The sequence below is a fragment of the Pseudophryne corroboree genome, chromosome 8 (genome assembly GCF_028390025.1).
Source record: "Pseudophryne corroboree isolate aPseCor3 chromosome 8, aPseCor3.hap2, whole genome shotgun sequence".
Classification (NCBI taxonomy): Eukaryota; Metazoa; Chordata; class Amphibia; order Anura; family Myobatrachidae; genus Pseudophryne; species Pseudophryne corroboree.
The window spans coordinates 57806878-57926284 of record NC_086451.1 but is presented as its reverse complement, the minus strand read 5'-3'; the positions used below and the strand labels follow the sequence as shown (position 1 = coordinate 57926284).

Below are 119407 nucleotides of genomic sequence, written 5' to 3'. Positions count from 1 at the left end.
GGGGGGCGCCGCCCAGCCGTGACACCCGCGGCCATGGGGTAGTGAACCCGCTGATGTCCCGTGCAGTGAGGAAAGCGGTGTTAACAAGCTGCAGTGAGACCGGTGCCGAGAGTGACATGTGGTGTGATGGGATGATCCATCCCTGCACCACTCTGTAATGTTACTGAAACAGAGGCTGTCACTGCTCTGCGAACAGGATTATTAGTCCCGGCAGTCAGCACCTGTCATAAAGATCCAGTAGTGGGTCCACTCAGGCCTGTGCACACCCTTTCTCCCTGTCGTTTTGGGTGGGGGTGTTTCAATAGAGAGCAGCAGCAGCAACTTTGATGCTGTGTCCGGTGTTAGATTTGTTAGCTCTGACAGTGTACTGTGCTCAGGCGCACGTTCGCATCTGCCCAAGGCGTGTGAACTGGCATCTCCCGACTAGCGATGTGTGCAATTGAATAACTCCGGGACCTCCTACCTGGCGCTATTCACATTGCTTTGAAGCCCAAGGCCAGAAGCCGCCACTGCGTATTACACAATTTTAAAGTCACCTGGAAGTGGAGGTTTCCCACAGAATGATGGAAAATTACACGTATTGAATATTGATCAAGAGTACATGATATGGGGGTCATTCCGAGTTGTTCGCTCGCAAGCTGCTTTTAGCAGCATTGCACACGCTAAGCCGCCGCCTACTAGGAGTGAATCTTAGCATAGTAGATTTGCGAACGAAAGATTAGCAGATTTGCGAATAGACACTTCTTAGCAGTTTCTGAGTAGCTCGAGACTTACTCCTACACTGCGATCAGTTCAGTCAGTTTCGTTCCTGGTTTGACGTCACAAACACACCCAGCGTTCGCCCAGACACTCCCCCGTTTCTCCAGCCACTCCCGCGTTTTTCCCAGAAACTGTAGCGTTTTTTCACACACTCCCATAAAACGGCCAGTTTCCGCCCAGAAACACCCACTTCCTGTCAATCACACTACGATCACCAGAACGAAGAAAAAACCTCGTAATGCTGTGAGTAAAATACCAAACTTCTTAGCAAATTTACTTGGCGCAGTCGCAGTGCGAACATTGCGCATGCGCAATTAGCGGAAAATCGCTGCGATGCGAAGAAAATTACCGAGCGAACAACTGGGAATGAGGGCCATTGTTAGAAATATCCCAATAAATATTTTATACTTTGAGTATATGTTTTTCCAAAGGAGCAAAAAATGTCACCTCAAGAGCAATCTACTAAAGAACCATTTTGTTCAGAACGCAAAATTGCCCAACAATACTATAAATAATATCTAGATAACAATGGCATAAATAATACCATAAATAGCCTTACCCCATCAGTTATTTGCCTTGGGGTCTGAGATACTGTACATTGGGGGTCATTCCGAGTTGATCGCTCGCTGCTGTATTTAGCAGAATTGCGATCAGGCTAAAAACCAGCAGTTCTGCGCATGCGTATGGGCCGCAGGGCGCACGCGCTAAGTATTTTCACACAAAACTATGCAATTTTACACATGGCCGAGCGACGCTTTTCAGTCGCTCTGCTGATCGGTGAGTGATTGACAGGAAGTGGGTGTTTCTGGGTGGTAACTGAGCGTTTTCTGGGAGTGTGCTAAAAAACGCAGGCGTGCCAGGTGAAAACGCAGGAGTGGCTGGGGAAACGGAGGAGTGGCTGGCCGAACGCAGGGCGTGTTTGTGACGTCAAACCAGGAACCAAACAGTCTGCAGTGATCCCAATCTAGGAGTAGGTCTGGAGCTACTCAGAAACTGCAAGGAAATACTTAATAGCAGAACTGCTAACCTTTCGTTAGCAATTCTGCTAAGCTAAGATACACTCCCAGAGGGCGGCGGCCTAGCGTGTGCAATGCTGCTGAAAGCAGCAAGCGAGCGATCAACTTGGAATGAGGGCCCTTGTTTATCTGTTAATGTGTGTGGTCGGGTGTAGTATGGTATGCCGGCGGCTGGGATCCCGACCGCCAGCATACCGACAGCTGGGTGAGTGCAAATGAGCCCCTTGCGGGCACGGTGGCGCGCTTATTATTCTCCCTCCAGGGGGGTCATGGGCCCCCAAGAGGTAGAATAGTTGTCGGTAAGCCGGGTGTCGGGATTTCAGCGCTGGTATACTGAGCGCCGGGATACCAACAGCCAGCGTGCTGAATACCACCCGTGTGGTCATGTCATGTCATTATATTGTATGGGGAAGGGAGGTTGTTATTGAGGAGAGGGTCACTCTAGCTGCTTAACTCATTATTCAGGTGTTAATCTCAAATCAAAAGGAGATTCGGCCTCAAAATGTGTGGACCATGTGTAACACCCCGGGGTTGGCGGGTACGTCTAAGTGGTTGAGAGAGGTATTACAGGTGTTTGGTGGCTATGTGGTGGACCTTTCCCCTGAAACGTTTCTCCCTGTACCTTGTTCTGTAGTACCGTGTTCAGAGAGGTAGGATAGATTGATACAAAACAGGAGTGAGTCAGCAATTCCAACAGGATGTCTTTTTATTGAGCCTCAAAGAACTCTGGATTGAAGATGATGACTGGTTAATTGGCATTAAATTTAGATAATCACGAGAAGAATTGGGCATCAAAGAAGAATAAGGAGAAGACAATTCACATCACAATCAAAAATGCAAAAGACAATCAATTGAACCAACGATATTGACAAATTAGAATCACACAATCACAATCTATAATGTGGTCATGAGAAGAGTGATGAAAAACACATTTAACAATAGCAATTAATGGGGGTAACTCAGACCTGATCATAGCAGCAAATTTGTTAGCAGTTTGGCAAGACCATGGGGGTGATTCAGATCTGATCCTGATCGTAGCAGCAAATATGTTAGCAGTTGGGCAAAACCATGTGCACTGTGTGTGTGTGTGTGTGGGGGGGGGGGGGGGGGGGGGGGGCAGATATAACATGTGCAGAGAGAGTTAGATTTGGGTGGGGTGTGTTCAAACTGAAATCTAAATTGCAGTGTTAAAATAAAGCAGCCAGTATTTACCCTGCACAGAAACAAGATAATCCAACCAAATCTAACTCTCTCTGCAAATGTTATATCTGCCACCCCTGCAGTGCATAGTTTTGCCAAACTGCTAGCAAATTTGCTGCTGCGATCAGGTCTGAATTACCCCACATGTGCACTGCAGGGGTGGGGGGGGGGGGGGGGGGGGGGGGGGGCAGATATAACATGTGCAGAGAGAGAGTAGATTTGGGTGGTGTGTTCAAACTGAAATCTAAATTGCAGTGTAAAAATAAGGCAGCCAGTATTTACCCTGCACAGAAACAAAATAACCAAACCAAATGTAACTCTCTCTGCACATGTTATATCTGCCCCACCTGCAGTACACATGGTTTACCCAGCTGCTAACAAATTTGCTGCTACGATCAGGTCTGAATTACCCCCAATATTCTTAGCTTTCCCTAGCAAAGGTGTAATGATCTTCACCGGTAAATAACGTTGGAGCCCTTGTAAAAAGTCTGTGGTGCCACAGCATTGCAATGGGGGAACTGGTACACAAATATATAAAGAATCCTGGGCTGTAATAACGTCAATGTATCTCAGTTCTAGTCACAAGAGGATGTAGCTAGCGAAGGGATTGTAGTGTCTCCTGACAACTATAACTCAGTTAGCAATGAGGGTCTCTTGGTTAATAAACTCTGTCTCTTTCAGTTAAAGGATCTTACTCTCACTTGCACAAAGGTTTCAGTCTTTCCAGAGTAAATATCTCACTTGCGCCAATAATTTTGTGTCCCAACAGTGCTAAAGCAGGGGGGTGGTTGCCTTTACTGCCCCCTAAACAGGGATTAACTTGTGGATATGGTGCTATGCTATCCGCGCCCTTTACACTGCACAGCATGTGACAACTTGAATACTTAGGCTGGGTGTCTGGCCTGCCCGTGGCTTGGGTCACAATCAGTCTCAATGTACTCACTCAGAACTTCAGGACTTGCTGGACCAGTTTCAATGGCTCCTCTCTGTTACAAGATGGCCACGGTGTCCTCACCTTTCACTAGGCCTAGCGGTGTCTGGTATCCAGCTGTGAAGTCTCACGCCCCCTCATCCGGCTCTCTGCAGCAATGGTCTCACCGACCAGCGTGACCCTGCGGCTGGCATCTGTTCTCAGCTCCTGCTCTGCTCCTCGTTCAGCATGCGTCCAGCACCTCCAGTAAACTTTAAAGGCTCTCTGCAGTGCTTGTCTCACCGCCCAGCATGACCCTGCGGCTGGCATCCATTCTCAGCTCCCGCTCTGCCCCTCGCTCATCATGCGTCCAGCACCTCCAGTAAGCTTTAAAGGGGCGCACACACCATTTTCCGGGGTGCCACACATGGACTAAGTGTTTAAGAAACTGTCAGAGGTGTCAGGTAAGTTACTGATCATATGGTCCGTGTAATAGGTGTAATATACAACTGATCTTGAAGGTCAACGTTGTCTTTTCTGTACTTTCCTAATTGCTGGTAATTTGCCATTTTATCCAAATTACCAGATTTTGTAGCTAGGTTTTGGAATGCGTGGAATGATCATAGGTAGGAGATAGTATAATAGGGATTTCGGTAGTTGGATATTAGTTTGATGAACTTCTGCCCAGTAAGAGGCTAATTTAGGACAGCTCTAACATCTATGAGACACAGGTGCCTCTGAAGTTACAAGATCTCATTATTATTATTATTATCCATTATTTATATGGTGCCACAAGGGATCCGCAGCGCCCGCTACACAGTACATATTCAAATGAGCAAACAAGAAAAAAGCACTTAAAGTTCAAGACAATATAGGACAGGTATAGAAAATCCGGGGCTAGGTGCAATCAAAGGGAGTATGGAGTAAAAGATAGTTTAAGTAAGAAAAGGAAAGGCACATGAGGAAAGAAGTTCCTGCTCTTGCGAGCTTACAATCTAAAAGGTGAAGGGCTGACAGACCGGGGTGAGACAGACGGGGTGGACAGTGAGCATAGACAAGAGGGTTAGGAGGAGAGTTGGCTGGGTTTGGTGAAGAAGTGGGTGTTGAGAGCCCGTTTGAAGTTTTGTAGAGAGGTGTAGAGTCGGATGGGGAGAGGTATGCATCAGTGGGAGGAATCTGGACAGATGGGAGCACAGATGAGTAGGAACACAGTGCCACCTATGAAAGATCTTTTGAGTTCTCTAACTTGTGTACTTATTGAGCAATGTATGATATACCAGCGGTCAGAATACCGTTCACGGCATCCCGATGTTGAAAATTCCGCCAGGGGGAAGGTACTTTCCCCCAATGGCCCCCTAACCCTAATCCTCCCTTCCAGCAGCCTAAACCTACCCCCCTTCCCCCCTCAGCCTAACCCTCCACGATGGTGTTTTAACCTAAACCCCCATCCCCGCAGCTCCCCACCTCCCCCTTTTCTCCTGTGCCTTACCTCTCACACAGTCTGGCACATGCTGCCGGGAGCCCAATGAGTATTTAGGCATATTAGTCTTAATCTGTATCCAGTCTTCTGGGTCTAGTGGGGGTAATTCAGAGTTGATCGCAGCAGCAAATTTGTTAGCAGTTGGGCAAAACCATGTGCACTGCAGGTGGGGCAGATAAACGTGCAGAGAGTTAGATTTGGATGGGTTATATTGTTTCTGTGCAGGGTAAATACTGGCTGCTTTATTTTTACACTGCAAATTTAGATTTCAGTTTGAACACACCCCACCCAAATCTAACTCTCTCTGCACATGTTATATCTGCCCCCCCCCCCCCTGCAGTGCACATGGGCCTTCATTCCGAGTTGATCGCTCGCTAGTTACTTTTTGCAGCCATGCAAACGTATAGTCGCCGCCCACGAGGGAGTGTATGTTCACTTTGCAAGTGTGTGATCGCATGTGCAGCCGAGCGGGACGAAAAAGGTTTTTGCAGTTTCTGAGTAGGTCTGAACTTACTCAGCCGCTGCGATCACTTCAGCCTGTCCGGTCCCGGAATTGATGTCGGACACCCGCCCTGCAAACGCCTGGACACGCCTGCGTTTTTCCAACCACTCCCAGAAAACGGTCAGTTGACACCCATAAACGCCCTCTTTCTGTCAATCTCCTTGCGAACGGCTGTGCGAATGGAATCGTCGCTAGAAGCATTGCACAGCAACAATGCTGTTTGTACCCGTACGACGCACGTGCGCATTGCAGTCCATACGCATGCACAGTAGTAACCTGGTCGCTGCACTGCGAAAATTGGCAGCGTGCAATCAACTCGGAATGAGGGCCACAGTTTTGCCCAACTGCTAACAAATTTGCTGCTGTGATCAACTCTGAATTAGGTCCAGTGTCTCTGTTGCTTTCCACAGTCCTGTTGGTCTTTAATGCTCTGCTACATTAAAGTAGAAGTGGGTACAGTGTGGCATTCGTACCCTTAGATGGTGTATGGCAATGTAGTGTTTCTAGTTGGTAGTATTGCATAATAGGGCCTGGTAGGTGTAGTGATTGGTGTAGATACTGTACTTTATTCGTAGGTATAGAAATTAGCTGTTACTGGGTAAGGAAAATCAAGAATGAAGAAGTCAGTAAAATATCATAAAGGGGTAATATCTGAGAGGAATGTATGTAATGTCAGGGTTGTTCCATAGTGGGGACATTAGCGGGTGACTGGTCTGTAGGTGATGAGTTCCCATATTGTCAATGAGAATGCTCCGGTATCTTGAGGCTTGATCCCCAGCTAGAAGTGAGGCAGCAGCTAAAGATGGATGAGGAGTTTAGCCGGTATAGTTTTACAGCCTCTGTCAGAGAATAGTTTTCTGTCTTTTGGGAAATAAACCATCTCGTTAGCCACCCGTGATGCCAGCTCTTCATCCTCTCTAAGCCCGCTCTGTCTCAGTTCCGCCATGATGCATCTCTTCACGTGGCCGAGCTCCAGCGGCAGGAAGGGGATAGAAAAGTCAATAAGGCTGTTTCCAATGAGGCTTCTGTGCCAAAGTATTCCTGTAGATGATGAAGAAAAAAACTCAATTACAATAAACTTGTTTGTACCTTGTCAACTAGACATTTACAGTATCATTACAACACACCAAAGAGCGACAAGAATGAGATTGTGTAGCGTTGTTATTGTTAGAATCCCTGAGCTCCATTTTGTTGCAGATGCTGATTCTACTTTCATACCAGGACATATATTGAAACTATATAATAATGTGTCATATATATTATTATCATTATTTTTATTATTATTATTATTATTATTATTATTACTACTACTACTACTACTACTACTACAATAATAATAATAATAATAATAATAATAAAATCAACGTAAAATTGGCAATACATCTGTGTTTAATAAGTTTTTGATCATTGTGGTTAGCTAAACCGTTGTGCGGAAATTGATTAGAAGAGAGCTGCAATCACTACAATTGCATAGAGATATTTACCTTATAATTGATTTCTTGGACTCTGCTACTGTTTGCTCTTTGTAGGGTTTCTGGTAGAAACAGTATATGAGGGGGATGGGGTGGGCGTCAAAAACAAAATATAAACAATACTTGCCTCTCAGCAAAAATATTGTCATAAGTTTTCAGAAGGGTCTGCAATGAAGTGAGGAGGAGCAAAGGCTTAAATGAGCACCATCACTGAGGCGTGGCTATATTATACTGATAGTGTGATGGGGGGGCGTGACTGCTTTATATGTATAACGCAAACAAAGCAATGTTGTATAATAACTGAGATATACAATCAATAAAAAACGTAAAAAGTGTATTACCATAAAATATAAGCAATAAGAAGCCGAATTGGATCTGAATTAGACTTGATGATAATAAATGTTATAGAAACAAAATATACAAATAATCTGGAATCTAATACTTCAAATAACAGAGCTATAACATAAACACAAGTAAATGACAGCACATAACTGCATCCAAATACATCAATCAGAATAACATCTGCACATTAGTGGGGAAATGATAACTGCAATGGAGCAAAAACTTCAGAAGCAGCGATATGCACAATCTGTAATTTGCCTGTTAGTTCATTTAGTCTAGACAATTCAAAAGTTAAATGACATTCAAAATATTGCTTAAACCTAAAATTAGGAACCCTTCAATCCCATTTTCTGATACGAGACAGATTTTAACTACTTCAAAAGTATATCTAAAAACTGTGTGTGCGCAGTCTCCAACAAAATGGCTCCTCAAGCAATGCTTCAGTCCCTGCATGTGTGGAGCCATCTTGCCACTGTGTATGAGTGACATGGTGGAGGACGGACGTCATTCTCTTAGCTCCTGAGATCTGTGACGCTACCCTGCTTTATCCACTGTTCCAGATTCCTGCACTTTTTGACCTGTTATACTAAATCAACAATCAGGGCCGTAACTGTAACTTGGGCTGTGTGAGCGGTGTCGCTACTTAAAGCGCAGGGCTCTGTGGGTGGAGGCATCACTGCCTCACAAACCCTTCATTTGGCTAGCAGCCAGAATCACTGCTGTAACACCAGCCAGAGCATCTTAAAGTATTTTAATAGTATTTTAATTGCTATTATTTGTTTATTTGTGTTCTTTGTTGCTTTTTGTGAGGAATAGGATATTGATAACAACTATTTTATTTGAAGAGAAGTTGTAGGCTGGATTTCAAAATCACAAGATAAACTAACAATCCTATTGGTTTGAGACGCACCTCTCTACGTCTGCACTTGGGGCCTGATTCAGCTGTGGTTGGAGTTGCTATCAAGCTGTCAGGTTCCGGAGCCTTACCTCCGGCGGGTGCTCCCGCGGGTTACCGTCCCGCTGGTTGGCGTGGCTGCAGCGGCAGGGAGCTGTTGGCGGCGGGTCCTCCTGGACAGATATGCGGCTGCCAAGGGCCGGGGACCGAGGGTCTGGAGAGCCGGGCGCTGCGGCGGGGATCGCTGCGGTAAGGTCCTCTGGTGGTGACACAGTATAGTGTGTCAGGGACAAAAGCTGGCTAAAGCTGTGTGCTAATAGCTAAGTATGTCTCCTGTGCTGGGGCAGCCATGTTGGAGACCACAGTATTACCAATGAAGTTACCAATCTGTGTCCAGCCAATCCTGCGTGTTCTCCCCTTACAAAATGGGGCTGGCTCAGAGAGAGAATGCCAGTGCTTCAAGTTAACTCCTTGTGAAAGGTTCTCCAGCTCTGGGCTCCCAGGTTACTTCTGGTTCCCTGGTCCTGGTTGCTCTCATCCATCGGTTACCTAAACTCTGCTGCAGTCCTGCTGTCTAAGTCCGCTGCCGCTCGTGGAAGCGCTCACGGGGTCCCAGGTCGTAGCAGAGCTCCAGGTGCTAACGGCGGTTCCCGCAGATGTCTTAATTTCTTCAAAGTCCAAGTTCTTCAGCCTCGTCTTTCAATCACAAACCACAGTTTTCATTTCTTCAAAGTCCAAGTTCTTCAGCCTCGTCTTTCAATCACAAACCACGTCTTAATTTCTTCAAAATCCAAGTACTTCAGCCTTGTCTTTTAATCATGAAACACAGTCTTCAGTTCTTCTTTACCGGAGTTCTTCAGCTTCACTCTTCAAGTCATTTAACCATAGATGCTAATTCTTCGAGTTTCTTCAATTTCTCCAATTTTCGTGTACAGCCTAATTATTCATTAAAATAAGAATTTACTCACCGGTAATTCTATTTCTCGTAGTCCGTAGTGGATGCTGGGGACTCCGTAAGGACCATGGGGAATAGACAGCTCCGCAGGAGACTGGGCACATCTAAAGAAAGATTTAGGACTATCTGGTGTGCACTGGCTCCTCCCCCTATGACCCTCCTCCAAGCCACAGTTAGGACACTGTGCCCGGAAGAGCTGACACAATAAGGAAGGATTTTGAATCCCGGGTAAGACTCATACCAGCCACACCAATCACACCGTATAACTCGTGATAGGAACCCGGTTAACAGTATGATAACAACGGAGCCTCTGAACAGATGGCTCGCAATAACAACCCGATTTGTGTAACAATAACTATTTACAAGTATTGCAGACAATCCGCACTTGGGATGGGCGCCCAGCATCCACTACGGACTACGAGAAATAGAATTACCGGTGAGTAAATTCTTATTTTCTCTGACGTCCTAGTGGATGCTGGGGACTCCGTAAGGACCATGGGGATTATACCAAAGCTCCCAAACGGGCGGGAGAGTGCGGATGACTCTGCAACACCGAATGAGAGAACTCCAAGTCCTCCACAGCCAGGGTATCAAATTTGTAGAATTTTGCAAACGTGTTTGCCCCTGACCAAGTAGCAGCTCGGCAAAGTTGTAAAGCCGAGACCCCTCGGGCAGCCGCCCAAGATGAGCCCACCTTCCTTGTGGAATGGGCTTTTACAGATTTTGGCTGCGGTAGTCCTACCGCAGAATACGCCAGCTGAATAGTGCTACAAATCCAGCGCGCGATAGTCTGCTTAGAAGCCGGAGCACCCAGTTTGTTGGGTGCATACAGGATAAACAGCGAGTCAGTTTTCCTGACTCCAGCCGTCCTGGAATCATAAATTTTCAGGGCCCTGACTACGTCCAGTAACTTGGAATCCTCCAAGTTCCTAGTAGCCGCAGGCACCACAATAGGTTGGTTCAAGTGAAACGCTGATACCACCTTCGGGAGAAACTGAGGACGAGTCCTCAACTCTGCCCTATCCATATGGAAAATCAGATAAGGGCTTTTATAGGACAAAGCCGCCAATTCTGACACACGCCTGGCCGAAGCCAGGGCCTACAGCATGACCACTTTCCACGTGAGATATTTCAAATCCACAGTCTTAAGTGGTTCAAACCAATGTGATTTCAGGAACTCCAAAACCACATTGAGATCCCAAGGTGCCACTGGGGGCACAAAAGGAGGCTGAATATGCAGAACTCCTTTGACAAAAGTCTGAACTTCAGGCAGCGAAGCCAGTTCTTTCTGGAAGAAAATCGACAGGGCCGAAATCTGGACCTTAATGGACCCCAATTTGAGGCCCAACGTCACCCCTGCTTGCAGGAAATGCAGGAATCGACCCAGTTGAAATTCCTCCGTTGGGGCCTTCCTGGCCTCACACCAAGCAACATATTTTCGCCAAATGCGGTGATAATGTTTTGCGGTGACATCCTTCCTGGCTTTGATCAGGGTAGGGATGACTTCCTCCGCAATGCCCTTTTCCTTCAGGATCCGGTGTTCAACCGCCATGCCGTCAAACGTAGCCGCGGTAAGTCTTGGAACAGACAGGGCCCCTGCTGCAGCAGGTCTTGTCTGAGCGGCAGAGGCCAAGGGTCCTCTGAAAGCATCTCTTGAAGTTCCGGGTACCAAGCTCTTCTTGGCCAGTCCGGAACCACGAGTATAGTTTTCACTCCTCGCCTTCGTATTATTCTCAGTACCTTGGGAATGAGAGGCAGAGGAGGAAACACATAAACCGACTGGTACACCCACGGTGTTACTAGAGCGTCCACAGCGATCGCCTGAGGGTCCCTTGACCTGGCGCAATATCTTTTTAGCTTTTTGTTGAGGCGGGACGCCATTATGTCCACCTGTGGTCTTTCCCAACGGTTTACCAGCATTTGGAAGACTTCTGGATGAAGTCCCCATTCTCCCGGGTGGAGGTCGTGCCTGCTGAGGAAGTCTGCTTCCCAGTTGTCCACTCCCGGAATGAACACTGCTGTCAGTGTTAACACATGATTTTCCGCCCATCGGAGAATCCTTGTGGCTTCTGCCATTGCCCTCCTGCTTCTTGTGCCGCCCTGTCTGTTTACATGGGCGACCGCCGTGATGTTGTCTGATTGGATCAGTACCGGTTGGTTCTGAAGCAGGGGCCTTGCATGGCTTAGGGCATTGTAAATGGCCCTTAGCTCCAGAATATTTATGTGAAGCGAAATCTCCTGATTTGACCATAGTCCTTGGAAATTTCTTCCCTGTGTGACTGCACCCCAGCCCCGAAGGCTGGCATCCGTGGTCACCAGGACCCAGTCCTGTATTCCGAATCTGCGGCCCTCTAGTAGATGAGCCCTCTGCAGCCACCACAGCAGCGACACCCTGGTCCTTGCCGACAGGGTTATCCGCTGTTGCATCTGGAGATGGGACCCGGACCATTTGTCCAACAGGTCCCACTGGAAAGTCCTTGCGTGGAACCTTCCGAATGGAATTGCTTCGTACGAAGCTACCATTTTTCCCAGGACTCGTGTGCATTGATGTACCGACACCTGTCCCGGTTTTAGGAGGTCTCTGACTAGAGATGACAGCTCCTCAGCTTTTTCCACTGAAAGAAACACTTTTTTCTGGTCTGTGTCCAGAATCATTCCCAGGAACAGAAGACGTGTCGTCGGGACCAGCTGTGACTTTGGAATATTGAGAATCCAGCCGTGCTGTTGTAGCACTTCCCGAGAAAGTGCTACCCCCACTACCAACTGTTCCTTGGACCTCGCCTTTATCAGGAGATCGTCCAAGTACGGGATAATTAAAACTCCCTTCTTGCGAAGGAGTATCATCATTTCGGCCATTACCTTGGTAAAGACCCTCTGTGCCGTGGATAACCCAAACGGCAGCGTCTGGAACTGATAGTGACAGTCCTGTACCACAAATCTGAGGTACTCCTGGTGAGGAGGGTAAATGGGGACATGCAGGTAGGCATCCTTTATGTCCAGAGAGACCATGTAATCCCCCTCGTCCAGGCTCGCAATAAGCCTGAGCGATTCCATCTTGAACTTGAACTTTCTGATATACGTGTTCAAGGATTTTAAATTTAAGATGGGTCTCACCAAACCGTCCGGTTTCGGTACCACAAACATTGTGGAATAGTAACCCTTTCCTTGCTGAAGGAGGGGTACCTTGACAATCACTTGCTGTGAATACAGTTTTTGGATAGCCACCAACACTGCCTCCCTGGCAGAGGAAGTTGCTGGTAAGGCAGATTTTAGAAAACGGCGGGGGGGGGGGGACGTCTCGAATTCCAGCCTGTACCCCTGAGATACTACTTGAAGGATCCAGGGATCCACCTGTGAGAGAGCCCACTGTGTGCTGAAATTTCTGAGACGGGCCCCCACCGTACCCGGGTCCGCCTGTGAAGCCCCAGCGTCATGCTGTGGACTTACCGGACGCGGGGGAGGACTTTTGCTCTTGGGAACTGGCTGTATGATGCAGCTTTTTCCCTCTACCTTTGCCTCTCGGCAGAAAGGATGCGCCTCGAGCCCTCTTGTGTTTATGGGGCCGAAAGGACTGTACTTGATAATACGGTGCTTTCTTTTGCTGTGGGGTAGCCTGTGGCAAAAATGTCGATTTCCCAGCCATAGCTGTGGAAACGAGGTCTGAAAGACCATCCCCAAACAGTTCCACCCCCCTATAAGGCAAAACTTCCATGTGCCTTTTTGAATCGGCATCACCTGACCACTGCCGAGTTCATAACCCCCTTCTGGCGGCAATGGACATTGCGCTTATTTTTTATGCCAGCCGGCAAATATCCCTCTGTGCATCACGCATGTATAAGACAGCGTCTTTTATATGCTCTACTGTCAGCAAAATATTGTCCCTATCCAGGGTATCAATATTATCCGACAGGGAATCTGACCACGCAGCAGCAGCACTGCACATCCATGCTGATGCAATCGCTGGTCGCAATATAATGCCCGTGTGTGTATATATAGCTTTTAGGGTAGCCTCCTGCTTTCTATCAGCAGGATCCTTTAGGGCGGCCGTATCCTGAGACGGTAGTGCCACCTGTTTTGATAAACGTGTAAGCGCTTTATCTACCCTAGGGGATGTTTCCCAACGTGACCTATCCTCTGGCGGGAAAGGGTACGCTGCCAATAACCGTTTAGAAATTATCAATTTCTTATCGGGGGAAGTCCAGGCTTCCTCACACACCTCATTTAATTCCTCAGATGCAGGAAAAACTACTGGTAGTTTTTTCTCACCGAACATAATACCCTTTTTTTTTGTGGTACCTGGGGTACTATCAGAAATGTGTAATACATTTTTCATTGCCTCAATCATGTAACGGGTGGACCTATTGGAGGGTACACTAGTCTCATCGTCGCCGACACTGGAGTCGGTATCCGTGTCGACATCTGTGTCTGCCATCTGAGGTAGCGGGCGTTTTAAAGCCCCTGATGACATTTGAGACGCTGGAACAGTCACAAGCTGAGTAGCCGGCTGTCCTATGTCGTCAAACCTTTTATGGTTGAAGCTGACACTGTCACGTAATTCCTTCCATAAGTCCATCCACACAGGTGTCGACCCCTCAGGGGGTGACAACACATTTACAGGCATTTGCTCTGCCTCCACATCATTTTCCTCATCATACATGGCGACACAGCGGTACCGACACACAGCACACACACACAGGGAATGCTCTGACAGAGGACAGGACCCCACAAAGCCCTTTGGGGAGACAGAGGGAGAGTATGCCAGCACACACCAGAGCGCTATATAACAGAGGGATATCACTATACAGAGTGTTTTCCCCTATAGCTGCTTGTATTATATATATACTGCGCCTAAATTTAGGGCCCCTCTCTCTTTTTTACCCTTTCTGTAGTGCAGGACTGCAGGGGAGAGCCAGGGAGCGATCCTTCCAGCGGAGCTGTGAGGGAAAATGGCGCCAGTGTGCTGAGGGAGATGGCTCCGTCCCTTTTTCGGCGGGCTTTCTCCCGCTTTTTGTGTTATTCTGGCAGGGGTAATTTTCACCTATATAGCCTCTGGGGCTATATATGGTGTCAGTTTTGCCAGCCAAGGTGTTAATATTGCTGCTCAGGGCGCCCCCCCCCCCAGCGCCCTGCACCCATCAGTGACCGAAGTGTGTGGTGTGCATGAGGAGCAATGGCGCACAGCTGCAGTGCTGTGCGCTACCTTGGAGAAGACAGAAGTCTTCAGCCGCCGATTTTCCGGACCTTCTTGCTTCTGGCTCTGTAAGGGGGGCGGCGGCGCGGCTCCGGGAACGGACGACGAGGTCGGGTCCTGTGTGCGATCCCTCTGGAGCTAATGGTGTCCAGTAGCCTAAGAAGCCCAAGCTACCACCACTTAGGTAGGTTCGCTTCTTCTCCCCTTAGTCCCTCGCTGCAGTGAGCCTGTTGCCAGCAGGTCTCACTGTAAAATAAAAAACCTAAACTATACTTTCTTTCTAGGAGCTCAGGAGAGCCCCTAGTGTGCATCCAGCTCGGCCAGGCACAGAAATCTAACTGGGAGGAGGGTCATAGGGGGAGGAGCCAGTGCACACCAGATAGTCCTAAATCTTTCTTAAGATGTGCTCAGTCTCCTGCGGAGCCGTCTATTCCCCATGGTCCTTACGGAGTCCCCAGCATCCACTAGGACGTCAGAGAAAACTACAGTTATCTTCCTACGAAGTCCTCCTTTTCTGTACGCCCTCCGGCCAACGTTAATACTTAGTTTGGCTTCCACCCCATGGGGAGGAATTACATTCAGTCACCTCGTTTACTCTCCTCACAGGTAGCTGTCCCTTCAGCCAAAACTCGGTTGTCGGAACCCCAACTTACGCCGAGCGTGACAGTAAGCACTGGCCCAATGTATCCGGCAAGTGAGCAGGCGATGCCTCTGTGGATATTCTGTCTCGTCTAAATAAACAGGAGGCCATGCAGGCACAGATTGTACAGTTCATGCAGAATATGTCCACTCGTTTGGATTCTCTTCACACAGCCATTTCCACATCTCGGACTCCAGTTCCAGCTTCCAATCTGCCAGCATCTAATCCTCTAGTGTCGATTCCAGTTCCTCGTTTACAACTACCGCCACCCAGTAAATTTGACGGTAGTCCAAAGCAATGCCGTTGGTTCCTCAATCAATGCGAGATCCAGTTTGAGCTTCAGTCAGCTGACTTTCCGTCTGATCGGACCAAAATCGCATACATCATTTCACTTCTGACTGGACCAGCTCTGGATTGGGCTTCACCCTTATGGGAGAAAACTGATCCCATACTCTCGAATTACCTGGAATTCGTGGCAATTTTTCGTAAAATCTTTGACGAGCCAGGCCGGACCACCTCTGCCTCTTTGGAGATTCTGCGTCTGCGTCAGGGAACCCGTTCCGTTGCCCAGTACGTGACCCAATTCCGTACTCTGTCTTCCGAAGTGGGCTGGAATGAACAGGCTGTCATTGCCGCCTTTTGGAACGGTCTCTCCGACAAAATTAAAGATGACCTGGTCACTCAGGATGTGCCAGTTAAACTCGATCAGCTTATTTCTTTATGTAACAAGATTGATCTAAGATACAAGGAGCGCTGTCTTGAGAGAACAAGGTTCGAGAGACCCAAACCTCGGGCCTGTCCCACTCCTAGACCATCCTCACCATCTACTGAAGAACCCATGCAGGTGAACCGCTCTCGTCTCACCAATGAGGAACGTCAAAGATACAGACAGGGCAACCTCTGCATGTATTGTGGGGCGGCCGACTACTTTGTTAAGTCTTGTACTAAACGACCGGGAAACTCCTGCTCCTAGCTTACGCAGGAGAGGTTAAGCTAGGAGCATTCTTCAACCAATTTACCAGGAAGGAATCACTGTTGGCTGTATGTATGGAACTTCCCTCTACCTCCCTTCATGTTACAGAACTTTTGGATTCTGGAGCTGCAGAAAGTTTCATTACTTCCGCCTTAGTCCGACAATTTGAAATACCAACCACTCGTTTGGAGCGAGCTATCTCTATCACCGCAGTTGACGGACGTTATATCCCTGAAGGGATCATCACCCACCGTACAGTTCCTCTGAAGATGAAAGTTGGTATTCTCCATTCTGAAGTTATCGCTTTCCTGGTAATTCCCAAAGCCTCTCAAAAAATAATCCTAGGATTCCCGTGGTTGCAGGAGCACAACCCCTGCTTGGATTGGCAAACTATGGATGTACTCGCCTGGGGGGAGTCGTGTTCTCAAAGCTAGCTGTTTATCCACCGTCACGCCACTCTTTACCCTACACTCCACTGATCTCCCAGATGCCTATCAGCCCTTTCTAGACGTGTTCAGTAAGCAAGGGGCGGATTCCGTGCCTCCCCACCGAAGTTGGGACTGCCCTATCGATTTACTGCCTGGTAAAACACCTCCCAGAGGCCGAACGTACCCTTTATCTCTCCCGGAAACCCAAGTGATGTCTGAGTATATACAGGAGAATTTAGCCAAAGGGTTCCTTCGCCCCTCCTCTTCTCCAGCCGGGGTAGGGTTTGTTTTTTTGTTAAGAAGAAGGACGGGGGCCTACGGCCTTGCATCGACTGCCGGGGCCTCAACGAAGTTACAGTTAAGAACAGATACCCCTTGCCCTTGATTCCCGAAGTATTTGACCGAGTAAAGGGGGCTACCATTTTCACCAAATTGGACCTGCGGGGAGCTTATAACCTTATACGCATTCGCACAGGAGACGAGTGGAAGACTGCGTTCAATACTCGCGACGGGCTTATGCAATGCTCCAGCAGTCTTCCAGAATTATGTCAATGAATTATTCCGAGATCTCCTCTGTAAGTGCCTGGTTGTGTATCTGGACGATATTCTAATATTTTTCAAAGATCTAAAAGTCCATCGGGAACAAGTCAGAGAAGTCTTGAGATGTCTAAGGGAAAATCGACTCTTTTGTAAACTGGAAAAGTGCACGTTTGAGGTTCCCTCCATCCCTTTTTTAAGTTACATCATTTCCGGGAGGGAATTATAGATGGATCCTGCCAAAGTCCAAGCAGAGATTGGACCCTTCCTACCACTCTGAAGGGAATCCAGTGTTTTTTAGGCTTCGCCAATTTCTATAGGAAGTTTATTAAAGATTATTCCTCCATCATTGCCCCGATTACAGCACTAACAAGAAAAGGGTCTAATTCTGCAGCTTGGCCACCTGAGGCACTAAAAGCCTTTTCGTTTCTAAAAGAGGCCTTCATGTCTGCTCCTATCCTTCGGCAACCTGATCTCAGTCGTCCTTTTCAGGTGGAGGTGCATGCTTCTTCAGTAGGAGTGGGGGCCGTCTTATCCCAGTACTTCGAGGATCAGAAAGCTCATCCTTGTGCTTATTTTTCCTGAAGATTCTCTCCGGCAGAACAAAACTACGCCATTGGAGAACAAGAATTACTTGCCATAAAACTTGCTTTTGAAGAGTGGAGGTACTTGCTGGAAAGAGCTCAGCACCCAATCTCAGTAACCACAGATCACAAAAATCTTTTATATCTTCAGACCGCCCGATGTTTAAACCCAAGGCAAACCAGGTGGGCACTGTTCTCATGTTTTTCTTTCAAGCTCAGTTATCGTCCAGGGTCTCTTAATCGGAAAGCAGATGTGCTCTCTCGTTCATTGAATTCAGATGAGTCCACAGATCTTCCGGACAGACAATTCATCCTAGATCCTGCCTCCTTTGCTGCAACTCGTACTACTCCGCTTCCTCCACCGGGAAAAACCTTAGATGCACCAGAACTCCGAAAAAGACTGCTCACGTGGGCTCATATCTCAATGTGTATGGGACAAGCAGGTAGCCTCAAAACTCTTAAGTTCATCCAACGCTCCTATTGGTGGCCTCATCTGAAGACGGATATTTTGGAATTCATAGCTGCCTGCCCAAAGTGCGCCCAACATAAAAGTCCAAGAGGATCACCATCGGGTCTTCTTCATCCGCTATAGCTTCCACAAAAACCCTGGACACACATCTCCATGGATTTTATAACTGACCTACTTGTCTCCAGAGGACGAAACACTATTTGGGTCATTGTGGACCGATTTTCCAAAATGGCGCACTTTGTCCCACTCACAAGTCTTCCAACCGCTCCACAACTATCAAAAATGTTCATAGCAGACATCTTCCTGTTACATGGACTTCCACAATAGATAGTTTCCGATCGAGGGCCTCAGTTTGTGGCTAAATTCTGGAGAGCACTGAGTTCGGCTCTTGGAATGGAATTAAGTTTCTCCTCTGCATACCATCCCCAAACGGATGGCCAGACTGAAAGAGTGAACCAAGACTTAGAGACTTTCCTACGACTCTTCATGTCTTCTTCTCAGGACGATTGGCGGGACTATCTTCCATTTGCTGAATTTGCTCACAATAATCTCTACCATTCCACTACCCATTAAACACCCTTTTATGTGAATTATGGACTTCATCCACATGTTCCTGCATTCCAATCTCTTCCAGCTCTCGAAATACCTGCCGCAGAATTAGCCCTTCAGCAATTCACTAAGATGTGGAAACAAGTTCATGAGGCTCTGCTTAAAACATCCAATAAATACAATTTTTTTGCAGATCGGAAACAGAAGGCTGTCCCTAGTCTCAAAGTGGGTGATCAAGTCTGGATTTCTATTCGAAACTTAAGACTCAAGGGCCAGTATTTACAAAAAATCCGAGTTTGACCGATTTGTGTTTTTTTTTTTCTAAGTCCCAATCCGGGAATTCACTAAGCACCAATCTCGGCAGTGTTTGGACTATTCGTAATGGTTTGAATGACAACGTTCAGAAATACGAATGAATAGACCATCGGTCAAACGCGGCTGTTATTTTATAGAATACGGGCATTCACTATTCATTCGCATTTGGGTGTTAGTTTCTGAGTGCTCAAGTGCGGGTCTGTTTTTTTTCCGATTCGTTAAAAAAAGCAGCAATAAAATAGACCTGCTTTTTCCAGTCGAGTTTGGATAACCATGCACGGATCAGTGAGATCTGTGCATGGTTATCTATGGGAAAGGGTCTGTTTAGTGTAAAATCAGAAAAAAAAATTGCGTGGGGTCCCCCCTCCTAAGCATAACCAGCCTCGGGCTCTTTGAGCCGGTCCTGGTTGAAAAAATATGGGGGGAAAAATGACAGGGGTTCCCCTATATTTAATCAACCAGCACCGGGCTCTGCGCCTGGTCCTGGTTCCAAAAATACGGGGGACAAAAAGCGTAGGGGTCCCCCGTATTTTTGAAACCAGCACCGGGCTCCACTAGCTGGGGAGATAATGCCACAGCCGGGGGGACACTTTGATATCGGTCCCTGCGGCCGTGCCATTAAAACCCCAACTAGTCACCCCTGGCCGGGGTACCCTGGAGGAGTGGGGACCCCTTTAATCAAGGGGTCCCCCCCTCCAGCCACCCAAGGGCCAGGGGTGAAGCCAGAGGCTGTCCCCCCCATCCAAGGGCGGCGGATGGGGGGCTGATAGCCTTGTTTACAAAATGTGAATATTGTTTTTAGTAGCAGTACTACAAGTCCCAGCAAGCCTCCCCCGCAAGCTGGTACTTGGAGAACCACAAGTACCAGCATGCGGTGGAAAACCGGGCCCGCTGGTACCTGTAGTACTACTACTAAAAAAATACCCCCCAAAAAACAGGACACACACACCGTGACAGTACAACTTTATTACATACATGCACACCAACATACACACATACTTACCTATGTTCCCACGAGGCTCGGTCTTCTTCTCCATGTAGAATCCTAGGGGTACCTGTGAAAAAAATTATACTCACATAATCCAGTGTACCTTCTGTTCTTTGTATAATCCACGTACTTGGCAAAATAATAAAACGGAAACCCGACCACGCACTGAAAGGGGCCCCATGTTTACACATGGGACCCCTTTCCCCGACTGCCAGGACCCCCCCTGACTCGTGTCAAAGAGGGTCCCTTCAGCCAATCAGGGTGCACCACGTCGTGGCACTCTCCTGATTGGCTGTGTGCTCCTGTAGTGTCTGTCAGGCAGCACATGGCACAGATACAATGTAGCGCCTATGCGCTCCATTGTATCCAATGGTGGGAACTTTGCGGTCAGCGGTTGACCGAAAGTAACCTCACCGCTGACCGCAAAGTTCCCACCATTGGCTACAATGGAGCGCATAGGCGCTACATTGTATCTGTGCCGTGTGCTGCCTGACAGACACTACAGGAGCACACAGCCAATCAGGAGAGTGCCACGACGTGGCGCACCCTGATTGGCTGAAGGGACCCTATTTTTTTTAAATAGAGTAATTTTTTTATTCAACAGCATATTAAAGATACAGACATTTCAGTGTACACTGGGAAGCACAATTAGAATTACACGATATTCAGAGTCATACGTTTTTCCAAGGGTATACATATACGAATGACATTCCCCGTATTGCTATTCCCGTGCAGTCTTCCCACAATATGCATATTTTCTGAAGTCTGTAAACAGGTCATGATTCACATACTTATCATTTTAGATATTTTCTCCCCAAACCTTTATTGTAATTACCCCGTCTAGTAGGCCTTATATAGCCCACAACCCCACTACCCCCGAACAGAACCCTCTGAAACAAACTCAAGCCTAGTCAAGCCAAGGTGTGTATGGTGCGGTGTGGCAGCTAGATAGTTAAACAACTACGTTAAAGGGGAGGTAAAGGCTCGGCCCAGCGCCCCGGGGCCCAATTAACGCTCCGCAGCGGAAGCCGGTGCCCTCTAAATCTGAAGGGCAAGGGAGGAGTATGTGGAATTGATCCAGGGAGACCATATCTTCTCGTATTTGGTAAGGGCATTATATTTCATATATACATAACGTTCTTTTAATAGAGTATCGTTTACCAATTTTTTGAAAGCAGGTATCGTGGGAGGACGCGGGGCCATCCATGTCCGTGCAATACACACCTTTGCAAGAGCGCACACACTGCGGGCATACATGCTTTCCCATCGGGACCCCGAGTCAGAATCGCCCACCCCCAAAATACAAAATCTCGGGGTCAGCAAACCTCTCGGTATCCCCGTATGTTCCAGAATCGACCCGACCCCAGCCCAGAACACCTGCAGCAACGGGCATTCCCAGACGAGGTGCCAGAATGTGCCTCCGGCAGCCCCGCACTTGGGGCAAACATCAGCACTATCAGACCTAAATCTGGCCAGCCTGCTCGGCGTCATGTATGATCTATGCAGGATGAAAAGCTGTATCTGCTGAAACCGCAGCGATTTGGTAACCTGGCTCGGATTGCCCAGAGCGCCCTCCCAGTCTTCCCCGTCTATGGGACCCAAGTCGCACTCCCAGTTCTCCCGAAGATTTGAGAGCGGGTCTGCATGTATTGTTTGAAGAAGGTATGAGTAGGTGAAGGAAATCACCTTGACTCGACCCAGTGAATGTAGAAATGTTTTTATGGGGAAGGGGAGGAGCGCCGGGGGAGAATCTCCGAACTGCGCCTGCAAGGCGTGCCTGAGCTGTAAAAATCTGTAAAAGTGAGAGTTCGGGAGTCCAAACTCCTCCTTTAATTGCTGAAACGATTTCAATGAACCATCACTATATAACTGGGACAGTGAGACTATCGAATATGGAGCCCACACCTCCCCGCCCTCTAGAGACCCCAGTTCGCTAAGCAATGTGGAGTGCCATAGGGGAGTGTCCGGGTCCATACCCTCGTACCCAAGCAGGCCCTTCAATGCTAGCCATATCTTCATAGCCTGAAAGACAATAGGAGGTGAGAATCTAGAAGGGTTTCCCCCCACCAGGACCTGTGTCGGGGAAAGATCCGGGTAATAGCACCGAAGGAATGCCCAACCCAGTCCAGTCCCCTCCCCTCCTCGAAGCCACATACCGATATGTGATAGCTGAGCAGCATAGTAATACAGTTGGAAGTGGGGCAAGGCCAAGCCGCCGTCCCTTTTTTGTCTGGTAAGGGTGGTTCATTTTATTCTAGATCTTTTATTGGCCCATATCAAGGACGTCAGGACACTATTTAATTTCCTGAAGAAGGCTGGAAAGATGTATACAGAGGACTGCAAGAGAACATACAATAGTTTAGGCAAAACTACCATTTTAATGAGGCCGACCCTACCCGTCATTGTCAGTGGAAGCTTACACCAAGCTCTCGATTTGCGCACTACTGTCTGTACAAGAGGGTCAAGGTTTAAGGGCACAAAGTCTGATGGGTCGTTGGTAATTAGGATCCCGAGGTACTTAAACTGGACTGTCCAACACAGCGGTAGGGATATTTTCGGAACCTGGGGGAGGGAGCCTATAATGGGCATAATAAACGATTTGGACCAGTTTATGCGGAGACCCGAATACCCACCAAAGGTCTCAATGACCCGCAACACAGTGGGCATCTCCACCGCGTAGTCTCGAAGGAATAACAGCAAGTCATCCGCATAAAGGGCTATTTTATCAGTGCAGGAACCCGTATTTATTCCCCCAATGTCCGGGTGCGACCTGATCAAGCAAGCCAGGGGCTCTATGGCTATGGCAAACAGGGCAGGAGAGAGGGGGCATCCCTGTCTGGTGCCCCGTGTCAAAGGGAAGGAGGAGGAAATGTAGCCGTTCACCAGGACCCTGGCGCGTGGATTCTGGTATAGCAATTTGATCCATTGTATAAAGTTTGGGCCAAAGCCCATGTTCCCCATGACTCCCCACAGGTAAGGCCACTCAACGCTGTCAAATGCCTTGGCTGCATCCAGTGAGACCACAGCCGCGTCCGAGGGGAAGTCATGAGGAGCCTGCAACATAGTGTACAGCCTGCGCAGATTAATGGATGTGGATTTCCCAGGCATGAAGCCGGTTTGATCCGGATGAATTATAGATTCAATTACTAGGTTGAGCCGGACCGCAAGAATTTTCGCCAGGATCTTGGCATCGGTGGGGATAAGGGAGATCGGCCTGTAGGACTCCAACAGCTTGGGGTCCTTACCAGGTTTTAGAAGCATTATGAGAATCGCCTCGGACATTGAGGGAGGAAGGCTGTTAGCGGCAAACATATCAACATACGTGTCAAGCAGCTGAGGACCAAAGAACTCAATGTATTGTTTATACAGTTCCGTGGGAATACCGTCACTACCCGGGGATTTACCACTAGGAGACACCTCCACCGCCGACGTCACCTCCTCCAGGGTCAGAGGCGCGTCCAAGGCGTCCCTAGCCTCAGGGGAGAGTTTAGAAAGGGGAATATTTGTCAGGTATAGGTCTAAGTCCTCCGTGGAACATGTCAGTCAACTATCATATACCTCCCTAAAGTAGCTGAGGAACATCTGTGCGATGTCAGGGGTGTTATCTACCGTGGAGCCGTCGGAGTCAAGCAGCTGCGCTATCGTGGTCCCAGGTCGGTCATAATGCACTAAGTGGGCCATCAAACTACCTGGTCTGTCCGCCTGCATATAGATGTTAGTGGCCCTAAACAAGAGGGAACGTGCATTTTTGTCTGAAAGGTGAGCCAGCCAGGCCTCCTGAGCCACCAGCCAGTGGGTTTTCAGCGCAGGGGTACCCTCAGTCAGGTATCGCGTCTCCAGATCCCTACACTCAGTCTCAAGCTGTCTTTCCGTCGCCCTGCGAGCCACCTTGCAGGCAGCAATTTTGCCAATCAATGTACCTCGCAAATACGCTTTGAACGCATCCCAAACAACCGGGGCCGGGGCCGTTCCCGCATTATCCACAAAAAATCCCTCCCATGTGGGCGCTAAATCCGGGCAATCGCCCAGCTGGGCCAGCCAAGATGGATGCAGCCGCCAATATGACTGTCCCCTCTGACATTCCCCATCTATTGACAGCACCAGGGGTGAATGATCGGACACCCCCCGTGCTTCGTAACGGACATCCGTCACGCCAGGCAGAAGCCCAGGCGAGACCAGGGCCAGGTCGATTCTGGAAAAAGAGCCATGTGTACCCGAATAACAGGAGTATTGCCGAAGATTAGGATTCCGAATCCTCCAGGCGTCTACCCACTGCATACTATCTAGAAAGTCTGCGAATTTAGATCTAGATGAAATTAAGCCGCCCCCCGCCCCTTGATCTCGAGGAGCCCTCCATCTATCCAAAGAGGCATCCAACACAGTGTTGAAGTCCCCCAGGCAGATGACAGGGGTGTGGGGGGAGGAGGCAACAAATGAGGCGGCCTTTTGCAGGACATCATATGAAAACGGGGGGGGGAACATACACAGACAATAGGAAAAAATTACGTGAAAACAGTTTACATTCTATGAACACATATCTACCGTGTGGATCTGTATTTACCCTGATCATCTCAAACTGAACAGTCCTCTTTATCATTACCGACACCCCTCGGGAATAAGAGGAGTGCGAGGAATGATACGCCCACCCCACCCAAGGCCTACGGAGCGACAACAGCCTATTTCCCTCCAAGTGGGTTTTGCTTAAACAAATGATATCCGGGCCATATTTCTTGATCATTTTAAATACTAAGGATCGCTTAACTTTGTTGTTGATGCCCCGGACATTCCACGCCAACATTTTTAAGGGAGGCATGTCGGCCAAGTTATCAACAGGGGCACAGCACTCCTAGCAACCACCCGTCCACCCGGCGCTCCGCTCACGTAATCATGTCGTCCGCAGGCCCCGGACCCCGAGCCGAACCCCAGAAAACAGTGCAACCCCACCACACCCTCTGAATAACAAATATATAGGCTTCGTAAATTCAAAACATATAACAGAAAAACTGCTGAGAGGCCAACAGCGGCCCCCAAACATCCCCCCACCCCGTATACCTCCCCGAACTGTGGCATACCCATATCCCTAACCAAACTTTAGCCCTGGAGATCCCAAAGCCTACGGCAACACTGTACCAGGCGTACAGATCAAAACAACCCCAATACCAAAACCTTTATGCGTTTATACGTTTATAACACTTCTCAGCAAAGTCCAGAACCACTAAACGAGAGGAAGCTCCCTGGACTTATACTTGCGGAATGTGGGCCCATAGAGGAGGGCGACCCGATGTCAGTCTGGAGCCAGCTGGCGGACCCCCGGAGCATATCTGTCCAACCAGGAAGCCGCCTCCCTGGGCGAGCTGAAGAATTTGGTCTCCCCGTCCGCCACCACACGCAACCTGGAGGGAAACAGCATCGGGTAGGACAGATTCAGGTCACGAAGGCGTCGCTTAATGGGAAGAAACTGGGCCCGGTCTTTTTGAACGTCCGCTGCAAAGTCCGGAAATGCCGACACCCGGATTCCATTCCGGATCAGGGGGCCCTTCACGCGTCCCAGGCGCAGGACAGAGTCCCGGTCCTTGTAGTGCAGGAATTTTGCTATAAAAGTTCGTGGTGGGGCGCCTGGGGGTAAAGGCCGGAAGGGCACGTGGTGAGCCCGCTCCACTGCAAACTGAGAGGTAAAGGATTCAGCACCGTATACCTCTTTTAGCCAGGACTCCAAGAAATCTTCGGGGTGTGCCCCCTCTTCCTTTTCGGGGAGGCCTACGAACCTCACGTTATTTCTGCGGAGTCTGCCCTCCATGTCCAGGAGTTTGGTTTGCATCGTTGTGACTTGTTGTGTAACTGTAGACACCGATCGTTGTAAAGGGCCGCTGAGGTCTTCCAAGTTGGAGACCCTTGTCTCAGTTTCGCCCACCCTCTCCCGCACTCGCTGGACGTCCTGTCGCAGCAGTGATAAATCACACTGCACCTTCTCCATCTTGTCTGACAGATGCTGTTCACTGGCCGCTATGGCCTCCAGGACCTGCTGGATGGAAGGAGCAGATGGCTGTGTATTCGCCCCTGAGTCGGCCCCGGCCGAGGGATCCATTCTGGCAGGGGGGGGGAGAGCTTAGGAGATGACTGCGTCGACTGGGTTGCAGGCTGTCGAGCAAACTTCTCCAGTTTAGCCGCGGCCGCACTCTGGCCGCCCCTCACCATCGTATCAAGGCCTAGCAATACTCAGAGTCCCGATATTCAGTGTCAAGAAGTATAGCAGTGGGTGGTAAATGCAGTATCAGCAGCACGCCAGGCACTGGGATAGCCAGCTGTTATATTGAAGGGAGAAGGGGTACCAGGGGAGTCCAGTGGTATAAATAAATATGTCCAGTGTATGGTATTCCAACAGCATAAGCAATAGGCAGGGCAGCTGGGACCAGTATTAATCCTCCAGCCCAGTACAATCTTAACCCAAACTGCACTCTGCTGTGAGGAGAGACACAGGGAGCTGTAAGTAAAATGGCCGCCCAGCACACAGACTTCCCCTTCTTCCCTCCCTGCACCAGCCTTCAGGGGAGCAGGATCATTTATGTGTGGAGCCCTGGGGGTGCAGGAGTGGGGTGCCGCTGGCCGCTGCGGCCGCCTCGGGTGCGCGATCGTGAGCGCACGCGCCCGGCGGAGCTCCAAAATCGAGGCCGGGGACTGAATTGCGGCCTAGGCCCGGAGTCCGGGCGGCCGCTGGTGCGAGCCGGGGACACTCACACGGGTCCACAATGGTGCCTGCCGCCTCCCCAGTGCCGCCAGAGAGGAGAGGAGTCCAGAGAAGACCACAAAAGGAGCCCCAGGATCGATACAGGATTAATATCCAGGGAGCTCCTCGATCCTGCTGCCTAGTCCCTTGCCGCCGTGGCCACGCCCCCCGAAGGGACCCTCTTTGACACGAGTCAGGGGGTGTCCTGGCAGTCGGGGAAAGGGGTCCCATGTGTAAACATGGGGCCCCTTTCAGTGCGTGATCGGGTTTCCGTTTTATTATTTTGCCAAGTACGTGGATTATACAAAGAACAGAAGGTACACTGGATTATGTGAGTATAATTTTTTTCACAGGTACCCCTAGGATTCTACATGGAGAAGAGGACCGAGCCTCGTGGGAACATAGGTAAGTATGTGTGTATGTTGGTGTGCATGTATGTAATAAAGTTGTACTGTCACGGTGTGTGTATCCTGTTTTTTTGGGGGTATTTTTTTAGTAGTAATACTACAGGTACCAGTGGGCCCGGTTTTCCACCGCATGCTGGTACTTGTGGTTCTCCAAGTACCAGCTTGCTGGGGAGGCTTGCTGGGACTTGTAGTACTGCTACTAAAAACAATATTCACATTTTGTAAACAAGGCTATCAGCCCCCCATCCGCCGCCCTTGGATGCGGGGGACAGCCTCGGGCTTCACCCCTGGCCCTTGGGTGGCTGGAGGGCGGGGACCCCTTGATTGAAGGGGTCCCCACTCCTCCAGGGTACCCTGGCCAGGGGTGACTAGTTGGGGTTTTAATGGCACGGCCGCAGGGACCGATATCAAAGTGTCCCCCGGCTGTGGCATTATCTCCCCAGCTAGTGGAGCCCGGTGCTGGTTTCAAAAATACGGGGGACCTCTACGCTTTTTGTCCCCCGTATTTTTGGAACCAGGACCAGGCGCAGAGCCCGGTGCTGGTTGATTAAATATGGGGGAACCCCTGTCATTTTCCCCCCCATATTTTTTCAACCAGGACCGGCTCAAAGAGCCCGAGGCCGGTTATGCTTAAGGAGGGGGGACCCCACGCAATTTTTTCTAACTTTTTTAAGACTTTAATGAACTTTTTAAGGTACACAATGAAGCCCTGCACGGATCTCACAGATCCGGACGGGATTCCTTGTGTTTTGTCAGGCAGTGTTTTACTCATCACTCCCGTAAAACACTGCCTGATATTACGAATCACATCGACATCGGAAAATACGAATGTGCAAAACTCGGCAGCTTAGTGAATGACCGTATCAGGATTCAAAAAGTTGCAGTAAAATGCGCCCGATACCATTCGAGATCAAACACCCTTCAAAACGGCAAAAACACGAATATTAGTAAATAAACCCCAAGGTCCCTTCCAAGAAATTTGCCCCCAGATTCATTGGACCATATCCTGTTGAAAATAGGATTTTAATACCTACCGGTAAATCCTTTTCTCTTCGTCTGTAGAGGATGCTGGGGATGCTTCAAGAACCATGGGGTATAGACGGGATCCGCAGGAGACATGGGCACACTATAAGACTTTGAATGGGTGTGAACTGGCTCCTCCCTCTATGCCCCTCCTCCAGACTCCAGTTATAGAAACTGTGCCCAGGGAGACGGACATTTTGAGGAAAAGGATTTATTTAATTATTTTAAACTAAGGTGAGAAACATATCAGCTCACACCACCAACACGCCGTACAACATGGCATTCAACAACAAAGCATGCAACGGCATAACCAACAGCAGTCACAGATTTGACTGAACTCAACGCAACATGAGCGTAACTATAACCAAACTGCAGATGCAGCCCGCACAGGGACGGGCGCCCAGCATCCTCTACGGACTAAGAGAAAAGGATTTACCGGTAGGTATTAAAATCCTATTTTCTCATACGTCCTAGAGGATGCTGGGGATGCTTCAAGAACCATGGGGTTTATACCAAAGCTCTAGAACGGGCGGGAGAGTGCGGATGACTCTGCAGCACCGATTGACCAAACAAGAGGTCCTCCTCAGCCAGGGTATCAAACTTGTAAAACTTCGCAAAGGTGTTTGATCCCGACCAAGTAGCAGCTCAGCAAAGCTGTAATGCCGAGACCCCTCGGGCAGCCGCCCAGGATGAGCCCACCTTTCTGGTAGAATGGGCTTACAGCGATTTCGGCAATGGCAATCCTGCCGTAGAATGAGCCTGCTGAATCGTATTACAGATCCAGCGTGCAATAGTCTGCTTGGAAGCAGGAGCCCCAATCTTGTTGGGAGCCCACAGGACAAACAGAGCCTCAGTTTTCCTAATCTGAGCTGTTCTGGCGACATAGATTTTCAAAGCTCTGACCACATCGAGAGACTTTGACTCCGCTAAGGCCTCAGTAGCCACTGGCACCACAATAGGCTGGTTTACGTGAAAAGAGGAAACCACTTTTGGCAGAAATTGTTGACGAGTTCTCAACTTTGCCCTATCCGCATTGAAAATCAAATAGGGGCTTTTGTGAAACAAAGCCACCAATTCAGACACTCGCCTTGTCGACGCCAAGGCCAACAACATGACCACTTTCCAAGTAAGGAATTTTAACACAACCTTTCGCAAAGGTTCAGACCAATGTGATTGCAAAAATTGCAGCACCACATTAAGATCCCACGGTGCCACAGGAGGCACAAATGGAGGTTGGATGTGCAGCACGCCTTTTACGAAGGTCTGAACTTCTGGAAGAGAAGCCAATTCTTTCTGAAAAAAGATCGACAAGGCCGAAATCTGTACTTTAATAGAGCCTAAATTTAGGCCCGCATCCACACCTGCTTGTAGGAAATGGAGCAAACGCCCCAGGTGAAATTCTTCCATAGGAGCCTTCTTGGATTCACACCAAGACACATATTTTCTCCAAATACAGTGGTAATGCTTTGCCGTTACTTCTTTTCTAGCCTGAAGAAGTGTGGGAATGACTTCACTGGGAATACCCTTTCGGGCTAGGATTTGGCGTTCAACCGCCACGCCGTCAAACGCAGCCGCGGTAAGTCCTGATACACGCACGGCCCCTGTTGTAACAGGTCCTCCCGAAGAGGAAGAGGCCAGGGATCTTCTATGAGCAACTCCTGAAGATCTGGATACCAAGCCCTTTTTGGCCAATCCGGAACAATGAGGATCGCCTGAACCCTTGTTCTTCTTATAATTTTTATCACCTTTGGAATGAGTGGAAGTGGAGGGAACACATATACCGATGGAAACACCCACGGTGTCACTAGGGCGTCCACCGCTATCGATTGAGGTCCCTTGACCTGGAACAATATAGCTGAAGTTTCTTTTTGAGGCGGGACGCCATCATATTTACTTGAGGAACTCCCCAACGACTTGTCACTGCTGCAAAGACTTCTTGGTGAAGACCCCACTCTCCTGGATGGAGATCGTGTCTGCTGAGGAAGGCTGCTTCCCAGCTGTCCACTCCTGGAATGAAGACTGTTGACAGAGCGCTGGCATGTCTTTCCGCCCAGCGAAGAATCTTTGTGGCCTTGGCCATCGCCGCTCTGCTCCTTGTTCCTCCTTGGCGGTTTATGTACGCCACTGCTGTCACGTTGTCTGACTGAATCAAGACAGGCAGACCTCGAAGAAGATGTTCTGCTTGCAGTATGTCGTTGTAAATGGCTCTCAATTCCAGAATGTTTATGTGTAGACAAGCTTCCTGGCTCGACCACTTTCCCTGAAAGTTTCTTCTCTGTGTGACTGCTCCCCAGCCTCGAAGTCTTGGATCTGTGGTCACCAGGATCCAATCCTGAATCCCGAACCTGCATCCTTCCAGAAGGTGAGAACTGTGCAGCCACGACAGAAGGGTGATTCTGGTCCTGGGAATTAGAATTATTTTCCGGTGCATGAACAGGTGAGACCCGGACCACTGGTCCAACAGGTTCCACTGAAACACCCTGGCATGGAACCTACCATACGGAATGGCCTCGTAGGCCGCCACCATCTTCCCCAGCAACCGAGTGCATTGAAGAACTGACACCTTTGCCGGTTTCAGAATCTGTTTTACCATGTTCTGTATTTCCAGAGCTTTTTCCACTGGAAGAAAAACTCTCTGTAATTCTGTATCCAGAATCATACCCAGGAACAACAGCCGTGTCATCGGATCCAACTGTGATTTTGGCAAATTTAGGAGTTAACCGTGTTGTTGTAGAATCTTCAGTGAAAGGGCAACATTCTTCAACAATTGGTCCTTGGACCTCGCCTTTATGAGGAGATCGTCCAAGTACGGGATAATTGTGATTCCCTGCTTGCGCAGGAGAACCATAATTTCCGCCATTACTTTGGTGAAAATCCTCGGAGCCGTGGACAGACCAAAATGCAACATCTGAAATTGGTAATGACAATCCTGAACAGCAAATCTCAGGTAAGCCTGATGTGGAAGATATATGGGGAATGTAAGTAGGCATCTTTTATGTCGACCGACACCATAAAATCCCCCTCTTCCAGACTGGAGATCACTGCTCGGAGAGATTCCATCTTGAATTTGAATTTTTTCAGAAAGAAATTGAGGGATTTTAGGTTCAGAATCGGTCTGACTGAGCCATCCGGCTTCGGGACCACGAACAGGCTCGAATAAAAGCCTTCCCCCTGTTGTGACGGGGGCACAGTGACAATTACTTGATTTTGACACAACTTTAGTATCGCAGCGCTTACTATCTCCCTTTCTAGAAGAGGAGCTGGCAAGGCCGATTTGAAAAATCGGTGAGGGGGCACGTCTTGAAACTCTAACTTGTACCCTTGGGTTACTATGTCTACTATCCAAGGCTCCAGGTCCGAGTGCACCCAGATCTGACTGAAGGGTTGGAGACGTGCCCCCACCGGTGCGGACCGCTGCAGAGGAGCCCCAGCATCATGCGGTGGATTTGGTAGAATCCGGAGAGGACTTCTGCTCTTGGGAACTTGCCACAGCCTGTGACCTTTTTCCCCGTCCTCTCCCCCTCGCAGCAAGGAAGGAGGACCCACGTTCTTTTTTGAATTTATTGGGCCAAAAGTTCTGCATCTGATAGTGAGGCGATTTCTTCTGCTGTGTAGGAACATAAGGTAAAAATTAAGACTTACCCACGGTAGCCGTAGACACCAGGTCAGTGAGGCCGTCACCAAACAAGACCCTACCGTTAAACGGTAGAGACTCCATCGCCTTCTTAGAGTCAGCGTCAGCATTCCATTGATGAATCCACAATGCTCTCCTTGCTGAGACTGCAATGGCATTGGCCCTTGATCCCAAAAGGCCAATATCCCTCACAGCTTCTTTTAGCTATATGCTGCAGCGTCCCTGATATGACCGAGAGTCAAAAGCACACCCTGTCTAGGGTATCTACCTCAGATGACAAGTTATCTGCCCACTTTTCAATAGCGCTACTCACCCATGCCGAAGCAACGGCAGGCCTGAGTAGCGACCCTGTAGTGACATAAATGGATTTTTGTGTATTTTCCTGCTTACGATCCGCAGGATCCTTTAGGGCTGCCGTGTCAAAGGACGGAAGCGCCACCTTTTTGGATAGACGCGATAAAGCTTTGTCTACCGTGGGGATTGACTCCCACCAGAGGGGAACGGATATGCCACTGGAATTCTTTTGGGAACATGTACCTTTTTGTCAGGATTTTCCCAAGACTTTTCAAAAAGTGCGTTCAGTTCATGAGAGGGAGGAAACATTACCTCAGGTTTCTTTCCTTTAAACATACAGACCCTTGTATCCGGAACAGCAGGGTCCTCTGTGATATGCAATACTTCTTTTATCGCCACAATCATGTACTGAATACTCTTAGCCAGTTTTGGATGTAATCTGGCATCACTATAGTCGACACTGGAATCAGAGTCTGTGTCGGTATCTGTATCTGCTATCTGGGTAAATGCACGTTTCTGTGACTCTGAAGGGGTCTGGGCCTGTGACAAAGCATCTTCCATGGATTTCCTCCACGCTTGGTTCTTAGACTCAGATTTATCAAATCTCTTATACCCCTTTTCCACTAGCTGTTTTTACCCGTGTTTTTGCACGGGGGCGCGCATCAACACGGATTTTTAGTAGGTGGAAACGGGTCAACACGGGTTGAGTGACCCGGGAATCCAACCCGGCTATTTACCTGGGTAGAACACGGTAATGACACGGATAGCGGTGCAGTGGAAACGGTCATTACACGTGTTTTCAGACCCGAGTAACGCTCTGAGACGCTGATTGGTGCTTCTGGGGCACTGGAAGATGATGTCATCCCTGGGAGACACGCTGGGCACATGCAGGCATTGAGGCAGCAAACAAAACACTCTGAAGTCGCGCTGGGTACATACAGATCTTTTTATTGCAGCAGCTTCCAGACAATATACAGCAGCAGAAGCTCCAGCACAGCAACATGGCTAGCCATATCTGGTCAGACACAGAGATCAAGGAGCTGCTTAATATTCGGGGAGAGGAAGAAATAAGAAGGCAGGTGACTGGAACAGTTAAGGATGCTATCGTCTACAAGAACATATCCCTTATGCTGGCAGAAAGGGGCATCCAAAAAACCCAGCAACAAGTCGTTAACAAATTGAAGGCACTACGCAGACAATTCACCAAAGTACACGACCATAACCGCAAGAAAAGTGGTGCTGGGCGTATGGAATGGCCATATTATGACCTATGCTATAGTGTCTTCGGCAAAACTGCGATAACAAATCCCATAGCACTATCGTCATCCAGCTCTGCCAGTCGCCAGATGTCAGTCGACGAGGACTGTGACGAAACACAGCACAGCCTTCCCAGCTCACAATGCAGCCCATCATCCCCGCTGCTTATATCGGACAGCAGTTTTGAAGACTCGACCATCAATGATGATTCCATCAGTGCCACTATTGAGGACGTACCACAGTCTCAGGCGGAGACGTCGCAACCCCCCAAGACCACGACTTTGCGCTCAAATAGTAAGTATTACCATTACAAATACAGTTGCAGCAGTCCCTATATGTAAAGGCATGGTAATGTTGCAGAGTATAGCTAGTGTGCAGGTGGGAGAAGGCCACAGACACGTATATGATACCACTGCTATTTTTTAATAGAATCATGGTAATGTTGCAGAGTATAGCTAGTGTGCAGGTGGGAGAAGGCCACAAACACGTATATGCTACCACTGCTATTTTTTAATAGAATCATGGTAATGTTGCAGAGTATAGCTAGTGTGCAGGTGGGAGAAGGCCACAAACACGTATATGCTACCACTGCTATTTTTAAATTGTTGCTTACATTCTGTTTCATCTCCTTCACAGTCTACAACGTTCCACAGCGGAAAAAGAAACTGAACAAAACAGAACAAACGGTCAAAGCAATGAAGTCCATTATCTTGGATCACCTGCGTGAGGCAGATAGTGAGCTCAATGCCCAGGAAGATGCACGGCTTGAGAGATTCCTTGCGTCAGAAAAAGAAATGCATCAAACTTTTATGAGTCAGTTAATGACCATGCATGATAGGCAGATGACATTTTTTGAACGCACGTTTGCACGTACCATAGGGAATACCACACAAACACAACAGCAAGACACAGCCTACCCACAGCACCCATATGGTCCATACAACTATGAGCCTCCCTCAAATCCCCCAACACAAATCCCGCAGTCCTCAGAATTTCGGGTATATAGACAACTGCCCTAGAGCAGCGGGTTATAAAACAATGTTTGTGTTTTAAGGTTATGTTTGCACTGTATCCTCAACCCTGATACCTACAAATGCAAACATTATTTTGATTTTACAGAGTGCCCTGTTGGCACTTTAAAGTTTTATAGTGTTACCTCAGAAAATGGGCAGTGGGATCCAGATATTTGGGCTACCTTTTTATATTGTTACCTCAGAAAATGTGCGGCAGTGCGATCCAAATATTGGGGGTGACCCGATATCTGCCAAACCAAACATTAGGTTTTTTTTTATACAGAGTGCCCTGTTTGCACTTTACTCTTTTACCTCAGGGCAGGTGTCTTCACCATGTGGCCCTCTAGCTGTTGTGGAAACACATAGCAACACATGCTGGTACATGTTGTTCCACAACAGCTGGAGGGACACATGTTGAAGACCCCTTGCGTTATGTGGAATTTTACATGTTTGCACTTAAATATTTTATAATGTTACCTCAGAAAATGTGCGGCAGTGCGATCCAAATATTGGGGGTGACCCGATATCTGCCAAACCAAACATTAGGTTTTTTTTTATACAGAGTGCCCTGTTTGCACTTTACTCTTTTACCTCAGGGCAGGTGTCTTCACCATGTGGCCCTCTAGCTGTTGTGGAAACACATAGCAACACATGCTGGTACATGTTGTTCCACAACAGCTGGAGGGACACATGTTGAAGACCCCTTGCGTTATGTGGAATTTTACAGTGACATGTTTGCACTTAAATATTTTATATTGTTACCTCAGAAAATGTGTGCCAACTGTTTAAAAGGAAAAATATAATAACAACTTTTGAACCAAATTTTTATAACTGAAAAAACGAAATAAACAAAAATTGTTTGCACACAAAAACTTGTCTGTTTTCTCTACTGCAACATTGTTTGAAGATTAGCTGCAATGGTGGCCCTTATGCACTCGCTGGCAGCGTCATGCCCCCCCACCAAGCCTGGTGCATCATGTACAGTGACCCCCGCCCCATGATCATGTACATTCCACTCGGGGAGAAAGTTTTCCTTTTGTATCTCACATATGTTATGGAGAATGCAGCAGGCCGCTACTATATCTGGCATTATTTTCAAGTCCACATCATTCCTCTTCATGAGGCAGCGCCAGCGTCCTTTTAAACGCCCAAACGCATTCTCCACTGCCATACGGGCCGAACTTAGGGCATGGGTATATGATGTCTGTTCGGGGGATAAGTGAACATGCTGGGTGTAGCCCTTCATTAGCCAGCGCTGTAATGGGTATGCTGCATCACCAATGAGATGGACCGGGATGTCCACACCATGTACGATCACCGATTTCTGTTAATAAAACATTAATATTATTACAGGGGTAAAACTTGACTATTGGTTTATGGGCGAACATTAGTTTAAGTAGTAAATAATCTTACCTCTCGAGGGAAAAGCCATCCACCAAGCTTGTCCTCAGCAATACTGTAAAGATCGGAGTTGGCGAGAACCCTTGCATCATGTGACCGTCCGGGCCACCCTATGAAGACATCTGTGAAACTAAAAATAAAGGTTTATGCATTATCATAAAACAGGCCAAGCCTATTTCAAACACATTAGTGAAACAGTGCTTACCAGTATTTGTGGTCCACTACAGCTTGCAGAACAATGGAATGCCAACCCTTACGATTGTAATAGTCTGCTGGGTTGTCATGGGGGGCGATGATGGGGATGTGGGTCCCATCTATGGCACCAGCACACTGTGGGTAGCCACGCTTCTTAAACCCTTTTATAGTCTCATCTAGCCGCTGTCCTTGTGGCAAGGAAATAAAGCGATGGTACATGGTATCCAGCAATGCCCGCGTGACCTGGTAGACAATCTTGCAGACCGTGCCAATCCCTACTCCAAATAAACTGGAAACTGTGCGATACTCTCCAGGGGTAGCATACCACCAGAGAGCAATCGCTAACCTCCTGGCTGGCTCAATGGGCTTACGGAACCTGGTGGTCTGCATGGTTATTGCGGGGGACAGTAGTTCCAAAACATACTCGAATGTAGCGCGAGACATCCTGAAGTTTGACATCCACTGCTCCTCCTGATATGCTAGAATAGTCTGCATGAATGCTTCCCCATGTCTGCGATCTCTCATCCACATTCTTCGGCTTGGTGTACAGTTCATTGTTATTAAAGAAATAACAACAGTGGATGATATACGCGCTCTCCTCCTTTTCAAATATTTGCGTCGATAGGTAGCCCTCTCTGCAAAGAATTGAGCTCTCCTTCTCCAGCTCTGCAGTAGGTAGCACAAGGTGAAAAGCTGCATCAAGCTGTCTGTAGCAGAAAGCAGCAGTAAACTGCAAACAGTCTGCGACTCCATGCTAGACACAGCTACTGCACCGGCGTCCATTGCTGCAATGCTGTGAGCAGGCCCCACCCCTCCCTTTTGGTCCTTTTGATGACATCATCTTGATGAGACAGTAAAAAGTCCATTTGTAATGACAGCAATAGGCTTTTACAGAGCTTACCCGGGTTAAGTGGAAACAGATCAGACACGGGAATAACCCGTGTCGAAGTGTAGTGGAAACGGGGGAGCCGACACGGGTTGTAGCCGTGTTAAACATCCCGGATCGGACACGGTACGTAGGTGGAAAAGGGGTATTAGTCAACCTAGTCACATTTGCGTTTAAAACACTCAACATATTCACCCAATCATCCGTCGGTGGTGCCGACAAGGCCACTCTTACAGTATTTTCTGTCCCCACTCCAGCCTCCTTCTGGGAAGAGCATTCAGCCTCAGACATGTCGACACACACGTACCGACACCCACAACCACACTGGGGCTATAGGAGACAGACCCACAGTAAAGCCTGCAAGAGAGACACAGAGAGAGTTCTGCCAGCTCACACCCAGCGCCTATCCCGGTACTGAAGCAAGTAACAAGACTGCCCAGACCTGTTAGCGCTTTCTATATATATATATATTTCTCTGACGTCCTAGTGGATGCTGGGAACTCCGTAAGGACCATGGGGAATAGCGGGCTCTGCAGGAGACTGGGCACTCTAAAAGAAAGATTAGGTACTATCTGGTGTGCACTGGCTCTTCCCTCTATGCCCCTCCTCCAGACCTCAGTTAGAATCTGTGCCCGGCCCGAGCTGGTTGCACACTAGGGGCTCTCCTGAGCTCCTAGAAAAGAAAGTATTTGTTAGGTTTTTTATTTTCAGTGAGATCTGCTGGCAACAGACTCACTGCTACGAGGGACTAAGGGGAGAAGAAGCGAACCTACCTGCTTGCAGCTAGCTTGGGCTTCTTAGGCTACTGGACACCATTAGCTCCAGAGGGATCGAACACAGGCCCAGCCTCGGTCGTCTGGTCCCGGAGCCGCGCCGCCGTCCCCCTTACAGAGCCAGAAGCAAGAAGAACGTCCTGGAAATCGGCGGCTGAAGACTTCGGTCTTCATTAAGGTAGCGCACAGCACTGCAGCTGTGCGCCATTGCTCCCTATGCACACCACATACTCCGGTCACTGATGGGTGCAGGGCTCTGGGGGGGGGGCGCCCTGGGCTGCAATTAGAGTACCTTAACTTTGGCAAACAACACATAATATAGCCAAATAAGCTATATATGTGTAAAAATCCGCTGCCATAATACAATTATAAGAGCGGGAGAAGTCTGCCGAAAAAGGGGCGGGGCTATCTCCCTCAGCACACTGGCGCCATTTTCTCTTCACAGTGCAGCTGGAAGACAGCTCCCCAGGCTCTCCCCTGCAGTTTCCAGGCTCAAATGGTTAAAAAGAGAGGGGGGGCACTAAATTTAGGCGAAAACTGTATATAAAACGCAGCTATAGGGATAAATCACTTTCTATTAGTGTAAATCCCTGATTAAATAGCGCTGTGGTGTGTGCTGGCATACTCTCTCTCTGTCTCCCCAAAGGACTTTGTGGGGTCCTGTCCTCAGTCAGAGCATTCCCTGTGTGTGTGCGGTGTGTCGGTACGGCTGTGTCGACTTGTTTGATGAGGAGGCTTATGTGGAGGCGGAGCAGGTGCCGATAAATGTGATGTCACCCCCTGCGGGGCCGACACCAGAGTGGGTGGATATGTGGAAGGTATTAACCGACAGTGTCAACTCCTTACATAAAAGGCTGGATGACGTAACAGCCATGGGACAGCTGGCTTCTCAGCCCGCGCCTGCCCAGGCGTCTCAAAGGCCATCAAGGGCTCAAAAACGCCCGCTACCTCAGATGGCAGACACAGATGTCGACACGGAGTCTGACTCCAGTGTCGATGAGGTTGAGACATATACACAATCCACTAGGGGCATCCGTTGCATGATTTCGGCAATTAAAAAATGTGTTACACATTTCTGACATTAACCCAAGTACCACTAAAAAGGGGTTTTATGTTTGGGGAGAAAAAGCAGCCAGTGTTTTATTCCCCCATCAGATTAATTGAATGAAGTGTTTGAAGAAGCGTGGGTTTCCCCCGATAAGAAACTGGTAATTTCTAAAAAGTTACTGATGGCGTGCCCTTTCCCGCCAGAGGATAGGTCACGTTGGGAGATATCCCCTAGGGTGGATAAGGCGCTCACACGTTTGCAAAAAAAGGTGGCACTGCCGTCTCAGGATACGGCCACCTTGAAGGAGCCTGCTGATAGAAAGCAGGAGGAAATCCTGAAGTCTGTATATACACACTCAGGTACTATACTGAGACCTGCAATTGCCTCAGCATGGAGGTGTAGTGCTGCTGCAGCGTGGTCTGATACCCTGTCAGATAATATTGTTACCCTCGACAGGGATACTATTTTGCTAACCATAGAGCATATTAAATACGTCGTCTTATATATGAGGGATGCACAGAGGGATATTTGCCGGCTGGCATCCAGAATTAATGCAATGTCCATTTCTGCCAGGAGGGTATTATGGACCCGGCAGTGGACAGGTGATGCTGATTCTAAAAGGCACATGGAGATTCTGCCTTATAAGGGTGAGGAATTGTTTGGGGATGGTCTCTCGGACCTCGTATCCACAGCAACAGCTGGGAAGTCAAAATTTTTACCTCAGGTTCCCTCACAGCCCAAGAAAGCACCGTATTATCAGGTACAGTCCTTTCGGCCTCAGAAAAGCAAGCGGGTCCAAGGCGCTTCCTTTCTGCCAGAGGCAAGGGAAGAAGGAAAAAGGCTGCACCAGTCAGCCAGTTCCCAGGATCAAAAATCTTCCCCCGCTTCCTCTAAGTCCACCGCATGACGCTGGGCTCCACAGGCTGAGCCAGGTGCAGTGGGGGCGCGTCTCCGGAACTTCAGCGACCAGTGGGCTCGCTCACAGGTAAATCCCTGGGTTCTGCAAGTAGTATCACGGGGATACAAGCTGGAGTTCGAGGCGACTCCCCCTCGCCGTTACCTCAAATCAGCCTTGCCTGCTGCCCTCAGAGAAAGGGAGGTAGTACTGGCGGCAATTCACAAGCTGTATCTTCAGCAGGTGATAATCAAGGTACCCCTCCTTCAACAGGGACGGGGTTACTATTCCACAATGTTGTGGTACCGAAACCAGACGGTTCGGTGAGACCCATTCTAAATTTAAAATCCTTGAACATTTATATAAAAAAGTTCAAGTTCAAAGTACCTCAAGGTTGTGGTACAGGACTGTCATTACCAATTCCAGACGTTGCCGTCTGGTCTGTCCACGGCACCGTGGGTATTTACCAAGGTAATGGCCGAAATGATGATGCTCCTCCGAAAGAAGGGAGTCATGATTATTCCGTACTTGGACGATCTCCTTATAAAGGCGAGGTCCAAAGAGCAGTTGCTAGTCGGCGTGGCACTATCTCAGGAAGTCCTGCATCAGCACGGCTGGATTCTGAATATCCCAAAGTCGAAGCTGATTCCTGCGACGCGTCTGCTGTTCTTGGGCATGATTCTGGACACAGAACAGAAGAAGATATTTCTCCCGGAGGAGAAGGCCCAGGAATTATCATCTCTGGTCAGGGACCTCCTGAAACCAAAGCAGGTGTTGGTGCATCACTGCACGCGAGTCCTGGGAAAGATGGTAGCTTCTTACGAAGCAAGTCCCTTCGGCAGATTCCATGCAAGGATCTTCCAGTGGGATCTGTTGGACAAGTGGTCCGGATCGCATCTCCAGATGCATCGGTTAATCACCCTGTCCCCGAGGGCCAGGGTGTCTCTGCTGTGGTGGCTGCAGAGTGCTCATCTGCTCGAAGGCCGCAGATTCGGCATACAGGACTGGGTCCTGGTGACCACGGATGCAAGCCTCCGAGGTTGGGGGGCAGTCACCCAGGGAAGAAACTTCCAAGGACAATGGTCAAGTCAGGAAACTTCCCTACACATAAATATTCTGGAACTAAGGGACATTTACAATGCCCTGAGTCAAGCAGAACCCTGCTTCAAAACCAACCGGTTCTGATTCAGTCAGACAACATCACTGCGGTCGCCCATGTACACCGCCAGGGCGGCACAAGAAGCAGGGTGGCAATGGCAGAAGCCACAAGGATTCTTTGATGGCGGAGAATCACGTGATAGCACTGTCAGCAGTGTTCATTCCGGGAGTGGACAACTGGGAAGCAGACTTCCTCAGCAGGCACGACCTCCACCCGGGAGAGTGGGGACTTCATCCAGAAGTCTTCCAGCTGATTGTGAAACGTTGGGAACGGCCACAGGTGGACATGATGGCGTCCCGCCTCAACAAAAAGCTACAAAGATATTGCGCCAGGTCAAGGGACCCTCAGGCGATAGCTGTGGACGCTCTAGTGACACCGTGTGTACCAGTCGGTTTATGTGTTCCCTCCTCTTCCTCTCATACCCAAGGTACTGAGAATAATAAGAAGGAAAGGAGTAAGAACTATACTCATTGTTCCGGAGTGGCCAAGAAGAGCTTGGTACCCAGAACTTCAAGAAATGATCTCAGAGGACCCTTGGCCTCTGCTGCTCAGACAGGACCTGCTACTGCAGGGGCCCTGTCTGTTCCAAGACTTACCGCGGCTGCGTTTGACGGCATGGTGGTTGAACACCGGATCCTAAAGGAAAAGGGCTTTCCGGAGGAAGTCAGTCCTACGCTGATTAAAGCTAGGAAGGATGTGACCGCAAAACATTATCACCGCATATGGCGGAAATATGTTGCTTGGTGTGAGGCCTGGAAGGCCCCAACGGAGGAATTTCAGCTGGGTCGATTTCTGCACTTCCTACAGTCAGGGGTGACTATGGGCCTCAAATTGGGTTCCATTAAGGTCCAGATTTTGGCTCTGTCGATTTTCTTCCAAAAAGAACTGGCTTCACTGCCTGAAGTTCAGACTTTTGTTAAAGGAGTGCTGCATATTTAGCCCCCTTTTGTGCCTCCAGTGGCACCTTGGGATCTCAACGTGGTGTTGGATTTCCTAAAGTCGCATTGGTTGAGCCACTTAAAACCGTGGAGCAAAAATATCTCACGCGGAAAGTGGTCATGCTGTTGGCCTTGGCTTCGGCCAGGCGTGTATCAGAATTGGCGGTTTTGTCATGTAAAAGCCCTTTTCTGATTTTTCATATGGATAGGGCGGAATTGAGGACTCGTTCCCAATTTCTTCCTAAGGTGGTATCAGCGTTTCATTTGAACTAACCTATTGTGGTGCCTGCGGCTACTCGGGACTTGGAGGATTCCAAGTTGCTGGACGTAGTCAGGGCCCTGAAAATCTATGTTTCCAGGATGGCTAGAGTCAAGAAAACTGACTCGCTATTTATCCTGTATGCACCCAACAAGCTGGGTGCTCCTGCTTCAAAGCAGACTATTGCTCGCTGGATCTATAGCACGATTCAACTTGCACATTCTGCGGCTGGACTGCCGCATCCTATATCAGTAAAAGCCCATTCCACGAGGAAGGTGGGCTCTTCTTGGGCAGCTGCCCGAGGGGTCTCGGCTTTACAGCTTTGCCGAGCTGCTACTTGGTCGGGTTCAAACACATTTGCAAAATTCTACAAGTTTGATACCCTGGCTGAGGAGGACCTTGAGTTTGCTCATTCGGTGCTGCAGAGTCATCCGCACTCTCCCGCCCGTTTGGGAGCTTTGGTATAATCCCCATGGTCCTTACGGAGTTCCCAGCATCCACTAGGACGTCAGAGAAAATAAGAATTTACTCACCGGTAATTCTATTTCTCGTAGTCCGTAGTGGATGCTGGGCGCCCATCCCAAGTGCGGATTGTCTGCAATACTTGTATATAGTTATTGCCTAACTAAAGGGTTATTGTTATGAGCCATCTTTTCGAGAGGCTCAGTTGTTATTCATACTGTTAACTGGGTATAGTATCACGTGTTGTACGGTGTGATTGGTGTGGCTGGTATGAGTCTTACCCGGGATTCCAAATCCTTTCCTTATTGTGTCAGCTCTTCCGGGCACAGTTTCCCTAACTGAGGTCTGGAGGAGGGGCATAGAGGGAGGAGCCAGTGCACACCAGATAGTACCTAATCTTTCTTTTAGAGTGCCCAGTCTCCTGCGGAGCCCGCTATTCCCCATGGTCCTTACGGAGTTCCCAGCATCCACTACGGACTACGAGAAATAGAATTACCGGTGAGTAAATTCTTATTTTTAGCACCAAATCACTTGTGCCCCCCCCGTTTTGCACCCTGTTACTTGTACAGCAGTGTGGAGGTCAGGGCCAGCGTCTCTGCAGCTTCTGTGAAGAGAAAATGGCACTGGTCAGAGCTGTGTGGGCTAGGCCCCGCCCACTATATGGCGCGCTTCAGTCCTGCTTAAAATTATCTTTATACTGGCGGGGGTCCCTTAACTATTGCCTGGGCACTGTTATAACTTATGCCAGTGGCGTTTGTGGTTTTCATGCTGCCCAGGGTGCCCCCCCTGCGCCCTGCACCCTGCAGTGCCGAGTCATGTGTGGGAGCATGGCGCGCAGCGCGGCCGCTGCGCGGTACCTCAAACGCCGTCTTCTGCCGTCACTGAAGTCTTCTGATCTTCTCATACTCACCCGGCTTCTGTCTTCTGGCTCTGTGAGGGGGGTGACGGCGCAGCTGCGGGAACAAGCAGCTAGGCGTACCAAGTGATCGAACCCTCTGGAGCTAATGGTGTCCAGTAGCCTAAGAAGCAGAGCCCTTGAACTCAGAAGAAGTAGGACTGCTTCTCTCCCCTCAGTCCCACGATGTAGGGAGCCTGTTGCCAGCAGGTCTCCCTGAAAATAAAAAACCTAATAAAAGTATTTTTCTGAGAAACTCTGGAGAGCTCCTCAGTGTGCATCCAGTCTCACTGGGCACAGAATCTAACTGGAGTCTGGAGGAGTGGCATAGAGGGAGGACCCAGTTCACACCCATTCAAAGTCTTATAGTGTGCTCATGTCTCCTGCGGATCCCGTCTATACCCCATGGTTCTTGAAGCATCCCCAGCATCCTCTAGGATGTATGAGAAAAAGTATTGAATCCAGTAGCATACAAAGTGACGTTGCCTCCGTACTTGAAGATCCCAAATGCATTTCACATCTCCTTACTGAAGCCTCTCATACTAAACCGTTTTCGGGCTGCGCTCTCTAGACCTCCCAAGGTGCAAGCTGCTCAGGGAGAAGAATTTGAAGTCCATAGGATACTTGACTGTCGTAAAAGATATGGTCATCTCCAATATCTTATTGATTGGAAGGGATATGGACCAGAGGAAAGGTCCTGGGTTTCTGAAGAGGACGTCCACGCTCCAAGATTAGTCCGGGCCTTTCATACCAAGAATCCGATGAAAGCACAAGGGTGTTCAGAGCCCACCCTAAAAAGGGGGGGGGGGGGGTACTGTCAGGCTCCAGCGGGTGTACCCGCGGGTTACCGTCCCGCTGGTTGGCGCGGCTGCGGCGGCAGGGAGCTGTTGTCGGCGGGTCCTCCTGGACGGATGTGCGGTTGCCAGGGGCCGAGGGTCTGGAGAGCCAGGTGCTGCGATGGGGATCGCTACAGTAAGGTCCTCTAGTGGTGACACAGTATAGTGTGTCAGAGAGAGAAGCTGGCTAAAGCTGTGTGCTAACAGCTAAGTATGTCTCCTGTGCTGGGGGCAGCCATGTTGGAGACCACAGTATTACCAATGAAGTTCCCAATCTGTGTCCAGCCAATCCTGCGTGTTCTCCCCTTACAAAAGGGGGCCGTCTCAGAGGGAGAGTGCTAGTGCTTCATGTTACCTCCTTGTGAAAGGTTCTCCAGCTCTGTGCTCCCAGGTTACTTCTGGTTCCCTGGTCCTGGTTGCTCTCATCCAACGGTTACCTAAACTCTGCTGCAGTCATGCTGTCTAAGTCCACTGCCACTCGCGGAAGCGCTCACGGGGTCCCAGGTCGTAGAGGAGCTCCAGGTGCTAACGGCGGTTCCCGCAGACGTCTTCATTTCTTCAAAGTCCAAGTTCTTCAGCCTCGTCTTTCAATCACAAACCACAGTCTTCATTTCTTCAAAGTACAAGTATTTCAGCCTCGTCTTTTAATCATAAAACACAGTCTTCAGTTCTTCTTTACCGGAGTTCTCCAGCTTCTCTCTTCAAGTCATTTAACCATAGACTCTAATTCTTCGAGTTTCTTCAATTTCTCCAATTTTCGTGTACAGCCTGATTATTCATTAAAACTACAGTTATCTTCCTACGGAGTCCTCCTTTTCTTTACGCCCTCCGGCCAACGTTAACACTTAGTTTGGCTTCCACCCCATGAGGAGGAATTACATTCAGCCACCTCGTTTACTCTCCTCACAGGTAGCTGTCCCTTCAGCCAAAACTCGGTTGTCGGAACCCCAACTTACGCAGAGCGTGACGCAAGCAGCAGCAATAGCTCTGTATGGTAATGCAGCAGGAGGCATCTATTGCAAGCAGACGCCTCCTGCTGCAGTAAGGTGATCCGACCTGTGTCCTAGGACTCATCATTGCACCTCTCACTCACCATCAGGCGGCTACTGGCACACATGGTGCTGCACAAGCCATGTGTCACAGAGGCCAGGAAATCTCCATCCTATGACAGAGATCCCTGGCCTCTTCCCTCCCCTAAACAGCAGCTGCACGCCTCCGTTTTCCCGAATGGAGGCTGTCGCCACCCACTCCCCACCCCCCAGACGGCGGCAGACTGGCAGTGGCACTCATTTAGGTGCGGTCGCTCGGGCAGCTCATGCCACATCAGACTGTCGGTGCCATTTCAGGGGCGGGGAGGGGGCGGCGACAGTCTTAGTTTCTAAAAACGGAGGTGTATTGCCACTGTTTAGGTGGAGGGAAGAGGTCATGGGTGCCGTAAGCCACCCAATGATGGGTGCCTGATCCGATACTGCATCCTTGGATGCAGGCCGGATCACTCCTGTACCAGGAGGCGTCTGCTTGTAATAGGCGCCTCCTGCTACAACACCATACAGCGCTATCACTGCTGCTTCAAAGGAAGCAGCAGGGATAGCACATCCAGATGAACTTGAATGACCATCAGTTTGCTGCCGTCCTGCTAGCTTCATCACAGGACCCATTTGTGCACACGCAGAATGGATTCTGCGCATGCGCAAACAGCCGTTATTCAGTACTTTGTGCTTTCCGTAGCAGTTGCTACGGGATCTGAATAACCCCCATTGTACACTTTCAGGGGTCTATTCATGAAGCAGTGAAAAGTGTGGAGAAGTGAGCTAGTGGAGAAGTTGGCCATGGCAACCAATCAGCCTTGAAGTAAAATTTATAATTTGCGTACTATACCATTGTACGGAGCAGCTAATTGGTTGCCATGGGCAACTTCTCCACAGGCTCACTTCACCACTGTTTTAGCGGCTTCATAAATAAACCCCTAAGCTTGTTAGCCATGATGTAAACAATGAAGATTGATAGACAAGAAAAAATCAATAACAGTAGTGATAATATACTGTATTACTCTAAACGAATGTTGAATTGAAAATTCACCAGATTCCCTAGGACCTGCCAGCTACTTCTGAGGCGCCATGTGGAAAGATCACATGTTGTTTGTAGTCTTCACTCTAGGATTTTTTTAGGGCAGGGTGCTGAACACGGGGAGGGCACATTTTTCATTCGGGAGGGCACATTTTTAAGTTAGAAGGGCAAAATTATGTACATACTGTAATGCTTGGTGCTCCCCTGTCTACATACTAAAGCATGGACAGTGCGCGCCGAAGGGGCGTTGCTTCATGGGGAAGGGGTGTGGCCACATAATAGTGGCAGTTCACATTACACCACACAGTAGTGCCGCTTATACACATTGCACCAGGTAGAACCTCCTATACACACTGCGACAGGTAAAGCACATTATACACATTGCGCCAGATAGAACACGTTCTACACTTTGCGCCAGGCAGAGCACGTTATACACTTTGCGCTATGCAGAGCATGTTATACACTTTGCGCCAGGTAGAGCACGTTATACACTTTGCGCCAAGCAGAGCCTGTTATACACTTTGCACCAGGCAGAGCACGTTATACACTTTGCGCCACGTAGAGTACTGAGACACATTGCGCCAGGTAGAGCACTTAAACACATTGCACCAGGTAGAGCACTGAAACACATTGCGCCAGGTAGAGCACTGAGACACATTGCGCCAGGTAGAGCACTGAGACATATTGCGCCAGGTAGAGCACTGAGACACATTGCGCCAGGTAGAGCACTGAGACACATTGCGCCAAGTAGAGCACTTAGACACATTGCACCAGGTAGCGCACTGAGACACATTGCGCCAGGTAGAGCACTGAGACACATTACGCCAGGTAGAGCACTGAGACACATTGCGCCAGGTAGAGCACTGAGACACATTACGCCAGGTAGAGCACTGAGACACATTGCACCAAGTAGAGCACTGAGACACATTGCGCCAGGTATTGCACTGAGACACATTGCGCCAGGTATTGCACTGAGACACATTGCGCCAGGTATTGCACTGAGACACATTGCGCCAGGTATTGCACTGAGACACATTACGCCAGGTATTGCACTGAGAAACATTGCGCCAGGTATTGCACTGAGATACACTGTACCAGGTAGAGCACTGAGACACATTGCGCCAGGTATTGCACTAAGACACATTGCGCCAGGTATTGCACTGAGACACATTGCACCAGGTATTGCACTGAGACACATTGCGCAAGGTATTGCACTGAGACACATTGCGCCAGGTATTGCACTGAGACACATTGCGCCAGGTATTGCACTGAAACACATTGCACCAGGTATTGCACTGAGACACATTGCGCCAGGTATTGCACTGAAACACATTGCACCAGGTATTGCACTGAGACACATTGCGCCAGGTATTGCACTGATAGAGTCAGTTTTCTACCTTTTAACACAAGCTATTTACTAATACCTTCAAGCCGTAATGGCCGCTAAACCACGTGCACGTGCTACGCACTCCGTACGCTATTTGCGTACAAAGACCTCGCACGTGGCACGCAAGTTACGTACAAACGCTGCGCTGAGTGTACGGAATACACACAGCGAGCGTACACACAGATAATAACCTTTTAAACCTTAAACACAGAGTATGATTATACTGTAAGTCTTAGTATTGAGATACTGTAATGATATACCACTGGTTAACCTGGATATTTAAGCAAGCTGTTTGAGTGATTGAGATACTCAGAAACCCTTTGTACTAGCTAGAGAAACACAGACACCTTGCTGAGGTTCCAACACCTTTACTAACGAGATTTAGCTATGTAAAAAGGGAAAAATACAGTTAACAGCTTATACACTACAGCACTAACATGAAACACCTAAACAGGATAACTGGACATAAATATACAATAGCGTCTTAATCCTAAACAATAACAGAGAGAGAGAGAGTATGGCAAATACAGACAGAGATTAAGTTGGTCACAGAGAAAAACTTACACACTGGGGAATGATCGCTGCGCAGTCCTGGAACCAGCTCTCTAGTTAGTCAATGATGAAAACCTTTTGTGGAGAGTAGACTGAGCTGGCCCAGGCTGGCTTTTTCTTATATACACAACATACAGTACACTACAAAGGGCCCTACAATCTCATTGTTCATTGGACACAGGAATCTGTCTTCGCATTATAACCAAAGGTCATAGGTTTGTTTGAACAGGTGGGCTGTGACTATTTCAAACTGCTCAGGTGGGAGGTATCCTCTGGATTCCCCCTGCATGTGTAATAAACAGCAAATACTTTTAAAGTCCATAAACTTCTTTTAAACATAACTATACGCTGGAGCGACCGATCTCTTCCTAACCAACACCGGAATGTTTCTAATAAAATACTCTTCAGTTAGGTACTAAACACCACTGTTCAGACCCTGTCTGACCCTTCGTATCATGCAAAGAGGAATTCCGTTGTTCATGAACCAGTTACACTAAACATACTTACAGATATTATTAAAGGGACCATAACCTATAAAATATACTATTTGGATTAACTATGTAACGATCGAGTCGCCCGCCAGACGCACACAAACTCTACCATAAATGCACATACCACGCGCCTGAGCGCACGACCGTGGAGGCGCCGTCACGCAACTGCGAATATGCGCACGCACGGGAGAGAATGTGCACGTGCAGCGGGCAAGCGCATGGGGTTAATACTGTTATGCACACCAGTGCCAGCAGGAATGTACTGGTGTCTGAACGGAGAGGGATGCAAAACAAATGAACTCACAGACAGACTGGGGAATATGACATTACATACACAGAAGGTGATAGGGTAACAAAATAAACACAAAGTGAACAGAGAAGCCCAAAGGCTAAGAAACTGGGTGTCTCCCTAGTATTAGGAATGCTCAGATGGAAAGAAGCGAGATGTTGTGATTTAATACGTAGAGAACCCGAAATGCTGTTGCTAAGGGCAACAGCAAAACCCTAAAGGGTTACCAACGGGTGTGGCAGTAAACTCCTTGGTCAGAGATGGAATAATAGACACAAGGAGAGTCTCCACAATCCTAATCCTCACTTGCAGTGCACTGGTTCAGCTTACTGCCACTAAACTGACACCTGAACACCTTGCACAGTGAGAAAGGATTTTGGCAGGCAAGTCTGAGAATACAGCCGCAAACTTGCTAGGTTCACAGAGTAGCAAAAGAACCCCAGCAGGTTAAACGACTGACTCCAGTCTTACTGCTAGGTCTGGATTGGCAGAGTGTAATACCAAATCCCAAGGCCTATTTGCAGTAAGCAACAAACAAATACAAAGTTTACACAGTACTAGCTAGCTTTCAGGAACTGACTAACCAACAAAGATTCAGCAGCATCTGCCTAACCTGAGAAGAGGGTTTATATAGCAGGTGCTGTCCACGCCCCACTCAGACCTCACACCCTGTGAGCACAAAAACCAGCACCGGATCCCCTGCCGTGCACAGAACCTGTAACCACTACACAGTAAAAACCCGGACCGGAGTATCAGCTGCGCTCAGGTTACTTCGCTAACACTTGCCTCCCGGTTGCCATGGCGACATGGCAGCACAGAGCAGGAGATCCTAACAGTACCCCCCCTCTGACGAGGGGTCAAAGAACCCCTACCACCGGGTTTATCGGGGAACTGCGAGAAGAAAGAGCGTATCAGTCTGGGGGCATGAAGATCACAACTGCGCACCCACGACCGCTCCTCCGGGCCATACCCCTTCCAGTGCACCAAAAATGACAGCCGACCCCGAACCATCTTGGAGTCAAGAACCCTTTCAACCACAAACTCCCTCTGACCCCGTATCAGAAGAGGAGAAGGTCTTCCACTGGAAGAAGGATTACTAACCGCCAGTTTTAAAAGGGAACAATGAAATGTTTTATTGATACCCAATGAACGGGGCAGATCTAACTGAAATGCCACCGGATTGATAACCCTGGTGATCTTATAAGGGCCGATGAACCGGGGGCCTAACTTATGAGATGGCTGTCTCAACTTCAAATTCTTGGTGGACAACCAGACGAAGTCTTCTAATTTGAAGCTGCAGGGTCTTCTCCGCTTATCAAAAACCCTTTTGGTCACTAATGACACAGACACAAGGGCTTTCTTCACTTTCCTCCAAATACCTCTAAGGACCGAAACCACAGAGGAACCACCAGGCGTGGAGTCCGGGGGGTCAAAAGAATTGGCCTTAGGATGATGCCCATACACACAAAGGAAGGGAGAGATCCCTGTAGCAGAGTGAGCCGCGTTGTTATAGGCAAACTCCGCCATGGACAGATGAGCAACCCAGTCAGTCTGACACTTGGAGACATAACACCTGAGGAACTGCTCCAAGGACTGGTTCACCCTTTCAGTCTGCCCATTAGACTGCGGATGGTAGCCTGACGACAAGCTGACAGAAATCTGGAGATCGGAACAAAATGCCCTCCAGAATTTGGCCACAAACTGGGGTCCGCGGTCAGAGACCACATCAAGTGGCAACCCGTGGAGGCGCACAACATGCAGCATAAATAATTCAGACAGGCGTCTGGCCGATGGCAGCCCAACCAATGGAACGAAGTGCGCCATCTTCGAAAACCTGTCAACGACAACCCAGATGGCTGTCATCCCCGAGGATTTGGGCAAGTCCACCACAAAATCCATTGAAATGTGCGTCCATGGCTTAGATGGAATAGAGAGTGGATGTAATGGGCCAACAGGAACCCCTCTAGGAGTCTTATTTCGGGCACAGATGTCACATGCCCGAACCCACTAATCCACATCCCTAGCCACCGAGGGCCACCACACCGCCCTAGATAGCAACTCCCGAGTTCTGGCAATACCCGGGTGACCTGCCGACTTCTTGGCATGGAATTCCAGGAACACTCGCTGTCTTAACCTAGGAGGCACAAACAACAGACCTACCGGAAGGTCTGGAGGAGCCTGCTCCTGTGCTCTAAGGACTAATGACAAGAGGTCCTGGGTAATGCCCACTTTAATACATGATGGGGACACAATGGGCAATGGCTCCTCGGTGGTCTCCTGGATTGGAGCAAAACTCAGCGAGAGCGCATCAGCCTTGATGTTTTTTGACCCAGGGCGATATGTTATCAAAAAATTAAAGCGAGCAAAAAACAAAGCCCATCGTGCCTGCCTGGCATTGAGGCGCTTCGCTGACTCTAAATATGCCAAATTCTTATGGTCGGTGAGAATTGAGACCACAAACTTAGCCTCCTCAAGCCAGTGTCTCCACTCCTCGAGTGCATCCTTAATAGCCAACAATTCCCGGTTACCCACGTCATAATTCATCTCGGCAGGCGAAAATTTACGGGAAAAGTAAGCACAGGGATGAAGGCGATTATCAGACACCCCCATCTGAGAGAGCACTGCCCCAATACCCATCTCAGAGGCATCCACCTCCACCACAAAAGGACGCTCTGGATCTGGGTGTCGCAGCACCTTGGCCGAGACAAATGCCCTTTTGAGACGGGCAAAAGCCGCTTTGGCCTCACAAGACCAGTGAGCAACATCCGCCCCTTTCTTAGTGAGTGCCACCAAGGGCGCCACTATAGACGAAAAATCCAGCGATAAATCGTCTATAAAAATTCGCAAAGCCCTGAAAACGCTGAAGCGCCTTCAAACTAGTGGGCTGCACCCAATCCAGGACTGCCTGTACCTTGGAACCCTCCATTTGGAAACCTTCTGGGGAGATAATATATCCTAGAAATGCGATTTGCTGAACTTCAAATTTGCACTTCTCCAGCTTCGCCCCAAGCCGGTGGTCTCTGAGTTTCTGGAGGACTAAGCGTACATGCTTCCGATGTTCCTCCAGGGAATGGGAGAAGATTAGGATGTCATCTAAGTATACAACTAAGAATCTATCCAAATATTCCCTGAGCACATCGTTCATGAAGTCCTGGAAGACTGCCGGGGCATTACAGAGCCCAAAAGGCATCACCAAATATTCATAATGCCCTGAGTGGGTATTAAAGGCAGTCTTCCATTCATCCCCCTCTCTTATTCGGATTAGATTGTACGCACCGCGTAGGTCAATCTTAGAAAAAATGGTGGCAGTACGCAGCTGGTCAAACAAGACCGAAATGAGAGGCAGTGGGTATGAGTTTTTAATCGTGATATGGTTCAATTCCCTGAAGTCGATGCAGGGTCGCAACGAACCGTCCTTTTTACCCACGAAGAAGAACCCCGACCCAACTGGAGACTGTGAAGGTCTGATAAATCCCTTAGCCAAGTTCTCCTGAATGTAATCTGCCATAGCCTGAGTCTCAGGATGTGACAGGGAGTACAACCTGCTCTTGGGAAGCTTAGCATTCGGCAACAAATTAATAGCACAGTCATAGGGGCGATGGGGAGGTAGTACCTCTGCAACTCTTTTGGAGAACACGTCCGCAAAATCTGCATAACATCCTGGCAATCCTGGCAAATTTAGCTGCGAAAGCCTGACTGGAAGGCTCAAGCAACTCCTGAAACAATCAGTACCCCAACTAAGAATCTCCCCAGAGACCCAGTCAAATTGAGGATTGTGGGCCCTTAACCAGGGTAACCCCAACACCAATGGGGCAAAAGTACAGACAGTCACATAAAAGGACAATTTTTCAGAGTGTGTGGCTCCAATAAACAAAGAAATCTGGCTAGTGCAAGAGGTAATTTTACCCTGGGATAATGGTTCCCCGTTTAACCCACAAATCTCAATTTCCGATGCCAAGGGTACTAAGGGAACAGAGTGTTTCAGGGCGAATTGGCGGTCCATAAAAACCCCGTCGGCCCCACTGTCCACAAAGGCCTCAGTCTTGACAGTTTGACCGAGGATCTTCAAGGTCACCGGAATGATAAAAGTCTTCTTGGGAAATTCTGACTTCTGGCCTGACAGGATATTTCCCATCACCCTCAGGCCCTGAAGTTTTCCGGCTTTTCTGGGCATGATACTACCACATGACCTTTATTCCCACAGTACAAACATAACCCCTGCTGTCTCCTCCGCGTCTTCTCACGCGAGGAGAGGCGGGTAGCCCCAATCTGCATAGGCTCCTCGGAAAATTCCTCAGAGTCTGAGGTTCCCTTGGGAAAGAAGGAAACCTCGGTCTCCCTTTCAAGCCTGCGCTCTCTCAGCCGTCTATCCACCCGAATGGATAACTGCATGAGCTGATCCAAGCTATCAGGCAAGGGATATTGTACCAGTTGGTCTTTTAACTGGTTAGAAAGACCTCTTCGATACTGGTGTCTCAGGGCTGGGTCATTCCACTGGGTATCATGGGCCAACCTCCGAAACTCCGTACAATAAACCTCAACTGGCCTTCGCCCTTGCTTAAGGATCGAAATCTGAGCCTCGGCTGAGGCCGTCTTGTCAGGGTCATCATACAACATGCCCAGTGCCGTAAAAAAAGCATCAACACTTTTAAGCGACGGACAGTCAGGCTGCAACCCATATGCCCAGACCTGTGGGTCTCCTTGTAGCAAGGAAATCACTATGCCCACCCGCTGAATCTCCGACCCAGAAGACTGAGGCCTAAGCTGGAAATATAGCTTGCAGCTCTCCTTGAAACAAAAGAACTGCGAGCGATCTCCAGAAAAACGATCCGGGAGATTTACTTTCGGCTCCTTAACCCCTGAAGGTACTGCTGCTGCGGGAGCTCCGCCAGCGGCCTGCGAGGTGTGCATTTTAATGGACAAATCATTAAATTGTCGAGTCAGGACCTGCACCTGATCGACCACCTGTTGCAAAGTATTTTGAGGGGTATGCTCCATATTCCCACAAAATTTCAACAGGAGTATTAGGCTGCTGAATATGTTATGCACACCAGTGCCAGCAGGAATGTACTGGTGTCTGAACGGAGAGGGATGCAAAACAAATGAACTCACAGACAGACTGGGGAATATGACATTACATACACAGAAGGTGATAGGGTAACAAAATAAACACAAAGTGAACAGAGAAGCCCAAAGGCTAAGAAACTGGGTGTCTCCCTAGTATTAGGAATGCTCAGATGGAAAGAAGCGAGATGTTGTGATTTAATACGTAGAGAACCCGAAATGCTGTTGCTAAGGGCAACAGCAAAACCCTAAAGGGTTACCAACGGGTGTGGCAGTAAACTCCTTGGTCAGAGATGGAATAATAGACACAAGGAGAGTCTCCACAATCCTAGTCCTCACTTGCAGTGCACTGGTTCAGCTTACTGCCACTAAACTGACACCTGAACACCTTGCACAGTGAGAAAGGATTTTGGCAGGCAAGTCTGAGAATACAGCCGCAAACTTGCTAGGTTCACAGAGTAGCAAAAGAACCCCAGCAGGTTAAACGACTGACTCCAGTCTTACTGCTAGGTCTGGATTGGCAGAGTGTAATACCAAATCCCAAGGCCCATTTGCAGTAAGCAACAAACAAATACAAAGTTTACACAGTACTAGCTAGCTTTCAGGAACTGACTAACCAACAAAGATTCAGCAGCATCTGCCTAACCTGAGAAGAGGGTTTATATAGCAGGTGCTGTCCACGCCCCACTCAGACCTCACAGACTGGGGTATATTTACTAAGGTCCCGATTTTGACCGAGATGCCGTTTTTTCATCAAAGTGTCATCTCGGTAATTTACTAAGCAATAATCACGGCAGTGATGAGGGCATTCGTAATTTTTTGGAAGTCCAACAAAAAAAATACAAATGAATACACCATCGGTCAAAACGCGGCTGTTTAAGTATGAATCTCGGTAATTTACTAAGAAGTGCAAAGCAAAAAACAAACAAACACTGCCGTGAAAAATTACAACTCGTAAAAAAGTGCTAAAAAAAAACAGACCTGCTTTTTTAATCCGTGATTGTATAGGCATGCAGGGATCCATGAGATCCGTGCATGTATATCAGTGGGAAGGGGTGGGAAAGTGGTTATTTTCTTTAAAAAAACTGCGTGGGGTCCCCCCTCCTAAGCATAACCAGCCTCGGGCTCTTTGAGCCGATCCTGGTTGCAGAAATATGGGGAAAAAATTGACAGGGGTTCCCCCATATTTAAGCAACCAGCATCGGGCTCTGCGCCTGGTCCTGGTTCCAAAAATACGGAGGACAAAAAGAGTAGGGGTCCCCCGTATTTCTAAAACCAGCACCGGGCTCCACTAGCTGGACAGATAATGCCACAGCCAGGGGTCACGTTTATATAGTGCCCTGCGGCCGTGGCATCAAAAATCCAACTAGTCACCCCTGGCCGGGGTACCCTGGGGGAGTGGGGACCCCTTCAATCAAGGGGTCCCCCCCAGCCACCCAAGGGCCAGGGGTGAAGCCCGAGGCTGTCCCCCCCCATCCAATGGGCTGCGGATGGGGGGGCTGATAGCCTTTTGTGATAATGAAAAGATATTGTTTTTAGTAGCAGTACTACAAGGCCCAGCAAGCCTCCCCCGCATGCTGGTACTTGGAGAACCACAAGTACCAGCATGCGGCGGAAAAACGGGCCCGCTGGTACCTGTAGTACTACTACTAAAAAAATACCCCAAAAAAGACAAGACACACACACCGTGAAAGTAAAGATTTATTACATACATGCACACAAACATACATACATACTTACCTTATGTTCACACGCAGGTCGGTCCTCTTCTCCAGTAGAATCCAAGGGGTATCTGTTGAATAAATTCTGCTCACCAGATCCAGGGTCCCAGGGTCCTCGGGGCAACCATTTGTAATCCAGGTACTTGAATAAAATAACAAAACGGATACCCGAGCCACGAACTGAAAGGGGCCCCATGTTTTCACATGGGACTCCTTTCCCCGAATGCCAGAAACCCACTCTGACTTCTGTCTAAGTGGGTTTCTTCAGCCAATCAGGGAGCGCCACGTTGTAGCACTCTCCTGATCGGCTGTGTGCTCCTGTACTGAGTGACAGGCGGCACACGGCAGTGTTACAATGTAGCGCCTATGCGCTCCATTGTAACCAATGGTGGGAACTTTCTGCTCAGCGGTGACGTCACTTTAGGTCAACCGCAGGGCAGAAAGTTCCCACCATTGGTTACAATGGAGCGCATAGGCGCTACATTGTAACACTGCCGTGTGCCGCCTGTCACTCAGTACAGGAGCACACAGCCGATCAGGAGAGTGCTACAACGTGGCGCTCCCTGATTGGCTGAAGAAACCCACTTAGACAGAAGTCAGAGTGGGTTTCTGGCATTCGGGGAAAGGAGTCCCATGTGAAAACATGGGGCCCCTTTCAGTTCGTGGCTCGGGTATCCGTTTTGTTATTTTAATCAAGTACCTGGATTACAAATGGTTGCCCCGAGGACCCTGGGACCCTGGATCTGGTGAGTAGAATTTATTCAACAGGTACCCCTTGGATTCTACTGGAGAAGAGGACCGACCTGCGTGTGAACATAAGGTAAGTATGTATGTATGTTTGTGTGCATGTATGTAATAAATCTTTACTTTCACGGTGTGTGTGTCTTGTCTTTTTTTGGTTATTTTTTTAGTAATAGTACTACAGGTACCAGCGGGCCCGTTTTTCCGCCGCATGCTGGTACTTGTGGTTCTCCAAGTACCAGCATGCGGGGGAGGCTTGCTGGGCCTTGTAGTACTGCTACTAAAAACAATATCTTTTCATTATCACAAAAGGCTATCAGCCCCCCCATCCGCAGCCCATTGGATGGGGGGTACAGCCTCGGGCTTCACCCCTGGCCCTTGGGTGGCTGGGGGGGGGGACCCCTTGATTGAAGGGGTCCCCACTCCCCCAGGGTACCCCGGCCAGGGGTGACTAGTTGGATTTTTGATGCCACGGCCGCAGGGCACTATATAAAAGTGACCCCCGGCTGTGGCATTATCTGTCCAGCTAGTGGAGCCCGGTGCTGGTTTTAAAAATACGGGGGACCCCTACTCTTTTTGTCCCCCGTATTTTTGGAACCAGGACCAGGCGCAGAGCCCGATGCTGGTTGCTTAAATATGGGGGAACCCCTGTCATTTTTCCCCCCATATTTCTGCAACCAGGATCGGCTCAAAGAGCCCGAGGCTGGTTATGCTTAGGAGGGGGGACCCCACGCAATTTTTTTTGTGATTTTACACTGTTTAATTTAAAAAAATATGAACCCCAGCACGGATCACACAGATCCGGCCGAGATTCATTTTTAAAAAGTCGGCAGTGTTTTGCTAATCACTGCCGTTAAAAAAAAAAAAAAAACACGAATGACATCGACATCGGAACAAAAGAAAAACCCGAATACGACAGCTTAGTAAATTAGTCGTAATAAATTCAAAAAGTTGCAGTTTTACACTTTCGATGTCATTCGTGATTGAACTTTGACCTGAAACGGGAAAATACGAATGTTAGTAAATTTACCCCCCTGTGAGCACAAAAACCAGCACCGGATCCCCTGCTGTGCACAGAGCCTGTAACCACTGCACAGCAAAAAACCCGAACCGGAGTATCAGCTACGCTCAGGTTACTCCGCTAGCACTTGTCTCCCGGTTGCCATGACGACGTGGCAGCACAGAGCAGGAGACCCTAACAAATACAAGGCGATGAGAATAACGATATTTTTCGACTTTGACAGTCCACCCTTTGGCAGTCACCAATAACTGCCACTTCCTAAACAAAACAGAAAAATATATGACATCATGTAAACACCTTTTTATGATTGGGTAAGGGAGGAGAGGAGAAGGTTAGAAAGATATGACCTAGTGAGACAGTAAAAGCATGTGTGTATGAAATCCATGTTTGAGGGGTCATGTATCATTGTGCCGTACGTGTTCTAAATCAAGCTTCGAGGTATTGCGAAGTATACATTTGAATCCTTCTTATCCCGTATTAAGGGTCTGTGGATGGGCTGTCAAACTCTACCGAGCTCTTTTCGGCTTTTGGTTGCAACAAATGGGGGAGCACATTTAGTTGAAGATACATGAAGGGGGGAACATGTGAATGCTGATATATGTGTCTATATTCCCTGTCGACTATGTGTGTCATTACCTGAAGGTTGTAGAAATGAGGATAAGAAACAATTGTTATAAATGCAGTCGTAAACTATGTGAGTTTAAATAAACAGTCGCTGATTGAGGTCTTGTCTGATGTCTTGTCTGATGTACATGTTGTCTGATGTCTCTCGGTGCTTTTGTTGTAAATGGCGAACAAAAGCTGTTCCCGTGTCCATAAAATTATAGTCTCTAAAGTATTGGGCTTTCGTAGAAAGTTAAAGTCACTAGGGATATTGGGGGTCTGTGACATAGTTCATCAATAGTCTGTATAAAAGAGGTTGTCAAATTCTTCTTCCAAGCGGATGTCTTTGTACCTTGGAGGAAAACAAAGGAGAAACGGGTGAAACAAACGGACCGTGGAATCACATTTTCATCACAACATTGTCTCTATCGTTGGGTCATAAATCAAATTAGTTGTTGTTATTACAGTGTCCTCGCTCCTCAGACTCATCACTCTGGTATTACCTTTACACTTCGTTAAAGTCTGAACGCATCTAAATACCAGACCAACCAATATGACGACTCCCAGAATACACAAGAGAAATTTCCCTACATCCATTATAATGCCTTGGGCCCATTCTCCTAGACCAGAGAACCAATTTCGTGGGTTCAACCATGACACCCAACTGGTCAGCTCATTACCCACAGCAGCAAGTGTGAGATTGTGTTTCCTTCGAAACTCCCACTTCAATTGCAAAATGTCATCCATCTTTTGGTCTATGACCTCGGCCGGGTCCTCAGTACTGTTTGTAATATACGTGCAGCACTTTACTCCATATTGAGTTGCTAGGGTAACACAATACCCGCCTGTCACTGCTGTGAGGTAATTGAGAATCATCCTATGCTGAGCCAGCTCTGTTTTGTAGGCTTGTAACTCTCTCCCAGTAGACCTGAACGTGTCGTCATACATTTCGGTGATATTGTCTAATAAGTTTGCTAGCGCAGGTATATATCTATAATTTATCACTCCTCTGGCGGTACGAGTGATATCTAACGCGAGTAGGAATTGACCCCCGGTGGATTCATGGATCAAATCAGAGGCTGGATGCTCTGTCCTCTCTATCAGGTGCCTTTTAACAACGTGCTCATAATGAGTGTGAGTATAAGGAGCTTGGGCACCGCGGTGAATGTCTTTCATTTTGTTATGGGATACAGTCATTACTTCAGGCAGTACTTTTCCAATGCAACACAATCCCTCTGAGTTTGGGGCAAGCCACTTATACGCCTTCCTCCCGCATATGAAATATGCATCATCGGGGAGAACATATGGGACTGAGTATGACATAACCATGTTACAAACTTTCCATGTGAAATCTCCTAACCCTAATTCTCCCCTCTGTCTAGTACACGTATCTGGTTGTACGATATGCGCACAGTATCCTGGTGATACTTCTCCAACTCGCATGGTCCTACTTCCTAGAGTGTACCTATACCGGAAGAATCTTCCACTGTCGGCTATCTGGCGTATAAGCTCTGTGTCTATGGGCATTCTGTCGGCTCTGTGTGAAAAGGTCATGGTTTGATTACTCCATGACTCTTCCCAATTTCCCGGCTTTCGGGGATTGGAAATGTTAAAGCATACTAAGGACCTATCCACATGATATTGGTGGAGCTTCAAACTAGGAGGACTAGAGATATTAAATCTCTTGTCCACCGGCCTCCCACCACTTAACTCAAGTACCTCTCCTACAGTTAAAGGGAATGGTACTAGTCCTGATTTGCTATGACCTTGAGGTATTTGAGAGCATACCCAACAGTCTGTCTGGTTTAACACTTTACCCACTAATGAGTGATAGTCACCAAATGGATGCCGGTCCATGTTGATATTAAAACTGGACTGACATTTCTTGATGCACCCATCCTCAACTATATTGTCACAATGCCTACAGATGCAGTTCTCTTCAGCTAACAATCCTTCACAATTCCTTCTATTGTCAATGCTACCAGATCGTTTTCTGATTCTCGCCTTTACTCGCTGATTATGTTGCTCTTGGAAATTTACGCCTCCATCCTGGTCATCAGATTCCATTCCAGATCCTTTCTCGACCTCCATGGTACTCTCACCGAAACAGACTGCTCTGGTCAACAATAGGGTCAACAGGAAAATCCGGATCACAGTCTCTTGGGGCAAGTCCATCTTACAGGAGGAGAAAGAGAAATTTGTAATGGGGGTACAAAAAATAATTTGAGGGGAAAGAAAAATGTTACGATGCTTTTGTCCTCTAGTCTTGTTGTTCTTCTTGCTCTGTTGTCATCTTAAAGGTGCTGTCTCTCAATCTTCCAAACGAACATTCCGGTGATACAATATTCCTTCCAAATCTGCGATCTTTCTGTAAGGAGCAAAAATCTTGCATTACCATTTGTCTAACTGATGTGTGACATACCATCGGTAAAGCATGAGAACATGAGAGAGAAGAGAAAAAAAAAAAAAAAAACGAGAGAGAGAACAATTCATATATATGTTACATAAAACAACAAACAAAAAAAAACATTGTCAGATCTTCCGTTCACCATCAGGCTGTCACACCATCACATCCATTGGTATCTTTGCGCAGTCTCCCCTCACCAGTATTTCCACACCACCCTTTTGTGCCTGGCCAGGACACACCGATGTCGGTAGGTCACACTGGGGTTAGGCAGACTTCTGCAAAGACCAAGTAGCTATGTGATGTTTGAGTTCTGCCGATGAACGTCAGAGATGGGGAAAAAGAAACATTTACAGATAAATTACAAAGTTTACCCGGCCGTTCCTGTGTCTACAAGGAACTGACCTCCCAATATCATTAGCTGTAACCTCAGGCTTACTATCAAGGCTACTGATTTACTGGCTGCAAATTACAGGTGCGGCCCAAAATTCTTCTTATATGATCCCTGATTACAATTTCGTGTATCATGACTTTGCTCATGTTTTTTTTTTTCTAGGGGGTTGATATACCTTTTGTGGATCTTTAAACCTACAACTTCGTGCAAAATGACCTTTCTTCTGGCACTTATAACATCTTATCACCTTTGACTTACCCACAGGGATCTGAGGCTTCTTACCTCCCTGTGCTTCCCTGTGCTTGCTGATGTTTTGCTCATGCCCAACAGCGGACTTTCTTAATGCAGCCACCGAGATATTTCTCCAGTTTGGGTTGGTGGTCTGTACCCTTGTTCTCAACACTTCCTTTAAACCATCCATTAATACCTTAACCGCTATATCTCTATGTTGTGCATTTCTCTCAATGTCCGTGTTCCAAGTATCTATAGCCATTACTTGCAGTGCTTGATTGAAATAATTAGAAGTACTTTCTCCTCCTCTTTGTCTTATGGAGAAGATTTTGTTCCACTTGACAACGGCTGGGAAATATACTCCTAACTGTCGGTTGATCTGCTTAATACATTCCCGATTGTGTTCCTCCGTACGAGGTACTTCTGTGTCTAATTTACAATCAGTAATAAATTTCGCAGGGTCAACACTGGAGGGCAAACATGCCCTCAGCACTGTCCGTCAACCTTTGTTGGTGGGTTCTGTGGAGTTTCCTAGTTCTTTAATAAACCTCTGACATGCAACTAGATCTTTCCTAGGATCAGGGAATTCAGACATAATTGCTCTTAATTCTGTCCGGGACCAGGGACGGCGCATTGCACTGTCCCTGGCGGGAATGATTCCCAGAGCGTCATTCTTCCCATTGGGGACTGTGATCACCCTGACAGGATTAAATTCAACCACATCATCTTGTGTTGGTTCTACAATATGGGGTACATTTGTTTGTGCGTGATATATAACACCGTACGTACCTGTGGACACGACCTCACCTGACCCTCCGTTAGGGGGTTTGACTACTACCTTTACCGATTGGGTCGCGTCCACCTGGATGTCTTGTATGATGGCTGCTGGAAAAGGTGCCGACATCGTGCTGGGCTCACTTTCTTGCTTGTAATCCTGAGGGAAGTTTAACATGGGGCGCAACTTGCACGGGTTAACAGTTGTACATTTAACAGTTTTACTTTTATCATTATTACATTTGTTACAATTATTCTTATCATCAATATTACAGTTACTAAGTGCATGTTTATCACACACCAGTGTGCCATTCTCTGTAACCACTTTCTCTCTTGTTGCCATATTTTTCTTACCAAAGCGAGAGTCAGCTGTGTAAGCTAATCCTCCTTGTATTTCACTTTCCCGTTGCCATAACTGTAAACAATCATAATATTTGATCCGTCTCTTTGCAGATTTAATGAGACATATCCTTCTCCTTAGATTTTGTAACACCTCGGGGCTAAAACTGCCTACCCGTCATGCACAGTCATTCTTTCCCATTCATCGCACAAAACCTCTGTGTGTGAACCGAATTTCTCACACATGATATACCTTGCTGACCCTATTGGCCGGCTTACTAAATCAACCTGAACCAAGGTTGATCGCCCCCTACCTGAACAACTGGCCCCCATCTTTGCAGGTGTTGCTTTCACTACCTCTGACCTTCAAATCAGGGTCTTCAGCGAACCCTTACAAAAACCAAGATGTCCGGGGTAGGCCGACGGTGAAAGTTTACCGAGTACCTTCACACACTCTTCGCCCACGTTGGCCAGTACTTCAATCGCTGACTCAGAGCTGCTGTACCGAACCTAGGGCCCCTATAAACCTTTATTTACTGGGGCGTGTGGGAGTAGGTTACCCGTCCCCAGCAAGTATCGGTTGTTAGAAAATTCCTGAGTGACCAGCAAACCTCCCTTAAAATAAAAAATGACACAAATCACGTTAGAATGCACAAATAGCGTTTATGACCCCTCTAGCGTACGCAAATGGTACTGGGTCAAGTTACAAACTAATGCACACAATTACATGCAGTACAATCGTACTGCACATAAGCAACTAATCTTATGTGCGGAACGACCAACGGAATCGAAAATTACGGCTGCGAATTCCTTCAGCCAGAGCTTAATGGCCTATATGGGTATTGCACCAACCCTCCTGTGGTTGTGCTTCTTGACTCTATCTATAGCGGACTTCCTAGTCTGCTGTACCTAGACCTCCTGGTCTGTCTCTCTGGACCTCCTGGTCCGTGACCTCCTGGTCTGCTATACTCTAATGCTCTTATTTCAATATTTAACAAGGGATGCCTCCCAAGCCACCACGCGCCGTCCCTTTCACGGATGTACCTCTACGAGAACTCGATTTCTAGGTTCCAACCAAAATGAGAAACTTATATATGTATACACACACTCTTTCCACCTCATATACTCTTTACTTTCGTTTCTGTACAGAAATCCCTCTCATTCAGTATCGCAGTCTAGTCCCAGAGGAGTTGCAACTAGAGAAGGATTTATTACGCTAAAATTTAGGACACTGAGATTGACTTGCGCTATTATCGCGTTGCCTCCGTATCGCCTACTAAAATAATACTATCGTGTGATTTGTATTATGGGGCGTACCCATACGCTCCGTTGCGTAATATACGCTACGTGTGTAAGCCCTTGCGCCGCGTACGCTTGTCCCGCCCCTTGTTAGGGACACGTGTACACAGGCCAGACACGTCCACAGTAACACAAGTAACACGTTTCTATCAATGCAAATGATATTTAACTGTAATCATTTACCGAGCACCACACAGAACCTCCTTGTATCTTAGGCAAAGCCGTGTGCGTGTTTTACAAATTACTTCCTTACGTATTAATTTTACTTTTAACTACCAATAGCAACAAATCTTTCTCAGCACGTTATCAATGATAAAATGGCAACCAGGAGAGTGAGATGTGAAAATACACAGATGAAAATGCAATTCTAAATTAATCTAATGACATACATTAATGTAAACACACACATATAATATTACATATATGTACTAATCACTATTACATCTATGAGACCTTATTCAGTGCTTCTAATTTGCATATGAATGTGCTTTTAACTATCTGTGAAGGCGATTTCTTTCACTGCTGGGAGAGAAAAAAAACAAAACCCAGTTACACAGGTTCATTTGCATTTCAATGGCCCATCTCACAAGTAGCAGAGTTAAACAGGCTCTTGAAGGGAGAAAGAGGAAAAAAAAAAAAACCAACAACTTTGTTTTATTTGTGTATTTCCTAAATCAAATATTCATTTTACTATTAACTTATATTAAACTCTATCTGAACCACTTATGATTGACTATGATATGGATTAAATAAATGCATTAAAACTCATTAAATGGTGATTTCTTTTTGACAATGGATGGCTGATTTTTTCCCGAGTCAACTGAAAATCAGCCATTCAGATTTTTTTTTTTGACCTTCCCAAAATGGCCGCTGCTCCTCCCCCTTCCACATCAATGAGGGTTACACAAAATGGAGGACAGACCATGCGGCTTCTTTTGTCACAACGAAAATCACCATGCCAGCCCCTAAAGTTATTTTAGGCCTGAGTTAAAAATAAAACTATCAAGCTATGCAGAGCGATTAAAAATACTTTTAAACCTATTTAAACAGACAAGCAAACCAATCTGCGTGTGCAGTTGGCACCAAATAGAAATTAAAACCAGATTTAAAAAGACAATAGCTTAATGTTCTTACCTTCTTCGGTTCCGGATTCCACCAGCACTCCTACAACGTAGCAATGCAGACGCTTATCTAGTCAGCACTACCGTATCCCCAACCACCAACACGGATACCAAGGGATACTACCTTCCCCCTTTGCTGACAGATAAAGTCTGCTTGTGTTCGCTAGTGCGGATATGTGGAGGAAGGACGAGGCCCCAATTGATAGAGTCAGTTTTCTACCTTTTAACACAAGCTATTTACTAATACCTTCAAGCCGTAATGGCCGCTAAACCACGTGCACGTGCTACGCACTCCGTACGCTATTTGCGTACAAAGACCTCGCACGTGGCACGCAAGTTACGTACAAATGCTGCGCTGAGTGTACGGAATACACACAGCGAGCGTACACACAGATAATAACCTTTTAAACCTTAAACACAGAGTATGATTATACTGTAAGTCTTAGTATTGAGATACTATAATGATATACCACTGGTTAACCTGGATATTTAAGCAAGCTGTTTGAGTGATTGAGATACTCAGAAACCCTTTGTACTAGCTAGAGAAACACAGACACCTTGCTGAGGTTCCAACACCTTTACTAACGAGATTTAGCTATGTAAAAAGGAAAAAATACAGTTAACAGCTTATACACTACAGCACTAACATGAAACACCTAAACAGGATAACTGGACATAAATATATAATAGCGTCTTAATCCTAAACAATTACAGAGAGAGAGAGAGAGAGAGAGAGAGAGAGAGTATGGCAAATACAGACAGAGATTAAGTTGGTCACAGAGAAAAACTTACACACTGGGGAATGATCACTGCGCAGTCCTGGAACCAGCTCTCTAGTTAGTCAATGATGAAAACCTTTTGTGGAGAGTAGACTGAGCTGGCCCAGGCTGGCTTTTTCTTATATACACAACATACAGTACACTACAAAGGGCCCTACAATCTCATTGTTCATTGGACACAGGAATCTGTCTTCGCATTATAACCAAAGGTCATAGGTTTGTTTGAACAGGTGGGCTGTGACTATTTCAAACTGCTCAGGTGGGAGGTATCCTCTGGATTCCCCCTGCATGTGTAATAAACAGCAAATACTTTTAAAGTCCATAAACTTCTTTTAAACATAACTATACGCTGGAGCGACCGATCTCTTCCTAACCAACACCGGAATGTTTCTAATAAAATACTCTTCAGTTAGGTACTAAACACCACTGTTCAGACCCTGTCTGACCCTTTGTATCATGCAAAGAGGAATTCTTTTGTTCATGAACCAGTTACACTAAACATACTTACAGATATTATTAAAGGGACCATAACCTATAAAATATACTATTTGGATTAACTATGTAACGATCGAGTCGCCCGCCAGACGCACACAAACTGTACCGTAAATGCACATACCACGCGCCTGAGCGCACGACCGTGGAGGTGCCGTCACGCAACTGCGAATATGCGCACGCACGGGAGAGAATGTGCACGTGCAGCGGGCAAGCGCATGGGGTCAATACAAGGCGATGAGAATAACGATATTTTTCGACTTTGACAGCACTGAGACACATTGCGCCAGGTATTGCACTGAGACACATTGCGCCAGGTATTGCACTGAGACACATTACACCAGGTATTGCACTGAGAAACATTGCGCCAGGTATTGCACTGAGATACATTGCACCAGGTAGCGCACTGAGACACATTGCGCCAGGTATTGCACTGAGACACATTGCGCCAGGTATTGCACTGAGACACATTGCACCAGGTATTGCACTGAGACACATTGCACCAGGTATTGCACTGAAACACATTGCACCAGGTATTGCACTGAGACACATTGCACCAGGTATTGAACTGAGACACATTGCACCAGGTATTGCACTGAGACACATTGCACCAGGTAGAGCACTGAGACACATTGCACCAGGTAGAGCACTGAGACACATTGCACCAGGTAGAGCACTGAGACACATTGCACCAGGCAGAGAACTGAGACACATTTCGCCAGGTAGAGCACTGAGACACATTGCACCAGGTAGAGCACTGAGACACATTACACCAGGCAGAGAACTGAGACACATTGCACCAGGTAGAGCACTGAGACACATTGCACCAGGTAGAGAACTGAGACACATTGCACCAGGTAGAGAACTGAGACACATTGCACCAGGTTGAGCACTGAGACACATTGCACCAGGTAGAGAGCACTGAGACACATTGCACCAGGTAGAGCACTGAGACACATTGCACCAGGTAGAGCACTGAGACACATTGCACCAGGTAGAGAGCACTGAGAAACATTGCACCAGGTAGAGAGCACTGAGAAACATTGCACCAGGTAGAGAGCACTGAGACACATTGCACCAGGTAGAGAGCACTGAGACACATTGCACCAGGTAGAGCACTGAGACACATTGCACCAGGTAGAGCACTGAGACACATTGCACCAGGTTGAGCACTGAGACACATTGCACCAGGTAGAGAACTGAGACACATTGCACCAGGTTGAGCACTGAGACACATTGCGCCAGGTATTGCACTGAGACCAGCTGCGCAAGTAGAAATATTTTCTTAGTGGTACTGAGTGCCGAAAAATGGGTGTGGTCACGTGTTGTGAGGGGTGTGGCCACTTGCTGCTAGTGGGAGTGGCTACATGACACTAGCAGCGTGGCCACACAACAGACCATTTTTTTTTGGGAATCTGGAGGCAAGGCTAAAAATATATAGTAATGCCTCCAGCATAATAGAAAGATATATAGATACCTCCAGTATTATAGAAATATATAGTAATGCCCCCAATTTAATAACAATATATAGTAATGCCTCCATTATATTTATAACAGGAAAATACAGCCACTGTCGCACTCCCAGTAGCCCTGACAAAGTGGGAGGAGCCGTCATGCTGCCAAGCACCCTGGTCTTGTTGCTTTGTGGCACATTATAATTGTGGTAATGGCAAAGTGTGTGGTAGTGGGTACTGCGTACCCGCTTCCAAATTCTTAAGGGTACTCAGTCCGTACCCGAGCGTACCCACATACTTGCACCGCTGACTGAGACACATTGCACCAGGCGTAATATATAACTATAGCAGCTCTAAACTAAACTGCTAGCAGCTGACTCTGCAAAGTTTACAGCTGCAGTACTTTCAAGGTAAATTCCTTTAGCCCAGGACACAGAGGGGGTGATGCACTTTAAATATGGGGAGCACTGATCACCGCACACTTGCGGAGCTGCATTAAAGATGGCCACCTGTTGATCCTCCCTGGCGTCTCCTTTTAAACATTCATACACACAGGACGGCTGGGTTTACCTTGGTGGGAGAGGCAAACCCAGCCCTCCTGTCTTACCAGATCATCAGCAGACCTATAGTCTGCACGCAGAGGTGGGGGAGCTGCTGTCAGTCACTGTCAGCGGAGCAAGGCTGAGACAGCGGTGGCTCACAACTACGGACTGGCGGGGCGCGGCGGACTTTCATGCAGGGAGACACTGGGTACGGAGGCGCACGGCTGGGTCCAGGGGAGTGGCGGGGTCCGGCGGTCAGTAGCAAACCGCGGGGCGGCAGGGCGCACACAAATGGGCAGGGCAGCATTCAGCTGTGTAAAAAGGGGCAGGGTGCAGCGCCCTGTGAAAGACGCCTAGCGGGAACACTAGTTTATTCATGTTCCAAAGCGTTTAGTGATCCCTATGGCTACTTCTGTTCTGACACGTATGATGAGTGTATTAGCTCCTGCAAGCACCGTATGGATTACTATAAATAATGGTTTCCAACAGCCTATTTTAGTGCTACTGTCTGAAGGTAGTAACAGTGGCGCTACTTACTGTTACTGAATAACGTAGAAAAGATGGACTCCAGATGATACAACTGTAAACTGTGTCTCTCCATAGCAATCTTCACCACATCTTCATTGATCTGCTCATTCCCTGCATTGCTAAAGGAAAACACATATTACAGAACTCTGAAATGGATAACCTCTACAATAAACATCCGGACTGTAAATAAAACACTAGCCCTCACAGTGCCAGATACACATACTGCCCTCACAGTGCCAGATACACATACTGCCCCCAGTGGGGCTGCTCAGTAAGTTTTTAAAATTAAGAGCTGGAATTACAGCTCAAAATTGCAATCAGCATCTAAATTGATCTACCTAAGCCAGGTACATACTATCCAATTATCAGACAGATCAGCTGATAATTATATGATTGGCCTGATAATTGGATAGTGTGATAAATCAAACGCTCATGCAACGGTCAGATTGGGAGGTTGGGGTCTGGTGGGTTGCTCAAGCTATCTAGTTTTTTGACCTCCTGATCTGGTTGAAGAGATCTGAAGGAAGTACACACTGAGCTAGACATTGCTCAGTGTGTATCATATGGATGCAATTGGATCAGCAGAAGTTATCTGATAGCAGGGCCAGCGCGAGGCACGTTCCTTAGGAGCGGTCGCGCTAGGCGCCGGACTCCTAAGGATGGCCATCAGTCTCCTGCCCTTTCAAATCAGACGCCGGTTCGTCAGCCAATCAGAGCTTGAGGACTGGCAGCGGCGGCTCCTGATTTGATTGGCTTATGAACCAGCACCTGATTTGATATACCCACCACCGGAGACCGGACTGAATGGCAGGAGAGGTGTGTGCTGCACTCTTCTCCCCTCTGACACAGGAGGAGCTGCAGCGGGTGCAGCAAAGACTGGCAGTCGGAGAGACCAGCAGCGGCAGCAGAGCCCGGTGGGCGGAAGCGGTGAGCAGCCTTACTGGGGGCATATGTGTATCTGGCACTGTGGGGGCAGTATGTATATCTGGCACTGTGAGGGCATATGGGTATTTGGCCCTGTGGGGGCATATGTGTATCTGTCACTGTGGGGGCATATGTGTATCTAGTCCTGTGGGGGCATATGTGTATCTGGCACTGTGGGGGGATATGTGTATCTGGCACTGTGAGGGCATATGTGTATCTGGCACTGCTGGGGGCATATGTGTATCTGGCACTGTGGCTGCATATGTGTATCTGGCACTAAGGGGGCATATGTGTATCTGACACTGGGGGGGCATATGTGTATCTGGCACTGCACTACTGGGGGCATATGTGTATCTGGCACTATTGGGGGCATATTGTATGTGTATATGGCACTACTGGGGGCATATGTGTATCTGGCATTGCTGGCGGCATATGTGTATCTGGCACTGTGGGGGCATATGTGTATCTGGAACTGTGGGGGCAAATGTGTATCTGGCACTGCTGGGGGCACTTGTGTATCTGGCACTGCACTACTGATGGCATATGTGTATCTGACACTGCACTAATGTGGGCATATGTGTCTTTGGCACTGTGGGGGCATATGTATATCTGGCACTGCTGGGGGCATATGTGTACCTGGCACTGCACTACCGGGGGTATATGTGTATATGGCATTGCACTACTGGGGTCATATATGTATCTGGCACTGCACTACTGGGGGCATATGTGTATCTGGAACTGCACTACTGGGGGCATATGTGTATATGGCACTGCACTACTGGGGGCATATGCGTATTTGGCACTGCACTACTGAGGGCATATGTGTATCTGGCACTGCTGGGGGCATATGTGTATCTGGCATTATTGGGGGCATATGTGTATCTAGCACTGCTGGCGGCATATATGTATCTGGCATAAAAATTGCTAATCCCTCTGCTATTGTACTGTCCAAAATGTCATTTATAAAGATTAATTGTGTCCAGCACCTGAGGAAAATAAAGATAGCTTTATGAAAAGACACGCCATCAATATGTTCATAATAGTTCAGGAAAGGCTTGATGGCATCGATGAGATCAGGGCTGAGCTTTTCCATTTCATCAAATATAAATATGGAGCGAGCGCAACGGCTGACGTTTCCTCTAATCCAAGTATGCAACTGGTCCTGACGGAGAGAGAGAGAGAGAGAGAGAGAGAGGGAGAGAGAGTCAGAGAGAGAGAGAGAGAGAGAGAGAAAGTGGTTTGCAGGATTAATATTATATATTCAGCTACTTTTAAGCGCAAATTAGCTGTGTGCAGCCATAATCCAGCGCATCGGTTTTACCATAAAATTGGGCACATACCAGGATTGCTGATAAAAAATGTAACATTCGGCACGTTACATAAAACATTGATGTATATTATTGAATATTAATTGGCTTGTCATAGGGGGCGGAGAAGGGTGTGATGTGGCAGGAAAGGCAGTGGGTGGGGGCGTGGCTGCACATTGGTGTCATCATAGCCACACCACTGGCTGTACATATACCGGCATTGTACATTGGGGTGTGTGGCTACGATGATGCAATTCAGCATGACTCGTGTCATCAGCCCCCTTGGACTATTCACTTTCACAGAATAGCGGGGGAATGCGGGCAGTGGAGGCCATCTTCACTTTCCTGGGGAACCGGGAGCGCCATCCGATTTTCAGGCCGCTTACTGATTGCAAAATCAGGCATCTGTTACTAAAGAACAATGAGCACACTTCTGTAGCATCTTATCGTATTTCCACGTGTCCACAGTTTTTTGTGCACTAAATGAGCATTAAAATTATATCACTGTGGGGGTAATTCAGATCTGATCGCTGGGCTGCGTTTTTTGCTGTCCTGTGATCAGATAGTCACCGCCTACAGGGGGAGTGTATTTTTGCTGTATAAGTGTGCGTCCCTATGTGTTAGCAGAGCTGTTAAAAAATAGGATTTTGGTTACCTACCGGTAAATCCTTTTCTCGTAATCCGTAGAGGATGCTTGGGTCCATATTAGTACCATGGGGTATAGACGGGTCCATTAGGAGCCATTAGCACTTTAAGAGTTTAATAGTGTGGGCTGGCTCCTCCCTCTATGCCACTCCTACCAGACTCAGTCTAGAAACTGTGCCCGAGGAGACGACAAACTTCGAGAGAAGGAATTACACTGATAGTGGCGAGATTCATACCAGCTCACACAACAAGCAAATCCGGCCAACATGCTGGAAAAACTCAGCAACAGCTGAAAACCGTAAATGACGCAGAACTTACCTAGGAACCAGGCAGAACTGAACTACAAAATCAAAGCAGGAAAACGCAGCTCTGGGCAGGCGCCCAGCATCCTCTACGGACTACAAGAAAAGGATTTACCGGTAGGTAACCAAAATCCTATTTTCTCTTACGTCCTAGAGGATGCTGCATATTAGTACCATGGGGATGTACCAAAGCTCCCAGTACAGGAGGGAGAGCGCGGAGGCTCCTGCAACACTGCTTGACCAAACTTGAGGTCATCAGAGGCCAAAGTATCGAACTTGTAAAACTTGGCAAACGTGTTCGACCCAGACCAAGTAGCTGCTCGGCAGAGTTGTACCGTAGAGACACCCTGGGCAGCCGCCCAGGAAGAGCCTACTTTACGAGTAGAGTGGGCCTTTACAGATTTCGGACACGGAAATCCTGCCGTGGAATAGGCATGATGGATAGTGAACCTGATCCAGCGTGAAATCGACTGCTTAGAAGCAGGACATCCAATTTTCTTGGGATCATAGAGGGCAAACAGAGAGTCACTTTTCCTATGACGAGCCGTCCTCTTCACGTAAATCTTCAAAGTCCTCACTACATCCAAGGCCTTTGAAGTAATTGAGGAGTCAGTAGCCACTGGCACCACAATAGGTTGGTTGATATGGAAAGCCGACACAACCTAGTCCTAAGTTCCGCCCTGTCCTCATGGAAGATCAGATAGGGGCTTTTACAAGATAAAGCCTCCAATTCCGACACGCGTCGTTCAGAAGCCAAGGCCAACAAGGTGACCGCTTTCCATGTGAGAAACTTGAGATCGGCCTCCTGTAGAGGCTCAAACCAAGCAGATTGCAGGAACTGCAACACCACATCAAGATCCCATGGTGCCGCAACAAAGGGAGGCTGGATGTGCAGAATCCCTTTCAAAAAGGTCTGAACCTCAGGTAGAACAGCCAATTGTTTTTGGAAGAAGATGGACAAAGCAGAGATCTGGACCTTGATGGAGCCCAATCTCAGTCCCATATCCACCCCTGCTTGCAGGAAAAGGAGAAAACGTCCAAGTTGAAACTCCACCGCCGGAAACTTCTTGGCCTCACACCAAGAAACATATTTCTTCCAAATGCGATGGTAATGTTTAGATGTTACCCCCTTCCTGGCCTGTATCAGGGTAGGAATGACCTCACTCGGGATACCTTTCCGAGCTAAGATCTGGCGTTCAACCGCCATGCCGTCAAACGTAGCCGCGGTAAGTCTTGATAAGCGAACGGCCCCTGCAGGAACAGATCCTCCCGAAGAGGTAAAGGCCGTGGATCTTCTAGCAGAAGATCCAGTAGATCCGCGTACCAAGCCCACCTTGGCCAGTCCAGAGCAATGAGGATTGCCAGAACCTTTGTTCTTCTCACGAGCTGAAGAACCTTTGGTATCAGAGGAAGTGGAGGGAACACAGACACTGACTCGAACACCCACGGTGTTACCAGTGCGTCCACCGCCACTGCCTGTGGGTCTCTTGACCTGGAACAGTACCTCCATAGCTTCTTGTTGAGGCGGGAGGCCATCATGTTTACGTGAGGAACCCCCCACCAACCGGTTACCTCCTTGAACACCTCCGGATGGAGGCCCCACTCCCCTGGATGGAGATCGTGTCTGCTGAGGAAGTCTGCTTCCCAGTTGTCTACGCCCGGAATGAAGATTGCCGACATCGCCACTGCGTGCCTTTCTGCCCAGATGAGGATTTTTGACACCTCTGCCATGGCAGCCCTGGTCTTCGTTGCGCCTTGTCGGTTTATTTAGGCTACTGTGGTCACATTGTCCGACTGCACCTGAACAGCCCGATCCTGTAGAAGGTGTGCTGCTTGCAGAAGGGCGTTGTACACGGCCCTGAGTACCAGGATGTTTATTGGGAGAAGTGATTCTTGATCCGACCATCGTCCGTGAAAGGTTTCCCCCAGAGCGACTGCTCCCCAACCTCTTAGACTTGCATCTGTGGTTAAAAGGATCCAGTCTTGAATTCCGAACCTTCGCCCTTCCAGAAGGTGCGGAAGTTGCAGCCACCAGAGGAGTGAAATCCTGGCTTTCGGAGACAGGCGTATCTTCTTGTGCATGTGTAGGTGAGAGCCCGACCACTGGTCCAAGAGGTCCAACTGAAAAGGTCGAGCATGAAACCTGCCGTACTGCAGAGCCTCGTAGGCGGCAACCATCTTCCCCAGAAGGAGTATGCATTGATGAACCGATACCCGGGTAGGCTTTAGGAAATCCCGGACCATTGTTTGAATCACCAACGCTTTCTCCACCGGGAGAAATACCCTCTGCTCTTCCGTGTCGAGGATCATTCCCAGGAAAGACAGTCACCTTGTCGGCTCCAGATGAGACTTTGGAAGGTTCAGGATCCAACCGTGCTTCCTGAGCAGCTGTGTCGTGAGCGCGATGGACCGCAACAACCTCTCCCTGGGCGACGCCTTGATCAGGAGATCGTCCAGATATGGAATTATGTTCACCCCCTGTTTGCGGAGGAGAACCATCATCTCCGCCATCACCTTGGTGAAGATTCTCGGTGCTGTGGAGAGGTCAAACGGCAGCGCCTGGAACTGATAGTGATCGTCCAACAGCGAAAACCTGAGATGTGCTTGATGCGGCGCCCAAATGGGAATGTGGAGGTAAGCATCCTTGATGTCCAGAGACACCAGGAACTCCCCCTCCGTTAGTCCTTAGATGACAGCTCTCAGAGATTCCATCTTGAATTTGAACTCCCTGAGATAAGGGTTCAAATACTTTAAGTTTAGAATAGGCTGTACCGAACCATCCGGTTTTGATAACACAAAAAGGTTTGAATAATAACCCTTGTTCCACTGAAGTGGGACCGGAACAATGACCTCTGACACCACCAATTTTCTGATGGCCTCTAGAATAATTGTCCTGTCTGCCAGCAGGGCTGGCAAGCCTGACTTGAAGAAACGGTGAGGCGGGGGATCTTGAAACTCCAGTCTGTACCCTCTGGACACCATATCCAGGACCCAGGGGTCCAAACCCGACGACACCCAGACGTGGCTGAACTGCTCGAGTCTTGCCTCCACCTGACCCTCCTCCAGGCCTAGCTGTCCACCGTCATGCGGAGGACTTAGGGGTATCAGAAGCGGGTTTCTGGGTCTGGAACCTGTGGGAGCAGGTTTCTTTCCTTTGGCACGACCACCACTGAAGAAGGTGTTTGAAGGCTAATTCTTTCTAGGCCTCGCGGGCCGAAAGGACTGTGACGTGGTTGATGAAAAAAGCTTCTTTGTAGCCGGTGCAGCTGAGGGGAGAAAAGGAGACTTACCCGCGGTAGCCGTGGCAATCCACGCATCCAGCGCCTCCCCAAAGAGAGCCTGACCTTTGTATGGTAGGCCCTCCACACACTTCCTGGATTCCGCGTCCGCAGACCAGTTGCGCAGCCAGAGACCCCTGCGAGCCGAGACGGACATGGAGGAGATCCCCGCAGCCATGGAACCCAGGTCCTTCATGGAATCCACCAGGAACCCTGCAGAATCCTGAATATTATGTAAAAATAAATCAACGTCACCTTTATCGATTTAGTCGATTCCTCCTACAGAGTGATTGACCACCTGGCAATAGCTTTAGCAATCCAAGCACAGGCTATAGTAGGCCGCAATATAGCCCCTGAAGATAGATTTCAGCGTAGCATCCACCTTGCAATCTGCCGGGTCCTTTAACGCGGTAGATCCCGGGACCGGTAACACCACCTGTTTGGACAGCCTGGAGACAGAGGCGTCGACTATCGGCGGGGACTCCCATCTCTTCCTATCTTCCTGTCACAACTGAGGGCCTGAGCTGACGGGAGGCAGCCTCAGTTGTAGGGGCTGAGATGTACCGGAACCTGGGAGGTTGTATCAGACCCCTGGACATGTAAGTAACATGAATAATAACTGCCCGAAGGCGTGACCACGACAACTTGGATAAAAGTCAATGATGTTTATTATGACAACTCCGCAACACAGCAGCAGTAAAAGAAAACGTAAAAGTCAGCAAAGAATAAATACAGTTCCTGGGTACTACAGGATGGCAGGAGCCACAGGGCACTGGTAGTGTGAGATAGTTCTTATGATCTTCTAGATGGAAAGTCCTTACCAGGCCCGACTGTAGCAATGGAGATAACCCAGGATTGTGCCAGCTGGTGTTCCAGGAAAAGCTGGGTTGCTGAAGATAAAACAGCTGCTGTGGATACTGGCTGGAACCAGACTGTTGTTAGCACGGAGTGGATACTGGCTGGAACCAGTTAAATAATAAATGAACTTGGGAGCGATGAAATATGAACTGAAATGTAGAACTTGAGAGCGGAGAAATAATAATACCGGTGGAGAGTGGTAAAGTGTAGAAAGGACACCGGCCCTTTAAGGGAAGCTGTACTCTGCTGGAAGCTGAGCTGGAAGCAGGTAATGTTGTAGCTGGAAACAGATGAATCCACAATGGATTGGAGAGTCAGGCTACACCGCAGGTGGAATGCTGGTGCGGGTCTCTATGGTGGAAGTCTTGAGACAGGAGCTGGAACCTGGAAGACAATCACAGGAGAGAGACAAACAGGAACTAGGTTTGACAACCAAAGCACTGACGCCTTCCTTGCTCAGGCACAGTGTATTTATACCTGCAGCAAGGAAGGGATTGGCTAGGCAATTATGCAGATTAACAATACTGACAACAGATTGGAGGAAATGATCAGCTGACAGAATCCAAGATGGCTGCGCCCATGCAGACACTTGGAGGGAAGTTTGGTTTGTAATCCATGTGGTAATGAAAACAGTAATGGCGGCGCCGGCCACTGGAGACAGGAGACGCCAGGCTGACAAGTGCACATCCAACCACGCGGACACAGCGGAGGCCGCGGCTGACGTAATCGCCACTCTGACACTCTGCATGCAGAAGCTCAGGGACGGCGGCGGAGGCCGCGGGAGACGCCATGCCAGATGTAATAAGGCGTTACTGTGACAGCGTCTCAGAGAGACAGGAGAGGATGCAGGAATGTGAACATTAGGATAACAGATGGGATCCGGTCCTGGAGCGCTGAGCCAGCCTTAGGAGGCATCTGATGGGTAAGAAATGGCGTCCAGATACCCGGATCGTGACAGCACCCCCCCCTTTAGGAGTGGCCCCAGGACACTTCTTTGGCTTTTGAGGAAACTTGGAATGGAATCTCCGGACCAAGGCAGGAGCATGGACATCAGAAGCATTGGTCCATGAACGTTCCTCAGGGCCGTAACCCTTCCAGTCAATAAGATACTGTAGTTGACCGTAACGGTGACGTGAGTCCAGGATCTTGGCCACTTCATACTCAACGCCTCGTTGAGTTTGGACTTTCGGAGTTGGAGGAAGTGAGGAATGAAACCGATTCAAGATCAGCGGTTTCAACAGGGAAACATGGAATGTCCTGGGTATTTTTAAGAAGGGAGGCAACTGGAGTCTGTAAGCAACAGGATTGATGACTTGTTCAATCTTGAAAGGACCGATATAGCGAGGTGCAAACTTCATACTGGGAACTCTTAACCTCAAATTCTTCGTGGATAACCATACCCGATCACCCACCTTGAGAGCAGGAACTGCTCGACGCTTCTTATCCGCAAACTTCTTGTACCTGAACGATGCCTTGAGCAGAGCTGATCGTACGCTCTTCCAGATATTGGCAAACTGATGCAAGGTGATATCCACTGCGGGAACAGAAGTTGCTGGAAGCGGTTGGAACTCAGGAACTTTAGGGTGGAATCCAAAGTTAGTGAAGAATGGTGTTGAAGCAGATGAAGAATGATACTGGTTGTTATGACAGAACTCGGCCCAGGGAAGTAATTGAACCCAGTCATCTTGAGAGGAGGACACATAGATGCAGAGGAAGGCCTCCAAGTCCTGATTCACCCTCTCGGTTTGACCATTGGTCTGAGGATGGTAAGCCGTGGAAAACTTTAGCTTGACTTGGAGGACTTGACATAAACTTCGCCAGAATTTGGCTGTGAATTGAACTCCTCGATCTGAGATAATTTCTTCAGGAAGACCGTGGAGTCGGAAGATCTCTTGTATGAATACTTGAGCCAACTTGGAAGCTGACGGAAGACCGGTGAGAGGAATGAAGTGTGCCATCTTGGTGAACCGGTCAACTACCACCCAGATGGTATTGAACTTGTTGCACATGGGTAAGTCTGTAATGAAATCCATCGACAAGTGGGTCCATGGTCGACGGGGAACGGATAGTGGAACCAGTTGCCCCGCAGGCGACTGGCGGGATACTTTATGTTGGGCACACTTTGGGCAAGATGCAATAAACTCCAAGACGTCCTTTTTCAGAGTTGGCCACCAATAGGACCTAGAGATAAACTCCAGGGTTTTTTGGATACCTGTATGTCCGGCAAAACGGGAAGCATGGGCCCAATGCATGAGCTTCTTCCTTAGCATCGGCTTCACAAAACTTTTCCCTGATGGGGGCGTAGAGTCCATCCCTACCGTGGAGAATGCCAACGGATTTATAATAGGATGCTTGTCTGAAGACTCTGACTCATTTTCTTGCTCCCATGAGCGGGAAAGGGCATCGGCCTTGCGATTCTGAGAACCCGGACAGAACTGGAGTTTAAAGTCGAACCTGGAAAAGAAAAGTGCCCATCTGGCCTGACGAGGGTTGAGACATTGTGCGCCCTTCAGGTATAAAAGTTTCTTGTGGTCTGTAAGTATGGTGATTGAATGAGAAGCTCCCTCCAACAGATACCTCCACTCTTCTAGAGCGAGCTTGATGGCTAGCAACTCCTGGTCGCCAATGGCATAGTTGCGCTCAGCTGGGGAGAACTTCCGGGAGAAGAAAGTGCAAGGGTGTAAATGGCCATCTTTAGCCCTCTGAGATAACACCGCTCCTACTCCAACGGAGGAGGCATCCACCTCTAAGATGAAAGGAGAGTCGATGTCAGGCTGTTTCAGAACAGGCGCAGAGATGAACCTTTGTTTTAAAAGATGAAATGCTTGCATGGCTTCTTCAGACCACTTGGACGGGTTAGCACCCTTCTTAGTGAAAGCAGTAATAGGCGCCACAATGGTGGAAAAGTCTCGTATAAACTTTCGGTAATAGTTGGCGAACCCTAAGAACCTCTGGACCCCTTTGAGGGTTAAGGGTACCGGCCAATTTTGGATTGCTTGTAGTTTCTCAGGATCCATCTCTAGTCCGGAACCGGACACAATGTACCCTAGAAACGGAATGGACTTGACTTCAAAGACGCATTTTTCTAATTTGCAATAGAGATGATTAACACGGAGACGGGACAGAACCTCTTTAACCCAAAAACGATGTTCCTCTAAATCGTTGGCAAAAATGAGGATATCGTCTAGATAGACCACGACATGACGGTATAGAATGTCTCTGAAGATCTCATTGACAAAATGCTGGAAGACAGCTGGAGCATTGCTCAATCCGAAGGGCATGACGAGGTACTCATAATGTCCGTCACGGGTGTTAAAGGCGGTCTTCCACTCGTCACCCTCACGGATCCGGATGAGATTGTATGCACCTCGCAAGTCCAGCTTTGTAAAGATGGTAGCTCCGCTAACTCTGTCAAAGAGCTCAGTAATCAGGGGTAAAGGATAACGGTTCTTGATGGTAATGTCGTTCAAACCTCTGTAGTCGATGCACGGCCGCAGACCACCATCTTTCTTTTTTACAAAAAAGAAGCCTGCGCCGGCTGGAGAAGAAGAAGGTCGAATGAACCCCTTTGCTAGGTTCTCTTTAATATATTCCTCCATAGAATGCGTCTCAGGCAGAGACAACGGATAAGTTCGGCCTCGAGGTGGAACCTTCCCTGGAACGAGATCAATCGGACAGTCCCATTCTCTATGAGGAGGAAGGATATCAGCAGAAGCTTTACTGAACACATCCGTGAAATCTTGATATGGAGGAGGTGGAACATCAGACGACCTGGGGGAGGAAGAACAGACAGGCAATACTTTAAACAAACATGTCTCAGCACAGGAGGAACCCCATGCCAGGATTTGCGTAGTCGTCCAATCAATTGTAGGATTGTGAAGACGGAGCCATGGAAGGCCCAGGACCACAGGATGTGTGGCTCTTGGAATCACTAAAAAAGAAATAAGTTCGGAATGAAGAACTCCCACTCTCAGACGAACTGGTAGAGTCCTTAAAGAAATGACTGCATCAAAAATTTTGCTGCCATCCACGGCAGTTAAAGAAATGGACGAAGGAAGTCTCTCGGTGGGTAGGGACCACCGTTTAACATAGGCTTCGGTAATAAAGTTCCCAGCTGCTCCGGAATCAAGGAGGGCAATGACGTTCCGATAACGTTGAGCAACTTGAAGCGAGACTGGGAGATTACAATCTTGAGGAGATGGAGAGGAGATCATTACTCCTAGCCGGCCCTCTCCTTGGCGAGCTAGGATTTGGAGTTTCCCGGACGTTTGGGACAGGCATTAATGGTGTGAGACGGAGCTGCACAATAGAGACAGAGAAACTCGGAGAGACGTCTTCGGCGCTCAGCAGGAGTTAAACGGGAACGGCCAAGTTGCATGGGCTCATCTTTAGATGGTGACAGTTGACGAGGAGGAGGAGCAGAAGATTTTGGAGCGGATGATCTTCCACGCTCAGTTGCTCTCTCTCTGAAACGTAAATCAACTTTCGTGCAGAGTGAGATTAGCTCATCTAACTTAGAAGGTAAGTCTCTGGTAGCTAACTCATCTTTAATACGCTCAGATAAGCCATGCCAGAATGCAGCATACAGGGCTTCGTCGTTCCATGCCAGTTCGGATGCCAGGATCTGGAACTGTATCAGATATTGTCCTACAGTACGTGACCCCTGGCGTAAACGGAGAATCTCGGATGAAGCTGAGGTTACCCGGCCTGGCTCGTCGAAGATGCGCCTGAATGTTGACACGAAGGCAGTGTAGGAAGATAGCAGGGTGTCGGACCTCTCCCATAACGGTGATGCCCAATCAAGGGCTGAGCCACTGAGAAGAGAAATAATGTAGGCAATTTTTGTACGGTCACTGGGAAAATTGCCAGGTTGTAGCTCAAACTGAATCTCACACTGGTTGAGAAATCCCCTGCAGAATCTTGGAGATCCGTCAAATTTTGCTGGCGTTGGAAGATGAAGACGTGGAGCAGAAATGGGTAAGGTGGGTGGGGTTATAGCTGGAGTCACTGTGGTTGACGCACCAGACGCGCCTGATCCACGGAGAGTTGTCTGAATCCCATCCAGCCGAGTAGAGAGATCCTGGAGACAGCGGATGATGTGGCCCTGTGCAGCCTCCTGATGTTCTAGTCGGGCTGCCAGTTCTTGCATCGGCCTGGCCGCTTGATCCTGGTCTCCGGCTGGATTCATTAGGTCAGTGCTTACTGTCACAACTGAGGGCCTGAGCTGACGGGAGGCAGCCTCAGTTGTAGGGGCTGAGATGTACCGGAACCTGGGAGGTTGTATCAGACCCCTGGACATGTAAGTAACATGAATAATAACTGCCCGAAGGCGTGACCACGACAACTTGGATAAAAGTCAATGATGTTTATTATGACAACTCCGCAACACAGCAGCAGTAAAAGAAAACGTAAAAGTCAGCAAAGAATAAATACAGTTCCTGGGTACTACAGGATGGCAGGAGCCACAGGGCACTGGTAGTGTGAGATAGTTCTTATGATCTTCTAGATGGAAAGTCCTTACCAGGCCCGACTGTAGCAATGGAGATAACCCAGGATTGTGCCAGCTGGTGTTCCAGGAAAAGCTGGGTTGCTGAAGATAAAACAGCTGCTGTGGATACTGGCTGGAACCAGACTGTTGTTAGCACGGAGTGGATACTGGCTGGAACCAGTTAAATAATAAATGAACTTGGGAGCGATGAAATATGAACTGAAATGTAGAACTTGAGAGCGGAGAAATAATAATACCGGTGGAGAGTGGTAAAGTGTAGAAAGGACACCGGCCCTTTAAGGGAAGCTGTACTCTGCTGGAAGCTGAGCTGGAAGCAGGTAATGTTGTAGCTGGAAACAGATGAATCCACAATGGATTGGAGAGTCAGGCTACACCGCAGGTGGAATGCTGGTGCGGGTCTCTATGGTGGAAGTCTTGAGACAGGAGCTGGAACCTGGAAGACAATCACAGGAGAGAGACAAACAGGAACTAGGTTTGACAACCAAAGCACTGACGCCTTCCTTGCTCAGGCACAGTGTATTTATACCTGCAGCAAGGAAGGGATTGGCTAGGCAATTATGCAGATTAACAATACTGACAACAGATTGGAGGAAATGATCAGCTGACAGAATCCAAGATGGCTGCGCCCATGCAGACACTTGGAGGGAAGTTTGGTTTGTAATCCATGTGGTAATGAAAACAGTAATGGCGGCGCCGGCCACTGGAGACAGGAGACGCCAGGCTGACAAGTGCACATCCAACCACGCGGACACAGCGGAGGCCGCGGCTGACGTAATCGCCACTCTGACACTCTGCATGCAGAAGCTCAGGGAAGGCGGCGGAGGCCGCGGGAGACGCCATGCCAGATGTAATAAGGCGTTACTGTGACAGCGTCTCAGAGAGACAGGAGAGGATGCAGGAATGTGAACATTAGGATAACAGATGGGATCCGGTCCTGGAGCGCTGAGCCAGCCTTAGGAGGCATCTGATGGGTAAGAAATGGCGTCCAGATACCCGGATCGTGACACTTCCTCTGGGAAGGGAAAAGCCACCAATACTCTCTTGGGAATCTGGAATTTCTTTTCCAGAGTTTCCCATGCCTTTTCAAAGATAGCATTTCATTCTTTGGATACCGGGAAGGTGAGGGGGGCTTCTTATTATCTGTAAAGAAGGCCTCCTCCACCTGTTCCGGAGCTGTGTCCGAAATGTGTAAACCATCCCTAACAGCCTCAATCATCAACTGCACCCCCTTGGCAAGTGATGCTGACCCCCTCAACACATCCAGAAGAAAATGATAGGGGGGGCACCATGGAAGGGGCAAGTACATTTGCATGCGGCTTCGGTGCATGTGAGGCGGCGCTTCTTATACAATGCCTACAGTTGTAGCACTCATTATGCAATGTCCACTGTTCTGGTAGTGCCCCTTATATAGACCCCATAGTAGTGGTGCCCCTTATGCAATGCTCGTATTGCCCCCAGTAGTAATGTTGCCTGTAGTAATGCCCCCAGTCATTTAGCGCCCTAGTAGTTATGCCCCCAGTGGTAATGCCCCTGCAGTTATGACCCCAGTAGTTTACCCCCGCCCCTTTAGTTTAGCCTCCCAGTGGTAATGCCCCCAGTAGTTTGCCTGCTTGTAGTTTAGCCACCAGTAGTAATGCCCCCCTGTAGTTTGCCCCATTGTAGTTTAGCCCCTGTAGTTATGCCCCCCTTGTAGTTTAGCCCCCAGTAGTAATGCCCCCAGTAGTTTGGCCCCTGTAGTTATCCCCCAGTAGTTTGGCCCCTGTAGTTATGCCCCCAGTAGTTTGGCCCCCCTGTAGTTTAGCCCCTCAAGTAGTGATGCCCCTGTAGTTAAGCCGCCAGTAGTAATGCCCCTGTAGTTACGCCGCCAGTAGTAATGCCCTCCTGTAGTATGTCCCCAGTAGTTAGCCCCTTTGTAGTTGACCCCCAGTAATAATGACCCCCAGTAGTTTGCCCCCAGTAGAAGCCCCCCAGTAATAATATCCTCCAGTAGTTTGCCCCCAGTAGTAATGCCCCCTAGGAGTTTGCCCCCAATAGATGACCCCCCAGTAGTAATGCCCCCAGTAGATGCCCCCAGTAAAAATGTCCCCCAGTAGCTGCCCCAGTAGTAATGCCCCCAATAGATGACCCCCAGTAGTAATGCCCCCAGTAGATGCCCCCCAGTAATAATGCCCCCAGTAGTTTGCCCCCAGTAGTAATGCCCCCCCAGTTGTAATGCCCCTTGTTGATGCCCCCCCAGTAGTAATGTCCCCCCCCCCCGTCATTTGCCCCCAGTAGATGCCCCCGCTGCATTAAGGAAGAAAAAACCATCATACTTACCGAGCCCCGTTCCCGCTTCCAGACCGCTGCAGTCCTCCTCTTGGCGTCCGCTCCTCAGCACTATGAGAGAGACGTCATGACTGACGTCTCTCCCATAGCGCACGCCGTACAGTGACAGCGCCGGAAGCCGGAGCTCAGTACTGAGCTCAGGCCTCCGGTTGCCGCTGTGCAGGGAGACGGGCGCCCGCTGGTAACACAATCTCAGCGGCACCCGTCATCTCCCTGTGAAGCGCCGGTGCCAGGGGGGTGGGGCGGGGGACGGAGGCCACAAATTACAGGGGGGGGGCACGGGACCGAGTGCCCCCCCCCCCCCCCTGGATCCGCCACTGCATACAACCATAGAGGACTGGAGGACCTGAGTGGCATGCTCAGTCCTAGCAACTCTATCAGAAATCTGAGAAATAGTCCCCCTCAGAGAGACTAACCATTCTGGCTCTCTAGCTGGGATCTGTGCTATCCTGATTACATGAATGGAGTCTTCCTGGGAAGACAAATCCCCTAGACATGTTGTCACACACCCACCAAACACCCCACAAACACACAGGGTACTGGGCAGACAGAGTTCCCCACCCCCCCAGGAATGGCAGAGAGACACAGTGATTGGAGCCAGCAGACACACAGCGCTATTAGAGTATAGGGAGACCCTAAACCCGCGCTGACTGTGTCCCTTAATAGGTGACACAATCTACACACAAAAAAAAGATTTGATGACTGCGCTTGTTTGCCTCACTAGATAGATCAAAGCTGCTAAGGAGAAGAGAGAGGATCTCCACTAACCTCTCCGTAACTATATGCAAGAAAAAAGAGAATAAAATATCTCCCAGCGCTTAAGTTTAACAAGTGAGTTCGGTATATTTCCCCTTATAGTAATCAGAATATATAAATGAATCCAATAAAGGTGTTCAAATGAATATATTTTCTTTATTCAGAATATAGTGTTAAAAACACATCATAAAGGAATTTTTTCTAACTCTATTTCTATCTAAAATCATATAGTTGTGAATCCTAATACCGGTATACTTTAACAAAACAAACCAACATAAAACATATATAGTCTGTGTTAAGCTTATTACAGCGATAAACCCACTCAGAGTCCACAGCTACAATCTCCAAACAAACTCCGATTTCTTTCAGGAGAGTTGAGCTTTTGCTGGGGAATACCAGTTCCTGTATCTCCAGAAGTAAACAGTGTACAGCCAGACCAAAATACTCTGCTTCACACGATATTCAGTCTTATTGTAACATAAGTATCTCCTGATATTTAAACAGCGTTCTTTGTCAGGAGTATATCATGCATGACTTACTTCAATGCCACATGTTCAAAAAGACACGGTTGTCTGCCGGCAGACAGTTGTTGGTGCCTCTGCTATCAACTAGTTTCGCCTAGACAGGCTTCCTCAGGATGGCCGAGTGCACCTCCTACCCCGTTCTTTAAACCCTCCTTGGCGTCTGTTGTCATGGCGACCGGGATCCCCTTGTGTACTGCGTCACGTCACTTCCGGTAAGAATCTTGCGCCTTTAAAGAACTCCGCCGCTTCCAGCGTTATGTTGCTATGGTAACTTGAATCTTCTCAATCACTGTTACGCCTTGCATCACGTCACTTCCGTTCCTCGTCTGGGTTGGACTCTTTCTGTTCACAGCGTTTTTTGTCCAAGTGACTTATCAGTGTCTCTTAGTGTCAATTCCGTCCTCTTATCCTAGGTAGATTTGGCAGTGTCCATAGCTTAAGCTATTATAACAACCCCTGCTCTTCCAAAGTCCCAACATATTCGGAGTTATAATAATATTCGGAATTTATTATATACACATATCCTCCTTTGTACTTAGCATGTGGCACTCCATTGTTTCTTATTTCAGCAATCAAAATGTCACATTCTGATTGTCCAGAAATATCACATACAATAACATAAAACAACACAAAACAGTGCCTATGTGTAATGTCATAATAAATAACACCCCCCATTTTAAAATGCACTTCCCTAATCTTTAGTTTCTATAGCTTCATCTTTTAAAAATGGATTAAGTTCCCAATCTATATTCAATCCTTTCGGTAAAAGGGTCTCCAATTCAAAGATAGTTCTTGCTTCTTCCTTCAGGAGCACACTATCCCAGTCTCCCCCTCTCCATGACTTCTCTACCAATTTAATTCCAATGAACTCTAGGGCTGTAGGGTTACTTTCGTGGACTTTAGAAAAATGTTCTGGAATACTGTGATTGTCCTTCTTTGTCCTGATATTATTCAAATGCTCATTTATTCGAGTTTGGAGACAGCGGTAGGTCTTCCCTACATACTGAAGCCCACAGGGACAGGTCAACAGGTAGATCACTCCCTTCGAATTACATGTGATCTTATCCTTAATTCTATATTCTTTTCCTGTGCTGTTAGATTTATAGTTCACTGTAGGTTTCGTTGATATATTTCTCATTTTTCTACAGACCACACCGTTATTGCAGCTGTAAAATCCCGGCTCCATATCCTTTAGCCACGTTGTTCTTTCCTTCTTATCACTCTTGCAGTAACTTCTCACTAGGCTGTTCTTTAGAGTGGGTGCTCTTCTATAGATTATTATAGGTTTTTCCGGTAAGATTTCCTTTAACTCCTCATCTGCAGTGAGGATGTGCCAGTGCTTATATATGCTCTCTTCTAAAAGTCTCCGCTGGCTTGAAAACCCCGTCAGGAACATCACATCTTCTTTTTTCCTCTCATCTTTAGCTTTATATTGGAGAAGATCTGTCCTACTCATTTCATCCACCTTATCTTTATTCATCTCCAAATCACTCTTTCTGTAGTTCTTTTCTCCAAATTTTTTCATGAGATCCGTTACCTGTAAGTTGTAGTCTGCTTTCTTAGAGCAATTTCTCCGTATTCGTTTCATCTGACCTTTAGGGACATTTGCCAACCATTTTGGGTGATGATTGCTCTGAAAATCTAAATAACTATTGCAGTCCACTTCCTTATTGTATGTTCTTGTTTCAATTCGACCATTCTCAATATAAATTGTCAGATCTAGAAAATTAATACTTGTGTCACTGATCTCACTTGTGAACTCCAGATTATATCCATTTATATTTATCTTTATGACGAATTGTACCAGATCTTCTTTTGTCCCATTCCAGATGATGATCACATCATCTATATACCTAGCCCATAATATAAGGTTAGGCAGGTACTCATTATTCGCCCATATAGATTCATTTTCCCACTGGGCAAGGAAGAGGTTGGCATATGAAGGTGCGAAATTCGTACCCATCGCTGTTCCCTGGGTTTGTCTAAAATACTTGCCCCCATGCCAGAAAAAATTATGCTCTAGTGTATATTTGATACCTTTCATTAGGAAACTAATTTGATCTTCCTTCATATTTGACTCATTTGTAAGGATTTTCTGAACAGTTCCTATTCCCTGGTCATGCCGAATTGAGGTATAAAGTGATTTCACATCACATGTTGCTAGTAAATAGCCTTCTTCCCATTTCATCCAGCTTAGTATATCCAAGATTTGCATAGTATCTTTGATATAACTTTGTTGTGTAGTAACTAGCTTTTTCAAAAAAACATCAATATAGCATGAAAGATGATATGTTAGTGACTGAATCCCTGCCACTATCGGTCTTCCAGGGGGGGTCCTTAAATCCTTATGGATTTTCGGCAAATGATAAAATAATGCCACTTTCGGATGTTCCGGGTATATGTATTTAAATTCGTCCTTGGTGAGTATTCCCTTTTCCAGAATATAGTGTTAAAAACACATCATAAAGGAATTTTTTCTAACTCTATTTCTATCTAAAATCATATAGTTGTGACTCCTAATACCGGTATACTTTAACAAAACAAACCAACATAAAACATATATAGTCTGTGTTACGCTTATTACAGCGATAAACCCACTCAGAGCCGAGAAGGAGTGAAAAAGAGGGATCAAGAAAAGAAGTCGAAGAAGGAAGAGTACCCTACTACTGAGACCCTTATTAGGAGTTTCAATAATGGAAGGGAAGATCACAAGAAAATTGTGGACTTATCAGCTCGAACCCTTATGGAACGTCTGGATAATAGGGGAAGAAAAGGTCATAGATTGGAAAACCGTGATCGGCAAGAAGAGGAAGATGTGGAGATAGATGACACAGAAGCATTTTTGGATGCTTTTTTAGAATTGGCACAGAAAAACAATTCCTCACAGAATCTTGGAGCCATCCCAAAGAAAACCCCAGATTCCGCAACAAAAAGAAGAAGAAGACGGAAAAGAAGTTCATCATCCAGAAACGGGTAAAGCGGGGAGGAGCAAAGAACCGGGTTAAAGAAAAAACAAAAGAAGAACAACAAAAAAGTAACACGAAGGGGACATTCAACATAAGTGATTATGAACTGACCCCTTCAGAAGTAAAAGTCCTGGAGAAAGGACTTAAATTTGCCCCAACAAACACTCTCAATAAATTTGACACAATAGTAGATCTCCAAAAATTCATTAGGACAGTTACATTGAAAAAGTTCCTACAGAAGAAGTGAACATGAGAAGACTATGAAGAAAGAAACAGAGTCAGAATCATATGAACACTCTGGCCTCAAAAGAAAATCCACTTTTTACCCTGCACAGTTGAAAGGTCACCTTCTGAGTACTTTCCAGAAACTAGTGGAAGAAGACATAAAAAGGATCCCTGAGAAGGTGGAAGGAACGGGGAAATGGAATCTAAGTATAAGAGAGAAAAAAGCATTGAAGAGCCTCAAACAAAATGAAGAGATTGTAATCAAACAAGCAGATAAAGGGGGGGGGGGGGTATTATAATCATGGATAAAGAAAATTATAATAAGGAATGTAGGAGACTATTGGAAGATAAAAGTACATATGAACAACTACAGAAGAATCCTATGTAAGAGTATAAAAAGGACCTGGAAAGGATCCTGAAGGAGGCACTGGAAAAGGGAATACTCACCAAGGACGAATTTAAATACATATACCCGGAACATCCGAAAGTGGCATTATTTTATAATTTGCCGAAAATCCATAAGGATTTAAGGACCCCCCTGGAAGACGGATAGTGGCAGGGATTCAGTCACTAACGTCTCATCTTTCATGCTATATTGATGTTTTTTTTTAAAAAGCTAGTTACTACACAACGAAGTTATATCAAAGATACTATGCAAATCTTGGATATACTAAGCAGGATGAAATGGGAAGAAGGCTATTTACTAGCAACATGTGATGTGAAATCACTTTATACCTCAATTCGGCATGACCAGGGAATAGGAAATGTTCAGAAAATCCTTACAAATGAGTCAAATATGAAGGAAGATCAAATTGGTTTCCTAATGAAAGGTATCAAATATACACTAGAGCATAATTTTTTCTGGCATGGGGGCAAGTATTTTAGACAAACCCAGGGAACAGCGATGGGTACGAATTTCGCACCTTCATATGCCAACCTCTTCCTTGCCCAGTGGGAAAATGAATCTATATGGGCGAATAATGAGTACCTGCCTAACCTTATATTATGGGCTATGTATATAGATGATGTGATCATCATCTGGAATGGGACAAAAGAAGATCTGGAACAATTCATCATAAAGATAAATATAAATGGATATAATCTGGAGTTCACAAGTGAGATCAGTGACACAAGTATTAATTTTCTAGATCTGACAATTTATATTGAGAATGGTCGAATTGAAACAAGAACATACAATAAGGAAGTGGACTGCAATAGTTATTTAGATTTTAAGAGCAATCATCACCCAAAATGGTTGGCAAATGTCCCTAAAGGTCAGATGAAACGAATACGGAGAAATTGCTCTAAGAAAGCAGACTACAACTTACAGGTAACGGATCTCATGAAAAAATTTGGAGAAAAGAACTACAGAAAGAGTGATTTGGAGATGAATAAAGATGAGGTGGATGAAATGAGTAGGACAGATCTTCTCCAATATAAAGCTAAAGATGAGAGGAAAAAAGAAGATGTGATGTTCCTGACGGGGTTTTCAAGCCAGCGGAGACTTTTAGAAGAGAGCATATATAAGCACTGGCACATCCTCACTGCAGATGAGGAGTTAAAGGAAATCTTACCGGAAAAACCTATAATAATCTATAGAAGAGCACCCACTCTAAAGAACAGCCTAGTGAGAAGTTACTGCAAGAGTGATAAGAAGGAAAGAACAACGTGGCTAAAGGATATGGAGCCGGGATTTTACAGCTGCAATAACGGTGTGGTCTGTAGAAAAATGAGAAATATATCAACGAAACCTACAGTGAACTATAAATCTAACAGCACAGGAAAAGAATATAGAATTAAGGATAAGATCACATGTAATTCGAAGGGAGTGATCTACCTGTTGACCTGTCCCTGTGGGCTTCAGTATGTAGGGAAGACCTACCGCTGTCTCCAAACTCGAATAAATGAGCATTTGAATAATATCAGGACAAAGAAGGACAATCACAGTATTCCAGAACATTTTTCTAAAGTCCACGAAAGTAACCCTACAGCCCTAGAGTTCATTGGAATTAAATTGGTAGAGAAGTCATGGAGAGGGGGAGACTGGGATAGTGCGCTCCTGAAGGAAGAAGCAAGAACTATCTTTGAATTGGAGACCCTTTTACCGAAAGGATTGAATATAGATTGGGAACTTAATTAATTTTTAAAAGATTAAGCTATAGAAACTAGAGATGAGCGCCTGAAATTTTTCGGGTTTTGTGTTTTGGTTTTGGGTTCGGTTCCGCGGCCGTGTTTTGGGTTCGAACGCGTTTTGGCAAAACCTCACCGAATTTTTTTTGTCGGATTCGGGTGTGTTTTGGATTCGGGTGTTTTTTTCAAAAAACACTAAAAAACAGCTTAAATCATAGAATTTGGGGGTCATTTTGATCCCAAAGTATTATTAACCTCAAAAACCATAATTTACACTCATTTTCAGTCTATTCTGAATACCTCACACCTCACAATATTATTTTTAGTCCTAAAATTTGCACCGAGGTCGCTGTGTGAGTAAGATAAGCGACCCTAGTGGCCGACACAAACACCGGGCCCATCTAGGAGTGGCACTGCAGTGTCACGCAGGATGTCCCTTCCAAAAAACCCTCCCCAAACAGCACATGACGCAAAGAAAAAAAGAGGCGCAATGAGGTAGCTGTGTGAGTAAGATTAGCGACCCTAGTGGCCGACACAAACACCGGGCCCATCTAGGAGTGGCACTGCAGTGTCACGCAGGATGTCCCTTCCAAAAAACCCTCCCCAAACAGCACATGACGCAAAGAAAAAAAGAGGCGCAATGAGGTAGCTGTGTGAGTAAGATTAGCGACCCTAGTGGCCGACACAAACACCGGGCCCATCTAGGAGTGGCACTGCAGTGTCACGCAGGATGTCCCTTCCAAAAAACCCTCCCCAAAAAGCACATGACGCAAAGAAAAAAAGAGGCGCAATGAGGTAGCTGACTGTGTGAGTAAGATTAGCGACCCTAGTGGCCGACACAAACACCGGGCCCATCTAGGAGTGGCACTGCAGTGTCACGCAGGATGTCCCTTCCAAAAAACCCTCCCCAATCAGCACATGATGCAAAGAAAAAGAAAAGAAAAAAGAGGTGCAAGATGGAATTGTCCTTGGGCCCTCCCACCCACCCTTATGTTGTATAAACAAAACAGGACATGCACACTTTAACCAACCCATCATTTCAGTGACAGGGTCTGCCACACGACTGTGACTGATATGACGGGTTGGTTTGGACCCCCCCCAAAAAAGAAGCAATTAATCTCTCCTTGCACAAACTGGCTCTACAGAGGCAAGATGTCCACCTCATCTTCACCCTCCGATATATCACCGTGTACATCCCCCTCCTCACAGATTATCAATTCGTCCCCACTGGAATCCACCATCTCAGCTCCCTGTGTACTTTGTGGAGGCAATTGCTGCTGGTCAATGTCTCCGCGGAGGAATTGATTATAATTCATTTTAATGAACATCATCTTCTCCACATTTTCTGGATGTAACCTCGTACGCCGATTGCTGACAAGGTGAGCGGCGGCACTAAACACTCTTTCGGAGTACACACTTGTGGGAGGGCAACTTAGGTAGAATAAAGCCAGTTTGTGCAAGGGCCTCCAAATTGCCTCTTTTTCCTGCCAGTATAAGTACGGACTGTGTGACGTGCCTACTTGGATGCGGTCACTCATATAATCCTCCACCATTCTATCAATGTTGAGAGAATCATATGCAGTGACAGTAGACGACATGTCCGTAATCGTTGTCAGGTCCTTCAGTCCGGACCAGATGTCAGCATCAGCAGTCGCTCCAGACTGCCCTGCATCACCGCCAGCGGGTGGGCTCGGAATTCTGAGCCTTTTCCTCGCACCCCCAGTTGCGGGAGAATGTGAAGGAGGAGATGTTGACAGGTCGCGTTCCGCTTGACTTGACAATTTTGTCACCAGCAGGTCTTTCAACCCCAGCAGACCTGTGTCTGCCGGAAAGAGAGATCCAAGGTAGGCTTTAAATCTAGGATCGAGCACGGTGGCCAAAATGTAGTGCTCTGATTTCAACAGACTGACCACCCGTGAATCCTTGTTAAGCGAATTAAGGGCTGCATCCACAAGTCCCACATGCCTAGCGGAATCGCTCCCTTTTAGCACCTTCTTCAATGCCTCCAGCTTCTTCTGCAAAAGCCTGATGAGGGGAATGACCTGACTCAGGCTGGCAGTGTCTGAACTGACTTCACGTGTGGCAAGTTCAAAGGGCATCAGAACCTTGCACAACGTTGAAATCATTCTCCACTGCACTTGAGACAGGTGCATTCCACCTACTACATCGTGCTCAATTGTATAGGCTTGAATGGCCTTTTGCTGCTCCTCCAACCTCTGAAGCATATAGAGGGTTGAATTCCACCTCGTTACCACTTCTTGCTTCAGATGATGGCAGGGCAGGTTCAGTAGTTTTTGGTGGTGCTCCAGTCTTCTGTACGTGGTGCCTGTACGCCGAAAGTGTCCCGCAATTTTTCTGGCCACCGACAGCATCTCTTGCACGCCCCTGTCGTTTTTAAAAAAATTCTGCACCACCAAATTCAAGGTATGTGCAAAACATGGGACGTGCTGGAATTTGCCCATATTTAATGCACACACAATATTGCTGGCGTTGTCCGATGCCACAAATCCACAGGAGAGTCCAATTGGGGTAAGCCATTCCGCGATGATCTTCCTCAGTTGCCGTAAGAGGTTTTCAGCTGTGTGCGTATTCTGGAAAGCGGTGATACAAAGCGTAGCCTGCCTAGGAAAGAGTTGGCGTTTGCGAGATGCTGCTACTGGTGCCGCCGCTGCTGTTCTTGCGGCGGGAGTCCATACATCTACCCAGTGGGCTGTCACAGTCATATAGTCCTGACCCTGCCCTGCTCCACTTGTCCACATGTCCGTGGTTAAGTGGACATTGGGTACAACTGCATTTTTTAGGACACTGGTGAGTCTTTTTCTGACGTCCGTGTACATTCTCGGTATCGCCTGCCTAGAGAAGTGGAACCTAGATGGTATTTGGTAACGGGGGCACACTGCCTCAATAAATTGTCTAGTTCCCTGTGAACTAACGGCGGATACCGGACGCACGTCTAACACCAACATAGTTGTCAAGGACTCAGTTATCCGCTTTGCAGTAGGATGACTGCTGTGATATTTCATCTTCCTCGCAAAGGACTGTTGAACAGTCAATTGCTTACTGGAAGTAGTACAAGTGGGCTTACGACTTCCCCTCTGGGATGACCATCGACTCCCAGCGGCAACAACAGCAGCGCCAGCAGCAGTAGGCGTTACACGCAAGGATGCATCGGAGGAATCCCAGGCAGGAGAGGACTCGTCAGAATTGCCAGTGACATGGCCTGCAGGACTATTGGCATTCCTGGGGAAGGAGGAAATTGACACTGAGGGAGTTGGTGGGGTGGTTTGCGTGAGCTTGGTTACAAGAGGAAGGGATTTACTGGTCAGTGGACTGCTTCCGCTGTCACCCAAAGTTTTTGAACTTGTCACTGACTTATTATGAATGCGCTGCAGGTGACGTATAAGGGAGGATGTTCCGAGGTGGTTAACGTCCTTACCCCTACTTATTACAGCTTGACAAAGGGAACACACGGCTTGACACCTGTTGTCCGCATTTCTGGTGAAATACCTCCACACCGAAGAGCTGATTTTTTTGGTATTTTCACCTGGCATGTCAACGGCCATATTCCTCCCACGGACAACAGGTGTCTCCCCGGGTGCCTGACTTAAACAAACCACCTCACCATCAGAATCCTCCTGGTCAATTTCCTCCCCAGCGCCAGCAACACCCATATCCTCCTCATCCTGGTGTACTTCAACACTGACATCTTCAATCTGACTATCAGGAACTGGACTGCGGGTGCTCCTTCCAGCACTTGCAGGGGGCGTGCAAATGGTGGAAGGCGCATGCTCTTCACGTCCAGTGTTGGGAAGGTCAGGCATCGCAACCGACACAATTGGACTCTCCTTGTGGATTTGGGATTTCGAAGAATGCACAGTTCTTTGCTGTGCTGCTTTTGCCAGCTTGAGTCTTTTCATTTTTCTAGCGAGAGGCTGAGTGCTTCCATCCTCATGTGAAGCTGAACCACTAGCCATGAACATAGGCCAGGGCCTCAGCCGTTCCTTGCCACTCCGTGTGGTAAATGGCATATTGGCAAGTTTACGCTTCTCCTCCGACAATTTTATTTTAGGTTTTGGAGTCCTTTTTTTACTGATATTTGGTGTTTTGGATTTGACATGCTCTGTACTATGACATTGGGCATCGGCCTTGGCAGACGACGTTGCTGGCATTTCATCGTCTCGGCCATGACTAGTGGCAGCAGCTTCAGCACGAGGTGGAAGTGGATCTTGATCTTTCCCTAATTTTGGAACCTCAACATTTTTGTTCTCCATATTTTAATAGGCACAACTAAAAGGCACCTCAGGTAAACAATGGAGATGGATGGATTGGATACTAGTATACAATTATGGACGGGCTGCCGAGTGCCGACACAGAGGTAGCCACAGCCGTGAACTACCGCACTGTACTGTGTCTGCTGCTAATATATAGACTGGTTGATAAAGAGATAGTATACTCGTAACTAGTATGTATGTATAAAGAAAGAAAAAAAAACCACGGTTAGGTGGTATATACAATTATGGACGGGCTGCCGAGTGCCGACACAGAGGTAGCCACAGCCGTGAACTACCGCACTGTACTGTGTCTGCTGCTAATATATAGACTGGTTGATAAAGAGATAGTATACTCGTAACTAGTATGTATGTATAAAGAAAGAAAAAAAAAACACGGTTAGGTGGTATATACAATTATGGACGGGCTGCCGAGTGCCGACACAGAGGTAGCCACAGCCGTGAACTACCGCACTGTACTGTGTCTGCTGCTAATATATAGACTGGTTGATAAAGAGATAGTATACTCGTAACTAGTATGTATGTATAAAGAAAGAAGAAAAAACCACGGTTAGGTGGTATATACAATTATGGACGGGCTGCCGAGTGCCGACACAGAGGTAGCCACAGCCGTGAACTACCGCACTGTACTGTGTCTGCTGCTAATATATAGACTGGTTGATAAAGAGATAGTATACTCGTAACTAGTATGTATGTATAAAGAAAGAAAAAAAAAACCACGGTTAGGTGGTATATACAATTATGGACGGGCTGCCGAGTGCCGACACAGAGGTAGCCACAGCCGTGAACTACCGCACTGTACTGTGTCTGCTGCTAATATATAGACTGGTTGATAAAGAGATAGTATACTCGTAACTAGTATGTATGTATAAAGAAAGAAAAAAAAACCACGGTTAGGTGGTATATACAATTATGGACGGGCTGCCGAGTGCCGACACAGAGGTAGCCACAGCCGTGAACTACCGCACTGTACTGTGTCTGCTGCTAATATATAGACTGGTTGATAAAGAGATAGTATACTCGTAACTAGTATGTATGTATAAAGAAAGAAAAAAAAACCACGGTTAGGTGGTATATACAATTATGGACGGGCTGCCGAGTGCCGACACAGAGGTAGCCACAGCCGTGAACTACCGCACTGTACTGTGTCTGCTGCTAATATATAGACTGGTTGATAAAGAGATAGTATACTCGTAACTAGTATGTATGTATAAAGAAAGAAAAAAAAACCACGGTTAGGTGGTATATACAATTATGGACGGGCTGCCGAGTGCCGACACAGAGGTAGCCACAGCCGTGAACTACCGCACTGTACTGTGTCTGCTGCTAATATATAGACTGGTTGATAAAGAGATAGTATACTCGTAACTAGTATGTATGTATAAAGAAAGAAAAAAAAAACACGGTTAGGTGGTATATACAATTATGGACGGGCTGCCGAGTGCCGACACAGAGGTAGCCACAGCCGTGAACTACCGCACTGTACTGTGTCTGCTGCTAATATATAGACTGGTTGATAAAGAGATAGTATACTCGTAACTAGTATGTATGTATAAAGAAAGAAAAAAAAACCACGGTTAGGTGGTATATACAATTATGGACGGGCTGCCGAGTGCCGACACAGAGGTAGCCACAGCCGTGAACTACCGCACTGTACTGTGTCTGCTGCTAATATATAGACTGGTTGATAAAGAGATAGTATACTCGTAACTAGTATGTATGTATAAAGAAAGAAAAAAAAACCACGGTTAGGTGGTATATACAATTATGGACGGGCTGCCGAGTGCCGACACAGAGGTAGCCACAGCCGTGAACTACCGCACTGTACTGTGTCTGCTGCTAATATATAGACTGGTTGATAAAGAGATAGTATACTCGTAACTAGTATGTATGTATAAAGAAAGAAAAAAAAACCACGGTTAGGTGGTATATACAATTATGGACGGGCTGCCGAGTGCCGACACAGAGGTAGCCACAGCCGTGAACTACCGCACTGTACTGTGTCTGCTGCTAATATATAGACTGGTTGATAAAGAGATAGTATACTCGTAACTAGTATGTATGTATAAAGAAAGAAAAAAAAACCACGGTTAGGTGGTATATACAATTATGGACGGGCTGCCGAGTGCCGACACAGAGGTAGCCACAGCCGTGAACTACCGCACTGTACTGTGTCTGCTGCTAATATATAGACTGGTTGATAAAGAGATAGTATACTCGTAACTAGTATGTATGTATAAAGAAAGAAAAAAAAACCACGGTTAGGTGGTATATACAATTATGGACGGGCTGCCGAGTGCCGACACAGAGGTAGCCACAGCCGTGAACTACCGCACTGTACTGTGTCTGCTGCTAATATAGACTGGTTGATAAAGAGATAGTATACTACTAATATTATATATACTGGTGGTCAGGTCACTGGTCACTAGTCACACTGGCAGTGGCACTCCTGCAGCAAAAGTGTGCACTGTTTAATTTTAATATAATATTATGTACTCCTGGCTCCTGCTATAACCTATAACTGGCACTGCAGTAGTGCTCCCCAGTCTCCCCCACAATTATAAGCTGTGTGAGCTGAGCAGTCAGACAGATATATAATATATATAGATGATGCAGCACACTGGCCTGAGCCTGAGCAGTGCACACAGATATGGTATGTGACTGACTGAGTCACTGTGTGTATCGCTTTTTTCAGGCAGAGAACGGATATATTAAATAAACTGCACTGTGTGTCTGGTGGTCACTCACTATATAATATATTATGTACTCCTGGCTCCTGCTATAACCTATAACTGGCACTGCAGTAGTGCTCCCCAGTCTCCCCCACAATTATAAGCTGTGTGAGCTGAGCAGTCAGACAGATATATATAATATTATATATAGATAATAGATGATGCAGCACACTGGCCTGAGCCTGAGCAGTGCACACAGATATGGTATGTGACTGAGTCACTGTGTGCTGTGTATCGCTTTTTTCAGGCAGAGAACGGATTATAAATAAAACTGGTGGTCACTGGTCACTATCAGCAAAACTCTGCACTGTACTGAGTACTCCTAATGCTCCCCAAAATTAGTAAATCAAGTGTCTCTCTAATCTATTCTAAACGGAGAGGACGCCAGCCACGTCCTCTCCCTATCAATCTCAATGCACGTGTGAAAATGGCGGCGACGCGCGGCTCCTTATATAGAATCCGAGTCTCGCGATAGAATCCGAGCCTCGCGAGAATCCGACAGCGTCATGATGACGTTCGGGCGCGCTCGGGTTAACTGAGCAAGGCGGGAAGATCCGAGTCGCTCGGACCCGTGAAAAAAAACATGAAGTTCTGGCGGGTTCGGATTCAGAGAAACCGAACCCGCTCATCTCTAATAGAAACTAAAGATTAGGGAAGTGCATTTTAAAATGGGGGGTGTTATTTATTATGACATTACACATAGGCACTGTTTTGTGTTGTTTTATGTTATTGTATGTGATATTTCTGGACAATCAGAATGTGACATTTTGATTGCTGAACTAAGAAACAATGGAGTGCCACATGCTAAGTACAAAGGAGGATATGTGTATATAATAAATTCCGAATATTATTATAACTCCGAATATGTTGGGACTTTGGAAGAGCAGGGGTTGTTATAATAGCTTAAGCTATGGACACTGTCAAATCTACCTAGGATAAGAGGACGGAATTGACACTAAGAGACACTGATAAGTCACTTGGACAAAAAACGCTGTGAACAGAAAGAGTCCAAGTAACCATGACAACCCAGACGAGGAATGGAAGTGACGTGACGCAAGGCGTAATAGTGATTGAGAAGATTCAAGTTACCATAGCAACATAACGCTGGAAGCGGCGGAGTTCTTTACAGGCGCAAGATTCTTACCGGAAGTGACGTGACGCAGTACACAAGGGGATCCCGGTCGCCATGACAACAGACGCCAAGGAGGGTTTAAAGAACGGGGTAGGAGGTGCACTCGGCCATCCTGAGGAAGCCTGTCTAGGCGAAACTAGTTGATAGCAGAGGCACCAACAACTGTCTGCCGGCAGACAACCGTGTCTTTTTGAACATGTGGCATTGAAGTAAGTCATGCATGATATACTCCTGACAAAGAACGCTGTTTAAATATTAGGAGATACTTATGTTACAATAAGACTGAATATCGTGTGAAGCAGAGTATTTTGGTCTGGCTGTACACTGTTTACTTCTGGAGATACAGGAACTGGTATTCCCCAGCAAAAGCTCAACTCTCCTGAAAGAAATCGGAGTTTGTTTGGAGATTGTAGCTGTGGACTCTGAGTGGGTTTATCGCTGTAATAAGCGTAACACAGACTATATATGTTTTATGTTGGTTTGTTTTGTTAAAGTATACCGGTATTAGGATTCACAACTAGGGCCCTCATTCCGAGTTGTTCGCTCGGTATTTTTCATCGCATCGCAGTGAAAATCCGCTTAGTACGCATGCGCAATGTTCGCACTGCGACTGCGCCAAGTAACTTTACTATGAAGAAAGTATTTTTACTCACGGCTTTTTCTTCGCTCCGGCGAACGTAATGTGATTGACAGGAAATGGGTGTTACTGGGCGGAAACACGGCGTTTCAGGGGCGTGTGGCTGAAAACGCTACCGTTTCCGGAAAAAACGCAGGAGTGGCCGGAGAAACGGTGGGAGTGCCTGGGCGAACGCTGGGTGTGTTTGTGACGTCAACCAGGAACGACAAGCACTGAAATGATCGCACAGGCAGAGTAAGTCTGGAGCTACTCTGAAACTGCTAAGTAGTTAGTAATCGCATTATTGCGAATACATCGGTCGCAATTTTAAGAAGCTAAGATTCACTCCCAGTAGGCGGCGGCTTAGCGTGTGTAACTCTGCTAAATTCGCCTTGCGACCGATCAACTCGGAATGAGGGCCTATATAATTTTAGATAGAAATAGAGTTAGAAAAAATTCCTTTATGATGTGTTTTTAACACTATATTCTGAATAAAGAAAATATATTCATTTGAACACCTTTATTGGATTCATTTATATATTCTGATTACTCTAAGGGGAAATATACCGAACTCACAATCTACACACAGCCTTCCCTCCCTTCTATAACCCCCTGGTACCGTACAGATAGCTGGAGTCGCTCTGGAGGGACCTGTGTATCCACTGGCAGTGAGCTGCAGGCCGGAAAATGGCACTGAACGCTGCTGGGTCCGCTCTGAGGAGAAGCTCCGCCCCCTCAATGGCGCTGTCTTCCCGCTGTTTGAAAGATTATACTGGCTGGAGAATTTTGTGCTGGTCTGGATCCACAGACCCCGACAGGCTTGTTGTGGTCAGTGTAGGGTCCGGAGCTGGCCCAGGGCGCCCCTCCCAGCACTGCACCCCAGTACCGCTGAGCCTTCCAGGAGCGCGGTTAAGACCACGCTCCTATCCTCTAGCCGCCCTATTCACACTGTTCCCCCACTTGCAATGGGGGACAGTGACTCACTTGCCACACTTCAGCTCCCTGGCTGCCGGGGTGAGCGTTCCCCTGTGGCGGGGCGCGATCGGACCCCTCTGGAACTCAATGTCCAGTCAGCGGGAGCAGTGGCTCAAGACCCCACAGGGCGGACACTGCTCCCCCCTCTCAGTCCCTCGCTGCAGGGAGGTTGTCGCCAGCATGGGAGGGTGAAGCACTTACAGACACTTCCTGTAAACGGTCACTTGCCACCCACAAAAGGAACTCTTTCTGTCAATCACCTTGCGTACGCCCATGCGAATGGATCCTTCGCACCATCCCGTCGCTGACCGACGATGCCCGTTGTAGCTGTCCGATGCGCCTGCGCATTGCAGTGCATATGCATGCGCAGTTTGGACATGATCACCCGCTATGCGAAAATGCACAACAGCGATCAGATCTGAATTACCCCAGTATACACCGTTGCACTTTCAGGTCAAATAATAAATCTAAATTTGCTGTATTTATATTTACGATAGGGATCATTTTGGAGCCCAAAACATAGTACACTGGTTGATAAGTTTGAACACACTAACCAAATAAAATGAAAGTGCAAGTCCTCTATACATCAGTAATAGATCAGTAAGGGCCAGATTGTGAGGTGGACGCAGTTGCAGCCACTATTACCATTTTTTATTTATTTACGGATTCACAGCTGCAGGAATATGCAAAATACACCAACTGCCGGCTTCTGTAATCCACTAGCTGTGTCCGTATATGTAGCATCGGATCAACATCGTGACCATCGGTTGCAGCATCGGACATCTATGGTACCCTGAAGTAACTTAGGATGTCCCCCGCTCAAAGCTGCCGAGTTCAGAGAATTTGCTTCAGAAGATAAACTCTCTGACTTTGGCACGCCCCCAAAACGGAAGTGACACGTCTCCATTTTGAGCAACGCTCCCCTTTTCCACCCCCAAATTCCTGCAGCTTGTCAATCGGGACTGCGTCCGGGACTGAATCAACCCCTCGTTAGTTCCCTTCTGATGGAGTTCTGCTTTGAATGCATAGAAATAGAATGTAAAAATGTCCCTTCAGGAATAAACCAGTTTTCAAGCAAGCATCTCTGCACAACCTGCAGACACCAGGGGGTATATTTACTAAGCTCCCGATTTTGACCGATTTGGTGTTTTTTCTTCAAAGTGTCATCTCGGGAATTTACTAAACTGAAATCTCGGCGGTGATGAGGGCATTCGTATTTTTTTTTAAATAAAAAAAAAAAATACAAATGAATACACCATCGGTCAAACACGCCTGTTATTTTATACAACTCGGTAATTTACTAAAAATTGGTATTCACAATCACTGCCGGCAATAGCCAAACACTACCGTGAAAAAATACAAATCGTAAAAAAAAGCAGTTTTCAAATAGACCTGCTTTTTTTTACCGTATTCTGATAGGCATGCACGGATCAGTGAGATCCGTGCATGCTTATCAGTGGGAATGGGTGGGAATGGGTTAAAAATCTGAATTTTTTTTTGCGTGGGGTCCCCCCTCCTAAGTATTACCAGCCTCAGGCTCTTTGAGCCGGTCCTGGTTGTAAAAATACAGGGAAAAAATTGACTGAGGTTCCCCCATATTTTAACAACCAGCACCGGGCTCTGCACCTGGTCCGAAAAATAAGGGGGACAAAAAACGTAGGGGTCCCCCGTATTTTTAACACCAGCACCGGGCTCCACTAGTCAGAGAGATAATGCCACAGCCGGGGGACACTGTTATATTGGTCCCTGCGGCCCTGGCATTAAATCACCAACTAGTCACCCCTGGCCGGGTACCCTGGAGGAGTGGGGACCCCTTAAATCAAGGCGTCCCCCACCTCCAGCCACCCAAGGACCAGGGGTGAAGCCCGAGGCTGTCCCCCCCATCCGTGGGCGGTGGATGGGAGGCTGATAGCCTTTTGTGTAAAAAAAGAATATTGTTTTTTTGTAGCAGAACTACAAGTCCCAGCAAGCCTCCCCCACAAGCTGGTACTTGGAGAACCACAAGTACCAGCATGTGGGGGGGGGAACGGGCCTGCTGGTACCTGTAGTTCTACTACAAAGAAAATACCCGAATAAAAAAGGCTATCAGCCTCCCATCCACCGCCCACGGATGGGGGGGGGGGACAGCCTCGGGCTTCACCCCTGGTCCTTGGCTGGCTGGAGGGGGGGGACCCCTTGATTTAAGGGGTCCCCCCTCCTCCAGGGTACCCCGGCCAGGGATGACAAGTTGGGGATTTAATGCCAGGGCTGCCGGGACCAATATAAAAGTGTCCCCCGGCTGTGGCATTATCTCTCCGACTAGTGGAGCCCGGTGCTGGTGTTAAAAATACGGGGGACCCCTACGTTTTTTGTCCCCCGTATTTTTGGCTCCAGGACCAGGCGCAGAGCCCGGTGCTGGTTGTTAAAATATGGGGGAATCCCAGTCAATTTTTTTCCTGTATTTTTACAACCAGGACTGGCTCAAAGAGCCTGAGGCTGGTTATGCTTAGGAGGGGGGACCCCACGCAATTTTTTTCAGGATTTTTAACACTTTATACACTTCTTTTAAGGTACACAATGAAGCCCTGCACGGATCTCACAGATCCGGCCGGGATTCATTGTGTTAAGTCCGGCAGTGTTTTACTAATCACTCCCGTAAAACACTGCCTGACATTACGAATGACATCGACATCGGAAAACACGAAAATGCAGAATACGACAGCATAGTAAATGAGGCATAAAAAAAAAAAGTTTGTTAATTCACACATTCGATGTAATTCGTATTTAATCTCCCTCCAAATGCCGACAATTTTGAATCTTAGTAAATATACCCCCAAATACCTGGTACAAAGGGATCCGGTCTTCGTGTGGGAAATGCAGAGTAGACACATAGAGATGGACACATTTACTTTTCATTCCCAGCTTGTAAATATTCTCCACAATAATTTTGCTGGCTAAATTCTTGCCAGTTCCTGTCCATCCGTGTAGTGATAAGGTCAGTGCCTTCTGGGGGTATTCAGAGCCCATAAAGTCTGTCAGTGCCCAGATGATCGCTGCTTTAGCCAGGGGCTGTCCAAAAAGTCTGTTTGTCAAGTCTGCATTCAGTGCTGGAATGAAGAAAAAAATAGGTCCAATTAGATAAAAGGGCCATTTATTAATTATCAGGTTTTTGACCTGATAATTATAATTTCTTATCGCCTCTATTCGTGGCAATGAGAGAAAAAAAAAATTACCGCCCGGATGTATCAATGTAGGGACAGATAGTGTGATAGGTGCCCGTCCTTATGTTGTGTAAAAGTAAAGTGATCGCATTACTTTTAGTTTCCGGGGGCTGACCGCACTTGTGCAAGTAGTGAGTAGGGGGTAGGGATCCTATGGGTAAAAGGAGACGGTGGGGCTGTCTTTGTGTGTGTCTTGTGTTTCATTTTTTTTTTTTTTTTTACAGGTGTAATACAAGTATCAGCAGGCTCTTGATGCCCGGTAGAGCCGGCGCTACCCGCTCAGCAAGGGTATGCAAAGCAGGGAGGCGCCAGGCTGTAGAGGATCACCCTGTTATGGCGCTGCTGTCCTGCTACCTAATTTGCCCCTTTTGTGAGGTTCAGGATGATTTCCCAACACTTTCATGTACTTTATATAGGCCGTACACTGCAGCTTTAGGGTCGGATGCATGTCAGGTGGCTTTACCTTACGCCCCTGGCACTCTACTTACTTTCATATGCTAATGCGAGAATCTGCCAAAGTGCGCAGAAAATCCCTGCGACTGATAGCGGAAGTCTGTCCCGCCCACTGGGTATCCGTCTGTGGACGCAGGCATCTTCATTAGTATCTGGGCTCACATGCTAAGTGTAAAAGATCCGGCAGAAAAAGACATCCTGATTCTATACAGAGGCTGCGATCACACATGGAAGTGATTAGTCGCTAATGCGCATGCGCAATGTCCGCAGTGCGACTGCGCCAAGTAAATTTGCTATGCAGTTAGGTATTTTACTCACGGCATTACGAGGTTTTTTTCTTCGTTCTGGTGATCGGAGTGTGATTGACAGGAAGTGGGTGTTTCTGGGCAGAAACTGTCCGTTTTATGGGTGTGTGCGAAAAAACGCTACCGTTTCTGGGAAAAACGCGGGAGTGCTGGAGAAACGGAGGAGTGTCTGGGCGAACGCTGGGTGTGTTTGTGACGTCAAACCAGGAACGACAAGCACTGAACTGATCGCACTGCCAGAGTAAGTCTCGAGCTACTCAGAAACTGCACAGAGAAGTATTTTCGCAATATTGCGAATCTTTCGTTCGCAATTTTGATAAGCTAAGATTCACTCCCAGTAGGCGGCGGCTTAGCGTGTGCAAAGCTGCTAAAAGCAGCTTGCGAGCGAACAACTCGGAATGACCACCTATGGCCTTACAGCAGGCCCTGCCGGTCAACCCAACCATGCCAGAAGCCAATCTGCTAGACAGTGGAGGGGAAACACTGACTACGTTACTTCTACAGATGCGAGAGGCGATATCCCAGCTAAAACAGCGGGTAGAGCAAACAGAGGCCCAGAAGGCCAGCAACGGACCCAAGGGTGCCCATGCAGACCGGCGATCAGAGGCCAGCTCCCTTCAGTGTCACCGAAGGTGGGGAGCTCCCACCATCCAAGAGATGGCCAGGGCACGAAGAAGGAACACCCAAGTACCCAGGTGCTGGGAGTGCGACCGACTGGGGCACTTCGCCCGGGAATGCCCGGAAGCAAGGCTTGTCGGGAACTATCCACGGAGACCTTTAAATTAACTTCCCTCGCGGTTGCAGGCCAAACCATGAGGAAAAGGACCGAGCGCATGGACATCAACAACTCCTCGGACCTAATTGGAGAGTGCCCTACTGTAATAGCCTGGGTGGTGGGGAAGAACCAATGATGCCTCCTAGATACGGGCTCACAGGTATCGACCATGTCCGAACAATGTTTCCAGGAACACTACGCCCACCTGAAAAAGATGAGCGTAGGAAGCTGGGTTACCCTCAAGGCCACCAACAACCTCCCCATCCCCATTGTGGGGGGGGTGGATCGAGGTGGAACTGTATGACCAGTCCCTGGGGAAGAAGGGTGTCATGGTAGTCGCAGGGAAGGAACTGACGCAAGGACCCGTCATCCTTGGCTTGAATATCCTGTGCTGCCTGGACCGGGCCCTGATCCAAGAGAAAGGACCCTGATACTAGAGACACAAAGGTGTAGAAGCCCGTACAACAAGCCATCCAGAGAGTGGTACAACTGTGTGAGGAGCCAAAATCTACTGGAAAAGGGGGACCCCCTTGGCCAAATCAGAACCCAACACAAGCAGAAAGTGAGAATCCCTACCCAACAGGAGGTAATCCTGGACTTGCCCGTACAGTCACAACGACGACTGGAGGGAATGGAGGTCCTCATCAAGCCATGTTGGATCTGACAAACGGAGACCGGGCTGGTGGTGGCCCGAACCTTCGCCATGGTCCGAAGTGGCCCAGTGCCCATCCGGATCTGTAATCTCGGGGACCACCCTGCACAAATCCCTGCAAGGATGCCCATGGCCCAGCTACACACAACCCCGATGGGCCACATCCAACCAGAGCAAACCTTGACACTCCACCCGGATGCCGGGACACCTTGGACGCTGGTGGTGACAGTTGAGGAAAAAGAAATGCCCACTGACAGCTGGGGGTAAATTTACTAAGGTGGGAGTTTTTTAGAACTGGTGATGTTGCCTATAGCAACCAATCAGATTCTATCTATTACCTTCTAGAAGCAGCTTAATAAATGTTAAGTAGAATCTGATTGGTTACTATGGTCAACATCACTAGTTCTAAAAAAAAACTCCCACCTTAGTAAATTTACCCCCTGGAATGGTCGGGCCATACTGGAACAGATGGACGCAACCCTGGACCAGATCACTCCGGCAGATGTCAAATGATTAGAGCGCATGCTGTGGAAGAGGCAGAAGGTGTTCTCGCGCAGCGAAAAGGACTTTGGCTACACCCAGGAGCTAGAACACGAGATCAACACTTGTGCCAGTTCCCCCATCCGTGAGCGCTACCGCCCCATCCCGCCCCGGTTATATCAGGAGGCAAAAACCATGATCCACCAAATGCTAGACAACTGAGTCATTAAAGAAAGCGCCCCTGGGCGGCCCCGATTGTCCTAGTCAAGAAGAAAGATGGCACACTACGCTTCTGTGTGGATTACTGGAAGCTGAACAGCTGCACGGTGAGAGACGCATACCCCCTGCCCCGCATCGAGGAGTCGTTAGCCGCACTAGGGAAGTCCCAATACTTTTCGACGTTGGATTTGGGCAGCGGTTACTGGCAGGTACCAGTGGCGGAACGGGACCAGGCAAAGACTGCCTTCATCCCTCCCATGGGGCTTTTTGACTTCAGCAGGATGCCTTTTGGACTTTCCAACATGCCTGCCACCTTTCAACACCTCATGGAACACTGCCTGAGGGGACCTGAACTTTGAGGTCATCTTGATATATTTGGACGACATTATTGTGTTCGCCCCTACCCTTGACGAACACCTGTGGAAGCTGGATTTGAGTTTACAGTGTTTGGAAAATTATAGCCTCAAGCTGAAGCTCTGGTAATGTCACCTCCTGAAGCCCAGCCTGTAATACCTAGGCCACTTGGTTTCCACATAGGGGGTGCCACCCACCCCTAGCAAGCTGGCTGCGATACAAGGATGGAAGACGCCGACCACAGTGACTAAAGTACAGGCTTTCTTGGGCCTAGTGGGCTACTATCGGCGATTCATCAAGGGTTTCGCCAAGATCGCTGGTCCCCTACATGAGTTACTACGGGGGATACCAACCGACTCCCGGAGAAGAGCAATCGAGTGGGGCTAGGCGCAGGACTATGCATTCCATTAACTAAAGTAAGCCCTTACCCAAACTCCAGTATTGCCTTATGTGGATTTCGACCAACCGTTCCTACGCTACACCGATGGGAGCCACAAGGGCCTGGGGGCCATGCTGTCCCAAGTCCAGGGTGGCCAGGAGAGGAAGAAGAGAAGAATACGCTACTGGCATGGGAAGGACAATGCCAATGCCAACACCCTGTCCTGCTTCCCAGTATACGCCTCCACTGGCCCCACCGATGAAGAACAAAATGAAGTATACGCAGTATACGCCCCCACCGGCCCCACCGATGAAGAACTTTATCAGGATTGGGTCCCCTCCGGAGGCCAAGCAGGCCACTAGTTGTGGTCCCAATTACAAAAATCCCCCCAGGATTAGGCAGCAGAACAAGGGCCGGACCCGGACTTGAGGACCGTCCGCCAATGGAAGGAGCAGGGACACTGGCTGGCCCGCTACAAAAGAAGCCAGCTGGGTTGTGAGGGTCAGGAGGTGTTGCATCAGTGGAACCGACTGGCCATCCGGGAAGGCGTGCTGTATCAGCGCACCTACCTCGAGCAAGAACTCCACACTGTGTGGCAGATTGTCATCCCCGAGCAAGTCGCCTGGGACCTGGTATCAGAATCCCATGAAGTGGGTGCCCACCTTGGCTTGGCAAAGACACTCAAGTGGCTACGCCAGCAGTACTTCTGCCCGGGAATCCAGTAGGTGGTGGAAGAGGTATGTCGAGTGTGCGAGAGGTGTGAGGCCACCACGGAGCAAAAGGCGCAAACCATCCCGACCCCTGCAACTCAAAATGATTGACTTCGTGCTCATCGGCGAGTTGGTGCAAGGGTACAAGTACACAATGGTGATGACCGACCACCACACCAAGTTCACGACATGGCGTCTCTCCCATAGCGCTCACTGACAGCGCCGGTAGTGAGCTCCTGCCGCCAGCTTCCTCTGTGGAGAGAGAGCCTGATGCCCGCTGGCAACACAATCTCAGAGGGCGCCCGGCATCTCCGGGCAGCGCTGGCACACATCGGGTTAGGTGAGCCGGAGGAGGCGGAACTACATTCCGTCTCCAAGTGGAACTGACGGAACGCAGTTTCGCCCCATTCTGGCTCACTTTAACCCCTGGCCGCGTCGTACACAGTAACATGCTGCGATCTTGTGCAGCCCCGGCCCCCCGTCCTCTGATGCCTCGGCAGAACCAACCACATCCCACGCTGTCCTACACTGGTGGGCACCATCTCCTCTGAGGCCACCTCCCGAACTGTCCCTGCTGGCACTACCGGAAGAGGAGGCACCTCCACCCAGTGACGCCGGCGGGGTTGGGCCGGCTGTCCCTGTCCAGACTTCGCTGCCCCCAAGGTCAAGCCGGACCAGGCCGTGCCTGCTTCGCGATTTGCGGATCCAGATTTTGACTGGGCAGTCAATCAAATGTTTGTGGAGACCACAAAGGAAAAGAAGGGGGGGGGAGTGTGGGACATCACGGGCGACACCCCTTCCTACTGGCCACCCGACCAGAAGCCGCTATCCACAGATAGACCTGATGGCGTCTCGTCTCAACAAGAGCCTGCATCATTATTGCTCCCAAACTGGACCCTCAGACGTCAGCAGTGGGCGTACTGATGACGCCTTGGATATACCAATTGGTATATCTGTTCCATCCAAGTCCATTGTTTCCAAAAATTCTAAATAGAATAAAAAGGGAAAGGATTCAGGCAATCCTCATTGCCAAGATTGGCCAAGAAGAGTTTGGTATGCAGTGCTTCTGGCTCTAGCAGTGGAAGACCCGTGGCCCCTACCACTAAAAGGGATCTTCTTCAGCAAGGTTCGTTCATATACCCAGACTTACAACGGCTTTGTTTAATGGCATAGCAGTTAAACGGGAGATTCTATCCAAGAAGGGAATTCCCATAAAGGTCATTTCAGCCATGATCCAAGCCGGGAAAGGGGTTACGTCACAACATTACCACCGCATCTGGAACAAGTACGTCTCCTGGTGTGTGGGACGACGGTATCCTGTAGCAGATTTTAATCTGGGTCCTTCCTATGATTTATACAGACTGGTGTGGATTTGGGCCTACGCCTAGGCTCCATCAAGGTCCAGTTTCGGCCTTGTCTATCTTTTTCCAGAGAAAATTGGCTACACTCCCAGAAGTCCAGACATTCCTAAAATGCGTCCTTCATATACAACCTCCCTTTGTGCCACCCACGATACCTTGGGATCTAATGGTTGTCTTGGAATTTTTACAGTCCTCATGGTTTGAACCATTGGAATCTGTGGAGTTCAAGTCTCTTATGTGAAATACTACCATGCTTTGGGCCTTAGCATCTGCTAGGTGTGTCTCCGAATTGGGGGCCTTATCGTGTAAAAGTCCATACTTAATTTTTTATGAAGACAGAGCAGAGCTTAGGTCTCGGCAGCAGTTCCTGCCGAAGGTTGTCTCTGCTTTCCACTTGAACAACCTATTGTGGTTCCGTCAAGTTCTGGCACTTCTGCTCCTAGGGAGGCATTGTATGCTGTGCGAGCCTTGAAAATCTATATCAAAAGGTCAGCTCGGATCAGAAAGACGGATTCCCTGTTTGTGCTCTAAGATACATGGAAGAAGGGCTGCCCTGCTTCTCAGCAGTCCATTGCTCGATGGCTTAGATTGACTATCCAACATGCCTATGTATCGGTAGCCTTACCTGTTCCGCAATCTCTGAAGGCCCACTCTACAAGATCAGTGGGGTCTTCCTGGGCGGCTGCTGTGGTATCTCGGCCTAGCAACTATGCCGAGCTGCTACCTGGTCGGGGAAGAACACCTTTGTGAGGTTCTACAGGTTTGATACCCTGGCCAAAGAGGATACCCAGTTTGGGCAGGCGGTGCTGCAGATGCCTCCGCACTTTCCAGCCAGTTGTGGAAGTTTTGGGACGTCCCCATCGTATTAAGTGAACCCCAGTATCCCTTATGAATGTTAGAGAAAATAGAATTTTAATTACCTACCAGTAAATCCTTTTCTCGTAGTCCATAAGGGATACTGGGTGCCCGCCTCAGTGCGTTGACTTTTCTTCAGGTCTTTGTTTTGTAAAAGTTTACCAGTTCAGCTGTTGCTGTTGTTTTATTGCCAGCTGTTGCTGGTCGGTTTGTATTATGGTGTGCTGGTGTGTGAATCGGGTGGTATATAGTTTTCCGGCTGTTGGGTTCCCGGCGCACAGTATACCGGTGCCGGAATCCCGACACCCGGCATACCGGCAACTTTTCTCCCTCTTGGGGGTCCACGATCCCTCTGGAAGGAGAATAAATAGCATGGCCTGTGTAGCGTTCCACCGTGCCCACAGCATGGCGAGCGCAGCGAACTGCCAAGGGGCTCATTTGCGCTTGCCCAGCTGCCGGTATGCCGGCGGTCGGGATTCCGGTGCCGGTATGATGGCCGCCGGCATACCACACTACACCCGTGTGAATCTCACCACTCATTGCGTGTTCTGTTCCTTCTCTCAAGTATGTCCATTCTCCTTCGGGCACAGTTTTACCTAGACTGGCTGTGGGAGGGGGCATTGGGGGGCTGAAGCCAGCACACTCAGTTGAAGAAATTTAAAGTGCACCGGCTCCTTTGGACCCCATCTATACCCCCATCGTATTAAGTGAAACCCCAGTATCCCTTATGGACTACGAGAAAAGGATTTAACGGTAGGTAATTAAGCAGTGACCATTGTATTCTCACAGTGGTTACCTGTGCATTTATAATTTTATTTTTCCAGTCCTGAAACTACTTTACTTTTACACCTATCAGGAGCTAAATTAAAGTCTTTGTGTACAAATGTGTTGTATTGCTGGTCTTATTTATTTGTAGCTGTGTTGCAGCTGCTGCAACATAAATGTGGGAAAATAATAATGCTAATTAACTTTTCTATTCTTAATTCCCAACCATCACAAAGACCCAGCTCAGTTCCCTATTATCTTCCTCAGGCCCCACTATTGCTTCCCCCAGACAGGGTCCATGCTGTGATCTGGTTGCGCAGTTAGGCTGCAGGGTCTCACCTGCGGTGCTGAACGGCTTCTCCTCGTCGCATCTCTGGGTCAGTCTGCAGTACAGGCGATGGGACGCGTAGCTGGTCAGGGCAACAGCAGAGGCAGCAGCTATGGTCAGACTGACAGGTTCCAGACACTCAACATCGTGAAGGGGTGCTACCAGCATTAACATAAACAGCAGCCATGTCCCAGTGTGAGACCTCCGAGTTGCATCCATGAGAGCTGGCAGTATACTTGTATGGGATACTAAGGGGAGTGGTAGCTCCAAAGACCTTTACTCCTTAAAAATGAAAGTGAAACTAGTGTAAAACAAATAAAAATAAAATCTGATAGCACCAGGACAGTTGCAGGTTGTATCCGTGGAACAAGGGCGAAGCTGCCATATGTGCAGGGAAGGCAGCTGCTATGGGGCCCAGAGCTGGGAGGGGCACACCTTCCCTGTCACAGTTACATGTGTTATATACAAGGGCGAAGCTACCATAGGTGCAGGGAGAGCAACTGCTATGGGGCCCAGAGCTGAGAGGGGCACACCTTCCCTGTCACAGTTACATGCATTTTTTGCGGGACAGTACTGTTTTTTGGGGACTGTCCCGCTGTCCCACCCGCGGGCCGCACTGTCCCGCGGTGGGGGGGGTCAGTTGGGAATCTCCTGCACTCGCTGCCCTGCTTAGCAGAGCAGCGGTGAATAGACGCTGTGCGCATAATACCGCTCCCTGTAATACCGCTCTGGATGCCCCCTGTCGCATGTGGCAGCCAGAAAGTCAGTATGCCTTGTGTAGCTACCATTGCTGTAGGTGTAGCTAACACTCACTGGTCTTGATTCAGTTTAAAGCGATGTTAAAAGTAACAGGAATGAGTTCCGGAAGCTATTCAATTGGCCATGCTATTATGCCCAACCAGAGGATTTCTCCACGCACCCCTCCTGAGGTGCGAGCAGGTATCAGTCTAAACTAGTCCTGCAATGCTGTTTTCTGGCCTTAGCGCGGTGCAAACAGTAGCGCGGCAGGCACGCAAGTCGGAGAATGCAGATTCTCACTACTAAACACCTGGCTTAAGGCGCATGAACCTGCATCTCCCGACTAGCGATGTGTGCAATTGAATAACTCCGGGACCTCCTTCCTGGCGCTATTCACATTACTTTGAAGCAGTGGCGTAACTAGAAATTTTTCTCCCCCAAGCCAAAAAATTCTTTGGCGCCCCCCCCGCCGCATAATTTGGAGCAAGAAAGGGATAAATATGCGCGCGCCGAAGGCGCGCGCTGCAAAAAAAGGGGCGTGGTTTTGTTGGGATGGGCGTGGTTTCTCATAAAGGGGCGTGGTATTGCAGGAAAAGACTACCTTATACCCCAGTTTTGCAACCTGCACGCCCAGACGTTAGCCACCACAGGAAAGAAAAATAATCCTGATTCATGCCCCTTACATTATTTGTCATTTTTCCTCCTTATAGTAATGCCCAGTATACATTATGCCACATACTGCAATGGCCCTTAGACATTATTCCACACACAATAATGCACATGACACATTATGCCACACACCATAATGCCCCCGACACATTATGCCACACACCGTAATGCCTGTGACACATTATGCCACACACCGTAATGCCTGTGACACATTATGCCACACACCGTAATGCCCCCGACACATTATGACAGGAATCGCAATGCCCGTTATACATTATGCTATACACTGCAATGCCCCTGATACATTATAGCACATACAATGCCTGTGACACATTATGACACACACCGCAATGACCTTGAGACATTATACCACAATGCCCGTGATATAGTATACCATACACCGTAATGCCTGTGACACATACCGCAATGCCCTGCCCGTTATACCCTATGCCACACACCGCAATGCCCGTTATGTATTATGCCACACTGCAATGACCCTGAGACATTATACCACATACCACAATGCCCGTGATATAGTATACCACACACCGTAATGCCTGACACATTATGACACACACCGCAATGTCCGTGATACATTATGCCACACACTGCAATGACCCTGAGACATTATACCACATATCACAATGCCCGCGATATAGTATACCATACACCGTAATGCCTGTGACACATTATGACACACACCGCAATGTCCGTGATACATTATGCCACACACCGTAATGCCCATTACACATTAAGTCCTACAGTAAGGCTTCTAATTACTTTTCATTTACCTTCTCGTTGTCAGGGGTTTCATGCACTGGGTGTCATGCTCGTTGCCAGGTGTTTCATGCACTGGGTGTCATGCTCGTTGTCAGGTGTTTCATGCACTGGGTGTCATGCTCGTTGCTAGGAGGTAGTCCTTGTTGCTAGGGCTGTGCTCCCAGTGCCACATATGACCCCAGTGCCAGATATTCCCCCACGGTGCCAGGTACTCACATGCCCCCGGTGCCAAATATAGCCCCCCCCCATGTGCCAGGTACACATATACCCCCCCCCCCCCAGTGCCACATATGCCCCCAGTGCCAGATATTCCCCCCCAGTGCCACATATGCCCCCAGTGACAGATATTCCCCCCGTGCCAGATATGCCGCCAGTGCCATATATTCCCCCCCAGTGCCACATATGCCCCCAGTGCCAGATATTCCCCCAGTGCCAGATATCCCCCCTAGTGCCAGACATCCCCCCCCCAGTGCCAGACATCCCCCCCCCAGTGCCATATATGCCCCAGTGCCAGACATCCCCCCCCCAGTGCCAGACATCCCCCCCCAGTGCCATATATGCCCCAGTGCCAGACATCCCCCCCAGTGCCATATATGCCCCAGTGCCAGACATCCCCCCCCCAGTGCCAGATATCCCCCCCAGTGCCAGACATCCCCCCCCCCCAGTGCCAGATATCCCCCCCCAGTGCCATATATGCCCCAGTGCCAGATATCCCCCCTAGTGCCAGACATCTCCCCCCCAGTGCCATATATGCCCCAGTGCCAGACATCCCCCCCCAGTGCCAGATATCCCCCCCAGTGCCAGACATCCCCCCCCCAGTGCCATATATGCCCCAGTGCCAGATATCCCCCCTAGTGCCAGACCCCCCCCCCCCCCCAGTGCCAGATATCCCCCCCAGTGCCAGACATCCCCCCCCCCAGTGCCATATATGCCCCAGTGCCAGATATCCCCCCTAGTGCCAGACATCTCCCCCCCAGTGCCATATATGCCCCAGTGCCAGACATCCCCCCCCCCCCAGTACCAGATATTCCCCCCAGTGCCGCCGTCGCCGCTTATTGGAGGGACACGGAGGGCACAGCGTCTCCTGTGTCCCTCCTGCTGCATTATCTCCGGCGGCCGCGGGTCTAATAGGGGGAAGTGCCGTCCGTGAGCCAATTAGAGCTCACGGACGGCACTTCCCCCTATTAGACCCGCGGCCGCCGGAGATGATGCAGGAGGGACACAGGAGAGGCACACGCTGTGCCGTCCGTGTCCCTCCAACAAGCGGCGGCGGGAAGGAAAAGCAGACTGACATGCGGGCGCTCGTCCGCATGTCAGTCTGCTGTAATCAGTGGCGCCCCCGCAGCCCCTCGCCCCCAAGCCACCGCGAGGACTGCGGGGGCAGTAGTTACGCCACTGCTTTGAAGCCCAGGGATAGCAGCCGCCACTGCGTAATACACAATTTTAAAGTCACCTGGAAGTGGAGGTTTGACACAGAATGACGGAAAACTCCACATATTGAATACTGACCATGAGTATATGATATTGTGAGAAATATCACAATAAATATTTTATACTTTGAGTATATGTTTTTACAAAGGAGCAAAAAAATGGCATCTCAAGAGCAGTCTACTAAAGAACCATTTTGTTCAGAATGCTAAATTGCCCAACAATTCTATAAATAATATCATAGATAACAATGGCATAAATAATACCATAAATAGCCTTATCCCATCAGTTATTTGCCTTGGGGTCTGATATACTGTACATTGTTTATCTGTTAATGTGTATGGCCATGTCATGTCATTATATTGTATGGGGAAGGGAGGTTGTTATTGAGGAGAGGGTCACTCTAGCTGCTTGACCCATTATTCAGGTGTGAACCTAAAATAAAAAGGAGGTTCGGCCTCAAAATATGTGGACCATGTGTAACACCCCGGGGTTGGCGGGTATGTCTAAGTGGTTGAGAGAGGTATCATAGGTGTTGGGTGGCTATGTGATGGACCTTTTCCCTGAAATGTTTCTCCCCGTACCTTGTTCTGTAGTACCGTGTTCAGAAAGGCAGGATAGACTGATACAAAACAGGAGTGAGTCAGCAATTCCAACAGGATATCTTTTTATTGAGCCTCAATGAACTCTGGATTGAAGATGATGATTGGTTAATTGGCATTAAATTTAGATAATCACAAGAATAATTGGGCATCAAGAAGAATAAAGAGAAGTCAATTCACATCACAATCGATCATTAAAAAATGCAAATGTCAATCAGTTGGACCACAGATATTGGCAGATTAGAATTACAATTACAATCACAATCTATAATGTGGTCATCAGAAAAGTGATGAAAAACACATTTAACAATACCAATTAATATTTTTAGCTTTCCCTGGCAGAGGTGTAATGATCTTCACCGGTAAATAACGTTGGAGCCCTTGTAAAAAGTCTGTGGTGCCACAGCGTTGCAATGGGGGAACTGGCACAAAATTATATAAAGAATTCTGGGCTGTAATAACATCAATGCATCTCAGTTCTAGTCACAAGAGGATGTAGCTAGCGAAGGGTTTGTAGTGTCTCCTGACAACTATAACTCAGTTAGCAATGAGGATCTCTTGGTTAATAAACTATGTCTCTTTCAGTTAAGGGATCTTACTCTCACTTGCACAAAGGTCTCAGTCTTTCCAGATTAAATATCGCACTTGCGCCAGGGGGGTGGTTGCCTTTACTGCCCCCTAAACAGGGATTCACTTGTGGATATAGTGCTATGCTATCCGCGCCCTTTACACTGCACAGCGTGTGACCAGGGCCGGATTAACAATGGGGCGGATGGAGCTGCAGCTCCAGGCCCCCCATTGAAAATCGGCCCATGGGATCCCCTGCAGTGAATCCAGCCAGCCCAGCGATGACAGGAGTAATACTTTTCTCCTGTCAACAGTATACGCCTCCCTCCCGGCCAAGGCTCCGCCTATCCCCTCAGCAGTGTGCACATCCCCTGTCACCCCCGTGTTACCTGAAACTCCGAGTCCGACACCGAGCTGGGCTAAGCTCCGCCCAGACCACGATAAGCTCCGCCCCCATCTATGTTGCCGGCAGCTGTGCTCCTCAAATTGTCTGACGTTCTGTTCCCATGTCATCCAAGGCTTTGTTCCCGGATGATAAGCTCCGTCCCCTCCTCCACTCTTTCCTCACACTGAGCCTGGAGCCAGCCCCCTTACCCCGGAAAGTCTGCAGTTCCGCCCATATGTTTGGTAAGTTCCGCCCCCCCCCCCCCCCCCCCAGGACACTGTAGCTTTGTCCTCTCGGGTCATCTGAAGTCCTGCCACTTTCAGCTGCTGTCGGTCCTGTTCTTCCAAAGCTTTACATATGCAGCCAAACAGTGCAGAGCAGGATTAAGTCCCCATGAGGTCCGGGGGGGGGGGGCGGTTGGGTGTGCGAGTGTGTGTGTATATATATATATGTGTGGATACAATGTCCTTTGGATCCGGCTCTCCTATAGTGTACCTCACTGCACCGGGTGCCTCCGTGTAGGGTCATGTATATATATATATATGTATGTATATGTGTGTGTGTATATGTATATATATGTGTGTGTGTGTGTATATATATATATATATATATATATATGTATATATATATATATATGTATATATATGTATATATATGTATATAATTATGTATATATATGTATATATATGAAAAAGCTGTAGGCAACGAAATGAACGAAGCAGGCAGCGGCACTCAGGGTCTTATGCAAAAGTTCAAGTGTATTTAAAATCACTCCATGAGCTCCAACGTTTCGGGACACGCAAGTCCCGTTGTCAAGGTGAGTTACTCACCTTGACAACGGGACTTGCGTGTCCCGAAACGTTGGAGCTCATGGAGTGATTTTAAATACACTTGAACTTTTGCATAAGACCCTGAGTGCCGCTGCCTGCTTCGTTCATTCACACACACACACACACACACACACACACACACACACACACACACACACACACACACACACACACACACACACACACACACACACACACACACACACACACACACACACACACACACACACACACCGGCACTTTGTTTGCACTGCATCGGAAGTCAGGTTTTTTATTGAATAAAAAAAGAGTGCAGCAGTAGGCAAGGAAGTGGCCAGCCTGCTGCACTTACAGTATGCTGCTTCCTTCCGTGGCGTGCACCTGGCTCTCCCTGCCGCTGTGGAAGCCTCACCAGGCATCCGCGTGGGATGCGTCCAGATCTCGTCTCAGCTGCCGCCGGACGTGCACCTGGTTCCTGTACCTGCCGCCGCTGGAGCCACGCAGGGTGCCCATCAAGGACTGGTAGGCTTTAATGTTAAATCAGAATGCTAAATATGTCCCTCTCCCACCCTGCGTCCTCTCCCACCCAGTATCCCAATCCCCAATATGTTCCTCTACCACCGTGCGTTCTCTCACACCCAGTGTCCCAATCCCCAATATGTTCCTCTCCCACCCCGTGTCCCAATCCCCAATATGTTCCTCTCCCACCCTGCATCCTCTCCCACCCACTGCATCCTCTCCCACCCAGTGTCCCAATCCCCAATATGTTCCTCTCCAACCCAGTGTCCCAATCCCCAATATGTCCCTCTCCCACCCTGCGTCCTCTCCCACCAAGTGTCCCAATCCCCAATGTTCCTCTCCCACCCTGCGTCCTCTCCCACCCAGTGTCCCAATCCTCAATATGTTCCTCTCCCACCCTGCGTCCTCTCCCACCCAGTGTCCCAATCCCCAATATGTTCCTCTCCCACCCTGCATCCTCTCCCACCCAGTGTCCCAATCTTCAATATGTCCCTCTGCCACCCTGCGTTCCCTCTCCAGCCCAGTGTCCCAATCTCCAATATGTCCCTCTGCCACCCTGCGTCCTCTCCCACCCAGTGTCCCAATCCCCAATATGTCCCTCTCCCACCCTCTCCCACCCAGTGTCCCAATCCCCAATATGTTCCTCTACTACCGTGCGTCCTCTCACACCCAGTGTCCCAATGCCCAATATGTTCCTCTCCAACCCAGTGTCCCAAATCCCCAATATGTCCCTCTGCCACCCTGCGTCCTCTCCCACCCAGTGTCCCAATCCCCAATATGTCCCTCTCCCACCCTCTCCCACCCAGTGTCCCAATCCCCAATATGTTCCTCTCCCACCCAGTGTCCCAATCCCCAATATGTTCCTCTCCCACCCAGTGTCCCAATCCCCAATATGTTCCTCTCCCACCCAGTGTCCCAATCCCCAATATGTTCCTCTCCCACCCAGTGTCCCAATCCCCAATATGTTCCTCTCCCACCCTGCATCCTCTCCCACCCACTGCATCCTCTCCCACCCAGTGTCCCAATCCCCAATATGTTCCTCTCCAACCCAGTGTCCCAATCCCCAATATGTCCCTCTCCCACCCTGCGTCCTCTCCCACCAAGTGTCCCAATCCCCAATGTTCCTCTCCCACCCTGCGTCCTCTCCCACCCAGTGTCCCAATCCTCAATATGTTCCTCTCCCACCCTGCGTCCTCTCCCACCCAGTGTCCCAATCCCCAATATGTTCCTCTCCCACCCTGCATCCTCTCCCACCCAGTGTCCCAATCTTCAATATGTCCCTCTGCCACCCTGCGTTCCCTCTCCAGCCCAGTGTCCCAATCTCCAATATGTCCCTCTGCCACCCTGCGTCCTCTCCCACCCAGTGTCCCAATCCCCAATATGTCCCTCTCCCACCCAGTGTCCCAATCCCCAATATGTTCCTCTACTACCGTGCGTCCTCTCACACCCAGTGTCCCAATGCCCAATATGTTCCTCTCCAACCCAGTGTCCCAAATCCCCAATATGTCCCTCTGCCACCCTGCGTCCTCTCCCACCCAGTGTCCCAATCCCCAATATGTTCCTCTCCCACCCAGTGTCCCAATCCCCAATATGTTCCTCTCCCACCCTGTGTCCCAATCCCCAATATGTTCCTCTCCCACCCAGTGTCCCAATCCCCAATATGTTCCTCTCCCACCCAGTGTCCCAATCCCCAATATGTTCCTCTCCCACCCTGCGTCCTCTCCCACCCACTGCATCCTCTCCCACCCAGTGTCCCAATCCCCAATATGTTCCTCTCCAACCCAGTGTCCCAATCCCCAATATGTCCCTCTCCCACCCTGCGTCCTCTCCCACCAAGTGTCCCAATCCCCAATGTTCCTCTCCCACCCTGCGTCCTCTCCCACCCAGTGTCCCAATCCTCAATATGTTCCTCTCCCACCCTGCGTCCTCTCCCACCCAGTGTCCCAATCCCCAATATGTTCCTCTCCCACCCTGCATCCTCTCC

At 48.2% G+C, this 119407-nt stretch overlaps 1 protein-coding gene across 1 annotated transcript; it reads right to left on the bottom strand.

Moving 5' to 3' along the window:
* Positions 1–5736: 5736 nt before the first annotated feature.
* LOC134948458 (torsin-1A-like) lies at positions 5737–111181 on the bottom strand. Its single transcript, XM_063936440.1, has 5 exons — positions 110938–111181; positions 102911–103176; positions 70508–70683; positions 68607–68716; positions 5737–6908 (listed from the first exon to the last, which is right to left on the bottom strand). The coding sequence occupies exons 1-5, from the start codon at positions 111143–111145 to the stop codon at positions 6664–6666; spliced, it is 1005 nt and encodes a 334-aa protein (XP_063792510.1). The 5' UTR covers positions 111146–111181; the 3' UTR covers positions 5737–6663.
* Between the last annotated feature and the right edge of the window lie 8226 nt (positions 111182–119407).

What these genes read in the sequence shown, in the direction of transcription:
- LOC134948458 (XM_063936440.1), bottom strand. Translation starts at nt 111,145, where the DNA reads ATGGATGCAACTCGGAGGTCTCACACTGGGACATGGCTGCTGTTTATG. An exon ending in GAAGCCGTTCAGCACCGCAG is followed by an intron (nt 103,177 to 110,937) that starts GTGAGACCCTGC and finishes TCTTCATTCCAG; the next exon opens with CACTGAATGCAGACTTGACA. An exon ending in GCTATCTTTATTTTCCTCAG is followed by an intron (nt 68,717 to 70,507) that starts GTGCTGGACACA and finishes GTTTTCCTTTAG; the next exon opens with CAATGCAGGGAATGAGCAGA.